This window comes from Megalops cyprinoides, chromosome 7 (genome assembly GCF_013368585.1).
Source record: "Megalops cyprinoides isolate fMegCyp1 chromosome 7, fMegCyp1.pri, whole genome shotgun sequence".
NCBI classification, from domain to species: Eukaryota; Metazoa; Chordata; class Actinopteri; order Elopiformes; family Megalopidae; genus Megalops; species Megalops cyprinoides.
This window is the reverse complement of record NC_050589.1, coordinates 26,841,116-26,985,294: the sequence shown is the minus strand read 5'-3', so window position 1 is coordinate 26,985,294 and position 144,179 is coordinate 26,841,116. Positions and strand designations below refer to the sequence as shown.

Genomic DNA, 144,179 nt, shown 5'->3' with positions numbered 1-144,179 from the left:
TTGCTGCCACTAATTGGCCCATAAACCTAACATAAGATCATCCTCACAGAGCCACAGAGAATAAGTATTCTCTTAAATTCTTCCACGATTCCATCTCACTGGACGCACCTTGTATTTTTCTCATTATATCTGAAAGAACCACATGGGGGCAGCAAATTGTATTTTCTGTCAGAAGGCAAGCACCCCTCTAGGAAGATCCCCTATACATACTTGCAAGACAAACAAGGTGGGTAGAATCAAGTCTACTGTTAAATATGTTTAAAGATATTTTCCATGTTGTTGAGCCAGCAATTACTTTCTATAAACTTAACTCACTTCAGCCCAAAAGCCTGAGTCTTGATTTGGTTGCTGTGATTTTTTTTTTTTATTCTGTGATATAACATGGGGGGTGTCTTTGAAGTTGTGAAACATCCCGCTTTTCATTAGTTAGACGGTAGTGCAAGCTGGCAGATTGTGTATGCCAGCGAGAGATGGGATTCCTGCACTGTGTGAGGTCCGCTCGTGTCTGGGAGACAGAGATGCTAACCTAAACCATCAGCTCCTCACTCTGAGAAGTCCTGACACCTGCATTGGTGTGCTTCAACACCAAACCAGATCAAAAGAGATCTTGATTGTATCAGAACAACATTGTGCCTTCCTTATTCCCTTCCAGTTTGTTTATCTGGCTTATTTGATCGCTGTCTATTGACAGCTTTTGTAGTTTTGAAGGCCATTTTCATCACCAAACATCGATGAAGTGTTCAATGGTATAATTAACAAAGAAAAAACGCCAGTGATTGCAATACAAATGAGGCTTAGAATCTGTGTTTAGAACTTTTGCAAACAACTCCAGGAAACGCACGGCGTCTTCAATATGACACATTTGTTCTCCAGATTTTGTGAACAGGGGCTCGTCACAGACCCACCGGAAGCAGCACAAGTCATTAAGCGAAGGGTTAACAAATACACACACACACACACTGACACACCCAGACTCCCAAGTGCTCATGTGTGCTAACATCCTGCCACCCTACCTGCAGGAAGCTCACCTAAAGAGGGGAAGACACAAACAACAAGGGTTAAAGATAACTCACCATGGGACGGCACTGTAACATAGTGGTAAGGGGCAGGACTGGTAACCAAAAGGTCGCCAGTTTGATTCCCTGCTGGGGAAATACTGTTGTACCCGTGGGTAACATGTACAAAATTGTAACCTATGTAAGTTGCTCTTGATAAAAGCTTCTGCTAAGTGCCTGTAATGTAATGTAATGTCACCAAGGCTGAAAGTTCACTCGTGGCCACTGTGCCAATATCAACATCCTCTGTGAGGCCTCAATTTAGTGCTGCGCTTTATGGTACTTTCCACCTCCCCATGTATGCAAACAGCTTTCCCTGGAGATAAACACCAAGCCTGCATGACTCACTCTGATGCGATGATTACACGAGCCTGCAGTATGATTTCTATACATTGGCTCACATTTTAATTAGTAGGTGTGGAAAGCTTTAATTGCAATGAAACCCAACACCGACTGCGTGGGCTGGGCTGATGCAAAGACACAAGGAGCGTGATGAGGTCGATATCCCAGGAAGCCCCGGGATAGTCCCTCCAGCCACCATCACGCCTAGTCATCTAATCATCCGTGCAGCACGTTACCTCGCAACGGGTCTCCAAATATTTACCTGAGCTGCATCCTATAATGCTTGTCTTGACTGACAGATGCATTTTCTTTTTTCCTGACGCTGAAGGTAATAGACCCTCTTACTGAAATGTAGACAATCTCAGACAATTACATCAATTTAGCCCACTGAGAGCTTCCACAGGAATGGAACCCAAAGGAGCCTGTGGCTGTTAATGGCAGGTATTTGATACTTTCATCTTAGAGGCATGGAGTTGTGTAAACCCCATGTTTAGCATGTGCTTGGTACTGGATTAGTAGTGTTCTTCAGGTGAGACATTTGAATCAAGACCATTATAAGGGCAGTTATCGTGATGACTAAATCCTCAAAAATTCCCTTAATTCTGTAGAAGCTACTACCTGCAGCGTTGGCTCATTTGTAAATTCAGCAATTTGTCCATCAACGTGCTCCAAAAGGGAGACCAGCTCAGGAATGTGAGCTGCAGGAAATGTGATAACTTGTCTGGGATTCGCGGGGTCTTCGGGGTGCACAATCAAGAGCGCAGGGGAGTTTATTGGACTTGTTACTACAGGGATTTGAATTTGCCCCTAGCAACCGTGCGAAAAAAAAAAAAAACAACATACATACACCTTGTACTAGAGAGAGCATTCATCTGGGAGTTAAAATCTAAGCAAGAGCGCTGTCCCCGCTCCTGGTTAGCGTGGAGGGGTAGCGCAAAAAGAGGTGAGCTATTACTGAAGAATCCTCTCCTGTGACTCTGAGAGAAAGGGAGGAGAGGAGGCACGGCCAGGACAGAACAATGAACAAAGAGGTGGCCAGGGGAGAGGCTGTGGGTGGGGATGGGGGTGGAGGGGGGCTGGGGGCGAAAGAGGAGTCGCTGGAGATAGCACCGTGGGGTCACCTAGCGTCCAGATGGCCAGCTGGTGGACCTCCACGCTTCTACGCTGTGTTCCCCTCAGTCTCTCCTTGCTTAAAAGTTCATCACGCTGTCTCTGCCAGGGGAGCTGGCCCCTTCCCCAACAGTTTCCAAGGTCAGCTATAAACTCTGATGCCTGAGCCAAACGGTTAGATCATACAACCTGTGGGACAACCGAACGACCATCAAAAGGCAAGCTAAACAGCAGCAGTCAACAAAATCTATTTAACACACAATTTTTTAGACGCAATATGAAACACAGGCTTGCTCTCACATCCCCAGGTGGACCTGTGTTCGCGTCCCTCGCCGGACTCACACCTGTGTGATCACGGCCTCAGCTGCGACGAGGATTTCTGCACAACCCCCCGAAGCATTTTTACACAGCGTTATAAAATGCATGCCGCAGCCGAGACACTGGAAACGCAGCGGGGAGGACGCCACACACAGCATGCTATTAAACCCTGCAAAAGGCCAAGGCACTAAACAGCTCTTTGCACTCTGCTATTTGCCTTTAACCACAGGAAACTGCGGAGCCATTCAAGCAGCTCCAGGTATTTCACAATATTTCCTTATATGCAATTAGAAAAATATTTTAATTATACAGCCAAAAAACATCTTGTCAAGTAACAGGAAAGCAACATGAACAATTACGTGCGGTAAACATCTTTGATATGTCACAGGAAAACCTGCTGCTTGAGTTTTCTTATGCACATGTAAATGATTTCAAAATTAATCACTATGCCATTTGTACAGCTCTTTGTGACAAATTTGAATTGTAATAATGTGGTATGACCAATAAATTTGATTTGATTTGTTTTTAATTTGATTTGATTTGACCCGCAGCCCAGAGATGTTCCACATCAAATGCATCTTCCACAGCCCCTCTCAATCTTAATTGAAGTGGACTCACAGTTACCCCCCATTTGGACTGTCTGTGAGAAACAGCACTTTGACCTTTCAGTCACAACAAAACCCTCTTGCGCCCTGCTTTGCTCATCCCTAATCAGCAACTGAAACACAAGGGAGACAGAGTATGGTTGTCCCCAGGAAAGAAAAAAGACCTCCTGAAAATGTCAAAAAAACAATGTAAAGACCTTCGGAAAAATAAGACGTGTTTCCAAGACGGGCCTGAATAAGCACTCACTATCCCCACGGCCATGCCCGAAAGCCCCCCGTTCTCCACAATAGGGGCACGTCTGATTGGCTTAGAGCCCAGACAGGCTGTGCCAAGCCCTCATTAGGGGACATTGTGCCGATCAAGCCGCCTTCTTTAGTGACTGTGGGGCGTTTGATCCCGTCCCCAATTTCAAAGAGGGACACCCGATCCGCGGGGAGGGCTGGGGTGGCCGCATTCACTCGATAGGCAGTGCGGTTCAGCCCGGCGCTGGAGCGGTGGAGCCGGAGCCACGCACCGAGGGCTGGCCCCACAAGCCCCTCTGACAGCCATGCCTCTTTCGCCTGGATCCCATTTCAAGGCCCGGCCCCAGATTGATGGGCGGTTTTAAGGAGATGGGGGCGAGAGAGTGGCAGGGGGGGTGGGGGTGGGGGAGGCCGTTCCTCGAAGATAAACTGTCTGCTCCCACTTTTAAGAGCGCCCATTCCTCGCGGCGCAGCCCCCACAGGCTACCTTTGATGGCACCCTTTGATCAGCTGCTTAATTAATTCCCTAATTGGTCTCAACATGGGAGGGTCCTGTTACAGGAGAAGAAAGATGATCCAAAAGCACCTGGCACGATTACAGAGCATGGACAGACAGTGCGATTTTCAGAATGGCCTTAACGTTTGTTAGCTGGTATAGACCTGGGGGGGGGGGGGTCAATGGGATGTGCATTTTGGTTTGGTCTGATTTTATGAAACAAAAAGGGAAGGTTTCTCCTGCTCTCCTGTGAAAACACAGCGATGACCCCATGCACTTGAGCCATAAACTGCCACATCAAAGCGAATGAACTGAACTGTCAGGTTTAAACAGCAGTGGAGCTTTAATATAGCGCTTACAGCTTACAGCATTCAGCATTTTATTTTTTACACTGCATTCAAGAAGCTCCACAACACCAACAGCAGTAACCTATAACAGCAGTATGCGTTCAATAACAAAAGAGAAAGACCTCACAGGCCCTTGGCATTGAATCCTATGCTATCTGAGGAATGTTTTGAGTTTGGACTTTATGAGGCTCTTGTTTAAACCCAGAGGCATTCACAGTGAATATTGCCACACTTTGTTTTTTTATGGCTGGAAGAAACGTATAGCCTGGGCAATTTTTGACAGTCCATCAAAGCATGCAGTAAGTATTGTCTGCGTCTACTTGGTGGGTACTTAAAATTTACGGATCTATAAACTAACAGCTGAGAGCACAACATAGCTATGTGTCATTCAGGGTTGAATGGTTCCCTTGCTCAATAACTATGCTGTTACTGTACGGTCACGCCAGTCACACAGTTAACCAGTGGCTTTTTGGGCCAAACAAACTATTAGAGTACACAAACAATTCTGCCAAAGTTTGGTTGAACCGCTGTTTACAAAGGCACTAAATAGTCTGGGCTGCTGAAGTGCTTGGAAGAGTGAAACATTTCTCAGTACAAGAAATTACATCCAAATGCATATTTCTGTCTGTCAACATTCACAAAGTTGATCATTAGCCTTAATTGTAAATACATTCGTCTACTAAGGGCTTTGTAGTAGAGAACTGCCTGTGTGGTAATTTCTTGAACTCCACAAAACTTTAAAAAAACTTACAGTACCAAGTGGATGAGATGTGCAATGGGAGTCACTTCAGCTAGAGATAGAGGAACAAAGCGTTAACTAAGCAACCTTGTTTTCAGATTTCTGAAATAATAATAACAGAAAAAAATTCCCCCTGGCTTCCCAGACAGATCAGAGGGGCGTGCACAAGCCTCTGTGTTACTATGAGCACACTCGGTAGGAACACACGCTCCTTCTCAAACTGGCACAGAGCGATTGTCTCCCTCCTGATTAGGCTTGCATTAAAAGGAATCCAGTTTAACAGCAGTTTACATTGGACCAAAAGGAATGTGATATTTCTCATTAATTGCCATGGATAGAAAAACACACCTGACAGACTCAGAGACAGTACGTTCTCTGTCTTTCTCCTTCCGTACACAGCAGTAACACAGCATTGCCATTACAACATGAAGAAGGCGTCAGACATTGAGTGTAAAAAGTAAATACCCAACTTTTGCTGTTTATGAATGTACAAGACAAGTATTACCAGGGCAAAAATTTAGAGTTTCAAACACCCTGATGTACTGACACAGGGTCCCTCTAAATAACACATAGCTGTGATATGTCTTTACGCATTCAAATGCGTTATGAAGGGCAAGGGATCATAATACACAGTGATGCAAGGCAAGAAAATAAGATTAAGATGTGGATGGACTTTTGACAACATGCCAATATGTGGAGCACAGTTGGTCCCAGAGGGTCTCAGCATCTGTCGGGCTTCACTCCCACCAAAGCACTTAATCAGGCAGTTCAAATCATAGCCATCTTCAAGTATTTCCCCGGTTCCAAGAATGTTAGAGCTCATCGGAATGCGCTGTTGGACAACCAGTTATTTTGCAGCAAAACACTTTTCCATGCAACGTATTTCCTTCTGTCAATAACTGTTCAAAACATGCATAAATCAAAGAAGCGATGGGGAAAATCTAACAAGCAAACTCTGTTTTTTTTGGCGGGGTAATGAATGGCATGGCTGCATCTCTTGCTGCCTTGTGGCAGAAGGCACTGTGAGGCGTATGCACTCAGGACAGGTCGAGGAATGCCGAAGGAGTGACAGATGGCGGAACCTGATCAATCAATCACGGCGCTGTCACGTTTTACAATGGGAACGGCCGCCACTCGGGTCCGCGCCTGACCGTCAGGGGGGATTTAAGAGTATGTGCACCCATACCTCAGCAGTGCCGTCATAGCGCAGGGATGGGGTCGTAAATCGCACAGTGTCACTTCTGTAAAACTGACAGTGGCCTGCTGGCAACCTCACTCGAGCCACAACGCCATGTGGCGGAGGCCAAGATAGAGAGATTTTTTTTTGTTTTCCTCAAACAACCTCGGGCGAGAGGACAGAAAAAAAGAATCTTTAGGAGTACACGCGCAGGGTCAGGGATGCCAAACAAACATCTGTTTTCAACCTGCACCGTGTCTGCAACTGGTCCAGAGCCACGCATATCGCAACAGAACACAGAGCCTTGGGTTCAGAGCAAAGGCAAGGTACGTGTTAGAAAAACATGCACGATTTTCCATTGATAGCATGTGCAGATGATTTCCCATTTGTGTCAAAGTTACAAAAAGGAAGTGTACAATCTTGCCTGACAAAAGATTTGAATATCCCAAAATCCTCATTGCATGTTATCCAATGAGGTTAGGAGAGAGAGATGGCCTTTAATACCTACACCATTCAGTCACTGTGAGATTAGATCTTCTGTCAGCACTCTGCCTCCATTAATGAAAGAAACAAATGATCATCTCTTCCTCCTTCTTGTATAACATATGGTGAAATATTCATACATATGTAGGCTGAACTAATTCAGTCTGACACCATTTAACACCTGTTTTTCATTTATACACATAAAACAATAATGAAATTCTAAGATCATGAATGTTTGTATGGGTTAATAAGAATTCCCTTAACATTTGAGAGTAAGGTTGGAATCTAAGGAATGCCAAAGCCTGATTGAGATGAGGACTGCTGTTGGTTGGAGATGGTGATGGTGATTACTGATCACTGATTACTGATTACTTGTCTGTGCTTGCTGGGTCCCGATAGATCAGACATCAGAAAGGGCACGTGCAAGGGCATCTCTCGTTACTTCTCAACTTCAGCTAAATTCTAGGTTGAACTCATAAATTCACACATGAACTCATTTTCCTGAACTCACCGCTGCAACCCTATGTTCTCTCCTGACCGCTATGCTCTGCTACCGAACGGCGTCTGGTGGTCCCGCCGTGTTGTGATGTAAAATCACTATCCAGGACTTTCTCCTCTGGTGGAATGAACTTGCACACTCTATCCGTTCTGCCGAGTCCCTGTCTGTCTTCAGGAAACATCTGAAGACACAGCTCTTTTACTCTCACCTGAGCACCTGAAACACTATCCCCTAAAGGAACTTCTCATGTCTCAAACTGGCACCTACTAAACTATAAAATTTAAAAAGTGGATCTAATTCACACACTCGTTAGCTTTACCTGCTAGTTTGTACCTTGCCTGGCCAACCATTGAAACTTGGTCATGCAGTGCTTCTAATATTGTTGATTCCATGTGGTTTTTCATTCTCACCACAACACTGTCACATAGAGTTCAGTCTGCATTTCAATATTTTGCTTAGCATCCTCAGACAAAAAACAAACTATTAATGAAAAAAAATCTATAGGATCATTTTTTCAGCTTAAAAATACATGCATGTATAAAATACAATTTAATAGCATAATAGCATTGCAGGGGCAAAATTCAGATTGCAAACAACGTGATCAATGGAATCAATACAAGCAATCAATTCAGAAAATATGACGGACAAATTTATTCACACTTTTAAGTAACATTTAAAACAAAATCTGATTAAACACATCAACATTGTGTTTATTGAAAGTTCAGTGCAAGCGTCTGGATGTATATTTAGACATCCAAAGGTTTCCTGTTTCCCTGTGGTACAACAGGAGGCACAGTATCATACAGGATTACAGCCATGCATTATCCCAGCTATGGACAGAGAGCTCTCTGCAAACTGCCAGTAAATGGTTATTTAGCTGCACAGTTTGGAAGATCAAAATAAAGACATTTATAAAAAGCTGAATATACCACCTTTATTTGTAGTGTCCATTATCAAAAACGTTAGGCAACTGGCAACTGTGAAGGAAGAGGTCTGTCTTGACACCATGTGAGACAAATGGTTCAGGAAGCAGCCATAAATCAAGGCAACAGTTGGAGATTTCTTAAACAAATCGGCATTGCCAGGTTACAGACTGACAAAAAGAGCCATTCAAATTTGTAGGCATTACTGTTGCATTCATGGCCAGGAGGAAAGGAAGCTGCCTATCTTGAAGGCAAGCCACAAAGCCAGGCAAGTTGATTTTGCCAAACCTACAGCCGAATGACAACTGCAAACACTTCTAATGATCACATGAAATAAAAAGTGAGTTTTTTGGACATGCTTATCCTCTTTACTTGTAACACAATATGCTTAAGTTGAGACAATCACGTCCATTGTGATATGTCTTTGCACCAGTGTGAAATGTTTTGCTCGTACCAGTCCTGAAGCTTGAGGGAGGGAGTTACAAACTCCAACACATACCAGGATATTTTGGCAAAAAAACTGGCTCCTTCTGCCAAGAAGAAGCTCAAACCTGGCTTACAAAGGACAGTGAAACATAACAATGACCTAGAGCATTCATCCATATATACAAAGAAATGGTTAGATGAAGATTCTTGATGATATGATAATATGACTTTGTTCTATGCAATACTAAGATTCCGGCATAAAATCTTATTATAAACAGGAAAATTGTTTTGTTTCATCTCTCTGTTTCATTAATGTGTCCTTACAGGTGTGCACGTCTCAGTTCACAGAGAACATACTGTATTGGGTATAAATATGTATTTGATGAGCTGAAGTGTTACCACTGGTAATGTTACTTCTGATGCTCTCTGAGTGTTCAGCCTTTTCTTTTCTCTTAAGAGGAATCCTTGGGTTCTCTTCTTTTCCAGCTTTAGAATTCCTCACAAAGCTCTATAATATAAAAACCTACAAAACGGCAACTTAAAACTTCCTTACCTGCTTAAATGAGTTTTAACAAGTAACGAGGTTTTTAGTGCAGGACAGATGAGAGATTCATGTTGTCCTTTTTCATTTAAAAGATATTTGTTCACAATAAAACATTAATCTCAGTGACGTTTGACAAGACACCGAATAAACGCAGCTCTGCAAAAAATAAGACCGTTTCTCCTCCTCTCAGAAGCAATCAGTCGTGACAAGGGCAATGCTACTTCAGTGCAGAAAAGTGTCTTTACCGGCCCTGGAAATGAGCACATCCGCACAGCATTAAAAGGAGGTCATGCCGCATGCTGGCACGTGCAGGAGCAGTCCGCATGCATAAATAAGGGTGCCATAATGCTTTTTTAACTGGGAGACCCTGAACAAAGAGAACACATCTTCTGTCAGCACCTGCTAACTTCCGTTCCTTTCTGCCATGAAATCATATGGACCATATCAAGCTCTTAAAAAAAATTAACTGACCATGGGGGAGTTTGTAAAACATACATTGTTGAAAGACATCTCGAGAGTCCAGCTGGACCCACGTGAGAGCAAACGCTTGATGAGAAGTTCTGACGCTCATCCTCCCGTTAACGCCTGTCCACATTCCTGTCTGTCCCTTTCTGCCATGTGCCCTGGACAGAGGGTGCCGATGGTGAGGACAAGGGAGAGTCACCCATACGAAAAAATAACACATTGAAAATACTTTTGACAGAATGTATTTTTAGCTCAATTGACATATAGAAAATATCCAACTTATTGCTGTTTTAGTACACTGCAATATACTTCTGCTTTCATTGAATACATTCTTAACGTATTTGCAATGTATTATTGGGCTGAAAAACACATTTCTTACTATATTACAAGATATTTCATTTTCATATAGGCAGAGAGAAGGTGAGGGGATACAGACAGCAGGATGGCGGCTAGTGGTTCAGTGTCCCTCTCTTCTAGGCAGGTGATAGAGACAAACCTGAGACACTGTTTATAGGGGCAAAACCATCTGCCGGGAGGTATAGCTCATACACACTATAAGCATGCACCACGCTCACAGAGGACTGATACCAATCCCTGCGGACCGTGTCTGAGACACATTCACTTCGGCGCAAATTTAAATGTGGTCAGGAGGCTGCTGTGGCAATGGAGCACACACTAAAAACATTCAGTATTTACTCCCATTACTATGGTGTCCTGGCTTGATCCATGCTAGAAGCTCTGCTAAGATCACTCTGTCCCCGGCGAAGTCTAGACCTGGCTCATGGGAGGAAGTATGCTGGCAGTCTGGCCTCTGTGTGTGTGGAGCGTGCACTATAAAGGGCTAATGTTGAGCAAGGCCTTTATCTGGGAGGAGAATTCCGACACGCTGACAGGCACAGAACATTGTTTTGGTTCTTTTTTTCCCCCTCCAGTTGCCAATACAATGCTGGACAGTGTCTGTGGCAGCCTTCTCTGCACGCACTTTACTCCGGCACAACAGAGGGCGAGACCCTGGCAAGGCCTCAGGCCTTCAGGGTATAGAGAGCAGGAATCCAGCCAACCTGGCACTACAATTCACCACACTCACTGTAGCTGGCCGTCCAATAGGAGTCAAGGCCAGAATGAAGATGAAAACACTATCAAATGTGAATGTTTAACTTCAAACCTTGTGTAATTAATCATTTGGGGAAAAAAGCAAACCTGGTCATCTTTTCAGTGAAGGGTGAGTTAGGAATATATTTGGAAGTACGTCTGGAGTTAAAAATGTATTTGGAATTATATCTGGAGTTAGGAGTGTATTTAGAACTATTAGTAGCGGATGTGTTTGAAGTTCACAGCAAAGACAGTCCCTCAGAATCAGAATCAGCCCCACAATCCTCTAGTACTATTGTTAGTGCTGTGTGCTGCCTCATGAAAGACATCCAGTTGTCTTTGTGGTAGACATTTATTTTCACAAACTACATCCCACTGTTGTTTGATTCTGAATTCATGAAGGTGACCTGTCATTATGGGATATGATTTATGAAAACGCGCAAAGCTTGCTGCATGTTTTCTTTTCAAGACAAGCATCTCTCCTCTTTCTGACTGGTTTAGGAAACACAATGAGCAAATCCATTTTTCAAAATGCAACTGAAACGACATAATGATGCTGGCACCATCTGCCACTATTCACTCAGAGATGTCAGGCTCAAACACGCAAAGGTGAAAACAGTTAATGAAGCGTCTCTGCGCGGTGTTGCTGGGAGATGGGCCGGTGCCTGGGCTCCTGCGGAGAGGCTGGGATCATCAGTAAATGCCGGTGGTGCATGCAAAAAGCAGGTGGACAAAAATCACTTGCTGAAATGCTCTAGTTTTTCTGTGCAGCTGGAGGCTGGAGTAGGATCAAACCCTGGAATTGCAAGATTCTGTAAAACCAGCCAAATTGCTTAGTCATCTGGGTATGCTCCATGACCAAGTTTTATCGGCGCAGAGGGACCATACTGAGTGGCACACAGCCATTGAGCTGGCCGAGAAAGTTGTCAGCGTCTTTAACCACAAGCGACATGAGCAGAGGTGGCAGTGTAGCATAGCGGTATGGAGCAGGGCTCGTAACCGTAACTTCTATTCTCCACTGGGGGACTTGCCGCTGTGCCCGTGGGCAAGGTATCTAAGCCAGAATTGCCTCAGTAAATATCCAGCTGTATAAATGGATAACATGTAAAATAGTAATCTATTGGATAAGAGCAGTAGGTGATTTGTTAGTTTTTAACAGGGGGGATGGCAGATGCACACGCAGCACTCTCTCTGCTACTAAACTAGGGGATGGAGAGGGGGGATGGCAGGTTAACAAGGGGGATGCATTTTGGTCATTTTGCTAACAAGGGGGATAGCATCCCCCCTCAAATCGCCTGCTGGATAAGAGCGTCTGTGAAATGCCAACAATGTAATGTGATGAGAGGATGGCTTTTTCATTAAATAGATACCACAAGAAACAAAAAGTCCTCTCAACATTCTACAACTCCTAACACAATCACTGCGCATTTACCAAAGCTTATGATCTCATTTCAGAAACAATATGATGAGACAGTTGCCGCACACAGAAGTGGCAAGGCATTTTGCTTCAGAGAAAGGTTGTGTAATGTTCCACTCTATACTGGTGACAGGTGTGCTCGGCAGGCGTGTGTCCTGCCTATACTACGTTATTATTATGAAGTGTCATGTTTATAGTAGTCGCAACCAAAAACTCGGCAGGAGCAGCGTTATTCATGTGCTTACCGTGTTCTAAATGTTACCCTAAATTTTAAAAGTTTAGTCTGGCTTTCGTAAGCTTGATTCTGCCATACAGGGCAGCTTGCCAATGAAAATAATAACCAGAAATAATAAATCCTCTTTGCAATTACAGGTTCTTTGCTCCTACACCTGCTTCCTTTTCACTAGCATTCAAAAGCACTACTCATCCAATTATCTGTTTAATGACTTAAATAATGTGTATGGTGACATCACACAGATATATATTTAATACTTTAACAGGGAAAACGTGCACAACTGCATCTGCACTCTCAAGCCCTGTAAACCTGACGTAACCACGTTAATTACATTAAATAAACTGCGATGACTTGGCAGCACATCAGCTAATGTGTCATGATTCATAAATCACAATTAAGTGGTGGTTGCGTCCTGAGTGTTAAAGGGCAAGGTGATATTCCTTAGTGATAATGTTCCGTGGAAACTTGGGATATAATTCCAATGGGGGCGTGAGAAACAAATTCTGTAGGAGAGGCATGGCACTTGATCAGGGAACGAATAGGGCCTCTACATTTGCATGTGTATTAGAGGTTGTAAAGGTGGTGCCGCAAGGTCTGGCTGGGTCTGGAGACGTCTTATGACAATAGCGTCAGGGGTCCAACCAGAAGCTGTCCCTCAGAGCAATTCAGCGCAAATGGCAATTACATGTCAATGCATCCCCTGTCCATAAAAGAAAACCACACTCGGTACCTGTTGAGCACTTACGCGCTCGCATTCTTGCGGCCGGCTGTGTTACTAAATGTTCCTGTCTTTGTTACGAACATCATGTCTGTTTCTTCATCTACACAGAGATCATCATTATTCACCAACAAGGATGATCCTGCCACTGTGGCATGTGAAATATGCAGAACCAGAACACATGAAAGGGGAATGCATTTCAACCAGAGAGGGTGGCAGTGCTGCCAGTGTAGTGAAAACACACATAAAATAAGATAGATGGAGAGACAGGTTTGCTTAAATTTGATACTCAGACTAAATGTCAAAGGGAACTGTCAGGTGATTGATTTCTGATTGAGTTCAAAGCAGCACTGATTTCAGTACCACATAATCCACATGCTGGTGAACACTGAAGCATCTCAAACACTTTGTTCAGAATTTTGTTTTTAAAAGCACCGCATGACAAACTGGGTTATTATACACGTGAGAGTAGGAGATGAGCTCTCAGAGCCGTGGACTGCAGTCGGCTCCTCTGCGCCTGGCTCGTCAGAGCTGAGGGGGCAGCGAGTGGAAGGAGGAGGAGAATGGGAGCTCAGCATAGTCTCTGTGTTCACTGTCAGCTCCTCATCACAGCTGCACCCAACACAAAGACTTTTAACAAACGCCTTGACCTTTGAGAATTCAGCATGTAATCTTTCTTTCATTATTTTTTTTTTCTGCAAACCTCCTACAAAAAACGGCGTTGTAAAAAGCACTAATTAGCCATGACCATGCTGAGCAGGAAATGGCCTCTTTTGCAGACGGAGGTGGGAACTGTGGCGCTAATTACCTCTTTGGATTTTGCTGTTTCGCTCCTGCTTATTAATGTCACGGTTCTGACGGCAGCTTAGGCTTTGGAGTGCCTAATGTGTTCATCATGGCTGTCGGCTGATCAACTTTCAGTTTGCGCCGAGAGGAATGGAAATCTTCATTTATAATAAGACTTAGTATACTAATGCTTCAGAATGAAATTATTGGATGGTGAAAGATGTACGAATGCACAGGGAGCTCTGATTTCACCTTGCGTCAAGGTTTTCAGAGCAGCAATAAACCACTTTGATGCAGTGGTGCTCCTCGTAAACGGTTTATTTTATCAGCGGTAACCAACAACAGAGAGCATGACAACACAAGCACTGTGCCTGAGTGCAAATTTGCTTTATACCAACTTGCAATTTGTCACCAGGCCTGTTTATTTTCCAAGCGGTTTCCTTTCCTTCCACTGTTTATTATTTCCACCCCTCCAGACGTACAGACGCAGCTGGCCTGTGTGTCTGCATCAGCCACTGGGGCTCCGTTTTAAACATGATCCGTTTTCTCTGCTTTTGAGCGGCAGAAATGCACAGAACGGCTCTGAAACACCACTGTGCATGTGAAGACGTGACTTCTTCACCACCTTTGGCTTTAAAGCAGAAGCCAGCGTTTAGCATTGCAGCATTCAGGACACACCAAGTGACGATAAGCAGGCACTCAGCAGAATCTGTGGCAAAGGGTATCAGCGCCCTCACTACAAATGATCAGGGCTGCATGCTAATTCAAACATGAAGTAGGGAAAATGTTCACAGTTTACCTGACATAATGCCTATGCCATTTTAGACTTGATCAAAGACCCAATCTTCATCAGGGTCAATGCAGTCATCTTTCAATACAACTGTTGGACGCTGTCTACTGGCATGGTGCTTGGCGTAGGGGTGTGTCAGAGCACAAATGAAACCTTTTATTCGCCACATGTCAATAACTCAGCCACTCTTGGCTTTATTCAATGAAACAGTGTTGTAACAATAAACTCTCCGGTTGGATTCCTCACCTGTAATACCCTTTGCCCCATTAATTTAAACCATCAAGCAGACCATGGCAATTATCACCTATTTAAGCCAATTATCACTTGTGCTTGTAAGGTATGCAGCACTCATGCAGACGAACACCCTGGCAGTCTCGGATCATTGAAGGATCCATAAACAACCTGTCTTCAGTTTTTATGTGGATGCCCCTCCTGCAGACATACTATCACATTTCCTAATGAGGAATGCTGTTGATTATGCCAAGGGTTTGGTCAAAATGTTGTATTTTCTGGGTGTGTCATTTATGCAGCTGGGTTTTCAGTTCGGACTGCAACAAGGTGACTGCCACACAAGTTAGGGTTCAGTTTAGTCTGAGATGTCTCACATGTGTTCTAAACTTGCATTTCAACATGAGGCAATAATCAGGTATGGATTCCTCCCTCAAAATAGCCTAAATTGTAAGGGAATTGAAGGGAAGCAATTTGGGGGCCTTGTTGCCCCTGTTCTGGTCAGGCAATCAGTGCAAGGGTAATTCTGACCGACAAAGAGTATGCCACAATAATTCAGAAAATGTAAAGATGGTTGCTTAAGCTGGGCCATTTACCTATGGCTCTTTCTTAGTCTTTCTCAATAAATAGGTTGATTCTTCACTTCACCAGACAGACAGAGAGAAGAGATCTTTCACGGCCAATGGCTTTGACGGTATTCATCTCAGCATCCAGCCCCAAGGAGCATATTTCCCTCAGGCAACATTTGCATTTTTTGAAGGACTGGAGGACTTTGGCTCGACCAAGTATGATCCTTCCACAATCATGTAATTATGGTCAGAGAAATAGCCTCCGTTAAAGACACCACTGTCTGGGGGATGAATGTGGCATCTAACGGGACAAGTGCCCCTTTTCAAACATGCTCTTTACGTGACCCATAGAGACACAGCATTAATGCAACCCATTAATGTCATGCCCAGTGGTCAAACTAGTAATTTGTTCAATATTTGAAAATCTGAAGAATTAATGACGCACTGAGAAAACGCATCCCGCGTTCTACAGAACAGACTTTTCCCAGATTTGACTGAGTAAAAAATGTCCGTGTAACATCCGAGAACATTTCTGACAAGAGCTTACTTCACAGGAACCATTCAAATGGCCACATATTTTGATCTTTATGCTTACTTAAATCTGAACTGTGGTTGTATATTGTGTATAACCATCATGAAACTTCATCATGAATACTCACAGGACCTGAAGTATTTCTTCAAAGCTTCAAAACCAACGCAGGTCAAAGTTGATATCTTGTTGTTAGTACTATCACTATGCTGTTTGTTCTCTGCTTTCTAAAATTGTTTTTTTTTCAATCTTCATTTCATGTTGTATTTTGATATGAATTTTTCATCAGTTTTCTGTCATTTTTGCACTCTATGACAAACGCTTTGTTAAGAGAAGTGCTCTTTTTGCAAATGAAATATGACTGGTTTATGTATCGATGGATTATTTATTCCCAATCATCAGCGCCTTCAAATGGGAACTGACAATCTCTGTCAGCCTGAAAGCCAGATTTTACACAGGTACAAGTGTTGCCTCTTCAGATGAGCAAGCAGTGGAAAGAGTACAAGTCACCCGTGAGCAAAGGTGACTAAGGTGGGTTAACTCCACAGCTTCAGGCTGTATCTGGCCGCTTCTTGTCCTTAGCATCACATTTCAGGGAGCTATCAAAGTAAGTGAAGAATAAAACACAGCTGCGTGGAACACTTGATTAATAACTTTGACCTTTCACCTCTTTGTGCCTCTGCGCACTGCCTTCCAGACAAGAGTCTTATAGAGAAGTGGACTTAAAGACCCTGGCATACAATACCCTTCCTGATACCCATCTCACATTTTAGCACAATGTGGAGGACTTCAACACTGTCTCCTGGCCTCGTCCCAAAACTAAATAGCCGGAGCTGACCAATGAGACAGAGCTGTGCTTTCTGAGTGACAAAAGAAAGATTCCATTTAGTCTGCTGGCATTGTGCCTAAATGCAAACTAGTTCCATAGCCTCCAACTCTCATGAGGGTTTCACCCAAGATAAAAGATGTGTTGCAGGTGGCTCTTTTCCACCATCTATAAATATTGCCAGAGGAAAACTGGCAATAACTTAAACATCTATGTGATGATTCTGCTTTGGATCCATGTGACGTTGGGCTGGAGCTATGATTATGTAAACCAGTCTTGTTTTCTTTGCTCTTTTGATTTTACTTTTGGATTATGACCAAATGCCTCATAGGCAGCAGAGGAAGATCTTCGGTGAGATTGAGGGGAATATCAAGATTTCCTCAGTCACGGCGGCTGGTGAAAAAAACTGTTAACCTAAACATGGCAGCAGATTAGAGGTAGAGTAACTTAACTCTGACGGGCAGAGGCGATTACCGTGGACCAGAAGCAAGCAGCTGCGAGAAAAAAAAAAAAGCCATGGCCGAGAGCGAATGACTGGCCTGCTCGCAGTCTGGGCCTCAGAAGTCTCAGAAGTGGCAGCAGCCTGACATTGTAGAGTGAGGTTTTCAGGAATCCTTCAGGTTTTTACAAGAAACATGATCCAGTGCGAAAACTCTCTTTTCTGTCAGAGACAACATGCATATTGTCCTCCAGGTTCATGCAGACAGGAATGAAAGGGTATATGCCCAGCAGCTCCAGGCTATTTGGGCGGGGCAGTGAGGGGTTATCAGCACCTCACTGGAACACTGGTTCACCCCTGCCACTCGCTTTGGGCCCTAGAGGACACATTACATGTACCAATTAAAGACCTCTACTTTGCCTGAGCCCTTGATAGCTGACATGCGGCACCTATTAAGTGCATGTTTTCTTAGTCTTAACACATTTTAACACTGAAACCACACACCCTGCGGGACCACTAATTAAACATCTTTATGTCTAAACAAGACCCTTTTTTTACTCGGAATGAAGGAAAATGTACATGAAGCCTAAATGTAGTGAAATAAGTGGGGTCAACAGAAATCATTTCATCGCAGACATTCTATTGTGATTAGATATTCAGATCCTGCATTCCTTCTGTCCACTGGTTGGTAACATAGTAAGCATGCATTCCTGTGCTTACTACGTGGTGTTCTTGTTTAGACCACACCCCATCTAGAATGTTCACAATGAGCCAGCAAATCAGAACACTTGTAGCATAAACAACGGCAGAGACATAGTTTTTTATATATATAAAATGCACTGAGCAGGCTATCTGGTCTACATAGTAATAATCTGTGATTTAATTTTGTAGCTTCCAAAAATGAAATGCTCTAGTTTCTCAGTGAGCGTGAGACATGCTCTCATTGGACCCTTCTGTCCATGTGGTGTGTGTCGTCTCGGTTTCCCTCTGTTGGCTCAGCGCTGAGGTTCAGTTCCAGGTGATGGGGGCCGCCTGGCCTCTCTTGCATAAGAAGGGGGCAGGGGTTAAAATCATTGTGTTTTCAGTCTGCTGAACACAGTAGGGGAGGAGGGAATGGAGCAATCCAGGAGTTAGCCAAAGACAAGACAACACCAAGTCTCTGAAAAATTACACCCCCTCCTGCTTTTTTTTTCCATTTTCCTCAGTGTGATGAAGCTCAAGTGTTTCAGAGGGTAAAATGTAAACTCTTAGTTCCTGTTCAGCCGCACTTCGACACGGGTCACCTTTTCCAGCGCTGGTTCTCATCTGAGGCGTCTAATGGTCCACAGCTGCAGAGACTCGACCCCCTAAGGGTCAGCGGGGTTGTAAAGCAGTCTAGGGTTCAGGGAGGCTACAGAGGTGCTGGTGTGGGGGAACATGTGGCCTCCAACACCACAGGAAGCCATTAGAGAGCTCATCTGCCTGAGCCAAAGTGTCAATGGAGAGAGTCTGGATTCCCTACATTCAGTGATGAGTGCAGTTTCAAACGCGGTACCACAAGACTGAGGTAGCCAGTTTAATACCTTGTGGTCTGAAAAGTTCTCCATATATTCTGTCCTCCTCAGAAATAGACTACCTGGGCCAACCTTGCTGTTTGCCTTTTTTTTGTTAATTTATTATTTGCACTTATTTGCACCAGTAAAAGCCAACAGGGAACAAGCCATTCAGGATAGCAGCTGGCTATGTCTGTGATGGAACAATATGGTCTTTGTGAGACAACATGTGTGTATTGTGTGACAGTTATCCTCTGCAATATGAAATAGTTTCATTGTCAGAGGTAGCAATACTGCACTGGATAACAATGTCGATCATATCTGCTTCCTTAGGGCTGGCAAGAAATTCATTCATGCTTTTCTTCCACAGAAAAACTATGTTGTAAATACCAGTGCTGGGCATCAAATAGAGCATAAGCTAACAATACTGCAAGTGTATCTTGGAGAAAGTACTTCACAGAATGAGACCATATGGGCCATGCTTCCTTGGACCCTGTTTGCAGTCGAGTCAAATGAGTCAATTGAATTGAAGTGGTCAAATTAAAACAACAACTTTTTTGCAGCACGGTATGGAACGCTACGTATGAGAGGCCATTAAATGTGACTGTAAAAACTGGTCTGATATTTACCAGGCCAAAATTTCCAGCAAATAAGAGCAAAATGAGCAAATTGTATTTTATTATTCTTCTGAGAAATGGCAATGAACACCCCTGGGTATTGCAGTATGCTTTATCAAACTAGCCTTAAAATGAAAATTTATAGTTCGTGCTCCATTTAAAGGCAGCAAGTAGTGTGATTATACTGACATTGTAGAATGCAACCTAAGCAAAACAAAAACTTTCCATGGCACAAAAATGGCAAGTTATTCATCTATATACAATCCGTTTATGCTAAATGTGAGTAAATACACACTTGCAAGCACTTGTCTGCTAATCAAAATCTAAATCAAAAGATATAAAAATGAAGCCAAGTTAGAACAAACCATTTAGATCTCACTGTATGTCTCATTAAACCTAAAAGTACAACATCACAGGATTAGCTACACAGGCACTATTCCAAAGCCATGCTAGCCCATGTTTCCCACATTCTTCCATGAATGCTGACCCTATGATTTTACATTTTCTCCACTCAGCTATAGCACATAGCATATTCAGTTTACACTTGAACTTCTGACATAACGAATGTGTCAATGAGAGTAGTATCAATTTGTTGCGACAATAGCACAGTTAAAAAAAGCGGCAAACTTGCGCTGTTGCATTCCAATGGCACTGATGAATTCAATCCCGTACTTAAAAAAACCCTCTCTCGTAAGTAATGTTTCTTCTCTAGTTACTCACACCTGGCCTCATCTACCAAGAAAGCTCCTGCAGAAAGATACAGGAATGTAAAGCTGCCATCCACGGCTGCCATGTTACGTTATTCTTTTTTTTTCCTTTTGTGCCAGACAGCAGCAAGAAATCAAAAGCAAAGCTCCCAAAGTCCCAGCTCTAACACAGGAAGCACCTAACGCTACGCTCTATCATGGAACACAGCGGGCTAATCAGCGGCAGCTGCTTCCTTCCACCACAACACTGAGGATAAATCAAACGCCACAGATGGGGATGAGAGCTTGGATATACTGGATTTTCTGCTTGTCCTGTTTCTTCCTTTCCTCCAGTGGGCTATTCTCACTATTTTTTTTCTTTTCTCCCTTTTTTTTTCCAAGTGAAACAAGTTTGACAGTGATAAATCTGTACAGAGAAATAGAAGGGTAAAACACCCTTTTGTCTGCATGAAGGTGACACCTTCTCCTCTGACCTTAGCCCTCGGCCTGTCCTTCTCACTCTCTACCTCAACTACTGTATCTAAATACATTTAAAAATGGACAGATGACACCTATGCAGCATTTCAGACAATTATTGGTTATAGTTATACAAGTTACAGTGTTTGCACAGTTAACTGAAGTGGAGTGACACTCCACTTCTGAGTGAAGCTTTCCTCAATTATGGGAACAACAAACAAAAAAAAACAAACAAACTTTCTTTATTCATAAGACGTGCCAACTCTTCCTGAGGAGAATGAGAAGTGACACAAGCAGGTTGTTATAAAAGGCCTTCCTCTTTCTTCACTACCTGTCAAAACAAGCCAACACCGGAATAGCTTCTTCCCACACGCCATCACACTCCTGAACTGTTAAACTAACGACTGACAGTGCAATAGGTGTACAACTATAGTTGTACATACCCATAGCCTGCACTCAGGTACACTTTATCTCATGCTCATTGTGCAATAGCTGTATATAGCACAGTGCAATAGCTGTCTAAAACAAATTGTTGTACAGACCCACCACCTGCACTTCTGTACACTTTTACTTACTGTGCAGCATCTGTTAAGTTATTGTACAATATCTGGTCATATACCTATTCATTCCACCCTTACGCTATTCTGGGTATGTGTCCTGCACTATTCTTGTTGTTTGTTGTTCCACCACTGTTGGATGGTATTTGCTGTTGTCACCTTGTAAACCATTGTGTGAACACACTACAAGAGACACTGGAACCAGAGTCAAATAAATACTGATTCTGATTCTGATTGTGATTCTTCAGTGCGACTGCTCTTAAGTTTTATCTCTATCAGGTACTGCAGACCTACAGATTATGATCTAACAGGGGATACATTTGCTTTCAAGTTGCTCCTTCACATAGCCTCTGACTGCATGTTTAAAAGAGGAAATGCCAGAAATTGGGCAGGGCGTAGCCCTGTGACAGGTGTAGCCCTGTAACTATGTTTGCATGCACACAGTAGTCTGATAATTGTCATTGTTATAACTACAATTAAGAGTAGTAGTCCAGTTGACCTTTACATGTCTGTGATATAATGGATAGATGTTTACAAAATACTCCATGTGTATGTTAAGGATGGATAATGCAATTAAAGAGTGGAAATAGGAGGGGCCAGAGGTATTTGCCCCAGAGTTACCCTGCAAACTGGCTTGCTTCTGTTCCCTTTCCTGTTCTGCCACTTTCATTCAGGTAAAGCAGCTGGCAGTATCTGTAAGAACCACACTGCATCATTGTTACACATCCCATATTGCTCACATCCTTCAAGATGTGTGGCATGAAATCTGTCTCTTGCTCACTCCAGAAATGCTGACTTTTGCCATTCAACTTCTCTCTCATAGACATGGTTTACTAGCTATCATCAGCATCAGTATTATCTGTATCAGAATTATTGCAACATTGTTAACAAAGAAAACAAAGTTTTTCCTCTTCTCTGAGACTTTTAGTTTTAATACAAACCAAAAAGTACAATTAAGGTGTTTACATGTTCAAACAGTCCTACAATAATGCAAGTAAGATCAGAGTACTTCACATACCTTACTGCATTAAGAACTTTAGATTTCATAAATAATCATTAAAATTAAAGTAAGGTGATAACACGATTACTAACTGCCTAACTCATAGTAGTTGGCAGCCTACCCATTGTGTCTCGATTTTAATTAAAGCTGACAAATTGAGATACAAAAACACATACCTTACAACAAAGCTTCTACATTAAATACTAGGATGAACGTGTATTTGAATTTATGCCAGAACTGTCAATCAGTATGGAGGCTTTCCTCCCCATAAAAATAAAAGCAAATATTGTCATGACGATCGAAAAGAAATGTGGAGTGATGTTTCTGAAGTATCCGAAACCAACATCAATCACTCTTGCGTCAAAACTATAACAATGGAACTGGTAAGTCTGCTCTTCTGAATATCATTAGATGCTTTAGTGATCCTACGAGCTTTAACAAGCAGGGTGGACCACAGTCATGTCTTTCAATGCAATTAGGTTCAGACAGATCAGAATAACATACAGTGATGTTTATATGAAAAGACTGATAAAATTTTCAAACAATAACAAAATTTTGTCATATAGAATAATTCTGGGGTGATTCCCTCATAAGAAAAGAATGTTGATCTTAAGGTGTCACCAATCTTTAAATAAAGCTGTTTATCATATTTAACTTTTCTATGAATCAATAGCAAGGGACATTTTGGGGTATATTCTCTTGGATGTACACCACTCTAAATTAATTACCTCAAATTTAATTCTGGATATTGAGAATAATTAATTGCTGAAATGTGAATTATTTGATTAAAAGCATATTTTATTAAGCCTTCAGGCCATGAATGACTTAAAGCCTATTGTTTTCATTTGTTTTTCTTCCTTGCATAGCCCTTGATAGAATTGCTTGATTTGGTTTGAATTTTGATTCCCAGATGGGGCACTGCTGTTGTGACCTCGGGGCAAGGTGCTTAACTTGAATTGCCTTAGTAAATATCAGCTGTGTAAATGAATAGCACACAAAACCTGTAAGCTATGTAAGTGTGTCACTCTGGATAAGAGCATCTGCTTAGCAAATGTAAAAGGTATTTCTTCCACACGTCACTAACCTCTTGTAACGTTCATTCATTCATCCCACGTCTGGTGTATTTATCAAGCGTGGACTGGAAATATGAGCAAACTGCTCATCGCGGCTCACAGTTCCTGGCCACACCCAGCCACGCCCCAAAACGATTACGAAATGTCAGGCTCAACCGCATGACATTTCCTGATACCACTGTTTATATGGCTTTGAAATACCTTTCATCATCCTAAGGCATAATGCATAAACCATCCAGCACATTTTTCACATCAAGTTTCATCAAGCTCCCTGGCCCAATGACTAATACAAGCTGTGATCCAAGCAAAACTACATGGAACTGCTGCTGACCAGACAGCAAAATGCCAGCAGTGGCCTACTACACAAACCAGAAATTGCATACTGTAGAAAGTGGGGCACAAACTGGGTCATTATCTTGACAGGAGTGTGGAAATATGCACCATTCCATGTTGGAATCTGTGCCCTAAAACATGATGGTTATCCCCTTCCCAAATCCCCAGAACACTGGGCAGATCAGCACTGGAAGTGCATTTTACACAGTCTGCTACCCAGCAAAGATGATCTGGGATCAGCAGGTTACGTGAAGTGCTTCCTCACCACTTGATGAATACTGAGTGGAGATTAATGTTGCTGAAAGAAACAGGGGGGGCCTTTGTGTCAAACCCAGATGTTTGTAAAAACCCCTAGATGTGGTTTTGTGCTATGATCACATTTCTTGTAAATGCATTATTATTTCTTTATAAGCTTAAGCATATGCAGACGTTTCATTGGCATGGTGTGTGCACTGAAGTTAGTAAGCTGCACATAGCTATGATTTCCTAAGCCCCTACAATCACAAAGTTATTAATGTATCCAATGTTCACTACAAACCGGCTGTTTCATTTTACTGAAGTGTACCACTGATAATAAATGGAAAAAATTCTCAGTCTGACGTACATCGGTGAGGAACAATCTTTAGGCCAAAGTGGAATAAAACAGTCAGCCATTAATGGATCGTGTTTACGCTGTGAAATGACTTGTGGCAAGGTATGATAATTCCCCCAACAGAGAAAAATTAGGGGCACATCTGTCACATGCTTTTTTGGCACTTTTATTGCAGAAGATATTATGTTTTGACTCATGTCGACTAAATTTGTCATATAATACACTCTGCCAGCATAGCATTCTTTGCTTTTACTTTCTAAGTGGTCTTTCTGACAGCATATCGTCACCTCATCAGGACAGATGTTCACAATGTTTCTCATAGATCTATGTGGGAGAGGGGGACAGGTCAAAAGGTTTATCTGTTCTTGAATACTAATATCCATTTATATTATTCAACAGATAAACATTTCAAGGAGTCATTACATTCAGTGCATTTTGTCATGCCAGAAAAAATGTCTGTAAGTGCCTGTCTATCAGTACAGACCATAGAGAGAAATGGATGAATATGTGCTAGTATATCGCCTCCTGTGGTCAAGATAAGTACTGCAGGAGTATAATCTGCTGTAGAAGAAAGTGAACAAGAGTAGGATTATGATTATATTTTGCCAGTTGCCTCATGACATTCTGTAACCCACTCAAGGGTTGTGACCCTTGGTTTGGTAACCACTGGTTTGGAGAACCTGTGTCATGCATGTTCCTCATTGTGAAATAACCACATTGGTTTCACATTAAGGACACACAAACTGCCAGACATACCAAAGTATTCACATTGTGTTGTGTTAGTCATTGCACAGCAAGGATATTTGGCAGCTCAGTCCCTTGAAACTTTCACTCTTACTTTCAGCAGGGAGATTGAGTTACAGAAAGGTCTGGATGCTGTTCAAGCAAATTAAGGCAGAGCTGTGTTCTTGTTTTCGTTGCCATCATTAAGATGAATTACACGTCGGAGGAACGCAAGAGTCTCAAGGAAGCACATTTGCAGAGCCGTGTCGATCTCCCGTAGCCTGTGCTAGTACACAAGCCTTATTCCAACACAACAGTCACGTAATTAATTTCATTAATGACATCCTTCACACAGTTCCAAAGTTCAAAACCTTGGTGCTGGCATACAGGACAGTGAATGGGACAGCCTCCTCATACCTATGATCTGTCTTCATACCCTATGTTCTGTCAAGATTTCTGCACTCAGCATCTACAGGGCAACTGACTGTCCCGTTGCGGCGAAGACGCTCCTCTTAGACGTGATCCCTGTCTGTACTGGTCCCTCAGTGCCACTGTTGCTCGTTTAAATTGAATGGATACACTTATGTTCTATTGTGCTAGAAGTCTCTCTGGATAGCAAGATACATGTAATTTCATGTCATACATGTAATTTAATGTCATGTAATCGGGCCTTTTAATAATTTCTTATTTTCAGGCATTGATGCATGTAAGTAATTATTCTGAGAAAATGTGAGCATGTACATGCCCTTCTTTGTTTCTTTCTTTTGTTTGGATGTTTTTAAATTGGGTAGCAGCAAATCCAATAAAACACAGGTCTTCTGTTGAAGGATTTCATCTGCTAGACAGGTGAACTGCATGAAAGAAATTAAATCCTGCCGTTAGTCAAGGAAAATCAGAATCTTGGCAGATAAAATTATTTGTCAATCAAACGATATCATTCCTTGTGGCCCTTATGAGGCAGGCTTCCATTTTTAAAAGCTCACTATTCTCACGAACAAGTTATCGCACTTAGGTCTTGAAATTCAGCTCATACCGTGTGTTTCACCTTGACATAAATCTCTGTTTTATTATAAACTGTGTTTACCCCTCTTCATTTCAGGCTTTGTTTCTTCTATATACAAAATGAAGACAGAACTTTAGTCATTTGATGAAGAATAATGGGCTTTTTAAAATGATCTTTCTTGTCATTTACCCCTAATGGTGTTTAGTCATTTGATTGCTATTTCCATGAAGCATAATGAACCCAGAATTACACTCTACTAATTACCAATACAGGTTGAGCAACAGGTTTTACCACTTGTCCTTTACTCCTCAAAGCAAAAGTTCAACAAATATTTTGCTAAGGCAGCCAAATGACAGCTCAAACTGGCCTACCACACTTTCCATGACAGATCAGAGCAAAGTCAAGCTGATTCACAAAGAATGACCCAGACATGGCTCACCGCACAGTCATTTCTGTGCTGCCTGTGAGCACCACAATCACAGCTGAAGCTGGAAAATTGGCTGTGTCTAAATGAGCATGGATTTCCTAGGTTCTGCTATCTTGGCTGCAGACGAACTCGCCACAGATGACGTGCGCAGTGACTCAGTATGAGCTAGCAACCCTGTGGTTTTTCCTTTCGGGTGAAAGTTTGGGTGAAAGTTTGATGATGCCATAGTCGTAGAATGTAATGTCACCTCAGATCATTTCACTTGCCTGGGTTCACTTAAGGTAAGCTTATGAAAAGTTCACTCTCTAAAAGTGGGTTCACTCTGCCATAATTAAACACCTTAAGGTGACTCCAAGCGTTGCACCATATGTTTTAGATTTTGACTGGTTCTTAATCACAAAGCTGAAAATGAAAACTAATGTGATATACAATAAAGACAGCACAATGCAGCAACAAAAAGGTCACCATATGCACAGTATATTAAATGAAATTACATTTTTATCACAATTGGAATGTGCATGCTAAACCAATTCTGTCTGATTTAATAAAAGTTTCTAGCAATAATACATACATTTCCCTAATAAAAGTTTCAGACATACGTCAGCAGTAACCTTACACGGAATAATGCATTGTCCCCTAATGGCTGATATACTGATTTGACGTAATTTTGTTAAGTTAGGCAAATAGAAAAATAGACTATAGACATTTAAGACTGATGGTATAAGACATTTATAGGACATGAACACATGCATACTGGAATACACAATGCTGCAAATTAACTACCAATGAGATTTCCACTTACAAATCCATAACTTTTGATAAAAGTGATAAAGTTTATGTGAAATTAATAAATGTAATGGCACTTTAAGTACTATGTGATAACAATGTTAAAAAGTCACAACTGGTTGAAAGATGTCCAAATAGAACTAGTGTCTAATGTTTGAGAATTTTCAAACATGTCTTCCTATCAATTTCCAAAGATTCTTGTTACAAAATTATTGTACATGATTATGACAAAAATCTCTCACAAAAATAATAATCTCTCACAACATCAAGTGCTCCATACTTTAGAAGCAGAGATTGTCTGTATTTATACATGTTTAAACAGGCTATATTTTCAAGACTCAAATAACCACTCATATGCACTTGATTGTAGTAGGCAAGAAACAGAAGAAAGAAATGTATACAATAATGTCATTCCTCACACAAATATATCAATGAATTACAGGCTCATAGTCCCTCTATACATTTACTTTGCATGGCTGTGCAAAGTACACACTCTCATATGTGCTAATAGCAGGACTTGCTGTTTGAATTACAAAAATAAATTGTTGTCTAATTAGGGCTTTGACTGTTATAAGTCGTTATCTGGCGAACGCCTCATTACTGTCGAGTGAGGAGGTCTGCATCAGATGCCTGCAGCACATCTTTAAGCACTTTGGGACAAGAAAAGTTTACATTTGGAAAATGAGGAAAATCTTTTTGATCTCTCTACAAGAGAAATTACTTTATTGTATCAGAAGCCATGTTTATGAGACTCAGTGCTCACCAGTTTTTGTAAGAACAATTTAACAGGAAAGCAGGTCATTGAACACTGCGTTCAGTTTGTTCTTGAGCACTCTAAAAGCCCCAGCTTCCACTAAGAAAGCTGTTCCATGCATTTCTAACTCTCTGAATAAAAAAATCCCCATTAGGTCAAGACTGAAATTTACCTCTAAGTAATCTCCTCCATCTATGTCATGTGCCTGTCCTGTTTAATTCTTCTGTATGTCTATATCTATATCTATATCTATCTCTGCTTATACATCCAAATATAACCATGTGTATGTGTATGTATAAGCATGCTGTGTATGTGTGTGTGCATGTGTGCGTGTGTATGTGTATGTATGTATGGAATTGTATATATGAAGTATAGTATCAGTTTAGAGGGGGCACAGAGAATGGGATAAGCTATCCAAATCATCTGTAAATCCTGCCCAACAAACACAGCCATATACATGTGCTGTAAGGTTCATCCATCATCAGTTGCTGGCTGTACCTACAGAATATGGTGCCAAACTGAGAATGGCAGACATGAAAATCGCCCTTAAACCTCATGCACCACCCTTTCCTGGGATCCAGCTGCGTGAAACACTCTTCAGCTCCGCAGACGGAGGAGAGGGTTACGCTCCCTTTGCTGGTGCCGGGCCTGTCCGCCATGGCGACGACAGCATGGAGTGTGTGGAGTGGCTGAGGGTTAAGCTCGCTGTGTGAGGAACAGGCTGTCAGCTGCTTCTCATTTCCCTTGCTGCTGACCTTGGGCGAGCAGGGCCACAGCAAACACACAACTTCCCCCCACTGACCTGCTGTACTGAGAAACCCTGGCTTCAGCAACCTAAGCGCTTCCACAGTTTAGCATCAGTTAATATTAATAACACATATCATAAATATCAATGTCAAATGCGCTGTTATTACTTGTTTTTTTCCGTAGTGGGGAAGGGTGTCTGTTTGAGCCTGGAAAAAACCACCATGCAATTACCGTTAAAAGTTCACCCTGGCAATTATAGCTTGTTGGAAAATGCTTACAGAATGGCTTGGTGTAACACAGTAGGCAAAGTTGTTTCCATTCCAGTCGGAGGGAATATTGATATTTTCTGCGTACACACGGGAATGATTATCAAAAGTGTGTACTTTCATTAAATTATTGAGAGCCAGAGTGGGAAAGGGCTAAAAGCCACATCTTTTCTGAGTTATAGATCTGAAAATTGCCATAATGTGCAAATGACCCAGGCAAACATCAGAGGCTGAGACTGCCAAGTACAGGCTACCCTGGAGGGCTGTGCAGACTGCTTCTTTCATACGGAGAACAAGCTCTTCAGCATCAGTGCTGTCAAAAAATCCCAAATCATACCCTTCTAATGTAAAAATAAATAAGTTATCAACCGCACACATTTTGAAAAGGGAACATAGCAAGAAAAAAAAAACAGGCATTTAAAATGTTGGTTGAGGGTGGTTTGTGGTTTGCCTCATGTGGCTCAGTCTTTCGTCACAGATGATTAAAACTCAGGAGTGCCAGCTCCACTGTCATGTCCTCTCAGGCGAAGAGGAGCATCTTCAGACAGGCCCGTCACCCTGGGGCAGGGATCTTCTCACGTACCGTTCACTAGCCCTCAAAATCCGACTCTTGCCGCCTGGCTCTGGAAACCGGCCGCCCTGATTCCGGCTCTAACTCCCTATCAGCGCACGTCCTATCATCTCAAATATGTGTATTACCACTTCTCCTAAGCACAGCTGCCCTCAGAAACACTTCCATATGGAGATCGGGAGGGTTGACGAATCTCGATCTTACGGGCTGGCTCGCTTTACTGCCTTTGAAGCCACGTTGCACATGTGGCCACAGGCACATGAATCGAAGGCTTGCATATATTTTCAATGGGATGTTCAACCCAGCTCTGAAGAAACAAAGACCAGCTGTATACAAAGAAAGTGCATCTTCCCTGGTTTGGCCGCGTCAGTAAGGTTTTGTTTCGTGCTGGCCAAAGAAACCCAAACTCTGGAATTTGGCTCTGTAAAGGAGACTGCCATCACTTCTCGGAGCGCCGTCCGTTTGTGTGGAGTAAATTATGGCATAACAGCCGGTGACCTCCCTGAATGCTCTCTGAAAGCTCATATCCGCCTTTGTGAGAACACTCCCTACTTAATGATGTCGCCGGTGGTGCAACAGCAAAACTGTTATGCGTTGGCTTTGTCAGCGGTTCGAGAAATTGTTCTTGGCATTAAAACTGCCACCAGTGATATAAAACAATTAGACGCAGCTGAACTTCTGGGTGACCTCTTCAAAGCCAGCTCCAAATATAGCCTTACACTCTAATGGATGTGAGCACATTGTTTAGACTCCATGTTCTCACATCTCTCTAGCCAGAGCTTACCTTATGAAATCCAAGGCACGGCGTTATGTGTTTGTCTGGTATTCATTTTGCAATATGAACTCGAAGTGTGGTTTGAATTATAATGTCAAGTTTAGCCCCAGAGGCTTTAGACCTGGACTCGTCTGTCCCGAAGCAAATGGTATCCAAAAGACAAAATGAATAGCAGACAGCTGAGGACGGTATTAGCTTTGGCAGAAATATTGCAGCGCGGATCACAGATAATGTCACGTGCCAATTTTTAACAGCAACGGGTAAACTCCCAAGCTTTTCCCACTTGTTGAGCCCGTAATGCACATCAAATCCCTCCTGAAATCCTAACGAATCTTTGATGGGAGAACAATTATAGTTCAATTTCCTTCAGGGAGATTACATTTCATGCCCTGAGATTAACAGCACTGTCTTAAGAGCTTCATTGATTCATCTTGCTTGAATATGTTTTGGCCCTGGATGCTAGGAAGGCGACCAGCACAGAATAAATGCTTATTGGTCCAAGTTCAACAGATGTGGTCAGGCATTCCTGGAAATAGACAGAGATTAAAATGTTTTGTAATGTAGTGAAACATCAGTGATAGCTCTGGTGAATACTGATTATGGTGACAGCAGATGTTCAAAAATTAGTGAGAACCCATGGGAAATCACAGCCACCAAAAACAAGGTAAAAACAGTGGTTTACCTCTATAGTCAGAGGGGAGATTGTTTCATTCGGGAAGTATCAGATTAGTCTGCATTGACTCTGATTTGTAGGAGGTGGGCCCTCATCATGTTGTGCATTATCCATAGAGATGCTCCAAAATACACTCAAGGCTAATTATGCTTATACAAAGGCTTAGCGGCTGGATAAGTCTCCTGGCCACTGCCAGATCGGGATTTTCCTCCCGCACGTGTGAAAAGTGGATGACTTCGGTCACCTGTTGGCACCCGTCTCAGATCGTGAGCTGAGCCCCGGGTCTCGAAGCTCCACCTGGAATCACTTTGTCGGGCAGGATGTGTAATGCCAGGTCGGATTTTCCAGCCGCAGTGTGAAGAATTGCATTCGGAGCTCCTCCAGCTCGTGAGGCTTCGGACGGCAGGCCTGTTCCATGACGCCACGCGGAGCCAAACAAAAGACATCTGCCCTCGGTTCTGCCACTGCAACAGCATTCTTTGAAGTCGGAGGAGGTTTTATGACTTCGAGAAGAGGAAGGGCGCAGAATTCTGTGCATTTCTTCTAGGGGAGAGAGAGAGGGAGAGAGAAAGAGGGAGGAGAAATGAACCAACCCCTATTGAACCCTCTCCACCCTCAGAGCCTGTCTTATTCTCTCCCCCTTGTATTCCGCTCGTTCTTCATTTGAAGTCTGCTCCCAAGGTGGTCCCAATAGCTAAACCAGATGCTGCGCTAACTGGTATGCTCCCAGACTTTGGCGGGTTTTGCAACGCTCCCTGCAGGCCTCTGCCCTCGCTGCCATCGCTGTCCGTCCGAGTCGATACCTGCCCTGCCACGAACTATGGGAATGCGCACATTCAGTTCAGTTCTGATGGAGTTATGCGGTCTGCTGAGGAGCACAGCCAACACCAACAGCGCAACAACTGCGCACAAAGCCATAGCTAATGGGTTGCCATGGTAACTGGACAGCACTTCATGTGCTCTGATGTCTGTGCAGCAAATTCGCCAAACACACGAGTTCACTTTGAATACATGTAATGTGCAGCTTCAGCTAGTGCCACATGGGCAATATTCAGAGTCATCTCCAGGAAGCGCTAATAAGTATCGGTGTACACACCCCAAGCCCAATGCCCGTTACTATCCACGACCAATATTTCTGTTGTAGCCTAAAAGCCTATATATATTTTTTTTTTTTCAAATAAAATAATGGGTAAAACTCTTCAGCCGTATGTTATTGCTGTGAACCTTTTTGAACCAGTGAACTCCTCCAGTGCCAGGACAACAGCGCAGACAAACCCACTGCCTGTGAAATGTGTGGCCTCCATGGCGGTCTGAGCTGGAGATGATCACATTGAGATGTTTATACATGTGATTAATTGGTTTTATTCTGATTTAGTCTGTGGCACAAGGCCCTCGTATTCTTCCAGTGAAATGTGTGTTATGATTCCATGTAAACGATTCCTGAAATTATTTAAAGGATAAATAAACATGAAGCCTGGATGGCAGTAGATTGGCGTAGCTGGAGAGAAACGCAGGCGTCTAAAAATGGTCTGAAGAGCAGACTTCCAAGTCTAGGGCACAGGTAACACCATACCCTGCATGTCTCCAAGTCTAGGGCACAGATAACACCATACCTTGTTGAGCTGATGAAACAGCCAACAAGGCCTTAAGAAACAATTCACATTAATCATTACCGCTGCTGAAGTCCTATCCTATGCATGTGTTTCATATGTATGTATGTCTTTGAGGTAGGGGTACTAGGCTTATTGAGCAACAATGGAAGCTCTTTCTCCTAAATCCTAATTTAAACGAGCCATTAGGGTTTGCAAGGCGTGCAGATTCCCGTGGCTTTCCTAGCATTTACCACAACAATGTGGAACATTTTTTTTGGGTGAAAGTGATACACACATAGGAACACAACGTGCACGAGACAAAACAGAGCACGACAACCGATCTGACTGCTAACTGCAGGGCAGACATGGGGGGAGGGCGGGGTGGGGCCACTCTCCCGTAAGGAGTGGGTGGGAAGGTGAGGTGAACTCGGGGGTGCAGCGGGGGGGGTGGGGGGGATTACCATGGTAAATCAGTTGGGCTCATCCCTGGGGCCACTGCATAACACTGCCCCTGCTAATCTGGAGGAGAATGGCACTCATCCACACCCGTGTCCCAAAAAGCTGCCCACGGGACAGTTAAATTCCTCAGAGGACTATCTGCAAGGCGTGGGGTGGTCCTCCCTTGGGTTTCCACATCAAGGTTTGTCAGGGTGCTGTTCCGGATCGTTAGCCGGCAGTCAAAATGAATCACCTACTACACATAGAAAGGCATGCCTGCTCCAAGCTATGCCTTTTAATCTGAACCACACAAGCGAAACCACAACTGAGATTAATGTAGGCAAATTCTGGAGGCACAGAGTAGCATTAGAGGATAATATCACAAATCAGCATGCTGACAGTGTGAAGGTGTGCTTTGAGGGGGAGCACACTGAGGTTATGAGCTGGCCATAACAGCCACTGGTTTAAATTTTACTGTGAACCTTTGTGCCTGAATTGCAGCAAAGGTTCAGCATGTCTGGTCTAACGGCAGTACCCGGTTAACCTGTGGGAGCTCTGGGATGTTGCAAACACCATACGAGGTCCACCACCTCAGAAACACCTCCACACTTTCTTCTGTTTACCTGCCAAGGGGATATGAAGTCATCATTAAGTTCAAAAGGGATTAAAAATATATAAATTACACTAGGTAGTTGGTGTATGCATTGTAGTATGTATGTTGCTGTAGTCATAACTGGACCATGTTCAAGGCAAGTCATTGGGTTTGATGGCGCCAGGGCAGCGGTGGCAGGCGTGCTGGGAAACTCAGTAAAATAATCTGGCGCAGACATGACTGCTCTACTATATTGTGCCACAAATATCACTTTGGGAAATTCCAAGAAACTGAGCAAAAAAAGGAAAAAAGAAATCACCTTAGAATTATAACACTTATATTTTCATCTCAAAATCATTTGATCTTATTCCACTGTCAAAGCTCAATTTTGAAAAAACCTCAGGTAGCTCGTTCATATTTTTAGTGGATAGAAAAAAAGACATCCAAAGGTTTTATCTTTTTTCACAGTACAGATCAGTCCAGTGCAGACTTGTCTGTGTACCAAGAACAGGCAGTGGTTTTCGCCAAGTTGTTTTTGGAATGGCGGGATTGTGGTTTCCATCAGTACTGCGATGTGACCGAGTGCTCACGCTGAAAACCGCGCTGGCTTGTTTATGAAAGCTCCCGTCAGCTGCCGGGCTCTTCCCACAGAAACATGGTGCACGGTGGCAACATCTCAGATAGTGATGGGAACTGTGTGCGGTAATGGAGCTGTGTACAGAGAAACAGCTGCCTGAGAAACATGAAGGCAGAAATCTTTCAGCTGCAGCTTCGCATCTGAGGAGAGAATTACAGCTCAACGACTCAGCTTTCCCGGCACAGAGTAATGGAAGATCGGTCTTTAAAAGGCCACGGGCAGTGCTCAGGTTGTATGCCAAGACATGCAGAGGAGAACACACCACAACTTTGACTTTGAGGTCTGTCAAACTTACAGACTTATAGAGTAAAAGTCTTAAAATTGTATTCTCCAAACAGGCGACATTTTATGAGGTTTTGCAGTGGTATTGCTGACACATATTTCCATGAAAATACTGTTCAAGCATATACTCAAATTTAAAAAGTCAGTCCTATGGCCAAATTGAAATTCTGCCCAAAAATATGAAATAAGCATGCATATTATGTATATACATTAGCTAAAGGTACCAAAGATCCTTTTCTTGTTGCAGCTAGGCTAACATACATTCCAGGTCAATGTGGAGAAATCATACCGTAACAGCTCTGGCGTGCAGTGATAACGTGTGTGTGGCCCTGTGCAACCCCTCGCTCTCTGTGTGTGAGTTCTCTTAGTATGTATGTAGGTGTGTTTGTGTGTGTGACCCTGTGCAACCCCTCACTCTCTGTGCGTAAGGTCTGTGTGTGTGTGTGTTTGTCTTAGTATGTGTTAGTCTGTGTGTGTGTGTGTGTGTGTTCATGTTCATATGTCTTAGTGTGTGTATGTGTGTGTGTGTGCATATTTACATTCATTCATTTAGCAGATGCTTTTACCCAAAGCAACGTACAGAAGTGCAATATGTGCGTATGTTAATGTTAGTGTTAGTGTGTGTCTTGGGTTCTCTGAGACTCCCAGCCCCTGCAGACTGCTCTCACAGCTGTTTCCCTTTTGTTCTGCAGGGCTTTGCTCGCAGGTGGAGCTCCACCTCACCCATCTCTTCTGGCCTAGAGGGCCGTGGCCCTGCCCTCACCCGGGGATTTACTGATTTAGCAAAGAGCACTCCACCCCGGCCTTGAGTCTACCCCATCCCCTGTCGTCCCAGAGCAGCTCCAGAAAAATGCAGCAGCCAACGTCCACCCCAGCAAAATAGAAAGGAACAGTGAGATGATGCACAGATAGGGCCATGATTAGTTATTCCTTCAAGGCTTCAGCTTTAATCCTTTTGAACATGGAGGGACCGGAGGGGTCAGATGGCCAGAAGGACAGAGGCGTGAGGAATGCCAGAGGAGCTCTCTGAAGTGAACCAACAGTGTGGAATAATATTCCTCACTACAAGTTTATCTTCCTGATTATGTCTTATGTTCTTTAAATAAATTCTTCAAGCCAAAAAAGTATGCATGAATTCATTTTTAGGTAAAGTATTGACCTGCTTCTTGAAAGCATGAATTGAAAAAAATGTATACATTTCAAAGTTTAAATGAGAAAAGTACCCCATGAAAAGAACATAGTCCTTACATGCAGTGTGGCAGTAAAGCGCCGATTTGCAGCTGTGATGATTCGAACTGTTACCATGTGGCAGCTGGCCAAATGTTGTGATGTCACAAACATGAAAAAGTGCTCATTTAGATAAAAAAGGCTTTTAAACCTCACCTCACCCAAATAAATATAAACACTGCCCAAAACAAAAATCAGATTTACAATGTTTAATATAAGCTTTCCAATGCAGCACATGGAGTTGGACATTCAGGGGCTCTCCCATTCCTGCAACACCTTGATCCACACACACTACCGCTGCCACACTTTAACTTAATTTAGGAGGCTTTTATATGAGTCCTGAGCTCCAGGCCTAGATCTCTATGTATAACTACTGTTGTGGTTTCCTCGGCTCCTTTCTACAATCAAAGGTTCCCCCTGCAGCCAAGATGACATAAGAAGTCACAGCCACTTGGGACCACATTCAAATGGAGGAACATGACATCAGCTCCTCTCTGATCTGATAAGCATGCATACTCCACTCACTGTAACCACTGTCATTGGAACATAACTACCTGTCCTGCTTTGCTGCTCCCTGAAGGCTACGTCCATGAACCTTTACCCTTGAAAATATTGAAATAGTATGAGTATTCATTAATAAATAATGGGGGTTCATTGCAGCCCAGAACAGTGAAAATAATGACCCTTCCCAATTGGATACAGGCTTAGATTCAGAGAGGAAACACCACAGGAAGCTTGCCCAGGGAATTCCTCAATGAGCAATTGTGACTGAGAGAAATCCATCCTGACAGGTACGAATAGTAAAACAGCTTCTTAGGGGAACTTTTTAAAAGGGATCTGATTTGAGGTACAAAGGCAAACCTCTGAGCGATTCCCTCAGCTTTTAAGACCCCATCCCTCACGACTTCCCTCCAGGAGTGAAGCCAGTAAGACACAGCTGAGCTGCACATTTTACTCTCCTCCTTGAAGGCATTCATCTATTTTTATCCACTGACTGCTTCAGCGCTGAGCGTACCTGTGAAAACGCACACAGGACTTATAAATCCCATTTCACAATGCTTTACTTTGTAAAGGACATTTTAAGCACTTTTATATTAAAGAAAGATGTTGGCACCAAATCTGAATGCTCTTAAGTGTTCTGGATTTATGTGTGTGTGTGTGTGTGTGTGTGTGTTTGGAGTCTATGTTGACCCAATGGTTACGTCAGTGTGGATGACTGTAAAAACCGTGCTATGAAACAGCAGAACATGAATTGATTGTTTGAGTAATTGTGTGTTGCTAGCAAACAGTGTTTTGCAAGGACAAAGTCAAATATAGATGTTGATCTTAGCTTTAATTTTCTGGTCGACGTTGAGGAAAATATTGAGTCATCTTCCTCTAGAGTTCTGAGAAATTAACCTCTCAAATTACTTGTAATGGAGTTGCCGTATTCTTTGTCATCACTGGCTATGGTTGGTTCACTTGTGTGAATGCTTGTGTATGGGTGTGTGCATGCTTCTGTATGTGTGTGTATGTTTATATATAGTTTTCTCTTCCTTGCAGGGTAAGGCAGAATATAACGGCATGCTAGCGGAAGAAGCCTCTTTCTAGACCTTAGTAGTTACAATTCATAACTCAATAAAGCTCTTTTGTGTGAGAAACTCAGCAGCATAATTGTCTTGGTGAAATGCCAAAGTCTACCAGCTCTGCAGTTAAACTGTCAGAGACATGTTCTTCTAACAAGTCTCATGTAGGCTTTCTTTTCCCATCGGAACCTGTGGAAATAGCTCAAACTAGTTAAACTGTTCAGTGAACATGAGAAGGACCTCCAGTGGCCCAAACGACAGGTATATCTGGCCACCTATCACTGAAGGCAAAAGTGTGTCATTGAAAATGAAAAGCAAGGGCCATGATTTCCTGTCTCATATGCACTCACTGGGCCAGTGTGGTAACTGAGCAGGATAAAGTACAGGAGAGACAGTTTTATAAGAAAAAAAAATGATTTAATACTGTGAATTGTGTTATTTCATGACAGCTCTCACAAGCGACTTCTCAGTTAGAGTGAAAGATGTAAAGTAAAGCCACATTAATTCCAGTGACGGCCTGGTGTAGCACATGTTGGAAAAACAAAGCCATATCGGTGCGTGAGATTGGAGCGCTGGGGTTCTTTGGGCCTTGGCTTCCACCCAGCCCTCTAAATTGCTCATGATGAGACGACACAGGAGTCTGACTTTTCCCAAGCATTCCTGGAAATGACATTATTATGGGCACAACAAAGACACAAAAGCACTGGAGATCTACGAGTGACCCCAAAGGGAGCCCGAGCCAGCATGTCTTGTGAAACCAATTCAGCTTTGCTACAAAACCACAGAGTTCAAACTGCTAGGCAGAGTGTCTGTGTTATGCTAACGTCTCTTTTATAGAAATGCAAGTGCCAAGAAAAATTCTCAGTTGGAAGGAATAAACTCACAAAATGGACTAAACTGTCAGCTTTGAAAAAACAAAGTGACATGTGTACAATGTGTGGGATTAATAAAAATAAATCCCTCAAAAAATAAATAATTATGGTCATGGTTATGATATATCAGATTTTCTCATAAGTACTCAGGCTTGTCAGTGCCATAATGTGGCTAATTACATTCGAGAACCATTGAGTTTCCTAAGGATCAAACGACAGGCTTGGCTTTCCAGATGAATCTATAACCAGCACCGTGCTAGACAAACCTCTGCCTGTCCACACAGTACATGCAAAATGAATCCACTCCATCAGCAGCTAAGCTGAAAAGAAAAAGATATTTGTGCTTTCACCACAGCAGTGGTGTGTTGCTGTCGATGAGGGTACACGTCTTTGGCTTGGAGTCCAAAAAAGGGGTGGCACCTTGCTGTGGGCTGTTGTTTGGACGTCAAACACAGGAATAAAAGAAAAGGGAGGAGATGCGGTGTAGAAGTGATGCCATGAACAGCGGACACAGAAAGGAGTTGGTGAGTGGGTTTTTCATACCTGAGGATGGGACGAGTTTGTTAATGGCAAAAGGATCATCTAAAAATTCTCCTCCTGCATACGTCAAACACAACAAGATTTTTACCAAAACACCACCTTTATTGACGGGACAGAAAGGCACTTTGAAACAGTTCAATTTACAGAAATGCACTGCAACATTGCTATATTGAAACTCCATTCATTTTCAAAAGTGCTCATTGGCTGGTCAACTGATGTTTGGAAATGTCACTTTCACCTGTACTGTAAGGTCATCACCTGCGACTGTGCCAATCACAGCGTGTGGGGCACACAGGAATGTTTGGAATGCAGCTAATTGTTCGTGCTCTGGCTTTGCACGTCTGCTCGTCTCCATCATTAAAAGGCTCACACCTGTGCTGTTTATGTGCCATGTCAGGAAGTAGAAACAAACACCCTTCACAGCTCAGACTTGTTGCTGACAGCTGGCCATTATTTATGGGAGCCTACTATACAGGAGGAAACTGTCAAAATGTACCATGGCAACTGGAATATTCAGGCTTGTTGGTGTTCAGTGGATCAGCATGGGGAAGATTTTTCTTTTTCTGGGAATATCATCTTTACTTCGTTAAAAATAAACATTTGTGCGCACATCAAAAAACATTTTTTAAGAATCCCAAACAATATTCAAACAAATATTTTAGACCTTCATATTACACAGGATTCTATTCTATTCATCCAAATGCTGACATATTATGGATATAATGTGTGACAACAGTACTCTGCAGGTGTATGGACTTGAATATGCAAGTTTTTGAAAACATTTTTGCATATTTAATGCAGCCAAAATTTTACGTTGGTTGAAGAGGCTTTTTTCAGCACTTTTTACTTACATGAATCTGTTTTGGTTTTGAAAAGTCATAAGATTGTGTGCATGCACCATTGGGCTCTGATTAATGTGCAGGCAGTATTTAGCAAATGAATCATTATTTAACAGGTGGTTTGTAACTGAATTGTATTTACTGGTTTGTAGCTATGACATGTCTTTAATTCATTGCTTCTATGTATAACTGAATCAACACAAAAGCTAATCAAAACATAATAAACAAGACAAAGATGTCCATCTTCAAAAGATGGAACCTCCTGACCACATAATGGCTAAAGAGAAATGGGTTTTTTCTTTAAAAGTTTAAAGCAAAAGGCACTTTTGAACTTTCAAAATGAAAGACTTTTTGCGGAGCTAACAGACCAAATGAGACTTTCCTAACATTCAAGGTCTTGCTTCAAAATTGAAATCATTTGAAAGTCTGCCTTTCCCCAATTCTCTCCCCATCTTTTTTTCCCTGTCCTACACCCAGTTCCCTGGTTTTCCCTCTGTCCCTCTTTCCGTCTCCTCTTTCCATCCCCCGTTTCCACCCCGGCTTCTCTGCACCCCTCACCCTGCCCAGCTGCAGCTGTGCGCCATGCGGCTCCTGTGTGTTCCTGCCATCCCTGGCCTTGGCGGCACAAAAGGAGGATTCTGGGATGCCTGTCCGTGGGAGGCACAAACAGCGCAGTCAATGAGTGAGGAGGGAGAGGCGGCGTGTCAGCTGACAGCGGTGGCGGCAGTGTGGGAGGCCTGCCACAATCACTCAACAATGTGCCAGAGAGGTCTTATTGAGCCCTCAAGGTAATAAAATGCTGATAAATGAGGCTGGTAAAGGTTAGGTGGGGGCTGCTCCATCTTTACTGTTAATGAGCCAGGACTTCTGGGTATTGTCACTTGTTTCCCATGTTGCTTTGCAGCCCAAGGACGGGAGGATCATTTCATTATTCCTATTATCATTGTTTCTCAGTTCTCTTGTGCCAGGAAGCAGCTGCCTCGTGTCTCTTACTACTGGAGGAGGTGATTTACTTTTATATTTTTCCATTATTTTGACATATGAAAGATGGAGAAAATGACTTTCTCCGCAAACATCTGTGGGTTCATTCAATGCATTTCATAATACACTATCTCCACGCATCCGCTAATTAATCCATCATGAAATTAAAAACCCAACTGGTAGCGCAACAGTCTCTTTTCATAAGTAGTGGTACTGCTGCAGTGATATATTAACCCCATTACATCTGAGGCGTCAGCGTGAGGGGGACAGGCTGGTCACGTTTGCCTGACCCATTTCTCGAGAAGGCAGTCTCTTCAGTAGACAGCAGCAGGGCGGTGCTGGAGCAGGAGGCTGCAAGCACAGGAGCAGTATGCTTGCCTTTCTGAACCATAACACAGTGTGTGGTCTGCGTATCTGCATAGCCTAAAATCTCTGATCCCAAACCTACAGTTCAGACTCATTCATTAACATCTGGTAGAGTTTAGTTTAATTTATGTTTAATTTGTGTACTTTCATTCTTAATAGGAATTTTACTGATGTTTTTTTTAAGATTTATTGTAAAGGTCATACACGGCATACATGTTGCAGATCACACAGCTCACAAATGCCGCTTTTGACTGCACACTTGCCATGGTGTGCACTGCAGATTTAGGGAAACACTGAAGATTTCCCTGAACACCTTCATTATAATACTAAGAGTGCTGAACTCACACAAAATGATCGTGTCAGTTAGAATGTGGGCAGTTGCTTGAAAATCCAATTGCTATAAAGATCCAAATATCCAGAGATCGCACTAGACAGGACCTAACACACATTCTCAGGTAGACTCCTCTGCATTTTAGAAAACCCAAGACATAGATCTAATTGAAGGGACCCATTCTATATAACAGTGCTGTGGCATTCTCTAACAGAATCCATGTTTGAGAAAACCACTACAAACCTAAAAGAAAATGTGCCATTAATTCAAACAAATATAAACTAAACAACAGCCCATATTAGCAAATGATGAGGTGCAATATTGGATCACTACAAAAGAAAATAAAAAACCTTTTAACTTAATTTTCAGGAAGGGGCTGACACATTTCATTTATATACTGTGTTATTGTGACCCATGAGGACTTCAGGCACATTCACAATGGGACACTGTAATAGTAACTCCAGGTTGTGTGGGTGGAGCTGAAATCTGAGGCCACCATATAAGAGGTTGCACAAAGTGCATGGCTAACATACAGAGCATTTTCCCTTTCACACACATAGCTGAGGCTATTATGAGAAAAGTAATACGAGTACCATCCATTTGTTCTGGATTATGGAAAATCATAACAAGAATGAAATTTGCTTGGGCATGGTATTAATGACAAATAACCACTTGCTATAACTATTGCAAACTAATGACTTATTGACCTTTTAACACTTTTTATCCTGAAAGTAGAATTACTTTCAGATTAAAATTATTCTTAACAGATGGCTTGTTTGAGGAAGGATGGTATAAAAGCAGGATACAGAATTTCACTATCAAAATATCACATAATAAATGAAGACATCAGTTTCACCCAATGACATTTCCTTATGAAAAATACTGTCATTTTCCGATCCTGAACTCCCTTGCTCTGTTTAAAGGACGATCTCATAGCCTAAATGTTCACGTGTTTAAAAAAGCATGGAATCAAACACAAGGATGGTAAAGACCACCAAAAGACTTACAGCCATGTGGCAAAAAGTGTTACAAAACCCTGTCACTGTAGATAAAACATGAGGGCTTTTGGCCTTCCCTAATCCCCCAGACCAGGGTGTCAGGTCAGAAGCTGTATGAACTGTAGTATCAGCTTGCAGAAACTCATCTGATAATAATGGCAGCTTACTGATAGGGCTAGGGAAACATGCTCGTAGAAAATGTCCAGTTTTACAGCTAGTCCTATCTCTTGAGAGAGAATATAAAATTAATTCTCAGTAACTGTGGAATCTTCCTAATAAACTAACTGCCAACCCCATTTTTTGGTTTTTAATTGTGACATAAAAAATGAATTTAACAATGTTTATCTCAGTTTAATGTGTGTGAACTTGAAAGCAAGAAATAAAAAAGCAAAACCAAAAAGGCCATTGCACACAGCAAGGAGGAATGGTTCTTATTTTAGTCTTTACTTACAACATTTGCCCATCAGCACCATACACTTTAGGTAATCAACAGATTCACATTCTCCACCTGACATCACAGCACAAACCACTGCTATGTCAACTTTAGAAGGTTTAGTTAATGAATTTCATCATCAAATAAGCATCACTGTTACCTAAGGAGTTTGAAAAACAACGGTCTTGTGTCTGCAGGTGTTCAAATAAGCACATGAAAGCACAATACTTATTTCACCAGAGAGAAATGAGAGATTTGTGGAACTGAACAGTTTGTAGTGAAATTTGGATTGAGAATGAATGAATAGGGAACATTTTCCTTCCTTCATAATTCTGACTGTACAGCTACCGTAATAAACATAACTGTATCAAACTCAGTTAGCTAGGGTCATTTTGTGATGAAGGAACTTCACCTATCACAACAGGTAAGCCTAGACTAACAAACTCAACAAAAATTTCTTTTGATTGGGAATAGGAGGAAAAGCACATCTGTCACATGTCATGAGAGAAAGTGTCTGTACTTGAGTGGGGCTCCAGAGAATGCCCTGTGTAAACCATTTGAGCTGTTTATGAGGTAGCTGTAAGCCTAGTTACCGCTGACCCATGTCAGCCATGTATGTCCTCCTAATGTGATCCCAATATGGTGGTTTACATTTCAGTCAATGGACTCTCATCTCCCACTCAGGGGCTGCTGACCCAGAAACATCTTTAGAGTTTAACCTTTCTGGCACCACCCAGAACTGCCTGTAGCTTGCTCATGTGTTAACAGATAAGTAGTTACTCACTAAATTAGTGAATCTGATTGCTAATATGGAAGGAATGCTGACCCTTGAACAATTTGTTAATCCTGATTCAGAGAACCCACAACAAAAAAGACTGTGGTGAATTAGAATGATTATATGATAATCCACCACAGATCACAAGATTAAAATGCTTATCATTGGGCGTGAACTATGGATATGTTGAAAAAGACCATGCTACACCACAGGCATAGCAAAAAATAAGGTGCTTTTTGCCTATGGCATTTTACACAGGCTAACCACAACTGCTTCCAACTGACTCTCTCAGAGCAAACTTGTTGATTCTGGATTTGACCAGTGCACTGTCACCCTGGTTCAATTAACTGTGCAAACGCCTCTGGCTCAACCCAGGTACAGCTGACCTACAACTAAGGCGGGTCAGTGGAAAGCCAGCTGTAGATGTCTGTATAACTCATGTCAGGCTTTGACAGTGCTGGTATTGTAATCAGCCCAGCGGAACGATGTTTTTCTGAGGCTGTTGTAGGGACATAGACTTTCAAAGCAAGAACTTTTTTTTTTAGGGAATCGTTCTTTGGTTTCCTTCCTCAAGCTATTACATAAACAGATACCAGAAATGCAGATACCAGCCCTGTTAAATAATTCTTGCTATTTCAGTGTGGCCTCCTGGTTTAGAATGTAAATAATCTGTTGTCCTTTGCTTTCTTTGACTTTCATCAATTTGTTTTAGTGTGGTTGTGTGGTTTTGTAAAACTATGTAGCATGTCATATTGTTGCCAAAACTGTTACATAGAGATTTTAATGCCACAACTAAAGAAAAATACCCTTTTCAAGGGTACTACAGAAGCAGACTACCTCTGCCAATTACCTAGCACATGCTGGTCAAATTTTGAGCATATTTAAGGATAACAAAAATTCAGGTATATTTACTGGTTGCAGAACAAATGAAGCCAACAGAGCAAAGAAAAAAAAACTACTGGCTACACTCTGAAACAATATTTTTTCAAACTGTGAGAATGTTCTGATGTATAAACCAAAATTTATAAAAAATAAAAAAAAAAAACTTTGCTGAAGACGTGTACTAGCAAATCCCTAAATACCACAGAGGCTGTCAAAATTCCCACTCCTAATGGATGCTAATGACCTTAAATGGTAAAGTCACAGGATCCTTATTTAAAAAAAAAACAGCGTCAAACCACCAAAAAATAGCAAATCATTCAAAGCACCTTAAAAAAGTGATGGCCACCTGTACTACCAAGCGATGCTTGAAATTTGGGTTGATCGATCATCATAACCAAACACTTGTTTGTTTCCCTGTGCTACCAAAGGCCCAGAAAATGATACTCTCCAGGTCAGAGTGTCGTAGTAAGCAAATAATTTGCAGTGAAAATTACCTATCCCAGGGCGCCTCTGCTGGGATACCTGAGAGAAGCGTTCCATTTAAGCCGCAGGTGTGGGCACACTTCCAGCTGAGGTTACTGCAATGCAAGCTCTCCTAATTCTCTGGGATCATTGGTTTGGACCTCAGCGGTGCTCTTTGGCTCGACTAATCATCCTATTTCCCTAAAGCTCATGGTATAGCCTACACCAACTCTTTAATCAGTTACAGCTCAGCTTCCTTGAGACATCAAATGGGTCTTTTAGTCCAAGACAGGAAATATCAAAATAAGGGTTTGGAATCAGATGTGATATGCAAAAAACATCTGTGACCTCATAAAATAGTTAAGCCCATATTTCTGTTTCACTTACTATTCTGTGGTATATTTGAGTATAACATCAAAAAGCATAATAGATTTTAAAAAAGTAACATATACAAACAATGATCACAGTAAACAGTAGACTTTACATTGGGGACATTTATGGGAATTTCCCATTCTATATTATTAATGCCAGGTTTCATTTGTTTCCTCTGAGAAAAACGCTAGTTTGTGGGAAAGTGTGATGAGAAACTATCTCATGTCTGCTTCTTGTATCAATTAGCCAGCTCCCACATCCTACATTTACAAGACTCTTTTGTGCAGAGCCATAGTCAACAAACCTCCAGCATAGTTTAGCTTTGGAAATGGTCCTGCCAGCATCGACTTTAAGTTTCTCAAACATTTGAGCTTGTGAGTGGAGTGATTTTTGATCTGACAGAAATGAAAGTACATACAGCAACACCCTATTGGAAAATGTCTATAAAAGTCAAAAAACAAATTACAGAATTTTTTCTTTCCGCAGAATGTCTGGAATTCTAGATGAGTAATCTGGAGTGGAGGCATAATCTTGTTCTATTTGAAAATAACCTTTTGTTATTAATTATTATATATATATATATATATATATATATATATATATATATATATATATATATATATATATATATATATATATATATATATATATATATATTATTAATTGTTCTTAAATTACATTTTATTTTATTACTACTTAAAACACTTAATATGTCTCTTTATGATTTTTTTGAAAGAAATATTTCATCATTGAACCATATTTACACTTGATATAGTATATTTGTCATGGCAATGAATGACGTATTCGACATTGTTTTATGCAGTCCCCTATGACTGCAAGTCATATCCACTTCACACGTGACCCTTGTGAACTCCTTAATTCATGATTAATTCCTTATGTCAAACTCATTCATTGACTAATGTTGCAACAATACCCTGTTAAAGCAACAATGCCCCTTAGGCAAAAGCTTTCTGTTTGCCAGTGCAACAATGAGATGCTTGCTGGTGAGCAGGCTTGATCTGACAGATGGAGGGAGCAAAAGAAAACTTACAGGCAATGAAATAGGAAGCCTCAGCGCCTGAAACAAGGTAAGCTCGATCAGTCAGGCTCTGACTAACAGTAGTTTTCCACTGTATAACGTCAAGGGCTGAGCAGTGCCGTGGAGTGTGGATCAGAACATAAGGATGACTCATCAAACACAGGAAACAATCACCACTCAAGGTCCACTGATTTACCCTAGAGAAAGTGAGTCTTTAGAGTCTGTGCTCAGCGGTGTGTGGGGTGGCAGGCACTAGGACCTGCAGGAGATCCCCTGGTGGAGGGACTGACACTAGGACTACTCAGACTAACTTTCAGAACAATCAATTTCCCAAAGAGTGTAGGAGTTGGGCTACAGTGAATGGAAGAGGACCTGGCTTTTCAACCTTAAAAAGGGATCTGGGCTTGCCTTGTGGGATAAACCGCTGGACTGCCGTGCACGGTGGTGGAATATACAGTACTTCAGCTTGCTGGGAACTTTTTACACTTGCTGCTGAGGAGGAACAGAAGCAGAGGTAAGTGACTCCCTTTTCCCTCCACTTTCCCTCTTATCGTCCTGTCTGCGAGCTCAGGAGAACACCAGCAGTTCCTCTCCATACCTGTCAGTGAGTAAAAAGGACGGCTTTCCCAAACCTTCCTCCAACAAAACTAAAGGAGGACTGTCTCATGAGGAAAAGAAACTATATATTTATGGTATCTTTTGTGGTACTTTTGTGATCAAGAGAAATGTCCCAGCTAGGGGCTAAGCTGTTGATATTTTGATAAAGCCCCAAACTCTCACTAACACAGAACTGAACGCACAGGGCTACTGTGGCAGTGATTATTTGTCTCGACTTGCAGAGCCATAAAAGGCCAACAAGTGTTCGCAATTAGCCCGATTGCCGATGTGAAGCCAGGCTGAGGCTGGGCTTTGGGGAGCTGCAAGGGTTCTGGACAGTGCTGGGAACGCAGCCGCCCCGCCGTTCCCCCAAGGGTGGGGGGTTTGAGGGAGCCCCAGGCGCATCAGGATCATCGAGTTGTAGCAGCCACCAGCGCCACGGCGCTCCGCAGCTCACTGTATACAAACTCCTCATGTTACACAACTCGCACAACCGCTTGTGGTGCTGACATGCACCAGCCCCAGATACGCAGAATATATCATAGCTATCATTCCCAACAAGGCAGGGAAGGCTGTCAGCTTCATTTTTTGGTGTACATTCTGTATTAGCAATGGACAGGAATGGCCAGTGCTGTGGTCAACAGGCACTGTGACCGCATAATCCATCAACGTGAGATCATCACTCAGATGATCAGTGACAATCTCCACGTAAAAATTATTTTAAAAATGTGTGCAATTTGTCTGGTTCTAAAAGATTAGGGCACTGTGGCTCTATGTGCAGGCAATATTCCAAACCTAAGGGCTGTTATAGACAGACTCCTCTGCTAGGGAGAAACTTCATACAAAACTAGGACTCAAAGTTAGTGCGCCAATGTTCTGTAAGACACATTTCATGATCTTGTGTTCAGTGCACACAAATCATTTTTTATCATGGCACACCAACAAAATGACTTATTTAAATTTGGTGTTTAAATGTGCAAAAGTAACATTTGGAAGTGGGTGTTCTGTAAAATTTTGTGCAAGGTTTTAAAACATCCCTGTACAGCGCCTCAGACTAACAGCAGAGAACAGGGGACATAGCAGTTACACCCCCCACCCCCACTCTCCCCACACACACATATGCAGAGATGTATTATTATTTATGACCCAGATCCAATTTCCCATTCATGCTGAATTAAAGGTTTCCGCTTGTAGATGTCTCATCAGGACGTGCGTTGTACAAGCTTTGGTATCAAGCCCCCGATCAGCTGTAGTGCTGCCCTTGTGAACAGTGATGATCTGAGACTGAGAGCGCTCCTATACACCTCCCAGACACTGTGCTTCCCTGCTTTCAGGTGCCCGTTACAACCCCACACACATTTCCGTTCATTGAAGGTCCACTCCAGTTATTTCACATTCACTTGCATCCGTTTTAGTGGCCTTTTTTTGGGGTGTTTGTTAGGGCTAGTCCCTGTGCACGTATCCATCACCATAGTATTCTGGAAGTTACCTGAAAAAGTGTTGCCACAAGGCAACACAAGGCTTTTCACAGGACAGGCAAAGCTCCAAGCTTTCCTCCACTTAATCCCTGGATTACCATCTGAAGGAAAGGAGAGAAAAGATGAGAAACCTGTGGCCTTGGAGCACTGTTCGAGAAAATAAATAAATAAATCGATCTGAAATTACATCAAACTTGTTGCTTTGGCATGGAGCCATATAATAGACTACATATCAATAACTGTCGGATTTGAATCGTCTTTAATGAAAAGTCAGCTCAGGGTAGAACAAAACATGCCTAACATTCAAAAAGTTAACAGTTGTTAAAACTCCATTCATTTCACAGAACTGCTTCGGCTGAATGATAATTAGCCAAAGTGCAGTATTTATAAAGCTACAGATGCAAAATATGAGTCTTTTTTCTCATGTTTCTGCTATGCTGACAGCACAGCCATTAAACAGCTCACTAGCACGGTTTAAATTTAACAGGGCTTTTACAGTAAATGCTTTACAATTTGTATGAATTCATATGGTGGATGCAACATTTTATCAGTGACTAAAATACATCTTTTGCATTAATTTCACTGGTTGTGAACCTTTCTACTATGATCCTAGAAATACTCACTATTTTCTCAGCAAACATGTTAATACAAAGTAGACGTGTGCTAACTATTTTTCTGGTATGTGTTCGGGAGCTCTTGTTTTAAACACTAAATTCCTCTGTGACTGCATCAAATTCCTGGGAACATTCCTCCCCTCATTCTGGTGTCTATTGGTGCAAGCACAGTATGTTCGAAGTCTGAGAAAAATAAACAAATAAATAAAAGTTAAGTTAAAGTGTTCAACTGCACTTCCTTCATGTTCCACTGGAAACATCGCTATACACTTTTCCACTGGCTGTCTCTGCTTCTCCATTTCGAGAGTGGCAATCTAATCTATCTCAGAATCTCTGCCTTTGTATAATAAATTATTCTACACACTATTTTCTATTTGTCTTGCTACAGCTGAGATACTGTGTATGAATGGCAGTGCATTGATTCTTACATAAGTCTCTGGTAAACCTCTGCCCTAACTGTAAATACTTCACGGACAGTAAATGCTTATCAAATATTAAATAGCGAGTAGTGAGACTGTATAATATGCATAAATGCTATGCAGTTGGTTGGGTGAGTATCCAGACCCTGCAGGAGCAAGGACTCATCAGAAACAGGTCTACTCTTCCCTGTCCTAACATTTTTACGAATTCAGTAAAAGAAATGTGTAGCTCTAAATTTAAAATAATTTGTGAATGTTCTAGAATAATTCACATATTTACAAAACCAACAAAAACATTCTCAAACTAAGTAACAAGCAATGTCACTCTGATGCCAGTGTTTCAGCTTTGAGAAAAGCTTAGCCAGTCAAGGAGATGGCTGCATTTTGACATTGTAATGCAAAGACTAAAACTTAATGTTGTTTTCATAACACTGTGTGAGACACACGCAGAACTCACACACATGCATGCATGGATGTACACATACACTCTCACACACATACATACACCCAGCAGGTTTTGACTCTGAAAGGCTATAAGTTTCCATGGCACTTGTCGAAAGAATAGAGTGTTGTCAACTCCAATTTCCTGGAGATGTTGTCACATCTTTACACCTCTCACACATTTCTTTTCTCTGTAAATTTCACCATCATCATGTGCTTCTTCAGGAGGAGGCAATAATGATCAGATTCATAGCTATCCAACCTGAAAAAAATACAACTGCAACTGGTTCTGGATGTGAAATACACTATGATTTTCCTGTAATGGCTATCTGACTGCAGACACATTGCATATTTTGTGCTTGTGTTGAAGAAGTCTAAATTACTATTTTCCATTTTTATTTTGAAATTGAAATTTTGCTCCCTCACCATATCTATTATTATTATTTGGATGGATAATCACACACATTATATTAATACATTATATTATATTAATATTTTGATATTAGTTCTGGTGTTTGAGTGATGTGTGTGTCTTTGGGTATGATATACAGTACTTTAATGACATTTTGACATTCTAAACATTTAGAAAATTCCCATACAATCTATGATTATGCACTATAACCAGGCTGGCTTGGACGGGAATGTATGTATCTGAGGCTCGATGTGAAATGACAGTTTTAAACTACTGCTCCACATTTCGACCTGCTTCTGGGCCTGGAGGAGTTCACTGAGCATGCATGTGCATGACCGTCTCCTTTCAAATTTCCTACTTTACGAGCAATACGTCCTCCTTACAGGTTCTAATGACTCCTCCAGTTCCATTCAGACATTATTTTCCACACTCTGCTCTGTACCAAGCTGAGTAATAGGTTATCCTTAGCTCTGTTAACAAGGCTGCAAAAACAATCACTTACAGACACTTATTTGTTGATTTTGGAGAGGGCTTATGTTGTTCCAGTGATCCTACTTTACCGCGGGAGCTCATGCCTGGAAGGAGGATTTTTCTTGTTATCACTGGATGCACACTACGGGTCATTTGAAAGCTAAAACATCCTGCTTGAAGGCACTCTTCATTCAACAAAGAGAATGATTGTAGGATTATTTATGTTGACCACGCTGAGAAGCTTTTAAAGAGCATGTGGAGCCATGTTCAGGAACATTCGGATTGCGAAGTTATATCACGAGCCAATTACACAAACAACAACGCCTCAGCACATGAAGAAGTGCTTTCTGCTCTTCCGCTGGCCCATCTAAACTTCCAGCGACTTGCAGTGGTGCCAGCAAAGGTGTGATATTTTTCCAAATAACAAACCATAGAGAGTGTGAAAGATCTGATTAATGGTGAGATTTGTGAAGAACCAAACCCACAAGCAAACTGTGCCAAATGGAAAACATTTTGCAAATGTTTTTCTTATTCGAACACATCATTTAAAGCACACTTTAAACATCCTCAGACAGATTAAAGCCAGATAAATGCTTTACGCAAGCATGGTGTTCATACTAACTCCTGGAGTCCAGAGTAGGCCAGGAAAACTCCACACCTCCAGGGCTGGGACTCGTGCCTGGGCTTACGGCGTTGGGAGAGGGATTACAGTGACTGTCTCCCTCATTGAGTAATTTAGCCACAAACACCGGCCGTCAGATTGACAGCCATGCCAGCCATGCTGGCGCAAGTCACTCAGGGGTGGGCTCATTTACAGGGGAAATGAGTCACTCAGACTCCTGTATTTGGTGCACCGCCCGACTCCAGCATAAGCCAGAGTCATCTGAAGAGTAATACACAGCAGGATAACGGGGTCACTCAGCACAGGTCATGGAGGGGAGAACCTGAATACAGTCCAACACACAAGCAACTGATTTTTCACCCTACATGGGATGAGTGTGATGACATGATAACTTCAATCACTGTTATTTCCTCAATGACTATTAGAAGACAAGGAATCACGAAACGTTAGTGTGCCAGCTGGATTAAAATGGCTTGTCGTGTCATTTCTTGCCAGGCAGGGAAGAGACATGCTACTCATGACTCAGTGAAATGAAAATAAAAGTCCAAGACATCGCCTTGAAAGGGTTGTTTCACTGAAAAAATTCATTTATGCCAGCACAACACAGAACATGACAGGTGCAATCAAAATCTCTAAAGGTCATTTCCAATCACATGTCATTTGTTGTGTGTGATTCACACCAACTATAATGGAGTGATGCCATGTTGCATACACTTTGACATTACTAGGATACATGTAGGAGGTGTCCAATCAGAGACAGGCTATATTTCAAGAATGATGTAACCATAAAATCTTCTTTCCAATGTTTGCTTTGGAAATTTCACCACATCGCACTTGAATATACACAGTGTAGAATACGAACAATCAGAACTGATAGCTGTATCTGCACAGAGCTGGCACTGGATGTAAAAAGCCATCCAGACTGTTTATACTGCTAATTTGCTCCCCTTTGGATTGAATTTCTGCAGTGAGACAAGGGAGAGTGAGCCTGGGAGAGTGTTCGTTTTTAGGACGTTCAGTGTATTATGGAGACAAATACGCAGTAATGGTGCAGAAACTGACAGGCTGTTGAATGGTAATAGTTTTCTGGAGAGGAAAAGTGAAGGAGGGCACTGCCTTGGCTAAAATCATGAGAGCCTATAATCATGTCTGCCTCTCAGCTTTGGGAACTCCCAACAAGTGTAAATGTGTGACAAACTATATGTCTGCAGCTCACAAAAACTCAAATTTTGCAACTGCTTTTGTGGGCCAGGAAAATGTTATATACAGTTTACATAGTGTTTTCAAAATAACATGGTTTTGTAAGTGTACAACTAACAGTGTGCCAGCTCAGCACTTTTTATGGCCATAACCTTGGGCATTTAGGGACAGCATGTTTCCTCTCACTACTAACAGCTTCCACAGATCAGACATCTTCCCCTTCAGTGTCAAGTCATATTCCAGATTCGGCCAATACAACACAAGTGTATCTTCTCAAAACTCACTTCCTATTATTTACGTCTTAGGGTAGTTCAATCTATTGTACTCCTATGGCCCTGGATTTAAAAGGAATTTATATTTATAAGCAAGGATTCAATTTAGACCTACTTCAGTCAGTCAATCAAGCAACCAATCAATCAAGCAAGCAAGCAAGCAGTCAAACAAGCGAACAATATTTGTTAGAGCTTACTTTTGCCGTGTACACTGTACATAGTGCTTTTCCAGGGTATGCTACATGTTTAGCGTGAGCTGAAAATGAATGGCAAATAAGACAATTGTAGGAAGGACAATGTTTGAAAAATATTTTTGAAATGTGTTTTCTTTCATTTGAAAGTGAGCTTTGGAGTGTTCATCCCACTGTTGCTCCCAAGATTGTGTATTCTTCCTCTGAACAGGTGTAATTAAGTACTGTACTGATGCATAAACTGGTGTAAATATTGACAGTGCAACCGGTGCAGCGCACCTGGGCCCAGAAGCTGTCAGGGGCCCATGTAGGAATGCGATTTTTTTCTGCTTTACTATTGTAAGTGGGCCCTCTTGTGCATTGACCGTTTCACACATTCTCCAAAGTAACCATTCAACAATATCAGTGAAATTAGTTGTAATTGTGATAGCAATTGTCTGGAGTGGGTGTGTGTGTGTGTGTGTGTGTATGAGCCTGCACCTGTGTTTGGGGTGGGGGGGTGGGGGGGGGGGGCAATAATGCAACCTAATTGTTCCTCTGCGTGGGCAGGAAATGTCCATCATAATAAACAGATACAGCAGTTCAAACAGACCATTTAATTTCATTTATCATGGAACTGCTAGATGCTGGAGCCTAGTTTACTGAACCCTAAGGACATAGTGCCGCTCGCATGGGAAATTTATATGTAAGAACAGGCTACACTGCATGCCATGCTGAACAGAGAATGTTTTCACACAGCACATTTGAAACTTTTATATTGTAACACAGGATGTGCACTGAGAACCCAGATTTCCATTCCATAGTCAGGTCTTGATGACTTTTACAGGAAACTTTGAGTGTCACTGGAACCAGAATGAACTCTCAAGTGTGTATCAGGTGAATTTAAAAATTTGTCTCCAAAAAAACTACATGAATCACCTCAAGGCACAATTGATTTATGTTACACTTTTATGATAATCTACTACTCTGACTGTGAGATCCTTGTGATAGCGTTAAATCCACAACAGCATACTGTTGAAACCAACATAGTCTGCGTTGTGTACAGTAAGGTATTCATGCGGGTCAATCACATTCATTCAAGGCCCAAGGGTGTTCAATACTGGGTTCAAAACTGGTGATTGATGGGAATCTACAGATTGTGGGGGACTAATGACAAAACTCGGGTCTTTAAGTAATAGTAATGGAGCTGATGTTTCAGTGCACAGTGCATTGAATGTTCCTCATTTGAAGACAGCTGAGTGGTCAAAAAGCTTAAGTAGTTAATTGTGTAAATTACATCTTATCAGAGGCTCTTATCCAGAGCTACTTACTGTACATAGCTTACACTTTCGACACGTTATTCAATCATTCAACAGCATATATAATGGCAACTGGACTTATGCAGCTTGCCCTAGGGTACAAGAGCAGCGGCCAATCTGGGAATCAAACTTGCAACCTTTTGATTACGAGCTCGTCACTACTAGGCCACGCCTTTAACGAGGGCATTTCAGTTCATAACCACTCCTGTAAAACCAGACCACCTCCAGTGCGACAAAGCCACCCGGGCAAATAAACCGAGAGCAAACAGGAACCGGAGAACAAGCAACGTGAAACAATCGTACCAAGGTCGGACAGCTCTGCTTCCAGATAACTTTATTTTACTTGTGACATGGTAATCATCTCTGATGTCCTGTGTACAAAATTGATGAGAACCAATCTAAACCGTGGATCCAGTTTCAATATTTAGAGGAACGGAAGACAGCTGTATACAGTGCCAGGGGAGGAAATGTAAACCGGCCCATGTGCTAAGATGATCATGGGCAGGGCACAGAACAACACGAGACAGAGCTCCCCTCACTCCTGTCCACGGCATTGTCCGCATCCCACTTCCCGCCTGTTCCGCAGACATGGCTTACAAAGACATGACAGCTGCAGAAAGAGTCCTGATTGCCCTGCTTGTTTTCCTTGTCATAACTCGCTCTCTGAAATTAACCAGGGCCATCAATACAATCAAACAATGGCGTGGCCATTACAAACAGAGAGAGAGGGAGAGAAGTGAATATTGGCAGGCAAACACAAGCTGCTCCTCTTGATAGATCCAAAACAATGCAGTCTGATTGGCTTTGACCCAGCTAATCTGTTGCCTTTATCTACAGCATGAACAGGATTACAGATATGCACAGAATCCACAGAGTCCTCTTAAATGCAATAGGTGAAAAATGAACTTATTACAAGTATGCAAAGAAATTTCATCCACTTTAACACTGCATTAGTATCAGTACCCATTACTTGGTTTATCTGATGTGTTGCAAGGGTACGCTGCTGTGCATCCAACACACACATCACAGCACACAGTTCTTTATTTAATGTATGGCATTACAGATTCAGATATTACATTACAGCTGTACTAGCTGAAGATTTTGTCTCCTCTTAGTTCCTCTAGGACAGAGGAGGACAGAAGCTTGTGAGATACTTCCTTATATCTGCAGCATTCTGTAGAACATCACTTAAAACCTCACTCTATTCGAGAATATAACAATGTCATGTTGCCCAAAAGTGCATACTGAAGTATTTCCATTACACGGGAGAATTTTACTTACTGCACTAACACACGCAATACACCATTGACAGAATTCATAGCAAATTAAGCACATGCAGGAACAAAGTCCTCATTATCGCTAAGGCAGCATCTGATTTGAAAATAGCTGTCTTGGGAGTGGAAACTTCTTGGGAGTTTCTTAAAAAAAAGATTCACTACATCCGACACAAAACATTTACCAAGGAATATGGCAAACATGCATATTTCTCATATGCTGGGAAAAACAAATATCCAGAGTGTGGAGTAAATGAATCACTTTTATTAGACAGCAGCTCCAACAAGTTCATGGATTGGATCATTTATCAGGAAGCTGTCAAATCACGTCCCGGGCAGATGTTCATGTGAGTCGGGCGCAGAGAAAGCCCATGTTATATTGCACTGAACTAACAGTGCATGTATCCAGGCAGCTGTGTTTTGGAAAACATACGTGCAGCGACAGAAAAAAAGCTGCGCCCAGAACTGTCCAATGTCATGTGTGGGTACGATTACAGCCGAAAATGCTCAGCTCAGTAGGCTGCTGTAACTATTGAGATTGGTTAACTAAAATGCTGACATCACCTTGACTATTCTGGCAGGCAAACATTTCTGTGTGTAAAGGCATAGTTTTTAATGGCAGCCCATTCCTACTACATGTAGTAGAGGTACTGAACATAGACCATGCCAACAAGTAAAGTGGCCTTTGTTAGACTTTTACAGCAAGTTAAAGGATGGCATTGTTGAAGTAAAAGGTGCATTCAGTCAGTGCCATTTCATCTGTGATGTAACTATCTGCCGTATTTTCCATTTATAACTACCCGTTATGCTGTCAAATATCATGTTGTATATACAATATTGCTCCATATAAACATGGATCCTGTTAGTAAGTGTTAGTGAGGTGGTTGCTTGCCCTGCCATGGTAATGTAGGTATCAATGTAGCATCCTAAACTCACAGCTGTAACAGAGCTTGCACGGCTGTATTGGTCTTTTTTCTGGGTGGGTTAGCTGATAGTTAGTCTATCCATTTACTGTAATGAAACTATTGTCTAAGCCTATCGAAAATCAGAAACAAAAAAAATATGTTTTGATTGGATGGCACTGTTGTTTAGAAGTAGCTAAGGCTAAAATTGATCTCTTCTATTGTTTGTTTTCATCTGCAACTGATAGGCAATCTAGGACCTATTTAAAAACACCCTCCCATGTAGAATTTTTGGCTGATCTTAGCCATGTAAATTGCTTTGATCCTTTTTCAGCTGTGCAGGTAATTTACATTGGCAGCGCATAGCTTAACCACACCATCAAGGTTAATTGTCTGCAATCAATTGTGGATATCAATGCATTTTGATGCAAGTAAGTCAGTATTAATCCGCAAAGATGAGAGGTCCTTGGCAAGATATGCCCTGTGGCAGTAATTAGTACCTCATTATGGTGCTCCCCAGTCTGGCATTCGTTGGAAACGACCACAGTCATTCTAATGGGACCAGCCTTCATTAGCGGAGAGGCACAGGAGAACAGAACATTCCCTAGGTGTTATGAGCAAGCCCCCTGTTCTGACTCATCTAGGAAACAATAATAATCCAAGAATGTAATAAGCTACTTATGAAAATAAATTGAATACAACAGACTATATGGAATAATTCTTTTTAATGGAAAGGCAAAAAATTTTACCATTACTGTAAGAAACATAGTACAAGGGGTAAGGTTTAGAAAATTGATTTGATAACTTACTTTCTCCTTTTAAAGTTATGTTCAATCAATCAATCAATCATTTTTTATTTGTTTTAGCACATTTTCACAGTTAAAATTGTCTCAATTCTACAATTGGAATTGTGCTGGATGGCAATTTCCACTAATTATCAGAGTAGAGCTGCGGTAGCATGTGGAGCAGTAAACCTCAACCATTGGTGTACTGATACAGCGAATCACCTAACATGATACTGTTGATTACCTCAACAAGCCATATTTAAATTCATTTCAAAAGAATGTGTTACTTTTACAGTATACTCCAGTGCAAGTTTAATTCTGCTAATTTGAAATTAATAAGAATTTCATTTTGGCAGGGATATTCAATAAAAACAAAAGAGTCAGTTACACAATCACATTTATGTTTTTTGCTTTCTTCATTTCCAACCTAGCTTCCACGTGGGCAACCGTGACCTGTGTGCCCTCTGAAAAATGTTGAAATTTGCAGGCCCTGCTCTTTCAACCTGTATTAACAGCTGATGTGTAGGGGCAGAGGAAATGGCAGTTGACTGCAGATGGAACTGACCCAAGGTCAGATTTAGCAATGAAAATTAAATGGAAAGGACCGCTAGAAGCGTCTCTGAGCTGACATGGTATGGGCTAGACACACCTGACAGCAGCCAGCAAGAACTGTCTGTACTCTGACATGTCTGCACAGCACTGCTAAATGCTGTCCCTAAGCTTACTGAGATTCATGATTCACTTTTTCTCTTCTTTTCCCTTAAGGAAAAGGAATCACTCAATTTCAGGGTGTCCATTAGCGCACTGAGATGAGGATATGTTCATTCTTTCATAATCTAGTAAATGCATTTTATTGACAGACAAGAAGCTGATTCACTTCAGTGGCAAACATTTACATTTGCATTCATATGTTTGGCAGACTCTCCTATCCTGAGCAAAAGAAAGTGCATTCATAGGTTACCCCTGCAGCCATATCAATACTGAAACCATGCAATCCTTTTTGTACAAGGAATACACACATGCATGAATGTATGCACATGCTTGCCAACTTCCATATTGAACCGGCAGAGGATGTTTATTTCATAAAAGCTTATCAATCACTTATCACACTTAACTTGTGAAAATCTTTTTTTTTTTATCAGGAGATTCAATATCCTGGAAAAAATAGTAATAAATATAGAGCACCTTTTAAATAATTTGAATAATTTTCTGGGAAAAAATGGTTTAGGATGAATGGGGACTGGCTATAAGTAAAAAAAAATAGATAAAAATGAATTGAGGAAACAGAAAAGTCATTGCTGTTCCTAAGCCAAATGTATTTACGTATTGATATTAATAGATATTAATTGCTCAACAGCTTCCTACCTAACTACATAGCTAATGGTTGTGTATTCCATATGCTTGGTGTTTTACATGTACGCTCAAAGGCTGAGTCTGCATTGAAACTGTTAATCCAGCAGACTGTCAGAGTATATTCAGGTGCTCAGATCATAAAGTGACTCACTCTATGCACCAGGATAAAAACTAAGAAAACGCTGGCTTGCATGTCATATCATGACTGGGAGGCCTTCCCCTTGATTACCAACCATAGAAATGTAGTGTATTAAGCTCCCAAGCTTAATGTATTAAGCTCCCACGCTGGCATCCTACTAAACCTTTGCAACACAGGAAGTACGTAATTCCCACAGAACTGGCACTGTTGAAGTGCCACGCTGGTGGGAAAGATCAGAGGAAAGAATTTGTTGCCTGTGGTAAACTGTCACTGGTGATTTTTCCTTTGTAATTAATGAAAAAGGAAACTGCATGACAACCACAACAATAAGTGGTGTTTGTGTGTGTGTCTGTGCGTGTGTTTGTGCGTGTGTGTGTGTGTGTGTGTGTGTGTGTGTGTGTGTGTGTGCGTGTGTGTGTGCGTGTGTGTGTGTGTGTGTGTGTGTGTGTGTGTGCAGGTGTGTGTGTGTGTGTGTGTGTGTGTGTGTGTGTGTGTGTGTGTGTGTGTGTGTGTGTGTGTGTGTGTCTTCAAACCGCCGGTGTGCTCTGTGTGTGTTTCCTCCCAGGACAGTACATCTGCGCTCTGTGGAATCTGTCTGCTGCCACAGAGAGGCTGGTGATAAGGAAGAGGCCATCAATCTCTCGCACCACTTCATAATGACCTGGGCTCTGTCAGCACCACCTGAAGAGGTGTGTGCTTTGGCAGATGCTTTGTTGACATTCTAAAACACATCTATTATCAGGTGTTGCACTGTTGAACAAGGCTAAGAGTACCAACTGAAAGTCTGGGAGTTAACTTTTTCTAAGACTGTATATTATATAATGTATCTCAGTTAGTACTAAGGCCATTTTACATGTGCAATATTTAATCTAAACTTTCACTTTTTTAAAGTCAAGATAATTGAGACAATGGGTACCCTGTCAGAACTAAGTTTTGTCATTTTAAAACATGTCTCAGAATCCATGCAGTGTCTTTTCATCTGAATTGATATCTGACTACCATTCATACATGTAGATATATACACACACATATACACATATATCCATTCTACCTGGTAGAAATGCATGCATTACGTGTATTTTGTTTTAAACCACTCTATCTTTTGGATACAGTAACCCCCTAGGGGAGAGAGAGTGACCATCGGTTCACTGCATTCCTTTATTGTCCTTTAGTTATTACAAATGCTGCCAGGTTCCACTAATAACCTCTCATATGCATGCAGAACATAAATCTGTCATTCAGGACCACTTAGAGTACATATACGGTAGTATAAAAGCAAGAGTATGCAAATTGAAGCTACAATGCACTAAGAAATCAGAAATTAAGCAGAAACACTGCATTCAAGAGGTTGTGAGCTCAAATCCGCAGCAGGACCATGCTGTCGTACCCTTGAACACTGGGTACAGCTTTGGCCCACTGTTAATCCAGGGCACGACTCCATGTTTGTGCACAAAGCAGGAGGCCTTAGTCAAGGGTGCCTGACAACTCAAATTTGTCATTAAGCAGCATTTCATACAAACAAAATACACAAACTAAACTCAAAACGCTCCCTCTTCCTCAGTCCCCTGGCCTTTCTCCATCTGTATTGCATTATGTACTGTTTGTGTGCCTTCTCTGAGAAATCCGATATCAAGTGTTAGTACTGTCTCAGCTCATCCCACTCCACGACCAGGCTGCTTACCAGAGCAGTGCATCTTTTTTTTTTTTTGCTGATGTCTTAAAATGTGTTTAATTCGCTAGAATGGTTTTAACCCCATACCGTGTTCTTAAAACGCTATCTGACAAAGACAGAGTGGGGAACAAGGGCAAAGAGGAGCTGGAACAGGCTTATTTGTGTCAGTCAAAGGTATTCCCCAAGCGACGGGCCAGCCATTTTGACCTTTTGGTGCTCGGACCACACAGTGTTTACACAGCCTATCTCGAAGAGCACACAGACGGAATAGCTTCAGCATAAACTGCTAGGGCGCTTTGCATTTCATATAAATATTGCTTCCCTCGAGTCATCCTGTATCAATCAAGTGAGTGTGTGTATATATTGGCCCCATATGTGGCAGAGGCACAGTAATACTATTCACATCTTGCTCCCTGTGTCTTAGGCTGACCACAGGAGGTTTGAGAGATGATAGACTTCTGCCTGATTTGGGGGGCTGCAATCAAGCAGGGGAGCGCTTGTATGGGTGTGTTTAGACGAGCAGTTTCACTGCTCTCATTTAGCCCAATCTTACAGGGCAGGCAAACCCACAAACAGTCTTGTGACGCTCCGAACCCTGCACGTAACATGCAAGATGTCTTTTCAGACAATGCTGCTGAATACATCTGTGATGGTCCGTGCGAAGTCTTCTGATTTAATGAGCATCTCATTTGACAGAGAACAGCTACAGGGTGAAAAAAAGAAAAGCAAAGTACTTCAAAGCAAAGTAACTTCATGCTGTCTTCCTACAAGAGCCATGTGTCATGTACAGTCAAATAATTACAGATGCTTTACTGAGGCTATCTGTCCCCACACGTGTGGGTCAGCATGAAATGTTCAGACTATACTGCCCTCTACTGGTCAACCTTTCCTGCAATTCACACACAGAGGGGCAAGCAAACATGATTAACTGGTCATGATCTGGTTTCCCCATGCTCACAGCGGAAAAGAGGATTCAGATTATACAGTTATACGTGGCTGCCTCCCCAGATTTGTGGCAATTTCTGTCCAATGTAATACATTGTGTACATGCCAACATATCAGTGAGTCTGAAAAATATTCTAAACTGCTTCCTTCAGGTCATATGTAGATCCCATTTGTCATCTCTGTTTCTTGTTAGTGGTCTAACTGGGAAAAGAACAATGCTTTGCTCATGGTTCTGCTTTCATTGTTACCGTTGCCAAGACATATTGTTGCCACAACATAACGTAAAGAGAATTACCGAATGCAGAATGTGTGCAATGGTAATGTACTGGCACTCTGTCAGTCATCAGCGAAATAAAGCTAATAAATATTCTATTTTATTAACCAACTGGCAACACAGTCTTGTACAGTTACAGTTATGACCCAGTTTTATCTGTAGCAATGAAACTGATGCAAATGGTACTTCATGGAAACTCAAGAATTAAGCTTGCACAGGAGAACAGTCCTTTTAATATGCAGGCACCATGCTGTACAAAGAAAAAAATTGGGTAAGAAATAAAATAAATAAATAAATAAATAAGCTGACTCTAGATCTTAGATCTACAGCAGACAGCAGCACAGCAGGTAAAGTACAATCCAATTTTCAGGGCAGCCAGTGTTTCCTTTCATTCAATCCCAGTGATGCAGGTCCCCAAATCCGCAGTACAAAGCCGCGGTTTATCTTTGCTGGCAGATTCACATGAACGAGCCCAGGACTGCAAACAGGTGAGCGGTCAGCCCTGTGACATTCAAAACCTCGTGGAGGCCTGCAGATAAGGCTGACCCGGGCTCCCTGTATCCTTAAATAAAGGCCTGGAGGACAGGGTTAGGTTACCGAGAGGAGCTGGATTGTGTGAATTTTACCATAAGAATGAGACCAGAGCTCTGGGACCATTTGGGGCCAGTAGACTTGACTTCTTTGTGCGGCAGGGTTGGCTGTCAGCTGCAGCAGACAGTATTCAGTGAAGTGACTCCATTAGAGCTAATGAGGTCAGGGTCATTGGTGGTGGGTGGCCACGCTATTGTGTCACCGCTGGTTATCAAAAAAAAAAAAAACCTACAGGGACACTGAGGGATACATTTTCCCTTTGCCAAACCTGCACATGCACATGCATATGCTCTCTGCCCTCCAAAGAGTTAAATAATAATGAAAAACACCAGAGGAAATCCTATACAAATACTACTGACACTATTCTTCTACTCTGACACTAATTCTAAAACTGGTAATATACACCTTAGAACAACATCTACAGGGAGAGGTTTGTTTCATCTGCAGCCAAAAAACACCATATAGTAGCTGTGGCCCTTTAATGTCACCTTGGCTGATGGATTTGTAATACAGCCATTTTCTCAGGAATTCATTGGAGGGAAGAGCCCATTGTTGGCCGTGGAAGTCAATAAACCCCTCGTGAGGAGCACACCGGTATCGTCCTCGAAACCTGTCAATCTGTCTGTCAGAGAGCCAACAGACGCTCTCCCTCCTCCTGACGAATTCTATCAGGAGGGCTGGGTGGGGTTCCTGACTACAGGTGCGAGCTCTGGAGGGCCTCCAAACTGCACTAAGCTGAGGAGATCCTTTAATTCCTTAAATAACAGCATGTACGTGCGGCACGAGAGAGAGACTTCTGCTGCCTGAAACATGATCGGTGGGTTTCCTGATCCAAAGTGAGTCCAGTTGTACAAATTCGTGTAGCACAGGGTTGAAGGGATATAAGGCAGGGTACATGCATGAGACTGGTAAACTCTAGTCTGCTGCTCACCCGCATTCACAGAGGTTCTTTTAACTTCAAAAAGGCATGTCATCAACACATTTAACATACCAATGAAACACAAAACCAACAGTAAACAGCCGTAGACCGCAGTGAACACCAGCTTGGGCCTCAGCACGTTTCTCATGGTAGGAGTAGGACTGCTTGATTATGGCAAAAATTATAATCACAATTATTTTGGTCAGTATTGAGATCATGATTATTTAACAGGATTATTCATTGACTTTGGAAACATTATGTATTTATTGAACTTTTTTTTAATTGCCTCTTTAACAGTGGATTTTCTTGAACTTTATAATTCCACTGAAAAACAAATAAAAAATAAACAAAAAAAGAGATAAATAAATACATTTCAATGAATAATGCAGCACAATAATCGTTTAATCTTAATTATCCTGTTTTCATAATCGTTGGAAGCCAAAATCATAACTGAAAATAAAATCGATTAATCACCCAGCTCAAGGTAGGAGAGATACCAAGTGACAGGGATATGATGCTTATCACCATACACATCATTGCAAAATCACAAAAACCGTCCTCAGTGTCATATTCACAGCCTAGATTTAAACTACAGTTGCAAGTGACCTTTGACAGATTTATCTTGGTTATCTGTTGTTTAACCAAAAAAATAAAAATAGAATGGAAAACCAGGGATCTGCCAAGATGTGAGAAATGTGATGCACGTTCCTCTATACGCACACGTGTGAGCTACATTTCCCAGTGCTGTGGGATTTTGTGCTTTTTTGATGAAATATTCACAAGTGTGAATTCCCCAGGATGAAGCATTCCCTCTGTTCACACCACACACCACACTGCCCCACAATTCAAGAGGTTTCTTCGACTGATCTGTGATTGGCTGCCTGTCAACCAATAGAGACCTTTGAGGAAAATCTGTTTTTCACTGGTAAATTCTATTCTATTTGCATTCATGCAAAATAAAGCACTTTGGCAAACAAGCTACCCATTTCTCGGTATCTGGAGAAAACATGTTTTTTATAGTTCATGTATATTCAACACATTACTTATAATGTTACAAATGAAGAGCAAAAAGCCACAATACCATTGCTCCATTTTCCTTGCAAACTAGGCAGTGATTTAGATGCCATGGCCACAAATACAAGTGCACACACTTTATTATAAAATCAATGCAAACCAATGTCACTCAAAATATACCAATAAGAAAAGAAAGGAAAATAGATTCTGCTGTATGGAAAGAGTGAGGGTGGGAAATTCACTGCTGAGCACTGTCTTCATAACAGCAAATCCCCGAGGAAAATGAGTATCTCTGGCTGAGAAACCTGCTGTTATACATTCCAGTGTGACAGGGTAAGCGGAGGTCATCAGCTCATGGGGCAGAGGAAAGTGGTGTCAGTTTGCACTTCATTTTCGAGCTGAATTTCTAAAAAAAAAAAAAAAACAGCTGCGGGTATGGTTCTTGTCAACCAATACTTTAAAGATGCAATCCATCAACACAGTAAACACTGTTCTTACAATACAGTCTCTGGCATTAGCTTGATTCATAGCTTTGATTTCAATTAAAAATATCAAAATCACCCCACACAAGGAGATCTGATTTTATAAGTCTTCTCATTACCATTGTTATGTAATACCCCCACAACATCACGCCAGAGACCCAAAAGAGAGAGAAAGTACGCTGACAGTTTCAACGAGAGTGAAGTGGGACAGTTCCTTTAGGGAAATGCTTTCAGTCCATTCTAACTTCCTGACAGTTCCCCTGAGCCACCCCTGGACACAAGGAACACCAAATGAAGCTGTCGCATGTTTCAGTTTCTAATCGGTAAATTTCAGCTCCAGAAGACTGTAATTTGACAACAGTTTGCCTGATGAGAGGTACTGTATTGAATACTTCTATCAATTATTAACATCACAGACACATTAATCTTTTTTACAGTCGCCATTCAGTTGAAGCAACATAACTTCAGTCTATGAAATCCTTCTCTAGTCCCCAGCAGGAATATTCTCCAGCAGACCTTCATGTTGCCATAGAAAGATCAGACATGGTAGAGATGGCATAAACTTGAGCCTGACAGAAATCTGTATCTTATATAAGCTCGCTGTCACAGCAGATGACCAAACCACAATTACTGCATGTCACTTGGATAAGTGTGATGGCACTGATGCATTTGGGGAGTTAAAAAAAGCTCTAATTTCACACAAATATAAGCCTTTACAAAAGTGGTTGTAGAGTATTGAACAGAATCTCTTCTGCCAGAGTGAAATTCACTGATTCTCCCTCCGGTTATTTGTTCTGTTCTGTCCCTGGCCTTGTACAGGCAGAACCACTGCATGAAAGCAGACATCTTCCATTTTCCTTTTCAATTTGTGGCTTTCTTTGTCTGCACAACAGAGAGGACAGCTCAATGCCCGATTTCGGCTTGCAGGAACACGGTGATGGCATCATGTGTTTTGTAACCATTGCAAGCCCCACTGTGGTCAGACTCACCAGTTGTGAGGCGTTAGCAGATCAGTAGAGAGTAACAGCGATCTATCTAACCAACTCGCTCCACACAAGAGCTAATACTTGCACGGACAATACTGTCACTGAGGTTTAGTGTATGGGTTCTAGTGTAATCTTTCACTGTCATAATCAAGCATTGTGTGTGAACTTGTCAGAGCCAGTTGCTCATAGCATCTTCTCTGTGCTGTATGGCTGCCCTGTTCTTTCAAAATAATGAAACAGGTTGGACTGAGAAAGTCTGGTTTTGTGGTTTTATGCTATTTAACAAATCTTTCTCAGCTCAGAGACAAAATTGTCAGGAAATGGTAATGTTCCACATGCCTGCACTGCTGTGGATGATTCTCTCTATCAAGGCTGAGAGACGGCTTGCTATCATTCAGCCAGTCCAACACGGTTACACAAAAGGTGTGACCTTAAAGATATGCGCTGGGCATGTGATGCACATATAAGGTGTATAGTATGTGCCTGGATCACAGTCTCGCTGCCTTCAGGCACTGCAGCGTGAGTCATCCTCAGCTCTCAGGTTGCTGAACATTCTTGGTTCTGTTGTTTTGCTCAAAAGGCACAGAAGAGAAGTAAACGCCTCAGAGATTGGAACGAAGTCCAGATGAGTGTCCGTGTGTTACTGATGCGAGCGAGCTGCTGCTGAAACTGCAGTGAGAATGTGGGGATGTGTTTTACCTCACTGCGACATCCCTGCTGCGCGCATGCAAACACACACACAAACTCACACACACACACCCACACAAACTCACACACACACACACACACACACGCACACACACACACACACACACACACACTCAAACTCATACACATGCACAACCACACACACACACACGCACACACACACACACACACACAGACAGACGCACATGCACACACACACACTCAAACTCATACACATGCACAACCACACACACACACACACACACACACACACACACACACACACACGCACACACACGCACACACACACACACACACACATACACACAAACGAAAGTGACCCGCACATATGTAGAAGCACCGACTCAATTATCCTTGCCCTTTTCTCCATTTCCCTGAAACTCCTCAGTGGAAACACAGCTGTGCTGTAAATGCGTTGTGTAATTTTCTAATTTTCCACACGTACTTCCCTCACTTTCAATGTTTCAAACACTTTAACAACGGCTATGAAAATAATTAGCAGCTTGAGCACGATTACGGGCTGGATGTCAGTGCTGGGCAAGGAAGAAGTTACAGAGAAGCAGACTGGTGTACTATGAAAACAGACCAATATGATCAAATGAACTTAGTCTTCGCTCCAGCTGGGACTCATCCAACCTGACTCTATCATTTCCATAAATAGCTGAGGGCTGAAGCAATTAATTCAGGGTCAATGTATTTTTTTATTATTATTGCAATAATGAACAATATATAAAACTGCCAGTCAAATCGGCTCAGATCCAGCTGTAATTATCCGACAGCACCATTGTGTAAAAAGATTTAGATTATAGCAGTGTAAAACAGGTACATATGAGACTGTTTGTATTAGAAACACAGTAAAGTTGTCATTTCAATAACGAAAGTGGAAGTTTAGTTTTTAGACCAGACCATCATTGTGATAAAGCACAAAGAGCTGCATTACCAAGTTCTCCTGTTCACTTAATTTTGGTAATTTTATTCTTTTTTGGCATGGAAGATTTTTAAATGAGTATGTAAGAAATAAGTGCTTCCCCAGCAGGGATAACTTTGCAGTCAGCCAGACTGCTTCAAAAATGAGCTGCAGCTCCAAGTGGAAAAGTACACACTTTATAGTGAACAATAAGCACTCATCTTTGGGTCCGGCGTGCATTACCTCATTACTAAGCAGACCACACCCAGTGTCCAATTAAAAGCCTAAAAATACACAAGGTGGCATTTAGCTCAGATCATGGCATGACAGTTGCTTCAAATATTAGGGAAAGTCACTTCAGAGGACAGCATATTTAATGTACGGTAAGTGTTAGGTTTTTAGCTTGTGTGATGTTGCCGTGCAGCTGTAAACAGTTTCTATGTCCGTCAGGTGTAGGTCAGTTCTATAGTGAGGTTACCTTGCTGAGAGGAAAAAAAAAAGCTATTGGAAATGTCCTCAGATCACATCTACTTCAATCGCCTTCTGATTCAGTTCCAACAATAACTGAAAGCTGAATATCTCATCAACTGTTTCATCTTCCCCATACGCAGATTTCCCTACTGAGTGCAGATATAAGGTGAAGAGAGTCTGCAGGCTTACTTTGAACGCAGATTTAACAAGAGACAGACTTTGTTGCTGGCATATTTTTAAAGAGCATTTGGCCAACATTTTTTCTGAGATGCTGATGAAATGAATCCTGTAGCTTTAGCACATCTGAGAACCTGTGTCTTTGGAATGATTCTTCATATGTCTGTGAAATGGATGCAGACAACCTTCCTTTGTGACATCACTGTTGTCGGTCACCTGCAATCTGAGTCTTTGTGAGTGCTTTACATGTCCGTTGTAGATAAACACGGTGCTGTATCTGTCATTTCCTCAAAGGACACCCTTGAGCACACAAAGATAGAGTGAAGGCAAATTATTTCATACAGCTGTTGACATTTTCATGGTCTTTCGTTTACCTACAGTGTTGACTGATCTAGGTGGAAGATATTTCCTGGTGCTACAAACACAGGCTTGTCAAACATTGTGTAAATGTGATTTTTTTTCCTCAGATATTTCTGAACATCACATAAAAAACATATCCGATAAATGCAGAAAAGGGCCATTGAGTTCTCTGTCCCTCTGTCTGCAGTCCTGAATAATGTCTTTTCATGGGCAATATATGTGTGATGCTTACAGCTAGCTTTCAGATCATGTGAATGTCATTTCAGTGTGTGTGTGTGGGGATGTTGTAAAAGTCTAGTGCATGTCAGAAACACCAAATACCATGCATCTGTCATAATACAGGTTGGGTCACTAGTAAATAAGTAGAAATTATATATATATATAAATATATCAATCAACACAAAAGTGTTTTTTATAGGCTAGCTAGTTCAGTGAACTTTCTGTTGTTCACTTAACACTTTAACAACATTCTTAGATGAAATTTGAGTTTAGATTTATTTCAGTCTTTACAGTTTAATTCCAACTCATGGTTTCATCCCTCATTCACTATCAAGATGAAAATCAATCAATTTTTTCCTTGCTTTCTGTAGCTGGCTGTTTCTTGACGAACATTGACCATGTCAGAGATAAGTAATATTCAGTTCTTTAGTGCGGTAATGTGCAGTTCCTTAGTGCTGTGTGTGGGTTGATCCACAGGAAGCGCCAGTGAGCAGGACGCAGTCCGGATGGCAGGCGCTTGGGGCGTGGGCTGTACTGGATGTTCTCTCTAGGAGCCCAACGGGGGGGCCACACTTCACCTGGAGACATTCCACAGGTGAGAATGCACAGCTAGCTGAGTTTAACCACCTCTCAGATTCTCAGGGCTGTAGCCCTGAACAGAATGAGCCCCTCGAGAGTATAGTAAGAGCTGTCACATATGATGCTACATGCAAAGCCATTGTGTTACTTTACTTTGTGTGAATTAACTGTACCGTTTGTGTCACTCAACCTATCAGAGCACTGCAAGGCAATCTGTTAGTCAAGCATCACAGCGTTGTTTTGGCCAAAAATGTCTGAAAGATGTTGGCTGCACACTCAGTCATGACTCCTTGCCAACAGTTTTTGTACTGTCATTCAGATAGGAATCAAACTGATCTTGTTAAGACTGAATATTATTTTTAAAAGCAGCAATTATTGATAAAACAATTTCAACAGCCAGAAGGAACAATGCTCAAGCTGTCATTACGAACTAAAATGTTTCTGCTTATTAGGCCAGATTTATATTGGGGTGATGAAAGATGCAACACAAATTGAATTTGTAAGGAGAAATAGAAAATTAACCATGCTTCTATGAAGAAAGAAATTTTGACTAAAACACAGAACATTAAAGAAACAGAACGTAACATAGACAGCTATCTCACAGTGACACATGGGTAAGACAAGTGGAGTGTCCATCAAATGGGAAAAAGTGTCTCAGTGGGACAGCATAAATGCATATAGCAAAAGAGGGATATCTCTCTTAGCCTAACAAAGTACTAATGTCAACCTAAAAGGCATTGCAAACAGAAGATTCAGCTGCAATTTCAGTGGTAATGTTTTGTGTAATTTTTCTATTGTTTTTGGTTTCTAAGTAGTCACGCATGCTCTCTTACATTGTAGGCCAATGCAATTGTGTAAACAAAAGAGGAAACTGAAAACTCCAGCACAGAGGAGCGTTTCCTCTGCCATTTGGGCATTAACTATCATTTTGCCAGGAAAAAAAAGCTTCTAAGAGTTAGCAATGCGCTTCATGGGAGGTGGCCCCTCATGGAAAGGTCAATTGTTTTTTCAAGAGTAACCAATCTGCACTTATGGTCATTTATACAGCTTCTTTGACTTGGAGCAAATGTTCAGAGGGTTTGCATGACTCAAGTTGACAGAGGCATTATGCTTTTCAAATGTAATGCTGTAGTTGCACTCAGCAAAATATCATTCTCTATTCTGGCTAACTCAGCCAAAAAAAAAAAAAAAAACACTATTTGAAAAAAATCAACTATTTGAAAGACAATATTAGCATTATATTAGCAGATCTGTCTATGAAACAAGATGGACTTTAGAAGTTTACTTTAGTACTTGATAATCATTTCAGAAGGTTTCTGGTATTCAAGCTGCAAAGCCTTGATTCCTGCCATAAATTTAGGTTCCTGCTAATGCAAACAGCATCCATGATGTCTGCCCAGCGGCAGATGGAGTGCACAGAGGAGTCGATGCGGTTTCTGAAAGGGTGTGTGTGTAGGTAGGATGTCATATCACAGCTGGGAGGAGATCGGCAGACATGTTTTGTAGGCATGTACTTTGATGTATGTGGACTGCCATTTCCACCAAGCCAATGAATGCGGAGCACGTCTCAGCATGCCAAGAAATTACGAAACAAGCCCTCTCGGCCCTCTCTCTTTCAGTGCAGTGTCTGTCTCCAAGGCAATGAAGTCAACACAGCCCCCCGGTTCTCAGAGTATAAGGAACTGCAGATAATCAACTGTCTTTCAGAAGGGGACAAAACAGCTTTCTGTTCCCGGCGCTGTTCTTTCCCTCTATGCATGAACATTTTTCCCCTTTTTCTTCTCATCCAGTTTCAGCTTTCCAGGTTGTTTCATCAGTTTATATCAATTGACAGAGCAATTAATATGATTTCCGTAACTGAACTTCTTTTATAGGCAGACTGGGAGGAAAACTGCATAATAATAATGTCTGGTTCAAACTATTCAAGTAATTCCGCCATGCAATGATTAATATTTGCCAAAAGTATTTATATACCATACAGAGAGAGACTGAGCTGATCCCGTTAAAACCAGACATTATATTTAAGTATAATTGCCCCTATAGTTATTGACTTTTACTAATACAATCCAGTAAAAAAAAGAATGTGTCTAGATGTATCCATATAAGTTAAAAACAAATATTCTCATTGATAGTTGTGGATATAAATCAGGGTTACTCAAGTTCACAACTAAAAACTTAGCTGTCTACAAAGATAACCATTCTGACAATGTCTTGTCTATTTTGGCCATTATAGGCATTGGGAGCAAGTGAAGACAAGAACTGCAAAACAGTGTAAAAATTATGGGACCCAGAGAATTTTAATTGCTCAGATTCAACAAAACTAGATGACAACCTGTAATATTTTAGGTTATATGGTATATTATGTAATACTCTAAACAAAGTGTTTAGATTTCCTGATACAAATCTAAATCAAAACTGAAAAATACCACATATATTCTTTATTGTTCCTGATGTCAATAAATTTCTTTCTGTCAAAGATGTAGCAGTGAGAGTTGGAGATTTGTCAGTATCAACTGTAGTGACCAGTGAGAAATTACACAAATTACAAGCTTTACTACTCTTGGCTACTTTATAGTTTGGGACCAATGTAAGCAATATTTTGCCCCAAAGAAAACAAACAGTTCAAGGGACACATTTTCTACTTCTAAGTTATTATTCTGTTTTTGTCAAACTCCAAGTTCACTGAAAGGGTGGAAGTTTGGACGTTTACCTGACTTACTCTCTGACTCTGTAAAAACACAAAACCAATCTTTAAAAATCAGTCATAAAAACGCCACAAGCAGTGGACATGCTATTATTGTTATTAGAGAACGGGAGTAAAGTCATTTTCCACTTCAAAGTACTGCAGGAAGGTACAGCTCCATACAGCACTGGGGTGCCTTATTCAATTCAATTTTAGTGCAGGTAATCAACTAGTCAACAGAATAGCTAGTCAACAGAATAATGTAAATTTACATTCATGTTTTGTTACTTACAACTTACAAAGTAAGGGTGTACAAGACCATCTAATGAAATCACATGAGCAATAGTTCATACAAAACAATCACACCATATCTGAACCGGAAATGATGAATTAACTAGTGCCATTGTGAAAACACAGCTGCTGGAAGTTGGAGAAATGAGGTGATACCCATACAGGTGTGTTCTGCTTTACCCTTACCTACTCTGAGAGGAGTGATGTGTGCTAAAGATCCTTTCTCCTTTGGCAGGACGTGTGCCCATGAGGTCGTCGACGCTGGGCTTGCTCTTCCTGATCAGTGTCCAGGCTGTAGCCAACATGCGAGGAGGTGCCCCGCCCCAGGAGGGGGCCGGGGGGGACACAGTGACACGCTCAAGGACACGGGCGGGGCCTGTGAGCTCCACCCCCGATCAGCAGCAGCAGCAGCAGCAGGACTCTCACTCTCATTCCATCCCCACCGTGGACCCCAAACTCTTCCAGAAGCGCCGCTACCGCTCGCCCCGCGTGCTCTTCAGCGTCCTGCCTCCTGACGCGGATGAGGGCCCAGCCCGGGGCCCGGGGTCGAGGGTTAGGCGGAGGGCCAGCCAGCCCCTGCACCGCGGGGAGTACTCCGTCTGCGACAGCATCAGCAACTGGGTGGGCAATAAGACCAAGGCGACGGACATTTCGGGCAACGAGGTGACGGTGCTGCCCGACGTCAACATCAACAACGTGGTGAAGAAGCAGTTCTTCTTCGAGACCACGTGCCGCAGCTCCAAGTCCAGCTCCTCAGGCTGCCGGGGCATCGACAGCCGGCACTGGAACTCGTACTGCACCAACACGCACACCTACGTGCGGGCGCTCACCTCTTTCAAGAACCTGGTGGCGTTCCGCCTCATCCGCATCAACGCCGCCTGCGTGTGCGTGCTCAGTCGCAAGTCCTGGAGGCACTGACCTCCTCCCCCCACACCCTGCCCCCACCAACCCCACCATCAGCCCTCCCTACGAAGAGCCACTACAGCCTCGCTGCCAACAAACTGACCCCGACACCTCCCTCCCTCTCCACCCTAACCCCCACCCTACCTCACTCTGTAAATTATTGGTCGTTTTAAGTTATGAGGACTGCATGTCATATTTATAGTTTATACAGTCAAAAAACTAAATCTATATTATATAAATATATATAAATATACAAAAAGAAACCAAGCTTTTGTTGTGTTGTTGTTGATATTGTTATTTATTAAACACTTCAGTGCAAGCCTAGAGTACAGTTGTCCTTTCTAAACTGAGCTGAAAAGCCTTTTGTTTGTCACAGTGCTTTTGGACAGGAGAGGAAGTGATGTTTGTCATGGTAACAGGGCAGAGTTGCATCATGGGAAGTGTCTCCAATACAGCTGTTAACCTAACGCATCTGCATTTAAGCCACTGTAAAGAATTGCCTATGTATTCTCTGTCCTTAAATACGTAACCACAGCAAAATGGCACTACTAAAAACTATTTGATTTGAAAACATGAGAGAGAGACTACTGACCATTTCATAGGTAAGAAACAACATACCAACACTGATAACACTTTTGGAGCTCCTCTACATTCCTGAAGGTGTCTTACAGGATGTGGGTTCTGTCAGGAAAGAAAAAAGAATACTTACATTGTATGTGTTATGTGGGTAAAGATTTGCATTTGTTACATAGCAGTACTCTTTGAATTACAAAGTTGAAAGAATGTATTACTGCCCTGGCAATCAGCAATTCAAACCACACACACACACACACACACACACAAATATAAGTAAATTACGGTTCAGAGTTCATACAAAATTCCAAGAGAAGCCACAACAAAGACTTCATAGTCATCTTCAACAATGTGAAAAGCCCAAACATTATTAAACTGTGAACCTGCTGAGTTTCTGCATGTTTAGAAAAGGCTGGTAAGACAATCCTCTGTCCTTTCTCTGACCTCACCTAGAGTGCCGATCATGGATCACTGTTGTGGGCACTGCTTGTTAAGACTGTCTCTACACACGTAAGAGGCGATTCAAAAATAGTCTTCCTAAATATTTATGAGCGAGGCACAAAGCGGTTAAATAAAACACTGGGCCATTAAATCAAAGGCTATCTGGAATCTCCCCAGTTATTTTCATACTAATTACGTAGCCTGGTTAAAGAGTAAACATTTAGCAGCTTGGACAAAGATGGGGATTATCACAGCACTCTGCCAACTGTGTGGAATATATTAAGGGACTGTCCTATACGCAGAGCAGCGGCCAGCAGGCCCTCTCCAGAAAAACATACAACGGGCAGGAGACGGATTGCCATGCTGGCCGGACTCCTGCATGCTTCGCCCCCCATTAAGCTGATTTGTAAACGGAGCCAGGGAGGCGTGTCAAAGGTCAGGTGCACGCAGGGGTAATGAGGTCGAGTCCAACATCTGGAATCAGAGGGTTGAGTTCGAGGGGGTCATGGTGCTCAGGAATGCATGAACTCAGCCTTTGTAGGAACACCTCATCATCACAGGGCACCTGATCAGCGGATGTTTGGCTGGCCTGATTGCGCCCCTCAGGCGCAGACAGGGTTAAGATACCAGGCTTTCTCGCTATTGCAATGATCCTCCTTTGGTTCCCTCCCAGATTCTTTTCTTGAAAAGACTCAAATGTAATGCTCTGGAACAGGAAAGAAAGAGAATATCTGTTTGATAACATGGACACAAGAAGCTCATCGGGTCAGTGCATGTGCAGGATCCATTTACATTTACATTGATATTTATTCATTTGGCAGACACTTTTATCCACTTTTATGCCTTACAAGTGAGGCAGAGTACCACACAAGCAAAAAGCCATATAAGCAGTCATTAATATCAGAAGTGCTGTATGACCAGGTTTCAGTAGTTGGCCAGACAAGGTACAAGCTGAAGTGTGGAAGTTCATTCCACCATCAAGGGACAACTGCAGAGAAAGTTCTGGATAGTGAGGGATCCACAGCAAGAGAAATTCACTTTTTTTTCCATTACTTCATGTTCCAGCAGATGCGTTTCGCTTCACAGGCTCTGTGCCAGGCAGCGCAGTGTGTGGAATTAAGCAGCGTTAGCGCGGTGGCAAGTGCAGCCATTTGGAGGGATCCAGCACTCTCATTTTCTCAAGGGTGGAGCGCACGGCTCTGCTGGGACCTGCCCATAGAGTCGCTCCGCTATCAACCGACTTTCACTGGGGCATTCATCTGCTCGACGTCATGTGCGTCACGCATTCCAGGAATGGCTGTCACACGGCAGAGCGGTTTGACCTGTGGGGAATCCGCCACGCAGGTACGGTGTCAGACGGAAAGATCCACGGAAGCTCAAAATGATACGATTCAAATATGCTATAATGGCATGAACTTGCTCTACAAGTAAATGAGCACTGCTATACTGACATTTTCTTGCTTCAAGAGCATACAAGTACTGGTATATTGGCATTAGCTTGCCCTATGAGTATACAAGCACTGCTATATTGGCATTAGCTTTCCCTATGAGTATACAAGCACTGCTACATTGGCATTAACTTGCTTGACATGTCTTTCTGACCCAGCTCTTTTCTGAAAAGTTAACATTGTTATTTTCTGAAGTGCTTATCAGTACTAATTTACAAGTAAATGAACAGAAAAGGGATGAAAAAAGGCTCACATATGAGATGCACACATGTTCTTTTTTCACTGTTTGTGTTTATTTGATGAGCGTGTTTCCTCTGGGCCCGTGGCTGGAAATCAGTCTGCACAGGGCTCCGTTTGCCTGTTATTATCGTCATGCAGCCAGCTCACAGAGCACGAGGGGCAGAAAGATGTCATTAATTACATGTTTTCAAGAAAAAAACCTCACAGCTTGTTTGTGCAGCTCTCCGGGGAGCTGATCATCAAAGCAGAAAAAAAAAACACTTGCACTGAAAAACTAGGGCAGCAATCGAGGGCTTCACAGAAGTTCCAAAGGCCTTTGAGTGTGCTAATTTCCAGAGAACAGTCATGTTTTTTGTTTATTTTTTTTTTTTAATGCGAGCAAAAGTCATTCTCAGTGCTATCCTACACCTGCCTCTGAGGCACAGTTTATGGTGGGGTCTCACACAATAGAGGAAAGAGCAGGGCGTCACGTACAGACACCACCTCTCAGAAGCGAGAGTTCTTTCATCATGAACGCCCCTGGGGCAGACAGAGAGGGAGTGGAGCTGCAGACTTTAGAGGCCCTCTGGTCTAACCACCAATCCATGCACACAACCGGAGAATATCAAAAAGTGCTTCCCAAAACACAATTGCACAGTGAACTCACTTGAAGAAAGGGAGGTGGAAAACCTGTGTCCAGGAGACCGGTGAAGAGAGGGTTCAGGGCAGGGTTTTATCTTCCATTGATAAGTATTAAGCTAATTTACAGAAGATTGATACAAGTGCAGTGAACAGCACATCACACTGTTGGAACAAATCTTTTCTCCCACCTCATCTATCTGTTACAGTATAACAAGAAGAGGTTGATCACAATCACTGGTGAACTTAATAACACTTAACACAGAACTGTAATGTTTTCTTTTAGGTAGAATTTTCATACAATTTGTGTATAATACCCTCAGTACATCACCAGACCTTAAACCCCCACACAAGCTCTCAGCATGCTGCAGTCTCTGGTTGTCTCATCCAGTCTGTTTTTTTTTTTCCTTCCCTCTGCTTAAAAATGAAGCTGATGCCACTGTCAAAGGTCAATGTCAAACATGTCACACATCAATGTCAAAGTGAACATAACCTAACAGACGGAAGGAATGTATGTACATGGAAATCCATTCCAAGTCATATAAGGCAACATAACAAGGAGCTGTAGAAATGGGGTAAGAAAACAAAGGATACAACACAGTAACATAAATCTTAAATATAAAAAATATTAAAAATCCAATCGTGAACATCAGTGTTCTGACTTGTGGATTCACCAGTTGAGATGCCATGTGGCTGTGTGGAGGAATCCAAGCAAGCACAAAGAGGTGTGATTAAAATTGCATTCTTTGTATGCATCTGACAAGCAACAATGACCTCACTGATATGTATATATACCCACTATGTTTGAGCAACATTGCCCTCTAGTGGTAAGATTTCTCACATATTTCCTCCCAGCCGTTTGCTAGAAATAGTTGTACTATGGCACTGAGAATTTCTGTTGACCCCTGGGGGCCTGAAATGTTCTGGTTAAAATAACAAATTTTGCTGCTGGATATAAGGTGCTATCCGAGTGTGAGAGGATTAGGAATCACACAGCATTGGATTACAGGGAAAAATGAGGTAAATGCCAAAGTGAAGCCTGCGATCTGTTAGCCTTGCATGCAGGAGCTTGTTGTGTTAAAGGTATGGGATAATGTATCTCCATGACACATAACCATGCAGTAGTTTGTGAATAACAGAAGACAGTCAAGTCAGAGTAGTCTACTTAACACCTTCAATATCTTTAATACCTCTTTTTTATTTCTTCCATCAGCCATAGGCCTAGTATATACCAATGAATTGGTAGCTGGTCCATTGTGGGAGGGGCAGGTTGTTTGGGGTGGGGGTCTTTTATTCCCCTCTGCACATTGTATTGTGTTGATAAAAATGAAATAAATTGTCAATCACAAAAAAAGAAAACAGCCAGGCAGGACAACAGGTAAGCATGGGTACTTGGATGCATGGTGTATTTAAGGTAATCATGGTTAATTACAATCACTACACAGACACAAATCCAAAAATAAAGTACACTGCCCCTGGTACTGTGAAAAATATTCAGATATTCATCTCAGAGTTCTCTACTACTCTCTCTTGATAGACAAGGAAATAGCAGATCCTGAAATTATTATTATTACTACTACTATTATTGTTTCATTACTCTGCCTTTATGTTTTTCCCTTGTTATCAAATTACTTTAAAAAGTTGAAAACTGAAAAAGAAAATCTGTAAGCAAATTATTTTAAAAGGCATTTACAGAAATTCCTTCCTTCATTGCACCCTTGAAATCAGACGAAAAATGGTTGTGTCTACTTACAGGAAAGGAACTAATTTTTTGATTAATGCTGCCATCTAGTGTCAAAAAGAGTTTAAATCTGAACGTCAACACAGGAATTGTCCACACACATGCATCTACTGAATTTATTGATGCATAATTTCAAACTGCACAGAGGAATAGCCAGGAGAATGTGTGGAGTGCTCAGTGGGTTATATATAATGTGAGCTATAAACGTGAGACAAAAATTCCTGACGTGCAGCTTGCATAAAATTGCAAAATCCAAAGTTTTCTCTTAACTAATTACAAATTACAATGTTGACAGTATGGCGGGAAATTTTGCAGCAGCATTTTCAATTGGATCTTCCTATTAGTAACCGCTGCCACCCACTCTTGTTAAAATGTAAATATGGAGATAATTCCTTAAGTAGAAACTTCATATACCAAAAACGCTGTCTATGTTGATCATATTGCAGTCCAGTGTCAGCTACGCATATCGTCACAACACACCAGCTTTGACAGAACTGCAATCCAGCAACAGGAGGCCTTGAGTAACCAACGCATTATTGTCACAATGCCTTTTCAGCACCTCGGGGCATCTTGGGAACCGTCACCCCCTCCATCACCTGACACCAGTGGGGTTGCTAAGTTATCCTTGCTCAGTTGCTAGGTAACCTCTGCCATGGTGTGAGAGCACAGGTCTGTGTATGTATGGAAGCATCAAGCTGCTGGGGAAGGCCACATGGCGTTTCCCACGAACACATTGAGAGATCTACAGCCTTAGCTTATGGAAAGAAATGCAGTCTTGGCAGGGGATGACAGGATCACAGCACTCCTGTGAACCCCGCTGAAATCCAGCCCCATTACATCAACTTCGCAAACTGCCCATCTATAACAGCAGACAACGCACAGAAGAGACGTAAGGGCGGATAGGGAAACAAGGGGTGGAGCCAACAATTCTTTGAATAGTTACTCACTGTTTTCTCCAGGAGGGATGCAACAGTTCAACAGTGCACCACTTGCGATTGAATAATCACTACAACAAAAAAACACACATTGATTACCCACTTGGCGAAAAGATAAAACCCACATGGGCCTAGAAGCTCCAAATTTCTTCCATTTCTTCCAAATCATCTACAGTATATAACAAAATGTAACCACTCCAATCAACACCACAATCCATGGATAGACTGAGAGTGGTCAAAATGCAGAGAAGTCTCAATAAATAATCTTCCGCTCCTCAGCAAGACCATCACATTAACGCCATAACTGCTGTAGAATGCTGTGTTTCTACAACTCTGACAGCTTGATGGAAAATTTAAAAAAGACAAATTACAATATGGCACCCTACAAATACAATCCAATCTAGTTCAGCCCTGACTTTCTGATCAACAAAGCACCACTGATACTCAGCTCAGCACTCAAATTCTTTCACCATTCATATTCAGCACATGGAAACAAACACCTTTACATCTCATTTCAATAGTAATGGCCTTCTCACCACACATGCAGTATCTTCAGTTGAGAAATTAAGTCCAACCAAAAATCAATATAATCAACAATACCCTTCAACTACCTCCACTAATTGAAAGAAAAAACAATTGATAAACTATAAGGAACCATTCTCTAAACTATATAAACTTTCCACAAGAGATTTTATTATATCTCTACCAATCGACAAATGGGAAAATTACCTTGTAGTCTCCACCAATACTAACTTCTGGACACAAATCTGTGGGAACACCTTCTCAGTGACTAACAATATTACAACACAACTGATTCAATATAAGATAAACCACAGAGAACATACTATCCAGCACAGCATGTTTAAAATGGGATTCACAGATGCCGACACACGCTCTCACAACACACTGAACACACCAGACGACTATTTCTATGCCATCTGTTTAACATCTCTGGCAGGATGTTGCTAACACAATATCTTACTGGATTGCAGCTACCAAATATCTCCTTCTCTCCTTCTGAGAGATGGATGGGATGTGTACTGAGGATATACAGTACCTTGGTACATAGCCCATCCATCAGATGACTGTATAGCACAAAGTGTTGGGTATTATTACCCTTTATTTTCTTCTGTGTGCTGGGCATGTAAAATTTGTAACCCCACATAAAACTGTAAATAAAGTCCTCTGAAGAGGGGTGGCGGTGATGATGAATAAGCATTTTAAGACTTTGCAGCATATTTTAATGCTGGTTATATCTGTATTCACATCAAGGAGGTTTGGTATCATGGATTATTGTTACTATAAATATACGCTATATAATATAACTATAAATATTACGATGTTTTACTTACATAAACATCACGTACCACTCTAAAAGAGCTATATTTTTCTTTCAGCAAAACATAGCTCTTTCAGAGTAGTATGTGGTGTAAAACTTGGTAAGATTTATAGTTCTATATGAGAATGAGTAATGGACCAGTATTCTCTGCTTGTGAAGTCCTTTCTTATTAAAAGCTAATGTTCAGCAAAGCCTAAGTAAAAGAATAACTGCATTGTCAAAGCGGATGGCTAAACACAATCATTCTGAACTGTGAGCAAATGGCCGAGTCCACTTCAGTGAGGGTAAAGTCGTGTGAAGTAATTTAGCTGAGAAGCAAGCTTTTATGAAAGGGTAAGACTGAGGGCCTTTGTTGAGAAGGCATTAGCCCTCTATCACAGTACACTCTGTGTACGCACTCCTCCGCTCTGAAGGACCCACTCCGCCGCAGATGTGTCTTTGCACATTGCAGTTCGCCTGTACCACGGGGGTCACGTACATGGACACTGGCGTCATTGTGAAACCCCTCTCCAAGGAGAACAAGTGCTGTTAAGGAGACAATATTTTCAGCAGCACTGTCTCCTTGCACAAACAACACGGCCTTTGAGAGCTCAGAGGACGATGTAAGGTCATGCAGGGCTACGGCACAATTTGTAACATACACCTTATGCACCACCACAACAAGCTACTGAAAGGCACTGTTCTGTCCCAGGAGGCCAGAAATATACAAGTTACATCAGATGTGAGTTCATTTAGAGGACTAATTGTAGCCATCTGTATATGTCCTTGATGGAAACTGTAAGCATTTTCTTCTCACTTATCTAAAAATGTTCAACATAGAAATGACATTTTGAAAGATGGTAGCTTTGCCAACCAGTAGATGGGGCTATTTTCTCATAACGACACTGGCCGGTACTATATATTAGGCAGAGCTATGCTCAAGCTTACAAGTATTTTTCTTTTTTTTTTTTTTTTTGCTTGTTTAAAGAGAATTACACTTGCATTATTTCAGTTACTTGAAGATCTACCAGCAGAATGTAATGAGATTTCCCTAATTTCAATTTCAAAGGTAGTCAAGGCCAAGATTAATGTTAATACAGTGGTGTGCACACATTACAAAGGATCATTTGTTTAAGCATTAGATACTTACAGCACAATACCCAAACATGTTTATGTGAGCTGTACAGTGCAGAGAACACACTGAGGTGCTTTACAGATTATGAATGGAATGCCACCAGATGATGGAGCAGAGGCTAATGAGAGGTAATTTGCATTTCATATTTTGTATTTTTTGCTGTTTCCTCTTAGATTATATACCAGTAACTTCTTAAAAGATAATTAACAACACTCACAGCAAATCTTCACACTCTCATGCCTGATACGCACACACACACACACACACACACACACACACACACACACACACACACACACACACACTATTTGCTAGTGATAACCACACCCTTGGAAAAGGAACTCAAGTCATTTGCATAGGAGTATAGAATGAGGGATTTCAATGCAGGGAGAATACAGGACTGCAGTGGCTCATATACTGGCAGAAGATAAAGGTTCAGTCAATCCAAACATACACGACATAAATGTACAAACAGTGTAAACAACTTTACTGAAACAATGATATTTATGGAGCAGACGTCAAAAGGACGTTTGCTCAGAGAGACTCATTGTGGACTGCACGCATTCACTCATTGGTTAATGAATCGTCATTAATCCCTGTGATGTAAATGCAGTAATATTGGCAAAATAACACAGTGCAAACTGAAACTACAGTCTAATGTCCTGCACAGCCTACAACCACCAGAGAATAATGTCAACAACTCTGATCATTGCAGAACAGTATAATAGGAAGAAAATGATAAACATTAACACTAATTAAACACTAACCTTATGCCAGCCAGGTTTCCCAGGTGAAAAAATGACACAAAAAGACATACATTTCTAATGTGAGGGTCAAATTGAACATCCATAATAACTCCAAAGTAGAGCCCACAAACTCTCCCAAGGGAGTGTATGGACATAAAATAGCACCAGGCTGAGGTAAGCACTGATCCTTGTTGTGAAGTTTCCACTGTCTCCTGCCACCAGGATGTCACTGGTAACTGGCTGCATTCTTTACCTCAGATTGTGGGTATGTGTGGCATTGTGCACTACTCAGCTCACACTTTCTGTTATCCATTCAACACATCCGTAATTCGGAAATCAATCCAGATATCAGGCCACAGATCCGAGATTTAATGGTGGTTGTAAAAGAAATGACACCCATGTTATATACCATATGTACATTTTGTTCTTGAATTTTATACCCAGATGCATTGGTTTAAACTGTATTTTTCCTGAGTTCTACACTGACCAACAGTAAACAGATTACGAAGCTTTTGTTTACAGTGGAGGATAATCTGTCTTGGGCAAACGCTGGCTGTGTCTGGCCCAGGGGCTTGCTATGCAGCAAGGCTGTCTTATGTTTGCTGATGACTCAGTAGGCTGGCCAGCCAATTAACAAACCTGTAATTTAAGAGAGGGGATTCGGCAGCGTGCCATTAAGTACGAGCTGCACAAACAAAGCCTAATTCAGATAACCATGTCCTGGACACTGATAATGAAGTGCAAGGTGAACTGAGACACATTCCTGAACTAAGACTATTCCTGCACTTATATGCTTGGAAGAGCAATGTTGAAAGGAAAATAAGTAGACAACTGTTAGTGCCTCTATGAGCACACGTTTCTACCAATTGTTAACCTGGTCAAAGGTTAAAGGTGTATTTTGTGTTATTTTTCACTATAAGCTTAGGTTTGATCTCAATGAAATTTTTTACACTGTCAAAATTTGGCCATATTGGATTTTGTTGATGAATCATGTGACCCTTAACAGTCTGGATTTTCTAGCTGTCTGTAGTAGTAGACTGTGGGCAATAATAAAAAGTGCTTAGGCTTGTTTGATGCTTGGTCCCATAAAAACTGCAACTGGGGTAAAATGGAAAACAGATCAGCAGCAGTGAAATGTGAATGGTTGGTTTGGCTGGCTTAACAACAAAGCTTTGACATGCAGATTGCAGTGCCGCTTCTGTAGGGGTGTCATGGGGTTGAAGGGGCTGGGAGTGGGGGGTGGGGCTAGGCACAGGTTGGCAGTATGGTCGGCTGTCTGAAAAAGGCTACCCTGGCCTTTGAAAAATCTTTTGAAAAAGGGAACGCTGGCAGCTTTCACCAATGTGAATTCAGAATGATTCCCAGATATTCTAAGCAGAACAATCTTTACTTGCTCCAATATTCAAACTACATCTCAGCCATGAGGATGACCATTGACTGACCCACTGCAGTTTCCTTCAATAAAATTAAAAAAAATAAAATCATGCAAGATGCTGTCAGTGCAATCGCATATGTGTATTTCTATTTGCTTGTTGTGTTGTACCAAGTGCACAGGGGCTGATCGGGGTCAGGGGTCCTCTGTTCTGCAGGTAGACTCATTTGAGCCCTGTCTGTATTTTGCATAAACTATGTGATCCTCTATGTCCATAACAAACAGCAAAATTTGATAAAAGATTCCACTCACAAAGAGCATGGTGTTCAGAAGTGACCTCTTACAGTATGAAGGCCTTTGAAAGAAAAGGAAAAGGGAGAGTGACACATGACTGCCCTAAAGGTCTGAATCAAAACAGAGAATGAAAGAAATAACCGCCTCCTGGTTTCAGGTAAAGACTTAAGATTAATCTTATCTTCAACAACAGAATACACATTCAAAGCCTTCACTGATGTCTTTGAAATAGCAGCAAGGGGAAATGCACATCGTCATGGACATTGTTTTACCCATGAAAAGCATTCCAATTCAAGGCTTCCACCAGTGAAGCAAATGTGCTACCTGGGATGAGTTTGATGTAAATGATCCAACTTCTCATCGAGTGGACAGTAACCGATCCTGAACTTGTATTTCTGATCCTCACTCTTTTAACACCACTCTTAACTGACAAAAACATTGTCTTTTCAATCATCCCAGCGGGCCAGCAATAGCTTATCTTCAGATTGCTCAAGTTCCCATTGCAAAGCAGCTCATCTTTATCGCTGAACAACATTTTTATGAACTTATTATTATTACTAGCATTACAATTTTATCAGTTTTAGTGTTTTCAAGGCCATCATAAAGATAAGTGAGAAAACATGTAGTTAGACTGAATAATGTGATTGTCATTTATTATTATTATTATTATTATTATTATTATGAAAAAATACATCTTATGATGAATACATTTTGTCACGGATGAGAAGATACCCCTGCACACACCATGCCAATATGCAACACCTTAGAAGTTGAGAAGAGACCGTCATTGCAATAAAAAGTATCATAATTATATATATTTTTAATTGGTGCTTGGTTTCCTTTTGTATGCAGTGGTTGTATCTACACAAAACATGATAACATGTCACTGGTTTTGCTTGGAAGAGCTGCTGGAGAAAAAAGACTTAATAAAGTGAATAAACTGATGACATAATCATTCTAAAATGAACACTTCAACAAAAAATGTGGAAGCAAATAGAAACTGCCAGAACATGACATCTCTAAATCCATCGGCCTTTGATATTCCCCCAAATACTGAGTAGAAAACATATACATTGTTTATATATTGAATACACAGAGTATTTTCAAGAATTTTAATCACATAGCCAATTCAATGGAAGAAACTTCAGGTTTATCTTATGCATTTCTCATATGTATAATTATCAGGTTTCACTCCAGAATTTTAATACAAGCAATACACAATGCCTGTTCATTGTTAATCAGATAACAGCACACAGCTGTTGTGAATGTGTAACTCTACTGGCATGGAAATGTGTCTAAATGAAATAAGCATAGCGGTATAAAAGATAAAAGCCCTTTCAGAAAAGATAATGTTTTTAGGCAGATGCAGTAAACCCCCCCCACACAGGGTAAGAGGTATAATTTACAATGTCCCAACAGATTAAATGAAATGTTAAAAAATGAAAACACTGCAATTTAAAGGCAATTACAAGTGACACTATTTTGATTTTTTGATATAAGAAAAAAAAATATTCTGTACAATATCACTTGTGGCCTCAGTCCCCAGCAACTGAATATGAAGTGGCTGATCCTCCTAATAGAGCAATGTTTTCCATGCTCTATGCTTCCTTGCAGTAAGGAAGTAAAACATGGATGACCACAAGTTTATGAAGGGCATCCATCATTTTCCAGGCCTTTGACCAGTGGTGAACAGGTCATCATATTTTCACACAGTGTTCTGTCCTTCACAAAATAAAGCATTCTAAACAAAACAGCTGAATAACGATGGCTTTTTGAGTAATTTGATTTCACTTGATTTATTGGGTCATATCATCCCCACCACTTTGAAATAGATTGTTTGGGGGAAATGCCACAGGACTTCAAATTCATATTGTTACCCATCTAGCTTCAAACCTGCGCTAAACAAATCTACTTAATAACATCGCTACTGTCATTTGTTAGTGTGATTACAGTACACTGTAGCACAAGTGCACCTTTGTTTTGATGAAATTGTTGATCCCTACAGGTGGGGGACCCGCAGGGAGTTCCAAGGGAAATACGTGCCGAAATAATCACCAGTGCGTTTCAATGGAGCGCCGCAGATTAGCACACAGAGACAAAAGACGAGAATCACTGCGCAAGTTCGCATGAACGACCAAAGCGTATTTTGATGTCATACGGAGCTGAGCTCAGTGTTTCCAGTTGAGTGTGATTATCTTTTCGCATTTGGCCTGCCTTGTTTCCCATCTAATTTACAAGAGCGTTTGGCAGAGCACGCTGTACTTCAGTAATTGCGCTTTCTGCTGAAACATTGATTTCACATGATAACAACTCGCTATTATCCAGTTGCTCTGGTTTACCACGATGATGACAAAAATAGTTCTTTCACACACAGTCATTGATTAATGGCGATTAAAGTGTTTCATAATGCTTAAAGATCTTTCACTGCTCTAATGCATGGAACTGCTGCACTCGAGGTTCTCCAGAGCCTGTCACTAAGATACCGAATGCGTGCTCAATTGGAAACACGCATCCACTAAAAGCTTGAACTAAAATACTTATTTTACTAAAATAAATAAATTTTAAAAAACTATCAGGTTGTTCAGTATATGCATAATTTTTTAAAATGACATTGACATGGTATTGTGAAGTTCACGAGTCACACAAAAGTCATCCTGAAGGCAACCTACCAAAAAGGACAGGGAAACTTTCATTTTGACTGCTGGGAAATTCAATGGCAACTTTGCCAGGTGTGTGCAGGTGTACCATTACGTCTACCATCAACGTGCATGGAGCTGTATCATATGCAAACATTCTTTAAACAGCAGGACTCCTGCTAGCCCAAAGACACTGCCGTTGTGGAGGGGAATAGATGAAGTCTCTGTATATTACGTCACGTGCCTTGTCTGAGCTGGGTGTGTCCTCTGTCCTCAAACTACAGGAAAGCACTGGCCCATCCAATGGGTCAATATCAAATACTTAAAATACCAATGCCACTTGAAAGCTGCCTTTGACTTTGGGTGGGATCCAGTCCTACCTTGATTAACGAAAAAGCAGGCCCCCAAAGTGAAATGTATATGAATGTAAATGTATATGTATATGAAATGAAGTGTATACAAAATATATTTCTAAACCAAACAGATCTTTTCTAAACGAAACAGATTTCATTTCAAGATTTATATTACATTTACATCTCAAGTATATATATATATATATATATATATATATATATATATATATATATATATATATATATATATATATAATAACAATACATGAAAATAAATCAGGGAGGCACGTACAAAATCGGTTTCTCCTCTTGAACACGCTGGTTCAAACAAGAGTGCACGTACAGCATTACGTTTTCTGTGTAAGTCGGGAACCCCCCCTGGCGCGCCCCTTGAAATGGGCGGTCTGGAAAGATTCTGTAAAAATCCTCCTGCCGTTTCTATAGCAGAAATTGACTGCTTGCTGCTTGTATTTTCTCACTGGGTGGACTGTCCTGGATTTCAAGCGCACAGCTAACTGGGAAACACGCAAATAATCCATCAGTCATTTAAAAACAAAAGAACCGCTCCGCTAACATCAAAGCAAAATGGGAAAAGTTCAAGGAGGAATGAAATGTGTGAAATACCTTCTCTTCGTATTCAACTTTATATTTTGGGTAAGTATTGCCATTTCTACCACGATTTGCCATCTAGCGAGCCACCTGGCAAACAATGCTCAATAACTGCAGCAATACAAAGCGAAACGATTCAAGAGATTTCCCTTTCTAGACTGAACTTTCGCAGAAATGTGTTCTGGTCGCTGGTAGCTCGCTTGCTAGCATCAGTGCTTCTGTAGCAGAAGCAAGTGCATGCTTTGTACACCGTGAATTTGAAGACACCACTAGATTAACATGTTTATTATAACGTCTATTGCTTTAGTTCTTCATACAGCTCTATGGGGAATCCTCTCTCGTATTTCTGCGATACATTGTTCTGTGTGTGTTTTTTCCGCCGCTGTGTTCCATGGCTTAAAAAGTCTAGACTTATTTGGTAAATTTGCCTCCGGTTGTCAAGCCGGGGCTGGAAAGAGGTGACAGGATGGAGGCTGAGTTTTGGCTCGCGAGGTTCAAATCAGATTTTCCACTGAGGAAAATCCGCCCCTTTTTCCCTCATGAAGCGTGTTTTTAAAAGGAAGGCAGAGCCGTTCAGCGCAGCACGGAAAGACAAGTAGCTGGCTGCTTCAGTCGTTTGCTTACCCCTTTTACGACGGATTTCTCCGCAAAAAAAGAATATTTGAATACCGACTCTGACGCACAACCGCACCGATGTATTAAGACGTGACATTAATTTGTTTGTACACTCCACATAGTTAACCCCGCGAGCTAACGTAGAATTTCTATTCATATGTCGTGGTGGTGGGTTATACATTTTGATCACATAACTGTCTACAGTCTTGCACATTTGTCTTCTGATGTTGGCTTGACAGTTCATAATGAGTAAACTCCTTATGTGAACTCCTAAACAAGTGTGAAGGTTTGACTGTTTACATAAATATCCTGTTACAGCAGTCTTAAGGGTATTGTCACAATTTCAGCCTAATTCCCACTCATTTACATTACCTTTCTGTTTCAGGACTCAGTTTAACCTCATCTGCAAAAGCCTTATTCCATGTGAAAGCACTGGTGTATGAACCTTGTTACTGTGCGAGGCTAAGTCATTCACAGTGACCTCCAAGGCCAGAGACTAGGGGATCTGGCTTCCCCCTTCTGTTTTCTCTCATTTCCATTCACAGCCCTGCAGACCTATCTAAACCTTCGTCTTTGGGGCCCAGCATTGTACAAGTGTGTCATTATTCGGGCCGCTCCGTTTGAGACCCATACAGTACCTGCCAGCTGGGCCTCCCCTGAAGGCATGCAAAGTTCCGAAAGTCCTGAAGGGAGGAATACAGTGCTTTCTCAAAAGAGGCACAGCCAATAGCTTTTCCACATTCCAGATGTCAAGAGCACTGCTGTTTCCCTCTGCATCATAATATGTCATTTACCATAAGCAGAGAGTTTCGAGGAACCAGCACAGACTGAAAGGTGTGGCAGTTATTTTCAGTGACAGACAGGAAACCAATGCAGATGCAAAATCAAGGTGTTTCCTAAATGTTACCAAGTAGAGAGATTGGACAAAGTTATGTTGCTCTTTAGGGGCTGAGGTGGGTGAGATGAAGTGTGAACGCAAGTAGTGTTATGGGGGGGATTGTCTGAGAGCAGGTTTTCTTCTCTTGCTGTCCCCACCCCATCTGGCCTGCTGGCACCCCAGCACACTGACACACTTTACCCACAGTTAAAGCTGTATGAGGAGAGAAAGCTGTCTCACCTTTTCATCTCAACCAGTTGCACAGCAAGGAAGCACCTTTGGGAGAGCGGTGCTTTCAAATTCAGCCCTCTGTGATAAAGAGCTTTTCCCTGTGGCTCGACATGGGACAATGTCATTCCTCTGACCTGCTCAGTGGTGTCCATTTCAGCTACGCCACCTAGGTCACCTTCTTTCGTCTGAACAGTGTGAGAATGCAATGGTACAAAGGTCTGTGCAGAGTGAGGCTCTCTTTTATAAAACAGGGCCTGCTGTGGAACAGAAATTTACACAGTTCCAGCTGCATTTATGGGGCTTTTCTCACAGCTCTGTGGCAGCCCACTAAGCAGCCTCTGAGCTGCTCTCCAGTGCAGCATGGGCCGAGTGAGCCTGACCTGGGCCCAGCTCAGACCCGGCCTCACCTCCCCACAGAGACGCAGCCACCACCAGGGCGCTGGGAGGGGAGAGAGCAGGGGACAGACAGAATCACGGAAGAAGCGAACAGAAAAAGAGGAAGAAGGGACCGTGTGAGAACGAGGGAGTGAGAGCATGAGAGTGATGGACAGAGAGAGAGAGAGTGTATGTGTTTGTGCGGGGGGAGGGGGGGTTAGAAAGCAGGAGGGAGGGAGAGACAGTTGGCATGATCCTGACCTAGATAGACAGGGAAAATAGGAGAGCTGTCAGCAGTGATGCTTAGCGATCGCATTGGGCTGCTGTTTGGGCTGCTGGGGAGTGTCGCGCCTCGGCGCACACACTCCGCCAGACTCGTCAGGGACTCTGTTCTGAGAGTCACGCTCGCAGGGACGGATCAGCAGAACCCCACTACCACACAGTTGCGCTCCTTCACAACCCCCCATTGGAGACCTCGGTGTGACCTCAATGTTCTCAGCTTAGGATTCGCTCTAATGACAAGTTTGTTCGCACTCTAAGGGGCTTTTCAGCCCTGCCAGCTTGGCCTTCTCTGCTCGTCATTAAACAGTCCCTCTGGGCAAGTTACTGTCTTGCTGCTAATGGATGGGAGAGGGAGGGGCTGCAGAGAGGAGCTATGTTTCATCAGCCAGTCATATCAAATCTTGTTTGCATGAAAGCGAAACACCAGTGATGCCTGGCAAATTTCACTGTTTTAGCCGTACTTCAGGGTGTCACATCTTAACCCTTTTCTGTGCACATTTATAAAGGGGAAACAAGTGCACTCATATGTCAGCATAGCCCCTTTTCCACTATCAAACCCTGAGCTAGGGGGGCAAGAGAGAAGCAAGAACAAAAAAGGTGGTTTGTATCTTATTTGCATTTGCTTGAACAGAGCCGTGCTTGCCCACTGCCAGGCCCGGCCAATCAGGTGAAATTTAAAAGTTATCTAATTGGTTAGAACAAGATGATAGACAGGCTACCTGTACAGAAAGCAGAAATGTAAACCATGATTCTGGTGAGATGACATTCACTGGACAGCTTGGCTAGAGATGGTGGAAGCATCCACTCACCACTGTAGTTAGCAGAAGCAGTTCAAACACTTGTAGAAGAGGCTGGACAGCATTAGTAAAGGCATCCATAGCCAGCAGTAGCTTTTTGTTTGAAGCTAGTTTAAGATCCCACCAATTCATAGACGCTTAATACTGTAATCAATCTATGAGCGGATGTTTCTTCTGAAACTCCTGTTTACCTGTATAATTTTTACTGTCAAGCATTTTCCTAAAAGAAATTCAGTAGCTCTCACTCTGACCTGATTAGATGAGCCTAGTGTGAGGGGCTAACAGCTCTATTCATGGTCTTCCCCGTGACTCCAGCACCAGCTCCAGTCCAGGGCTGAAACACTTCTGCATTGCATACTTTTCATTTAGCTCACCAGAGATGACAATGGATCCATCTGGTTCCAGTTCTAACGGTGGAAAATCTCCAGTCCACATTAGTACATCTGAACCCAGCACCTACCCTGGCTCAGTACAGTCAGTTTAAATGCATTTTAATCAAGCTTAGCATTCCTGTCTGAGTAAGGCCCACACTCACCTACCACATCCAGGTAAACACAGTGAGAATGGAAAATTTTACCAGCACACAAGGCATGCTTTATAATTGATGCATAAACATTAACAGTTTGGTGAATAGTGTTTCTAACAAGACTAATGTTGATAGGGTCAAAATGCAGCATAATCTGTTTTCAGAACACTGTCCCTAAATGGGCATGGTGAAACGTAGATGCTGTGGCCATCATGTAGATACCTGTATTTTTCTTCCAGTAATATATAATACTGGTAAATGGATAACCCAGGATGTTGACCTTCCAAACAAAAGCAACTGAATCACTGTCATACTCCAGAAGTGTGTTCTTTTGTCATTTATGACATTTCTGGGCTCTGTAAGCATGCTCACCTCTTTCATTGAACGCATGCATGCAGATATCTGAACAAGTGCCAGAGCACACAACGCAGTAATGCAGACAGTGTGTGCATAAATCACTGTAAACAATGAACCGAGCCAAGTAGCTCAGCACGCCTGAAGCTGATATTGACACATCAAACACTGGCTGTTGTAATCTCAGGCAGGAGGGCTGCTATTGTTGTGGGTATTTACAAATCCTAAATTTACCCCTGCAACCCGACAGCCGGGAAAATGTCCTTAGGGGTCGTATTAACAAGATATCTGTACATATGGAAATACTTATTCAACTTCAGTGTGAATTTCTAAATATACACAACAGCAAGGTTTTTTTTTTTTAAAGACGCGTTTAGTTTTGTATCATTTTAAATATCACCCATGTTTGAAAGTGGTTTCAATCAACATATATACACATTGTGTAGTGAGGTTGCATACACATTTAGCAGCACAATCCGTTACAATTGAGAATTCATAAATCATTAACAATATTGCCAAGCTGTTAGCGAGCTTTCATGGGAACAATAGACAGGAAGCTATTAAATCACAGGGAGGGGAGAACTGCAATCCCAGGACTGATCTGGACAGAGGAGGCAACAGCGGAGAGCAAACGGTGTCCATACCAGGACACCCAGAACGGTTGGTGGGAGAGGTTCCAGGGCCACTGGTGCTTCCTGCACTGAGCTGTAAGTGCCGGGGTGAGGGCTCCAGCTGCAGGGCTTAGGACCAGGAGGAGGTTGGGGTGCTCGGAGGCCCTGGTCTCTGGAGACACAGCCCACACAAAGGGCAAGGAACAGCAGGTGGCAGGCGCCGGGCCACGTCTGTGTGCCACCGCTCCCAGCCCACAGCCACAGAGACAATGGGGCCTCCCGTCTCTGTCTCCCACTCACGCTCTCTCTCTCTCTCTCTCTCTCTCTCTCGTACACACACACACACACACATATGTCCCACGCTCTCTGAAATGGCTCACTTTCTTTCCTGTTCACTCTCTGTGTCTCTCTCTCTCTCTCTCTCTCTCTCTCTCGCACACACACAAGCACACACGCACACACGCACACACACACATCCTGCACTCTCTGAAATGCCTCACTTTCTGTGTCTCTCTCTCTTTCTGTCTCTCTGTCTCACACACACACAAACACCTACACACAAAAGTGCTCTCTGAAATGGCTCACTTGAAGAGACAACTGTCTCTTGAACCCTCCTCACTTTGACCTTCAAGACTTTCAGTTTCTCTTTCACCTTCTTTCTCTTTCACACACACAGATGCACACCCTTTCCTCTCAGAATCAGCTCTCAGGGTTTCTGTTACCCTGTTTCTCACTCCATCACACCCCCTCACACCACCTCCTCTTCACTTTTGCCGTTTTCCTTTCTCTGTCTGTTTCTGTCTCTGTCTCTGTCCCCCTCTCTCTCTCTCACACACACACACGCACACACACAGCCCTCCCTCTTCGAAACAGCTCACTTTCTCTGCTCTCGGTCTTGGCCTTTAGGGAACGCTAACAGACATGTTTACGTCCCAGCCAGAGCATCCATTTTCACTCCCACTCTGCACCTCCCAATTTTCGAACTCAGGAGTGGTGTGCAGTTACAAACCACTGGAAAAAAATGAACATCTTCTGATTGAGTGCGTGCATGCAAAAAGTATGGAGAGCAGAGCAGACAGTTGGTTGGTCTTTCATCTGTCCCTCTTTGATTGGAAGCTGGGTGCAAGGTTGCTCTAGATTCAGAGAGCATCATTCTATAGTGTGACATTTTACAAAGCACGCCATAAAAACAGGCAGCAGTTTGCTTCCACATTTCAGGTGTACCTGCAGCGGCAAACCGCTGTTCCGGTCACACACACTAATTTGGCATTATGATGTGACTTTCCTAATGCCAGCCTGGCACTGCGTGTGTTTTTTTTTTCTGGAAAATGGCAATAAAGAGAGTCAGGGTGTGTTCACATAAGCACCTACAATCCAAACAGTTACTGCTTTTCGAATACCCTTCTCTGAATTCTGCAGCTCCTACGGTCAACATTCAGACATGAGGTTCAGTGTAGATGGAAATACAGAATGAAAAGGGGTTTTTATGCAAGGTGTATATAGCAAGATGTGTTTCCGCTTCACTGTATATGCTGGACTCTTATAGAAAATATCATTTTTTCTGCTGACCTGGGTTTATAGCAAGCTACATGCAGATCCACATGACTTTATATTATATTGATGAATTAATCTAATCATCTGTGTCTGTCATCATGAATTAGGAATTGGTATCCAGATTGTAAAATAATGATCTCTGTGCAGCTGGAGTAATCGTTCCATTGTGATTCTTTGTCACGCTTGGTGGGGAGCTCGTTCGACCTGAACAGCAGCTTGGTAAATGCACTTTTCAACAGGACAAGGTGAGAATTAAGAATCCAAACACCAAAGTCAGCAGCGGACTGTGACCCGTGAACTCGATCTCAGTCCCATTTGTCATCCTTTATGAGCCGTGGGAACAATGGGGAAAGCAGACCGGTCTGATCCCTCATTCATTCCGACGTCTCATAAACCAGCGGCCTGTTTCCTGCTGCCCGCCGCGAAACTGCATCTGCGGGGCCCGTTTCCTCCGCGATAGAGCCGGGCCTTTCTCAGGCTCCCGCTGGGCGTCGCCCACCTTCACAGGGCCCGTGTCCTACGAGCTAACAATGCCCCGAGTGCAAAAAAAAAACAGCAGTGGATTAATGTTCACGAGAGCACGGTGACAGCTGCGAGAAGAAAAGGAGGCCTCGCTTCACCTCTGCCGTAAGCAGGAGGATGTGTGATCTGTCATCGAAGGAAAAGACTTGGAGAGAATGTGCATGGCACTGGCCGTGTAAATCACAGAGCGGTTATTCCTGATTCAAACCCAATTACAATAACTGCGTGTACCGTTTGATACCAGTGGGGTGCTACTTATCCCAGACCAAAAAGACACAGGGCATGCTCTGAACAAAACAGATGGATCATGGAAATGGAGTTATACTGATGACATGGAAACCACCTCCACCATCCAGTAAACTTAGCTGAACTATAAACCCATGGTAAAGCTGCTGACCACATTATTTCTGTACATGCACGGAAATGACTAAGGTTACCACCAGACATCAAACTACTTTTATGAAAAACAGACTGGAACCAGACCTCTGGACTTATTACTGCTGTTTTATTGCAGAAGAGACTATAGCTTTAATAAAGAAGGCAGCATTTCATGGTGTTTAACAGGAAACTGCACTTTTTGATGTTTTCCTGTCAGTTTTCAGTTCTAAATATGAATTCAGGGACAATGTGTTACATTGTAGTCAAAGAAGTTCAAAGTTCCAAAGAAGTATGATGCATGACAGAGCTGCAAAGCAACAAAAGTGATCGTAAATGCTCCTGTCTGCCTGGCCTGTGGGTAAATTGCTGCAGAGCTAATTATTGATTGATGAGATGAGATTGCAGGGACTGGCGCAAGGCAGTTCTGATTCTCAGCTAGAGGGAGTGAAGGTTGCTGCAGACACCGGTTGACACCCCATGCACGGTGATCTTCAGAGGAGGTGCTTGTTAAGTGCGGGGCCCTTTCGTCCTTGTTCTCAGCAATACAGGGGCCGTGTCCTTTGGTGGGCACATTCCCACCCTTGCCAGCGGTGTCACCCAGCGGACAGGGGCCCCATTTGTCTCGGGGGAGAAACAGACGGGGCGTTGTTCTGAGCGGCACGAAGGGGCGGGGCAGAGGCTGGCGGTAATGGCGTACAGACAGTGCCAGGGGGCAGCTGATGCCAGCGAGGGTGACGTCACGGCCGGTGGAGCGAGGCCTGGGAGGCTGGTACAGCTTGCTGCCGAGCCCGTGTGGGCATGACGTACGTCGAGGGTGTGTGTGGGGTGTCCGCTCCAGACCGCCCCCCCCCCCGCCGCTCCCCACGACAGGACGAGACACCATGGTGGAAGGGACGTTAGCTCAGCGTCCTGATGAAGGCCCACGTGATGGTGGCCCTCGTGTCACCTCACATCACCCCAGCTCTCCCTGACAGGATCTGGTGTCAGAGAGCTGGAGATGAGAGAGAGATGTGAGATGTGCCTTCATCCTTCCCATCCTTCTGTGAATGAATGACTGATTCAACAATCATTAACCACTGAGCTAAGACATGAGCAAGGCGGATGCCAAGACGTGTCTAAAATCACAACATAAATCATTCCTTCTAGGTGTTAAATATTCCTGAAGAATTTACATCTCTGCTTAGAAACACATTTCACTGACAGTCCTACACAGTGTGTGTGTGCGCGCGCGCATGTGTGTGTGTGTGTGAGCAGAACTGTTTGTGCATCTTAAGCCTGGCTTCTCCTCACAGCATCCCAGTAATGACTGAGGAAGAGAGACAAGAAAACAAAGCCTTAATGACAGCACAATGTGCTCCTTTTGTTTACTTTTGTTTTCTTAACAAAGCTGCGTTTCATAACAGAAAGTCACCGTCTGCAGCGCTCAGACATATCTAGGACACCGCCGCACCACGTGGCTCCCGCTAACTCGCCCCGCATTTGATCCAAATCAATGCCCTCCTACTTTTCTATTTAGTTTGAAGCCTTTGGGCGTAGATCGGTGCCCTGAGGGGAACAAGAGTTGCCAGGCCGTGAGGACATATCACTGTCCCAGAAAACCCCCTCTGTCTGATGAATTATACAAGCCCTTCCTTTTGAGGAGCCCAAAGCGGCAGATAATGAGAGCTGCTGGACAGTCGCATTATGCATGGGGCCGATGGCTTGTTTAAGGTAGAAAATCTGAGGCGCTGGCAAGAGGCGCACAGTTAATGGGGTGACATGACAAAGCCGCACCTCAGCTACACGACTGTACGGCAGGTTGCGGTACTGCTTTTCCATCCAGATGCTGAGTGGGAAAGGCTAATCCTCCCTGTGAAGCAGGAGCTGGCGGGATACATTACATTACATCATTGCAGTATTGGCATTTAGCAGATGCTCTTATCCAGAGCGACTTTAATAGGTTACAGTTTTTACATGTTATCCATTTATACAGCTGGATATTTACTGAGGCATTTCTGGGTTAAGTACCTTGCCCAAAGTATAGCAGCAGTGCCCCAGCAGGGAACTGAACCTGCAACCTTTCCTGTCCCCTACCACTATGCTACACTGAGATACCAAGCTGAAGATGAACAGTACACATCACTGGAGCGGAAGCTCCTCATAGCGCTTCTGTTTCTCCATGGGAAAGCTTCTTAAAGTGTTTGCACTCGTAATGGAAACAGTTCATCACTTCAACTTCAGTTCTGATTAAATGCCCACATGATTTAAATGTCAGACTCGTTAATAATCTACATGAAGAAATTGCAATGACTTCTGCAGTCTGTTTGCTAACAAATATGTTACAGGGATGGGAACAGCACTGTGAATGCACCACAGATTGAGCTAATCAAAGTTTTCTGAATCCAGGTTTGCTGAAATTTAGTTTCAGGAGGTTGCCAGTCAGTGGTCTAACCTGCTTGTAGTTTAGTAAAACCAGGAATGGCATAAACTGCTGTGTATTGAGCATGCTGTTTCCATCCCTGTATGTGTAGTGAGAGTTTCTGTATTTCTCTGCTTCAGTGTCCATTTGCTGCTTATATAATGTGTTCGTGTCTCACAAATTGTGTCATACAAGGCACTGTCACATCAAATCATCTGATGACTAACATGTTTCTGCATGGTCACAACACTTCAGTAGACCTCTCTTAGTGCCAGCAGGTCTAGCAGGGAATTATGCAGTGTATTCTGTAGGGGGGCGAACACTGCTACATTCTGCATCCACTCATCCATTCTGTCTCAACAGGGACAGAGAACAGAGTTTATTTTTATAAATATGAAAATGTTATAATATATAATAATATAATATGATGTCGATATAATATAATATAATGTTATATGTGCTAGTCTTGCACACTGCTATGGATAAGAGCATGTAATGGATCTTAACAATATAAACATTACTTGCACTCATCTTGTACATTGCTCTGGATAAGAGTGTCTACTGAATGTCAACAATATAAATGTATTTACTCATCTTGTACATCACTCCAGATGCATCTGTTGAGAGACAAAATGTAAATGTAAAGCATATCAAAAAATTATAAAGGTAGCTGGGTAAAATTGGTAAAATAGAATACAGGAAAATATAGATGAAATGTGCACAGTCCAGGCATCCCACCAATGAGGAAAAGACCATCTGTCATTCCCAGACTCATAAATAACAAACTGGAATATGAACATCAATATAGTGGGTTTAATAAAAGGACCAGAGCAATCCTGCAAGGCCACAGTTCTAATAATCTCTTCCTGCCCCCTCCGTCCTCGGCCTCGCCCCCACACCCACCCCCACCACTCATAGTGTTCTTCCTCCTCCCCTCAGCTGGTCGGCTCGCTGGTGCTGGCGGTCGGACTGTGGCTGAGGTTTGATCCTGACACCGTTTTGCTCTTGAACGAAGAGGGCGCGCCCGATACCTTCTTCATTGGTGAGTACCGACAGTTCTGCCCAGAGATACCAGTCTCTGGGCTTAAAAACTGCCTTCAACAAACACCTCTCCAAATACATGCACTTACCTCGCACAAAAATGCAGAACATTATGTGTGGAAAACTGGCAGACAGGATCAAAAACAGTGCTGAAAATCAGTAAAGGGAACGACATGCATATTCTTTTCATCCAAAATGGTATGAAAGGTAGGTTTGACAGTAACCCAAAAGCGTGAAAAAATGGTTTCCTCTGATTGCAGAGTGCAGTAGAGGTTTATAAATGTATTCCAGTGGCTAACTGATCAATTAAACTAATAGCTGCTTCTCAAGCACAGCTGCCTAAAAGCTCACTGAAAATGTTCTTGTGAAGTGTGCACTTATGGGAGCAGTTATAGGATTTTAACAGGGCAAATTTTCCATATAACACTGCAGCCTGTGGATAAAACCATTAAAGGATCTTAAGACAGAGTCTGCCCTGTTGCAGTCTAATTTGGGATATAGAACATTGTCTGCCTGCTAAATGACTCTCACTCAGTAAGAACTTGGCTTATAGTTCTTGTGATGTTGGGGCAGTTCTCACCATGTGGAAAGGTCTTCTGGGACATTCGGGGAGGATGACTCCTCTGGTCATGTCATTTGTGGAGGGCAGGTTTGTCATGCTGACTGAGCGCAGACTTAGCTTGAGAGTGGGTGTTTTACAGACAAACGCCTGGGTGTGTAGAAAAACAGGAAGCTCAGCTTTGGATATAAATACATTAGGGAAACCACAGGCCTACAGGTCAGCCATAATACCAACAAGATCTTGAACTCAACCTGTCTGGGTGAACCTCCATTATAGTGAGGACAAAGTCCAGACTCAGTCTGAGGCCCAGTGTGGCAATGAATTTCCACTATTGCCATTTAGTTTTGTTTTTCATTTCTGAATCCCAAGATACACAGAGCAGTTTACATACAACTCGTGTCACTTGCAACCAGATCCACCTTACATCACATAGCCTAACAACAGGTGCAACCTACTGGACTAACTCTGTGGCAGAATACTGTACACTCCTACTCCATGAAAAAGAGTTTGTGTACCAACCGATCAATGTGCACATGTCACATGATTCCCTTCTGATTCACCAATCAAAACTGAGCAGCCAGCTCCTCACTCTTCCCTTTCTTATTTCCTCTCAACAGTTTCCCAGTTTACAGGAAGTATATGACAAAATCAGACGAGTGAAATAGCACAGTGTCTTGTGTGTAATTGGATATTGCTTACATTTTTCCGACTTAATACACTATCTGTGTATACAGTTTAATTGTGTGTAAATCACTTTTTGTAACCTAGGCTTAACACAGCATTTATCTAAAATGTCAGCAACTGCTGATTTGAAATGGTATAAGAAATCAGAAATTAACATGTTTACATTCTTTACTCAAAGATAAACTCAAAGCACACAGCAGTGAATTTTGCTAAATTTCAGATTGTGGGAATCCTGCTGTAAGAGAAGCGAATTCACAATGAACTTTAACAGGTCACTGGCCTTGCAAAATATGACACAAGTCCCAGTGGACCCCGTAACATTTCCTTTCATGGTCTGCTCCCTCTCCATGAGAAATAACCCTGAGACAATGGTCCAAATCTTGCAGACCTCAAAACATGACCTCACGATGAGACTCCACACCACCATCGATTCAGTGACCTCATTATGACCTCACAATGGCAGGCAAAAGAATGTCCAGAGCTGTTAACAATGAAATGTGGAGATACGGTAATATGGAAATAGAATCCTTTCCCACTGATAGGGTAAGATCTGAATGCTGAATGATGTCACGGTGAGAGCATCTCGGTTGAAGATGTCACCGTAGATTCACATGGCTCCATTCTGTTGGCCCTTACTTACACAAGACAGTCCTGTTCACGTGGCTCTCCCAATGAGAGACCCATCTCAAGTGCCATCTTAGCTTACTCATATGCAAGAGATGCCACTTGCGTAAGGTCAGCTATTTTTGACCCAGTGGGAGTAATAGTTACACAGCCATGCAATCCCACTGCAATGAGATGGAAGTAATACTTGCCTCAGATAAATCATGCTGTCCTCCTAAAAATACATACAGCGTCCTACGACACATGCTTAAGCCATTCTGCTCGATTGTGCTAAATTAATGCCACTTAAAAATAAAAAGGGGGTGGAAAAAGTGAAGTCTCACTTTCACGTTCCTCAATTTCTCAAGCAGCAGGCCCACTTCATACTAATGTTGTACAACACCTCTACCTACTCAAATTTATATATAAGCTTTCCACCTCCCTCCCTCAGGACCCTCACGTCTCAAAACCAGTCACTTGATAAAAAACAGAGCTAATGCAGCTCTGCTAATGAAGAGTCTGCTCTTAAGAGTCTGCTATCAAAGTATAAACATAAAAAAAACTCAATACCAGCATTCCCTCCAATAAGTCAAATAAGGGTATATTTGCTTAATCCTACTTGTCTCTCCCTATACAGCTTCAGAAATCTAAATAAAATGTGTTTTTAAGACATTTTTAAGACATTTGTAGGGTTTAAATAATCTACAAATGCACAAAATTGATGCTGACAAATCTTAAACTTAGCTGACTCCAAGGCTAATCTCTGTGTAAAAATACATGTTTTGATAAAGCACAGAAGTTTTAAGGCATCGCCACAGTAATTTTGCATGTCATAGCAGTGCACACAATTAAAGCAGTACTGCCGGGAAGCTGTATCATGACAGAGCTACAATGGATGGCGGAATATCGCTCTCAACGGTTGCCTGGGCAACGGGAAAAATATTGTTTGTGGCTGCCTGGGTAGGAATTTGTGAGATGCTGATGACACAAGTTGCCCTCATTGCATTTTGTTTGGCTTTGGAGCTTGAAGTTTTTTTCTCTCTCTCTCTAAGCAGAGAGGGCATTTCGCACAAGAAATCAGCAGGTGAGACTCACAGAGATAAGAGTGTGGATGTTTCAGGAGCGCTGTTGCTGGGGTAGATAGGCAGCTGTGGCACCAACCAGCTGGATCCTTCCAGAACTGCTCCCAGCTGAGACACGATCCACACCTTGGGAAGAGTAATGGGTTTGGGCCTTGGAAATGTGTGTGCTCAAATGCATGGGTTGCAGTTGCAGAAATCAGATGCTCCTGGGAGCTTGTCCAATCAGATAAATAAGAGGTTCTGAGTGGGTGCGGGTGCCACCTTCCCAGCGGAATTTGGAGGCAGTGATATCAAGAGTGAGGTATGGATAAACTGAAAGGGAGACACAGGGTAACATTCTAAAATTACCCGTGACAGTTTGGAAAAGTTGTTTTTTTTTAAGAAAACACTAGTGCTCCTCATAAGAATGAGCAACTGTTGTGTGCATCTTGCTGTCAGGTATATATCCCACTGGTAATTTCAGTTGTTGGATAAGCATGTTTTCTCTTCACAGACACTCAAGCATTCATTTCTGATTGGCTGAAACCCATAACACAGATCATCATGAACAAATCAATCTGAGTTCTGAGTTACAGTCAATTAAAAAATGTTGCCCAAACCTAGGTTATGCTTAAGCCTGGGTACAGTGTTGATTGTACTGCCACAGTGTAGTCAGTTCCCCACGCAAAGGGGGAGTGCTTGAGCTGAAGCACACTCTTTTGTTAAAAAAAAAAAAAAAAACGTTTTCACAATTTGAGGTGCATTATATCTGGAGTGCAGCATTTTCTCTGTACCAAGAACAAGTTTAAATGACATATTAATGATTTTCCAATTTGTCATAGTTAATGATAGATATTACTGTTTGAATATTTGTAGAGACGTTGACAAAGCACGGGTTAGAGGCCATTACTGTAGAGAGGCCTGAAGAAAAATGAGAGAACAAAATGTTCTATAAAGAATTTCCTGGATGTTTTTGTGTCTCAAGTCAGGACTCTCTCTGTACCGAAGCTGGCGCGATAGGGAGGCGTGTGTACTTGGTCCATTTAAAGACCTGTCTCATCTCAAGTCTTCCATGAGGATACAATCAGACAGCAGAAAACAGATCCTCTCTGTAGTCTGCAGCAATCCGCGGTGGGCCCGCTCAGGTTTCAGGCCCCCGAGGGAGCGCAGATGAAACCGGCGGTCCTCCGGGTGGGGTAATTGCAGGATGACGGCAGTTCCTCCCCAGTGCCGCTCCCCGCGCCACACACTCATGGGCGGAGGCTCGCTCCATCGCCATGGCAGCCCAGCGAGGAACCAATGGCGTTCAGTCAAAACATGGCGGAGCCAGGTCCAGTGGCGAGAGGGGTTGCTGTGACAATGGCATGATCCCTGCAGCATCCTCTTCTCCTTCTACTAATGAGCGCGATAATGAGGGACCGGGGGCCTGGGGACCCTAACTGCCTGAGCTCGGATTACGACATCAGCGCTGCGGCTGTGTTGTGACACTCGCGCACAGATGCTGCAACCCCCCCCTCCACCCCTCCACCTACACACACACGCGCACACACACACACACACACACACACACACACACACACACACACACGCACGCACACACACCCCGTGCCTCACAGACAGGCCTTTGTCAGGGCTGTGGTTGGCTCTGCTCTCTCCTTTGTCTGGGGCACTACTGCTCAGGGTGGGGAAAAGCCACTGAGTTCATCCACTGGAAAACTAGTCAGATACAATCTCCACAAGATGTTGAAAAAAATGTAAAAAAACAGATTAATCTATTATTATTAAAAAGAGACTTTGAGTGAGCCACTCACTCAAAGGACCTGTGCATTTCACCAGTGGCCTTTTATGTGGCCATTAAGCAATGAGCTACCCCTCTTCTCTTCCCTGTAAACACGTAAGGCGCTCGAGCTAACGGCACATAGTAAAATATTCTTTAGACCGCCATTAAATATAGACACAAATTATACTGTGTAGCCCTTTTCATTAACCGCTCATGAATGATGTCCAGTCCAAAGACGCTGCTGTATGCTCCAAGTGAGAATGCTCTCGCAAGCAATAACTCACCACAGGCCGGGCTATATTTGTTTCATTTATACTATGCGTCTTGCATGGCTGAATGATGAACTGGGATAGCAAATAGTCATTTTCATCTGTATGCCCCATTGCAGTATGATTATTGCACACGTAAGCTCATAATTTACCTCGTAATCTCCAATGACTTTCTTTTTTTTTTTTACACACTTAGACTTGCTAACTGGCTACACTGCTTACATGGTGTTCCTTTAACCATGTGCCAGTGTGACTCTATGCAGTGTGTGAAATGAGTTTATTACAGATAAACAGATTCTAATATGATTGTTCATCGTTCCATATTTCAGATATGGTTAGTGGTGAAGCTTTGTGTGGTGCAGTGAGACAAAGTGGGCCCCTTGCTGCACCTGAAACCATGACAGTGAACTGCCACTGGGTACGTGATTTGATGTTGGCATTGAGGTGACATCAGATGTGGATTCAGCCTTGAAATAAACTGGCCCCCATGTCCAACAAGTGGCAGCATTTTGTGTGCCCTGGAGTGACATAATGTGGCAATCAGACCCACCTGTCAGGTGTCTGGCAGGATGGCAAATTCCAATCACGGCTCCTGCTGACCTTCCTTAGGAAAAAAGAACAAGGATGAACAAGATTAGACAACCAATAGGGCACTCTGAAATTTATCATGGTGGCATCAACTGAAAAACACATTATGCCAGACGTCAAAGCTCAGAAATCACAAATTCCAAAAGCCTCCAGCATCCATAGTTTAAATCGTACGGCATGACGATTACAATTACAGCAACACGTGTCTCAGTATAAGTCAACAAGTCCTTCCACAGCAGAGAGAGCCCTCAGTGCGTTTGCCTTTGCACCTGCTGTGGAGAACAGCAGTCACTGGGCAGGAGAATCAGCAAGGGAAGAAACAGAAAGATGAGGCTTACAGTTTTACACTGAGGGGACACGCCGTCACAGTGGCTGCACTGAGATGGCAAACAGGCAACACTGGACACCTTAATGAAGCTGCGTCTGAACCATCAGCTTTAATGCAGCACCGCGTTGGTGTAGGCCAGAGGGCATTCACAGCATTATAGTCCAGATTAAATAGCATTACACTGCATACACTACATCAGGTCATGTTTCCTGTTACTAAATCACGATATTGGTGACATTTAGGGCTGTGCGATATGACCAAAATCTCATATCCCGATATAGGTCATTTCATATCCAGATAACGATACATGTCACGTTATAGCACATATTCTGTAAATTTAATGAATAAATAGTTTATATAAAATGACCACATGGAAAGGCCTGTTTCTTATTACATTACATTACATTTAGAACCTTTGTGCAAATTTTTAATTAAGCATGTATCAAAATACAAAATATTAATGTATAAAATATAAAAAGGTAAAAAGTAAATAGAAAACACTTTTGACATAAATGAGGCAATCCAACTTGAGTGAAGTGTTTTCAGCTTGGCATTGTGTACCTTGGGTCGAGTGTTAGCACCAACTCACGAAACCCCCTTTTCTCGACTGTGCAAATTGGGGCCATGTCTTTGCAGATGTAAGTTGCAACGGCAACTGTTATCTCCTTCGATCTTTGTGATTCTTTGCCATATTGTGTGCTGCGGGCAAAAGCCTCTTGCAACGTCTGAGTCTGGGGTTTGTTTTGAGCACTCGACTGTACTTGTACTTGTGGCTGTCATCCGTAGACTCTCTCCGTACTGTTTGACATGATTCTTGCGTAGGTCTGTGTCAGACTGTTCATACCCAAACCACATCCATGCAACAGAGGTAGCCCCTCTTTTAGGTATGAGCTCCTTGTTTTGTCTTGGCTGGTCGGAGTCCTTCTCCTGTTCGGAATAACCCAGTTCTGTGTCACGTTCACTCTCCCCCATGTTTGTTTGTATTGCCTTCATGCAAATTTCCTGCCTGCATCCGTGCCGTGTGGAAGAACGCAAAGCGTCATTCAAATGACGAAAAATATTGAGAGTGTAAAGAGTGTGATTTGCGACACAACGGAATAAACGATAGAGCATAATATAAAACGATAGACGTTTTTCTATCATCACACAATATATATCGTCATATCGCACAGCCCTAGAGACTTTGCCTTGAGATCCTTATTTATGCCAGTTCTGAAGCCCTGCAATACTCCCATGTGATTGCCCACACACAAACTGTAGCTCAGCATAAATCTTCTTCTTCTCAGCTGCAAGCTGTGAAATTCTCATCTCCTCCGTTCTGCCACTCTGTCTGTGTGTCGTGTATAGCCGATTACAGATTCAGCAGAAGTGCTGACAGGCAAAATAGGTAGAGCCAAGCACACACATCGATCACAAACTCAAGTGATTTTGACATTCAGACAAGCTCCTACAGTACATAGGGATATACATCTGTTATCCACCCCTAACTCAGAGTGGCAAGGGACCTTTTGACACATTTCATACCTGCATCTGTGACAATTTGTGTGCTGCCTTTTTATTTGGTAAAGGCTGTACTCTCACTGCTAATTGCCATTAACACACTCTGAGTGGCCCACCGAGTCTTGCCAGGCCGTTGCACTGCTCAGCATTACAGTGTGTGTTCAGTGCCCAGTTGTTGGCTGTGTAGTTTTGGTGGTTCTCAGTGTCCAAATTCTATTCCCAGATCATCTTCACATTCGACAGAGAGCATGCAATGTGCTGGATCAGAGCAGAGACCTAGAGCAGCATATAAGGTGCAGGGAGGGGGGCATTTGTGCTTTTCGGCCTAGGCCTTGACCGCTCACCAATGTCGATACAGTTACTGGCATGGAGATGAGCTCTCCTTTGACAGTGTGGCATTACACAATCTCACGCTCCTCTCTTCTGCGCCACACTCTCTTCCTGCCCAGCTGATCAAGTTCTCTCAAGGTCACTGCAAAGGAGTAGAAGTTTTTTCCACCTCTTTGCCTCCGCCCCATGCGATCACATGGATGATTACTTCAGTACACAAAGAGACTGTGTGTCAAGCGTGACACCCTTCTACAGGGTGCTGGGAAGCCATGAAGGACGTCCTGCACACATGTGAAACGTGAAAGGACACGCTGTGGGAAAAACGTGATGCCCTGTGACAGAGGAGGGAAAAAGCATTTACTCTGGAACAGCATCGGGTTTCAGTGGGTAACAGGATATAAGAAGGGCAAATGCTAAACTGCAGCATTGTAAAAATTCCATATGTTAAATTTGCTTTGAATGCAGTAGTGGAGATTGTGTTCAGGCTCATTAAGCTATGTTGCACGTTAAACATGGAAGACAAGCCGGCTGGGGAGCATGGGGTTTTCTACATTTTCAATTGCACACAAGAAACAATCTGTTTATCCAGATTACTACAATTCACTGATGGCTTTTCTACTCTAAGTGTTATTTTAGGAGCAAAGTGCACTCAGTCTAATCTCCACTAAGCCAAACAAGGAAATTTGTAAAGGACAAAAATACCTTGAATGGTCCAGAAAATGGTCCTTATTTTCAGTCTAAATCAAGCTACTCACAGGTGCGTAACCTTACGAGTTACTCTAACACTACAGACCTTGACTATGCTGTGCTGCCACACACATAAATATCGGTGTGTACACGCTAACTCACATGTACTAGCCTTCTAGCTAGTCCTTTTCCGAGCATGCTTTTCATTGTGGTCTGGTAGAATGTCGTCACCTTCTGGTAATTGTGTAAATTACATGGCTCCTTTTACAGAAAAAGTGTCCAGTGTAGTGTGTTTCCAGTTTAGGAGCGGTGTCGGCAGTTCGCTACCTTGTTGTTGCAATTGGTGGTAATGCGTTTGCATTTTTAATTACGTAAGTGAGGCTTCATCACGAATTAATGATTGATGTAGTACACAGATAAATCTATGTTCTGTCCCCGTGTCAAAAAAGGGAGAGTAGGCCTACCTCTTATGGTGCAAGCTTCTTAACAGAGTGGTTAGAAGTGAGTGTGCTAGCATATGCGGATGAAACATGGACTAGCAACAGCAGCTATCTTACCACGTCAACATACAATCTGAAGGCATGCAGTTGAAATGGCAGAACCTCATTTTTGCTTTGATTGTATCATTTACACTAAAACAACTTTTAGTTAATGGCAAAAGTGCAACATAATATTTTGGAAGGATTTTTGAGCGATGGTTTTAAATGTCATTTCTAAAGAGTATTTCCCATTGTAGGTAAAGACACAAAAGCACAATAATTTAATTTAATTTAAAGCTAAATTCTGTTTTTCTTTTGTACTGCTTGCTAGATATGCACCTTGTCAGGCTTGCACGCCAAAGTTTAAGGCCACAGGTTACACACTGACGCTGATATGTGGCCATGTGTGTGTAGGGTCAGATAAATTGGTTCGCTTTCAGATTTTTATAAAACGTTTATAAAACAGTAGATTTTTCCACCCCGCATAGTTAAATCTAGTCTCTTCCATAAGTCATTATGTACTAGGTATTGTTTTCCTGGACAGCAACAGTAATTTTCGCTCTCCATTGTCCATAGGGGTGTACATCCTGATCGGAGCTGGCGGGCTTATGATGTTGGTGGGTTTCTTCGGATGCTGTGGCGCTGTCCGGGAATCGCAGTGTCTCCTGGGATCGGTGAGTTAAGGCTGTTCTTTGAAGTCCATCAATGCCACATAACCTTGCATTGCTTACCTTATTAAAAAAGTATGGGCTCTGCAGCTCTGAATCCCTTTCAAGTGCAGATTAATTGCACCATGAATACATTGTTGTGAAAGTACTGCAATGTACTGCTGCAACTGCTGTTCAATGCTTTGTTACCGAGTGTGTATACACACTACAGTGTCATTCAGTCACCAATACAGGCTTGCTAACACTTGGGGATCATAGGATTTTGGTACTATCAATACAACAATTAGAGCTTTTGTGAGACTGGAAGATACATGAATGTTGAGGGAAACATCTCATAATGAAACTCTCCCTGTCTCTCTTTTATTTGTAGTTTTTTGCCTGCCTCCTGGTCATCTTTGGTGCTGAGGTTGCTGCCGGTGTATTTGGATTCTTAAACAAAGACAAGGTACAGTAGTTCTGACAGAGTTTAATTGTGATGTAACAGCACTTAACTACTGCTTCAAGAAGTAGAGAAAGCCAAACTTTCACATTTCTGATGTGGATGTGACTGACACAGTATTTCATATTGTGGAAAGGACCACATATGAAGTGTCAGCATCTGCTTGTATGTAATTATGTATGTAAAAAATATGTAATTTTTATCTTAACCACGTTTGGTTTTTATCTTAAACTGACAGAATTTCTCATGTTGCATTTTCTGTTGTAGATAATTGAAGAGGTCCAGAACTTCTACACAAATGTCAACAATGAAAATGGCAACAGCACCGCGATAGTATCTATTTATTTCAAAGTGGTGAGATGTCGTTCTACAGCTTTTTTAGCTGGCAATCGAACATGACCCTGTCCTACAAAACGCCCACAGCCTTTCACCACAAGCATGTTTATCTCTGTGAGCAGTTTTAACAGCAGCTGATAGATCAGTACTAAAGTCATCAGTACTGTTTCCATGCATTAAAAAAACAGGTCCTGTGTAAATGCCCTGTAGTTAGCTGTTGAAAAGAAGCTGCCTGTGGGTCATATGAGTGGACTTCACATGTTTTCAAGTGGGATCATGATATCCACAATGAATAATGTCCTCGGACTGGAGAGCAAATGTTTTCTTTGGCCTAGGACAGATTTTCAGTGTGACATCAATTAATGTTGATTGCACAATGGCATCAACCAACATAAAAAAAGACTCAAAAGGTCTGCAGGATAGCTTGAAGAAGCATGATGATGCAACATCGCTTGTTTATTTCCTCAGCAGACATTAACAACCAGGACAACATACTACACATTCTTTTAATACCTCCCACCCTCTGTGACCCATCTGTACCACTGGATTTTTTTTTAAACCAAAACACATATGATGAAGTGCCTTGCTCAGGGTTACAACAGCAGTGTCGACCCATAGACTGCCATCCACAATGGCCAGGTCTAGTGAAATAGCTAGTCTACATGCTACTGTTGGCTGTCTGTCAGTTAGCAAAGGCAGCCATCTGCAGATACTGCAGCTGTTGGTTTCAGTTTACAACTGTCTCCTCTGGCCAGCCTAACTAGTAAATTTGTCACTGTCATATATATTGGATCCCTTGAATCAGTTTACACTCTCCAAGTAGGCCTACTTTACACACTTGCTTTAAAAGTCACCTGTGGTATCTTTGGCTGCGTTGAGCTCAGTTGATCTTTCTCCACTGTATGAACCCAGAAATCCAGGGTCACTGCCACTTATATTAAGAGTAAATCTGTTCATCACGACGAGGTGACACCCTGTTAGACTCATTCTCCATCTTTGTCACCCTTTAGCTCAACTGCTGCGGTGACGAGTCAGTGAATATCTCCCTCTGCCCAGAAGCCACAGAGGATACCAAGGTAAAGCGCTATGTGGTTCGTTTCCAACCCCCCCACCCCACCCCCCGCTTCCCCGACGGCAGGAGTCACATCCTGTCGGGTCCCCGGTGGCACAGAGCTCTCTGGTTACCCATTGCTGTGCTGCTGTTATCACAGCGGGTCACACAAGCCCAGGGGCTCTAAACCCAAACGGTGGAATGAAGGGTAGGCGCAGAGGAGAGCGTCGTGGGCAGCCAGGTGTTTCCCATCTCACTGATGAAGCAGACCACTGTGGGGCTTTTTTACAGAGGACAGATTTGGACTTTAGCTCGCTGGTGATTTGACATCTCTCCTGATTTGTAGCTCATTCCCCAGCTCTGCCAGCTATGCTCTCTACGTAATATAAACTGTTGGGTGAAATATACAACATTAGTCTCAAGGCGAAAGGCCTAGTATTTCTGCTGTCTTAATTTGTGAACATTCCTGAAACAAATGCTCCCTGTTCCCTAATGCTGGCTGTACCCTGTGATGTGTGTATGGGTGACTGATCCCAGACCTGTCTATGTGTCTTGCCAGGATTGTAAGACGGCTATATCCGACTTTTTCAACAATAAGCTGTATATCATCGGATACGTCGGAATAGGAATTGCTGGAGTGATGGTAAGGAACCAGAGGGAGCAAAGTTACACCTCTAGAACCTTGAAGATTTAATTTTAAATATTCATTTTCTTATGGCTCCATAAGGCATTCTGCAGGTCATTACTAAGCTTGAAAGCAGGTTGCACAAGAATTTTTCATTTGTCATTTCTTTACATCTTCTTTGCATCTTAAATTATTTATTTTTTAATATAAAAGCTAACTAAATATATCATATTTTACATATCACAGATATTTAATATACAAATGGACATTTATTGAAGCAATTCACATTAAGTGCCTTGCTCAAAAGTATGACAGCAGTGCCCCCTTGAGTTAATCTCTTGAACTACTGCACCACATTGGCAGCTTAGGGCACTGTGACATGTCAGTTAAGGCAGTGTTTCCCAATCCTACTCCTGGAGGCACGCTGTCCTGCATATCCTCTATCTGTCCTTGCTGCTTCATTAAATCAGGTGTGCTCAGCTAATCAAAAGTGCCACTGATGAGTCAGTCAGGTAGGTAGAGCAAGGATAGATAGAAGATATGCAGGACAGTGGGCCTCCAGGAGCAGGATTGGGAAACACTGAGTTAAGGGTTCTCCAAAGAACTACTCATTCTTTAAGGATATTACAGAATTTTAGCAGCAGCAGAATCTTTCTCTTCACTATTTACAGTTTAGAATATGCCCTTATTCAGAATGTTTTTCTGAATAATGCCTGCAGCACTACAAGGTCACAACAGTAGATTCTAATTCAGCATTAGGATCCATGACCCTCTTACATATAGGGCCCAAATCATCACTCCCCCTTACCACACTGTTGAGACAAGTCTCTAATTTAATGGCACTGTGGATGTTGTGATCTCAATACCGAAGCATGCTTGGATATGGTTAGTGATGTCCTCTTTTACAGCTTCTCATGCTATTTTATTAGGTGCACTGTGTGCTCACACAAGTCGGTGTTGGTAAGAGCATCTGATGAATGACAAAAATGTAAACCTCAAACTTAATATTGGCTTCTGCTTTCCCCAGATCATCGGCATGATCTTCAGCATGGTACTGTGCTGTGCAATACGGAACAGCAGGGAGGTGATCTAGTCACCCCTGCCCTCAAACCCAATCCCCCCAAACCGATCCCCAATCACCACACCCCCCCTTCCCCACCCCCACCCCCTCTCGCCCAATCCCAGCCTGCGCTGGACCTTGACAGACTTCAGATCCTCTGTGACAAAGCCACCCTGACTGGATTGGTCCAGCAAACCCACCTGAAGAGCTGGGGTGCCCAGCTATCCCCACCCCCTCCCAAACACGCCGACTCAACAATGGACGGGGCCTGCAGGGGCTCAGTTTTACAGATCTGATGATGTCATCAGAGAGTGACGCTAGTGGGGTTTCCTTTTTCACTGGGCTGGTGCAGTCTGGACCTCTTCACCTGCCCTTTCTCACTGCTATAATCCAATTAACCTGTATGCTGTGTGGCGGCTTCCATGCAGAAAATACTTAGCACTGCACTGTGACATTCCCATAATTCCCTGATGCTTGTATTATCACTGCAAGGGCAGCTTGTACATAGCGATGTGTTGAGCTTTGCTACAAGATGTATTAGTTCTTAGTTGCTTGCAGCTATTTATGCCAGACTGCCCCTAACTGATGTCCACATTGGCATAACTGCTTAGTTCCCACACAAGCTTTGTTAGTCAGAGATCTGCAGACGAAGGCATTCTGTTCTAAACTTGGCAGCAGCCAAAGCCTTCAGTGAACAGATAAAAATATTATGTAATGTGAGACTTGGGGGGGCCATGCATGGTGCCCTTGAACCTTTCATTTGGATGTCTCTCCCCACCCCACGTACACACACATAGCGCCCCTTGACCCCGGCCATTCCCACCAGCGCCTGCTTACACACAACATTCCTATGACCTAATGACCAAACTCTCAAGCGTTCGGTGCTTACTGTGCGGGAGCCGCGCGCTTATACAGGCGCGTGGGAAGAGGGCCCAGCCTGCCCCGGCCCAGACCGAGCCACAAGCTCCCCAGTTCTCCAGCCAGTGCCCTCCTCCTCAGAGTGGGACGGCGCCGGTGGTGCAGGCAGCTCGGGTCACACACAAGAGCGGCGGTCCCACCTCCTGGATCGAAGGCTTTCCCTGCACCACCACTTTGCACTGACTAAACCTGGCCATAAACCTGGTATTCCTAAGTATCCTCTCCAAGGAGTGCCTCAGTGGTGCAAGTGCCAGGCGATATTCCCTCTCGCCATGTCAGTGTGAATGCAGGTGGCTCAAGTGACGCCTCGCTGCCGTTTTGGCGATGCGATCGAATCCGGCAACATTCAGCTCGACCCCCTCTTGTGTGTTCCCCAAGCCACAGCCACCATCGCGTCCGAGCCCGGAGATTTGTACATTTTGTGTGAATTTGTAATTTGTCTCTACATTTTTTTTTCGGTTTGTCTGTTTGTTAGGTAGATAATGAGATAGTCGATTTGGGATGTACTGTGGAGACGTGTATACTATAGAGGCAGCTTGTGTAGACTGTGTTTGGTAATAATGTAAAAGAAGAAAACAACAACTTGCTTTTCACAGCATGTCTATTCTTAACGTGCCTTTGTTTTAGTTTTTTTTAAACGTACACGAGGATACGGATCAACAACCTTAATGTCGCAAATGAAAGTTTTTTAACCGTGTTGGTGTGTAGAGTCAGTCAAGTTAGATGGCTAAGCAGCAGCAAAAAAACAGAAATGTAGGGGCTGTTTTGAGACCGCAGATATTCCCTAGTATTGGTCCTTTCACATGTTGGAATCGACATGTGTCGGCTGAAACGATGTGCTTGCTTGCCCAGTGCCGTAGATAGGGCTATGTCCTTGTGGCCTTGCGGCAGCTATCCATTCGCATTCTTAGTGAACATTTTTATGTTTTTTTTTTTCTATTGACTCACCACCAGTCAAATCTGCTACATTTTGTGTTCATTTCTAGTGGATTTTCGATAGGATAGTGAAGTACTGTGCATTACACTCTCTGAATGTTTTGGATTAAATGAAGCTGAGTGTCTTTAAAGGCAGAAAAGAGAGAGAAAGCCCTTCAGCCTCCATGAAAGGAGTCTATTCTCCAGTCAAAATCATTTTGAAAAGAAGATGCAGTAATGGGCAGTTTTGGATGAAACTTAACTGAGGCTATAGGTGCTGTCCAACTAGTGATCCAAGCAGGCAGGCTAAGATTACATCCCAGCGTCCTGCCAGACAGGTAACTCTACCAGTCAGTCAGCCCACCTGTAGGCCAAATTGAGCTGAGACCTCAGCAGTAGCTGGATTCCAACTGGCAGCAACGCAAGGAATGAAACGTTAGCTAACCACAGCACCGATGCACGAATAAAATCTACTCAGCAAGTGACTTTGTTGGCACAAGGCATAAGACAGATGAATAGAGGGGTATTACTGTGCAGGTTGAGTCAGGTTGAACAAAACAAGGAATGTGACCAATGCTGTTTATACTTCAGTACTTCCGCTAGGGGGAACATTGGACCTTTTGGCATTAAATGCTGTCTTTATGCAGGTTTTCCAGCTGTGAATTGAGCAGGTAAAGGGTTATGCATTGATTCAGGTGCTGATGGGGAGCGAGATCCAGAGCAAGTTTAAAAGTACTCCACAACCTTGAATTACAAACTCCACCTCCCATTTGTACTGTCGCAAAATGTTGCTCTATTGAACTCGTTCCAGATGTAAAGATTCATTTTGTCATCATCACATGTACTTGGGCAAACAAGAATGACGAGTTGAAGTACTGTACGCATGAAAAAAGCATCTCAATTGAACTGTTGATTGATCTCATGTTAATTTATTTAATGGCTGATATAATTCGAGTTCAAGTGGCATTCAGGCTTCTCAGGAAGATAGTTGTGCAAGAACTAATAAACTTTTCTAAAGTTCCCTCCTGTCGTGTGGTCTTTTTAATACTTCCTTTTGCAGACACATAGCCATCTTATGCATCGAAATGGGTATTTTTCACAGTGAAATGTCTAGTCAGATCATAGACTCAGTATTTTGACTTCAGGAGTAATGAGACAATATTCTGAACATGCACTATACTGGCACATGCCAGCTGACCAATCCCTGGCTGACATCAACAGGTGTTTTCCCCCACTGCCATCTGATGTCAGGGTCCTTCCTGCAGTTGGCACCAAGGCTAAACTCCGAAAATGCCATCTAGCTGCATGCATGGTATACTGCCCGAGTATGTCTGAAATTATCATTTCACACTGGTTCAAACATAGTCACATGGACAAACCCTAAGTTTTTGTGGTTTTGACAGGCAAGAGTTTACTGCTGGCAAAAACCTAGCATGGGCACCTAGAATGAGAAAAATAATTCAAATAAAATGAATAAAGATTAATCTTAAATTTACAAAGTGTCTTTGCAGCAGAGAAGTTCCCCCGGCTCAGTGTGCATGTATGCATGTGTTGCCTCAGGGGAGGGAGGTTAGGGTGCGCTTTAGGAATTCCCACTCCCGTCCCACGCTCATGTCTTGTGTTTCCTGCGTGACGAGTAGTAGACAGGTGCGCCCATCAGGCGGGCGGGCAGGATCGCTCAGGGGCCTGGTTTCGCCATCACACCACAGTGGATACCATTACTGCCCCGTCCACAAATCCATCTGCCTCAGGAAAGAGGTGCAAGAGATTACATGCTACATTTGTATTGCGGAAATGCCTTCACCAAACTCCGGGCAAACTGGTATTATAGCATGCAAGTTCTACAGGGATGATCTTCATGAGTTAGACCACTTTATTCATGCATTCTTCGGCAGGGAAAGGGGAAACAGAGAAGCCCTCCTGGTTTCTAAAGCCTGGATTGCACTTAGTGAATGGAGCCATTTTAAGGGAACTGTATCTGGGACCAAAACCTGGATGTTGAAATGTTGGCCACAACCTGTGCGCATATGGGAAAGTCAATACAGATTTATAAATAGTACCTCGCCATGCAAGATGAGCCATGCAGTCAGCTTGCACACTTGATCCTTTAAGTCAGCTGTTGAAAAACTGCACAACCCACACATTTCTTACCATGAAGTAAGAGGCTGATCCTTTCACCAGTAAAGCTCACAGTCAGACAACTTTTTTCAATATACTTTATTCATTATATATATATATATATATACACACACACACACATACACATACACACACACATTTTATAAAAGAAAAAAAGCATATAGATAAATACAGAGAATCAATTGTTAATTTTTTACATTACCCAAGGTCTGATTTATATACAAGATTCCAGATACAAACACCAGTGTTGAAGCCACTTAAGACCAAGAAGAGACCAATTCTTAAAAAATGTTTTTTCTGTGTCGCACTCAAAGTGGACAAAAAGCTTTTGGTATCATTATGAAAGCTTTATACAGTGGTTGTGCTAATGTGGTAGTTCTTTATATGTCTTGCATTAGCTATCCAGTGAAAGCCACTTAGTGCATTTCAGTGAGATCGGCCCAGCCTCCTTTCTCCTGGTGTTTGTAACTCTGGGTTTCTTGGGTTGGTTCCTTAGCCAGAACTCTGTCACTAACACACTGCAATGACAGGATTGCCTGTGCACAACTAGAACAGAGTTCTTGTAATTAAAAAAAATAATACAAAAAGCCTTTTTAGGCATAAATACAAATCAAAGTGAAAAAAGACATGTAACCAGAATGACCTCATTTCCTTGACTACCATGATGCTAATCACTGAATGCATTTCAGGTCTGAACCAAATCACCCACCCATCCTACTGACCAGACATCCCCATCAACTGTTCTACCACCAGGTCAACCTGCTATTTCACCCTCACTGACACAACGCCCTTCAGCTCTCTCTATGTGATAACATCACTATGCTTGGATTTCTACTGCATAAATATCTTCAATTGGCCCCTGAAATGTTTAACACCTTTCAGCAGGTCCAAAATACACAGTTCAATTCGGTGGACATGTTATTTTAACAAATGAGACCTTAAGAACTCAAACTAAACAATACTGTGCAATATCCTAAATCAGCTTGGTCCCCGTCTCAAAGACCAATATCATGATATGACCCATGACCTACAACTTTTAAAAAAGGCAAGAATGAAAACTCATTTCACCCCAACTTCATCAGCTTCCAGAACGACACTTTGCTCCCAGGAATGAAATCACATTAATGGGGTAACAGTATTTAACTTCATTGTTCTCATTTTAAAAAAAGAGCAGCCACTTAACTTGCGTTTGCCCGACGTATCAAAATGGTTTCGTTTGACAAAGTCAGAGCATGGCAGTCGTGTTTGAATCGAGGATTAAATAGAGCGTCGGAGATCCAACAAAACGTTGCAAAAAAATTTTGTGAACTTGTGCCACATAACTGCATCACCCTTTCAACAGGATGTAGTAGCATTTCAAATGTCAATATCACTTCCCACCCTCACAATGTAAACTAAAACAGAACGAGGGTGAGAAAGGGTTCTCATTCCAATCCTCACTCCCTGGGATCTGCAGAAACGAGTTCCTGAGCTCCCAACCCAATGTAGTCAAAGAGGGGAGGAGCACAGGACTGGAATGTGATCAGTCTGATGCCTCGTACTGATGAACAAGGTACCAGACGGCATTGCTGTATATTTCCCCTCCCTCATGGAGGGAAAGCTTCAGAGGAACTTGGGGTACACCAGGAAGGCCACATTGCTGCCCCTTCCCTGCTTTCCCAAGAACCACACTGACAAGTGCAATGAGATAACAGCCAATTTAAAAAAAAAAAAAAACCCAATAAAGAGATGGCAAAGGGGTCATTCTCTTCAGTAAAAACTCTGCCCACTCAACTCTGATTGGCTCATACGCGTTTTTGAGGAGCGACTGCCATTTAGAGAAGAATGTGCTGAGGGTTTGAAGAACAAATGGCACCCCATGTCACCTGAAATCTCAACATTTCTGCCAACCACTCTCAGTTTGACTCCTGTTTCTGTACTAACACATAAAGCGGTTTTGTAGCTGCCGCAGTACTTTGGTTTAACACTTCCGTCTGCTCTGCATACGCTTGGGGGGGGGGGGGGGGGGGGGCTGAGCCGCAGGGTGTCCGAGGTAAACTAGGAAGAGTAGAGGTTGAAGGAGGTGTACCCCAGGATGAACTCCCCCACGCCCACAAAGTACATGACTTGGGCGATGCCGAAGAGCGGCGCGATGACCAGGGCGCGGCAGCCAGCGCCCTTCAGGAATGCAGCCGGGCCTTCCTTCCGCATGATCTTGCTGCAAGACAGAGACACAGCAGGTGAGCTCCCTCTCACAACAGCAGCAGTCCAGTTCTGCAGGTTTAGGACCACCTGAGAAGGGTCCAGGAACGGAGCGTTGGGCCTACCTCACGCAGTCCACCACACCGCTGTAGCTCTCCTCGTTCACTCCCTTGCTCAGGGATTGCAGCCTGGTCTTGACCACTGCAGGGAAAGACAAACCGTTAGCCGCTTTCTCTACTACGACTTAATTGCACTACAAGCAGAAATCGTGGGACTGCAGGGACTCTCCGGGGTCTCACACTCACCATCGCAGGGGTTGACCGCCACCGCAGCTGCGGAGCCCGCCGCACAGCCAGAGAGGAAGGACCAATAGAAGGGGGCGTTCTCCACGGGCGAGGGCTGGCCGAGATGGTTCAGGTGGGCGAACAGGGGGAAGTACACCACAGAGAAGGGCACATCCCTGAAAGATGGAAGGGAGGTCGTTGGTGCTGGCGAATTACGAGGCGGTGGCTCCTTAAGGTCACATTAGGGCAGTGTCCTTACCTCATGAGAGTGGCTCCTAGACCTCTGTAGAGGCCCTGGACCCCCTCCGTGTGCAGCAGCTCCCGCGTGATCTGAGTGGCCGACGCCTTCCGCACCATGGGGGTGGGCACCACGTTGTAGGAGCGGCTCAGCACCGTGTTGGCTGTGACCAGCTTCGTGGCGGGCATTATAACCGGCTTCCTCTGCTGAGCTGCTGTGAGGGGGACACATTAGGGGACACATTAGGGAAGACATCGCAGAACTTGTACAACACGTCCAGCCCTGAGAGAAGCTGCCAGCCGAGGCAGAGAAACTGCCCCGAGCTCTTACCCAGCCTCCCGGCGTCCTGCAGCTGGATCTTCAGCATCTCCATGGGGGTAGTGATGATGACCTGGCACATCCCCGCACCGCATCCAGCCAGCATCTCCTTAAACACAGTCAGCCCCTTCCTGCAATACACAATCAGCCCTGAGGAGGCAGCAGATGCAACACAAACTGTTTCGCACTCTGTCCCACTGTGCCACACTCGGTCCCACTGGCCACTGGCACTTACCCGTCTTTGCTGAGGTGGTGGCGGAAGAAGTCATTGGCGGCCAGTTTGATCGCCTTCTCCGGGGTGACCAGTGTAAGATTGACTGCAGCGCCTAAAACAAGCACAAAACAATTAACCAGCATGTCACGGTTCAGACGCCTGTCCCGAGAACAGGACAGGAAGAACATTCTCACAAGGAATCCCCTTCACAATCAAACCAGCGCAAATCTGGTTGGGCACCAACAACTTAGGGCTGGCAGTGAGTCACACCTCATTAAACTAATACATGTGTGCTAATATGATCATGGAGGGGGTTTGACACATCTACAACACGTGACATTTCAGGTTTATTCATGTTCAGGCAAAAATTATGTAAAAACAGATGGAGGAAGGAAGAAGGTTACACACAGATTAAGGAAAGGAAAGAGTTTGCACGGGGGCAACCAAGAGAGAAAAACTCCTCAGGTCAAAATGTCCCTTAAACTAAGTTCTAAGAACTCGCAAAAACAGACACATACAAGTTAAAAGCTTTGCAATCCACAGCTCTTCTTGAAATGTTCCCACAGATGTAGTACTGCACACAGGCAGGTGTTAGTGGACAGAGACAGTTGGGAGAGGCAAGGAAAGAAATGAAGGAAGTCTTTGGCTGTAAAGAGGTCAAAATAGGGCAGAACTGATGAGGGGGAAAAAAAGCAATTGATAAATAAAACAAAGCCTAGTTACAACTGAGCGATACAGTAGGAACCATTAAATGATTTGCCTCCGGCGTGGCTGCACCTAATCGGCAAGCCTTCAATGTCCACGAGGACCCGTGTCTGCAACATGAAAAACACATATGCAAACACAGCCAAGAAACCGAGGCCCACACAACCGGTTCCATCCCCTCCACCCCCCGGGCAACAAAATGACTTAAGCTTTCTTTCTTTGCTTATGCAAAAGGCTGAGTCATGTCCTTACACTGCAACCGATATGGCTGGCAACATGGAATCTGTGGCATTTGCTACAACTTGCCAGGGAATGAGTTTGTTCAGTTCAAATGCAAACGAATCAGTCCAATTTCAAATGTATCAGATAACCAGAGCATATTAACACCACTGCATTTAAGGAAATGCAAATGCTCCGCAGACAGTGGGTCAGGGGATTGGAGGAAACTTCTGCCAGTGGACAGTTAGCCTTCTTGATTTTGAATCACAAGAGCCTCCCAAGGTTTGAGAGAGACTTCAATTACATAAGCGGGGCAAACCCGTTTCAAGTACGTTTTCATTTACATTCATCTGTCAATTCAGTTATTTCAGTACAGTTGTACAAATGACCCAGTATGAACCTGTAAATTTTCTTTTAGATTTTTTGTCCTAATTTAGTCGGGGGTATGAATAAATATGGAGGTCACAGTATGTGGAGATTTGTGGCTAAGCCTTATACAGACAATGAACAGTGAACACTGTACCAAACACTGAAACAAAACACTCATGCAGCCACAAGGACACTCAATAACACAGCTTTGAGGAATCTTACCTCTGTACATCCCAAAGTAGCCCTCCGATCGGACCGTTTTGATAAGACAGTCAACCCTGCAAAAGGCGGACACACAGACGCCACGTTAGGACATAGCACAGTTTTCAGGTGGAACTGAGTGCAAATTCTCTTGCCTTTCAGTCAGCTACTCAAAATGTATTTGCCCAGTGCTTTGTTACAAACCAACTGTAACCAGACGTAAGCGCTTTCCCCAGGGGGAGTGGGAAAACCAGAAAACCCAGTGACCCGATGATGGAAAAGTTGGAAATTTACTCCCTTGCCCCAGGGCCTCAAGCAGCTTTGATACCCGTCAACAATCAGGAGCAAACCCACATGACACAAAGACGTGCCTTTCATGTCTTCTGTGCTCTCAACCTGGAGCACAGAAAATGGGGCCTGGATGGGGAACACTAAGACAGGGCGTACTGAGGAGCTGACAGCTCAAAGGGTGTAGAAAGAAAAGATAAAGGCCACAGGTCCACCCCATTACACATTCCAATGACACCGGCTGGGGAGGGCGTGTGGGGCACTGGCCAAAGCTGCTCTGCGGCTGCCATCTCGCGCAACAACTATCACATGAGCTCTGAACCCCTCCGTGCCAGACCTTTAGCGATGGCTCGCTATCAGGGCTCATCGGGGTAACGTACATGTTCTTGTAGACTTGCTGCCCACTTCTTTGGTTTTGGAGTCGGGTCTTGGCCAGGTCGATGGGGAACACGCAGGTGACTCCCACGATGCCCGCAATGCCACCGTTAATGAGCTTAGCGGGAAGGCTGTGGAAAAAGAGCAACAACAAGAGTCCCTTTATTTTGAATAATAATAATAATAATAAAGACATCTCCAGCCTCAGTTAACACCATGTCCACAGTGTAATCTAGAAATTTCTAACCGCTGGGGACCACAACAATCTGCCAGAACCAACAGAGTAGCAACTGACTGCAACTCAGACATTTACAATGTCACATTTGCTTTTTTTGGCGAGTGTACATTTAGAAAGTTCTAGGAAAACAACCACATACTTTAGTTTTTATGAAGACATACGTCTAAGTCTGGGCAAATTACAGCGACTTTTATGCGATTAGTGACTGTCTACAAACAATGTAGCTGTATGTTCACTGGGGCATTATTTACATGACGACTTATATAGGCATGCGTTAGCCAGGCAACACCCAATATCGACACGTACTTGGGTCCCTACCAGTGTCAATGTCGCCCCTAAATCATATTCACTACAGCTCAAATTCTAGCACATTCCAGAGGCGATAAGAAGTGCAACCGGACAGCACGATTTCAAAAGCAGCTGCCTGGTGCTGAAAAAAGGTTTATTAAAAGACTCCAAGGGTGGTAATACAAAAAAATTAAACCTGCTTTAGTTGGATGTACCACATCTTCACATAATCAGACTTGCAAGGGAGATGGACTGTGTGACTCGAAATCCAACATAACTTCATCCTGGATATTATATCAAAATACTTTTTCCCCCCAGAAATTACTTCCAAGCTCCTGTATGTATGAAATGATAACTATAAAATAATGACTGATTATTTCTCTACGTGGTCTCTAAAATCAATTTATACATTACAAATTTAATAACCAGACTGACAGGAGCCGTTCAGCTGCCCTACCACCTATCAGTTAGGCAAGGAAAGGTAGAAATTGTTGCCAATGTTACAGCGGAATTTTATCTCTTAGACACAACTGACTTTACAACACTGACAGACAGGGATAGAAGTACATCTCCTCATAGATACTATACCTGGCATGTCAATTACCAGTCAAGGTATCCTTGACAGAAAACAAAAGAACATACCTGATCTGTTGCTGGGACATGGTGACGTTTGGACAGGCAGCGGGCACAGAGGAGCTAGCTTTGGTCTGCAGTGTGGTGGCGCACTGGTGGAGTCCCGGGGGGTCACTGTGGGGAAGAGAGTAAGAGTTATATATAGGCCAGCCCCGTCAGCCCAGATGCATGCATGCATGCAGAGTTACGCCTCCTGCAAGCTCCCCCCTTGCAGCATGCACTAACTCCGGCTGCCGCCCCCTCATCGTAACCACTCCCCTTCCCCCATATATCTCTGCTCTGCACGCGGGCATGACGTGACACCCCGTAACCGGCTCAGCTCTCACCGGAAACGCTCGCAACGGCTTTTTGCACACGGACGCCAGCAGAGCCGTGCGCAGTGCGTGAAAGGGGATCCTTCCTCGGTGTGTTTATATGTAAACCTCACGGACTTTTCCATCCGATCATGTGAAGCGCACAGGGCACGCCAGGAGAAAGGGGAGGGCTGAGCAAATTATCAACACCGTGCACCCAGCCTTTGCGAGCTTACATTTATTCCAAGAAAAGGCTTTCTCGCCCACACCCAGGATTTGTCTCAAGCACCACTTAATCCCAAACGTAGGAAGTACAAAATAAAAAGACAAAATAGCGCATTCAAGAGAGCGCAAGTGCAGTCAAACGTCATTAGGTACAATATAAGAATAAGAACAGCCGAGTACTTTTGCTTTGATTGCTTTGATTAGTTACAATTTGCGCAGCACTTGCTTTCAACCGTTGCCCCTGAACCAAACTAGCTTTCACTAGACAAATAACGTTAGCTAATTACTTTCGGACGCCAGTGATGCCTGAATGGCACCTGTACGACCCACTGACCTAGTCGCCCTTCCGAGAGGATATGTAGCTAGCTAGCCGTTCCCCGACATGTTTCAGAAATAATACCGAAGTCATGAGCAAACGTTTTCAGGTTAACCCATGGCTACGTACACATCTAACTTAAAAAATATAGATACCCAGAAATCTAACTTGCAAGCAACTTTCCTTCAAAAAGACTACTACAGGCAAGGAAAATATTCCTACTGCAGTTTACCAGTAACGATAAGGTCACCCTTACATCAATCACCACTTTTGAATGTAGTGCTAGCTACCTAGCACCTAAAGGTCATCAGCTAGTTAGTCATCAAGCACTCTGTATGCTAAATTAACGTCACCTAGCTAGTATATAACATCAAGCAACCACAGCTACAATACAGCTAGCGTTGACTAGGCCTGCATGGCGGGTGCATACTAATCCTTTAATTGTAACTTTGGGTTGTTAACTAACGGCATCTGACTTAAATTAATGTCAGTTAACTCTGGTCTACACAACTCTAGATAGTCAACTAATTACCTGTCATTTACAGAACTTTGCTAGTAAAAGTTAGCAGACTATGATTATGATCTTGATTCCCAACTAAATATGACCGTTAAACAGCGAAATAACAAACGAGAATATATTTCAATAAGGAGTACCTATAAAAGAATTGATAAAATAATCTTACCAAATTGTAAATATCAGGAATTGCAGTAACGACTCTTGTACACGTCCCTCTACGCCCGTTGCTGGATTGAAATGAATGAGTTCTGTAGTGGAAATTTCCGCTCCGTTCATATTGACACGGACCGGAGTGTCTTCGAGATAAACCAATCGCGGAGCCTTATTTTGCATACTCTACTATCATTGGTGAACTTGTTCCGCTTATCTCTTACTCGCAAGGTTGCATACCATATGTGATCTTGTGATAATGAATCATAGAACTTTTTAGCCCTAGAAAGGCTAAGCCAATTTTCATTTTTTATTTTATATACAGGCATAGCGAGTTATACCTACATACTTTAATTCAACAACTCTTCCATTGTTTTACACAGGACTGAGCTGACACTGTGGTTGGCAAAAAAAGAAAGTAAATAAAAAATTTAAAGACAGAGAAAAGAGTTGTATTTATTTTATTTCTTTATATTTTTTGTCCATAAATGGTCAGAAGCTATTGGTCTTGTGAGATGTGGCAAACGTAGTGTTGAAACCTAAAAATCAAATACGCACAAGGAAATTAATTTTCAATATAATTGCATAACTCCATAACTTTCATAACTCCTGTTACCTCAACCAGTTAAAGGGTAACCTAGTTTTAGTAAAGATTTCCTTTACACAACGGAGATCATGTTTCGGTCCAGTTTATATGGTGCATTGTATGTGTGACAAACGGGATTTAGATCTTGTTTCAATTTCTTAAATCGTTTTTAAAATGTACCGCATTATATTTAGATGTTCCCAAGACAGACACGCATCAGATAAAAGACTTATGTTACATAACCGCCCTAGTTTTTGAAATTCGCAGAACATTGCAGGGGTTTAGGAAGAATATTTGTTAAAATGGAGTTGATGACAGTGTTGCACCACACCTTGTCTGGGGATTCTGTTCTAAAACCTATTAACAACATGAACAATCTGTGCTCACCTTGCACCTAAATAGTGTACATTGTATGTAAAAATAGCCATAGAAGCAAATGCAAGTGGTTCAACTTGCATGCTGTCTTATTTGTGTTGCATCTACCATTTAACTTCATATTTTATTTGGGGTTTATTGCTTAATTTACCCTCCATTTTTTGGATTGGTTATATCCATTTCAATGGGATGTTTTACATGTACACTGTTACTGACAAGTGTAAATTACTAAATAAAGTGGCAGAAGGTTTTGATCTGACTGATACACCAGCTACACTGTAAAACTTATGATTTTCCCTGCCAGTAAAACCGGCACTGTCTTGATGCTGAATTTGTATCTGCAGAAAAAGCCAGTGCAAAGTGGCTCTTTGAGATGAAAAGACACAAAAAGACAATTAAGCTGCTTGCACCTTGTAAGTCCCGTTCCAAGAAAGAGGTATAAAATTAGGTTACTGTGACTGAGACCTAGCTGATACAAGATCCAGCTTGTGTTGCTGTTAGTTCACCTGTATAATTCGCATTGTCCACCAAAGCTCTAGAAGCAAAGATAGTACAAAGACAGGCATAAGGGGATAAATATCATGAAATCAGTATGCATATACCTCTTTTTGTTTTAATATGGTTACCCACACTTAGAAATCATAATTCTTTTTCGCCATTTTATGGCTCAAAGAGGGAGCCAAATGCCTGAATGTATTGTGAGCTATGTTCAACATGAGAATCACAACCAAACAAACATAATAATCCGTCTATTTGCTGGTAAGCCAAAGGCATAGGCATGCAAAACCCAATTGACCGCTTGTGTCGTTCCAAAAGGCTGAGGGGGCAAATTCCAGCTAAAGTCGATCACTTCATCCATGACGATATCTGGGCTTTGGGTTTTCAAAATACAGCTGGCACCGCTTTTGTTTACTGGACAATTCATGCCATTCCTATGTAATTACTTTAATGGCCGCTATTGAGGTCCAGTTACAGGCTGCACGATATGTTTGAGTAAATGAAGGTACACTGCAGTACATTTTGAGCAGTGAAAATCAGTAAAATTTAATTTCATTAAATTAACAAACAAACAAGAAACAAACCAACAAACACATACACACACACACACAAACATATATATATATATATATATATATATATATATATATATATATATATATATATATATATATATATATATATTACGTGATGCTGAAGTGAAGTGCTTTCATTTTGTTAGACATCATGGAAAATGGGAAACTGTTGTCGGTGGTGAGTTGTAATATTAACCATAACCACCCATGATGATGATGATGATGGTAATAATAATAATAATAATAATAATAATAATAATAATGTCATAATCATCATAAATAAAAAATGAATATCAATGTCTTTGAGACATTCATCCTGTAACCATATGTGTGGATAAGTATGACTCTGAGAGAATGAATCAGCCTTAGTGATCATATACTCATCATTTAGATACAACTAAGCTGTACTGCAATGGTGTACAGCAGCAGTGTGTGTAATGGCAGTTCAGATGACATTCTCCATAGAAACATGCTCACAATTTCTCCCTGGAGCAGATGAGTTAAAAATAAGCCCCAGCAGTCTCTTTCACCCAATGTGTATTCCCGAGCACGTGTGCCTCCTTCATGGTGACTTGCAAAACGTGGTCAGAGAAAAAAATTAAGAACAGGTTGGGCTCAACACATAAGAGTAATTCTACCCTTGTGACCTAGATAGACCACTCAAAAGGGGTGCAGCCCATTACTGGAAATGTACCGGCAATTATCTCATCTTCGTTTCTTCTTGAATGAACTTTTCAACTTTGCCTGAAGGCTGCATGTTATACAGAACAGTTGGTAAACAAAAGACACACTATTCCATCAACATTGCTATCGCCAAAAATTGGGTGATTATGGGGCAGTTGTCAAGTCATTCTGTTTTAAAAGGCAAAAGGGTTGCAGGGTTTTTTCAGTTTCAAAAAATCTTCTTTCACAGTGCAGATTGGAAGGATCTTTATACTGTAGCTTGATATTTAAAACAGGTTTATGTTCAGAGATGAACAAAAGACCAGTGTTTTCTTTTCCTGGTCATCTAAGCCAGGATATCAATTGAATTTCACCTGAACTTAGTCTAACCTTCAGAATAAACTCAAACAGAAGTGTGGAGCTATGTGAACAACATGCTTTTACTGTGTCTATACATGCTTACTTTTGGATCAGCAGAAGGAATTTAGAATATTCCAACAAAGGTGTAGAGTCACGCGTTCATTGGGAAGAAGAGCATGAATCAATATCCGATACGCTGTGTTGCATTCCTAACAGGGGCCAAATGTTGCATGTTTGTGCTTCCACATGCACAGGATTAGTTCAGGATAAACTCGGAAATGGATAGAAGACAAGGAGAGCAAGAACAGATAATGGATTTAAAATTAAAAAAAAATTATCTGCTTGTGGTGAACACATGCTGCTTGTATTGATCCCATTACAGCATGTTATGTAGGCTGTGGCAGGCCTGTGTGTGGTGTTCAGCTTTAGTGAACCAGTGATATCATTCCTGGAATTGTTTAGTGTTGAGAAAATGTTTCAGCACCCTCATTGAAACACCAGAACAAGAGAGCACAAGCAAGAATAGCACATAGTCACAGGCATCTGTGACCACTACTGTAAACAGACCCATAAACAAATCTTTACACATCACAATACATTACTTTCAATAAATGACAATCTAAATATATAGCCAACTCATTCATCCATATGGTAACAACAACAATAATAATGATAATAATAATAATAATAATCATGTTTATCATTAGCATGAACACAGAAAAAGCAGGAAACTATCACTTCAAGGACATTCATGGAAAAAAACATGCTTGCGAAGATTTTAGTGTAGTTTATTGCATGTTCAAAAAACAGATATAAAGGCAGAGTTACAGTAACTGTCTTGCAAACACCACACACACACATATATATATATATATATATATATATATATATATATATATAATTTTTTGTATGGCATTGAGCAAAAAGCCTGGTGTGTACTTTCATCCATATATGTAATAATTACATTATTAGCAGTAATTATGACAGCATGATGTCAGCAATGTGCAGAAAACTCGCGAGCAGTTCAATGAGCAGTTCTACTCATGATTCCAAAGTGCCAAACAAGTATGTGCCAATCTGCTCAGGCAGACTCACAATTACTGCAAGCAGTCAAGCAATATAACTAGTGTGCAACCTATGAAAAAATGCTTTTCTGTAAACATGACAAGTTGGATCAACAGAACTGCAAGTGAGGTGAAAATGGCTGATCTTGAGCTATTGTGAGACTTTGCCAAAGTTGTGCTCAGACAGGAGAGAGTCTTCAAACGCTGTTTTTGATTTCTTTCTGAAATATTACAGGTGCACATTGACTTTGCCACCAGGTCAAAGGCATGCTACAGGACCTTCATCCTGACAAGGCTATGCAAATCCCCTTAAGTTCAATTGCCATCATTGGAAATGTGCTGCCAAGCATCATTTTCATTTCAGTTTCACACAGCAAAAATTTCACTCAACCTCCTATAGCCTATTACAATCTTTATCTCCGTCTCAATTCATGTAAAAGTAAATGATAGGTGCACAACACCTATGACTGACAAGAATGGCTACTAATTAAGCTAACTTAAAAACAATGTGTATTGGCTAACAGTTTATATATAATTATGACATCAGAAGACCTGGTGGCATAAATTGATTGCAAACAATTATAACTTAGGTATTTTCCATGTTTTCCAGAACACTGTTTGATATAGATGAGGCGTCAACCTTCAATCTGGATGCATGCCAGTGAACTCTCACATTTTGATTGTGAGCTTGCATGCTGCCTTTCTGCCTGAAAAAATACTTTTTTCTACAATCAACTCTACCATTCAATCCCTCAAAATACTCAAGATATTATTTAAATAAATAGCACATATATAAGTCATGTGACTTACTATTACTGTATCACTCATTGAAGAATAGGAGGAGAACCACAGACATGCTTCAAAAGTGGTGGTCGCTCTAGCCAAGGGAGGGGCCAACATGGCGGATGGACTTGGAGCACCTGGTGGAGGTTCTTCTGGCCCTCTGGACGCATTCGATGCTGGTGGTGTTGCATCTGCTGCAGTGGCACTGCAAAGCCACGGGGTAAGAGAAAAGCGGGTCGACATTGCTGGGACAGCCGGGCAGCTTCGCAGTACGGTACACCAGCGACTGATACACACAGGTCCGCTGGATCATGTAAGGCTTCCATATGGGTCCCCTCATGTTGCTGTCCTGAAACAGCACCCAAAGGGTTACTCACTTTAAACTTAAAAGGCAGGATTTCTACTAAGAAGTTCTACTACCGGGGCAGCAGTGTAGCATAGTGGTTAAGGAGCTGGACTTGTCACCAAAAAGGTTGCTGGTTCAATTCCCCACTGGGGCACTGCTGTTGTACCCTTGGGCAAGGTACTTAACCCACAACTGCCTCAGTAAATATCCAGCTGTATAAATAGATAACATTATAAAAAACTATAACCTATGAAAGTTGCTCTGGTTAAGAGGGTCTGCTAAATGCCAATAATGTAATGTAATGTACTATAGTCTCACAGTCTCAGTTAATAAATATTAAATACCAATAATAATAGTAATACCATGATTCCTTTAAACTTAATATCACATGAGGTAGGTGCTAGAGATGAATTAAAGCACACTGGACAGAACACAAAACAAAACTATAAAAAAAAGGTACCTCGCAAAAACTTGAGCGAACATGGCGCTTCATGAGTGGGACCTCTAGTTACAATTTTTACCTTCATCTTGATTAATTACCTCACAACTGTCAAAATATCCAATTCAGTCCTAGAGCAGAATTTAGAGAGTGAAACAGGGTCCACCCCCCCAAAATACACTTTATTTATATATGCTTTACTTTTAATTATAGAATTTGGAACAGCAGTGTGTGGTACTTTTACTCGGCTTACGGCTCTTACTCGGGAATAGCAGAAGCCACTGCAGATGGTGGTGTTAATGGTCATGCAGTGATCACACTCCTTCCGCTCCATGTAGAGGGTGTAGTTCTGGGGGCGGCACTTGGCGATGGCCTGGCCCATCAGCAGGCAGAGGATACAGCAGGTGAGTGCAGTCGAGCCCATGGGGAGAGGAGGGTCTTCAGGCAAGGTGATGCGTGTCAGCCGGGGGGGGGGATGCTAGAGAAGAAGAGGAGGATCTCTGGATGGGATGTAAAGAAGCGGGACCAGTGGTGTCGTTAGGTGCGATCATTCCGGGCTATAGCCCCAAATATTTTAATCCCAACCCACGAATATTTTCGCCCTGAAAAAGGAGATGTTTATAACAAAACAAGACAGACTGTGTAACAGAGCAGAACTTGACTTGCAGCGTCCGAAGGTGTGATGATATGTGTTTATTATAAAGGCAGATATAACCTCCCGATGCCGATCTCCCTTCAAAAATAAAAAAAAGACAAGCCCCAGGCAAACTTGACTTGCCCCTGATCTTTTCAATGGCTAGAAACGCCCCTGAGCGGGACATGAAGCCGCACTGTTTCTGAGAAGCTAACCAGCTGCGTTCAATCACTGCATGTACAGGCTGTCTGCCCTGGTGTATCTCTTGTGTGAGCAGATGAGCAATGATGCTCAGCTACAGCTGGCCTGCAAAGTCTGACAGTAGTCACACACACACACACACTCAGACTGCCGAGTCAGATTTCCACTAGTTACAGCGCTGACCTCAAGCTCCAATTCCCTAGTATTTAAGAATCTATTCTGCTTACATCAGCATTGTAAATATCCATGAAAGCTACGACAGTATCATTTGCTTATCAGGTGCTTCTATCCAGAGCTATTTACATATCAACCATTTATAGACATTTACTGGAGAAATTTTGGGGTTACGTTCCCTGCTCAAGGGTACAAAAGCAGTGCCCTACTGGGGAAACAAAGGGAAGCCTTTGGGTTAAAAGGCTACACCTCACAGGAACCCGGCAGCTAGTTTGGATATTGTGCCATGATACCTTATAACAAGGTATTATTCTGACTTGAATTATTATTATTACTTAAGGCTGAATTCATTTGCACACATAATCTACAGGTCTAAGGTATGGTGCTCTATCCACACAGTCACAAACATGTTAACAGCTTGAACATTGAGCTTGTTACAAAAGTTATACACTTCTGAACTGAACTCCCCATTACTGATAGCCACAACTGCAAGAACAGTGTCTGTTTACTCATTCTTACTGTCATCATTATCGAGACTCCTGAACATTATGGATACTTTGCTCATGCTACCATCATATACCATGCCAGAACCCCTATTCCTCTCCAAGGTGCATAACCACAGCAAATTCTACTACCTGAAATGGTGTTTAGGCACCAAAACCCAAGACATCTGAATACATTGGCAATCTAAGATGCTGGTACTGTGGAGCCAACATACCCAAACTGTCTTGCTGTCCGTCTGATGGCAACGCAAAGAAACCTGGCCACGGCAAGCGAAAGCGTCCAGTGCTACGAGACACTTACCTATACACTGCCTCACAAACTGCCTGGACACCTGCAGTGATCCCGGAGCTGGGTGCGTCCTGTGCTTTATATCAATAGCCTAATCTGCCTTGATCCTCGCATGTCCTTATCGTCATGAGCAGCAAGAAAATACGATCCGTCCAGTGACAGTGTCCTGTACCCAGCAATGCGGGGTCACACCGAGGAGCCCTACAGAGATTTAAAAAAGGCACCAGACCGGATCATCAGTACCCAGCATGATCGATGCAGGAGTGAGCCGGCATACAAGGGACCCTACACACAGAGAGGGTGACTTCTCAGTGTCGCTGCACTTTCTTAACTACCACAGTACAGAAAAAATCACTTGCTTCTTACATACTATTTATAATATACATTTATAGTAATAAAACAAAATAATGATAACAAAAATAAAACAAAATTTCATAGTCCAGATTCATAAGCATCTCTCCTACATCTCAAAAGAATAAATGAACAAAATTTATTCATTCATTCATTCATTAAATTGTAATACTTTGTATGCTTTCTGTTTTGTGTGAAAATTGCTATCCAGGGGACAAACCATAGTGGAGTGGACCATGCAGACAGCTCCTGTAACACCCTAGCCAGAAAAGCTGGTTGTCTGGATTGTAGGCGAGCGTGGTGCAGAATTGCAGGAAAATGAAATCCAATCACATCTTTCTGTGGACATGACTGGTAGATTGTAGTAGTAGTAATAAATTAGTAGTAAATTCAACACTGCATTTACATGAATCATATCCAGTCAACAGCCACCTCTCTCAATCTCTCTCAGATAGATGAACAGAAGCATTTTCTGGTTTAGTGAAACAGGAAAACTATTAAAATCAGCATTTTTTCATAAATATGACACATCTTGAAAGGATTTACCATAATGCTATTTGTGTACTGTGCAGTATATATTATAGTTACTATTATAGTTTGTTAGTATTAGTATGGTATACATTATTTTATCATATGGTTCAAAATATATAAATATGTATTATAATGTTATTACATTTTAGTCTTTTAAAGCATTTCTAACAAAAAAAGCTTATAATAACTCTGATAAAGAAAGGCAATGTGTGCTGTTAATTTTAACCAAATAAAGCCTAATTCTTTTCAAATATAAACCTCTGTGTGTTGCTGAACATCCTGGTGACCTAGAGACATACCATTAATATTAAGGATATTGAGATTCTCAGCTGAACTTTTTTACCATAGGCCTTGCTGCTGCAGCTATGCTAGCTGTCTTATTAAAGTGCACCCAAAGGCAATTCCAACATCCTGCAAGCTCAAACCTTGGCTCACATCATTTTTCTTTCCATTTCAAGTTGTTACGAGTCCAAAACCCCACAGGCGTGGTGTACGCCTGGCCCTGCTGCACGTTGGTAACGACGCAGTGCGTGCCAAATCAAAGAAATAAAATGTAACAACTCTTGTCAGTGTTTGGAATGAGCCTAACCTAACAAAGTACTGACTTGACATATACCGTGTACTGCTCAGTAACTTCAGGAACTACTCTAGAATATTGTAGTTCCTGAAATTCCTGGAAATGTTATTGCCATGTTCTTTTGAACGCCCCTCTTAACTCCTGCAGCTCCATTTAAAAGAAGGGAAAGGGAAATTGGAACAAAAAAAAATGCATGTTCCATTTTCACAGGCAACAGACTTGTTTCACTACTTTGATATAATTGAATCTGCAAAGTTTAACCATTTAAAAGAGGTAATATTATTGTCTGTTATTAACTTTGTATGTCAATTTGGGTAACTCCAATGACATTAAATAACCATACTTTTTTTTTTTTTTTTTTGATAATTATTCGTATTTTTGTGTCCTAAGGGGTCATTTCAGCCATGTATAGATTTGCACTCTGAAGTAAGTTAATATCCTATATGACTTTTATTTGAGTGTCATGTACACTATGGTGCCCAGCACATAATAAGACACTTATAAGACACTATTATACAGCAGTACATTTGCACTTTCACAGTTTCACAAATCCTGTATTGATTTCTATTTCACAACTTACCACTTCAATTATAAGAGAGTAAACGAGCACATTTAATCCTCACATCAGACCATAACAGAGAAAGTGAATTTTTAGTATCACAGACTTCCCCCGTGTCTACATTTCATTCCACCACCGGCAACTTTGACTTTCTTTTTTCTTCTAACTGCCACAACATTGTATATGGTCAGCATTTAATTTTTTGAATTTTAATTGGTTACCACTCCCATCCTTCAGATGAGATGTTAAACCCCCCCCACTTCACTATGAAACACTGAGAACCTTAAAAGCTGTTGTATACATTTAATCCATTATTACTTCTCTGCTGATGTCACTTTGCTTTTGATGAGCAGTTACCAGCTTTTTAAATATATGAGCCCTGTATATTTGAACTGTTCTCCACCATTTCCTGTTGTCCTGAGTCAAATGAGACGAGCAAGATATTCTTACCACTTTGAGCTTTCGTGACACTGACAAATGGTGAAACTGAGGGGGCAGTTTCACCTGTAAACTAGGTTCAGGTTAATGCTGCTGTCACAGTGGGGTGTCGGTCTGGACACAGGAGTCAGGTTCTGGGTTCAGAATTTTATTGAGGATTTTGGGATGTGTGGATGTGTGTCCGGTTTTCAGGCACAGACGCACACAACAACAACACAATGCTTGGTCCCCAAGGGCTTGGTCTCCCCGGTTCTTCACTCTACGGGTATTGGTGTGGTACTGAGGTGGGGGAGGTCACCACCACCTTTATATTGTCCCGTATCCTTGGCCCTATTGAGGTTCTTATTGGTGGCCAAAGGATACGACCAGGTCAGAGTGCAAATGGTGATCTGGGGGCCGTCCTTGGGGGTGCGCATATGCCTCAGGTTACCTGCGGGGGTCCTGCTGATAAAGGGAGCAGCAGGACCAGTTTGGGCAGGTTTCAACTGAGTTGTAAACAAGTGCCTGTGAGAGGTGGGGGTGGTGCGCAAACAAAGACGAAGACACAGAAAAAGACAGAAACATGTGGCCCTTTTCTAGAAATGGTATTGATCGTCTGTCGGTAACATAACAAGCCCAGGAAATTTTGTCCTGTTCGCATTGAAATGGGTAAGGCCATGTCTAGTCCCCATTATCCGCCTCTCTAAGTGCACTTCATAAGAAATTATGTTTATTGAGCAGAGATTACAAGGAAAGCCAGTTCCAATTGTGTGCAGATTTTCGTTCCATTAGCAACCATGGATGCTGAGAACGGCACATTATAGGAATTGAATGAACAGCAGAACACGCTGGCCATTTAGACGAATGTTGCCATCAACAGGATTTGTTGTAACAATCTGACAAGAAGAAATACATCTGTAACATCAGACAAATGATATGGTCTTAATATGTTCAGTAGTGCTCATAATTAAAGAAAAGATTTTTTTTCAGAGGGCTTCCTGACTTGAAACTTCTCAGTGTTCATATTTCATCCACCTCAGCTACATTGACCTGGTAACTCACAGTGCAGACAACCCAAAGTGACCTGAAAACATACTTAATTAGGCAGAGCCGGCAGTGAAGGTCAGTTGGCTGTGAGGGTGATGAACATTAAAATTTATGATCAATCATAGCCAGGTTGGTTTTTCAGTTGACCCAGGAAACAGGGATGACCCGGACATCGAATGGATTTGGACCAAGGCAAGACCCAAGACCCAAGACCCAAGAAATGTTTTTTTTTCCTTTTTATTTCTACACTTACGGAGTGGAAGGAGTGACGGATTTCCTACAAAAAAAGTTTTTCTGTCATTAAAAAATAATTTATAATATATTATATATATATTTTATAATAATTTATAAAAATAATAATAAATTTCACTTTGAGAACACACATATTCGTCATTTGAAACTTTAATCATTTGGTGCTGAAGAGATTTTAAGATTCAGTCATTGCTCACTTTCGCAGAAGCCATCCTAGAAGCTTGCCTTGAATGCAATCTTTAACCAAATCCTCCCTCTGTAATTACAACTGGCCTTGTATGCAATGCACCTGTTGTGCAGTACATGTAGTCCCTGCAAACATATACAGAAAGCACAGAAATCAGTTATGAGATGTGATCAAGTAAAAGGGCTGGTAGCAGCACATGTACCTTGAGTTCTCTTCTTAGGTGTCAATTGACTCAGCATTTGGTTTAACAATAAAAATGCCTGAAGCCCACTCAAAGAGATTTCTTGTGGTTTGGGGTGATGTGTAGATAAACATTGGGACGAGGACCTCATCTGATTTGATGACACATCTGAATTATAATGTTCTAATCATAATGTTTGCCCTGCTTCATGAAATGGGTGATGACAGTCAGCACCCCAGTTAGGAACAAATATTTTATGAACAAATCTAAACAAATTATGTTTTTAAAACAAAGCTACAGCATCTCATTGACAGAAGTCAAGTGTGAGATCAGTAGCTGAATCACACTGTTGATGATGATGATGAAGAGCTGAATTAGAACAAAAAGTATCCAGTGAAGAGGGCCTTTAGCCTAAATTTGGAAGCTGTGATCTGTGGACTTCACTTTTCAGTCCAAAACATAGAAATATTTTGTATTGGGGCCAAAAATTTGTACAAATGGTGTTTGCTGTTGTCCCGTGTTTTGATTTTGATTCAGTAGATATGAATATCTATACAATCAAAGCATAAAGACTGCAAATGATTTGGACATAGTAGTACTGAAATTTAGCTTTGAGTCCAACAAAGGGATTGCACCTAGCGGTGGGCTGAGATTCTTGGTGCCCTTGCTTGGACATCGTAAACAGGAAAAAGAATGGATTGGGTGGAGGAGAGATGCCTTGACCAGCTGTTGCAGAACGGAAGTGGTAAATTGGATTTTTATAGCTGTAGAGGAGACCGGTTTGTCTAGGTTTGGTTAATCGTGTAATTAAAACCTAGTTAACTTCAGTTAATGTCATCTTTCTGGATAAGTCTGCTGGATGTCATAAATGTAAATGGTCTCACATCTTATAAGTCACTCTGAATAAGGATTTCTGCTAAATAACCAAAATGTAAAATGTAAAAAAACTGCTAAACCTTGCCAATAAACCACAACAGTTGCAGTAATGACCATTGCAATATTAAGAAAATAATTTCTGCACAAATGATTAGAACACGTAGCAAGAATAAACACATTAGTCTAGCTGCTTTGACCTTGGCATTACAATTTGCATTGTGAGGGTGAGGTCAACTTACTTTTCATGACATTTACATGTAACTGCCTGGCACACCTTCTGTGGAAATCTTTTTCTTGAACATTACTGCAGGGATATTTGCCTGCTGCTGAAATGACATTTGTTATTATAGCACTGTGTGACAGACTGACATGTTCAGATGCAATCTTTCATATCCTGCATGTGCTGTTGTCCACGTGGCCTTATCGTATGCACTTCTTACCTTTGGTTCGTAAGGCAATCTGTGCCGGAGCATCTGGCACATGTCTAAATGTAAATGTTGAGCTCTCAGAAGTCTAGCAGGCGGGCATGCCGCTGAGACCAAAGCAAAAACCCATTAAGGTCCATAAGTAAGAACCCGTTCAGTGAGGTCATATTTCCTCTAAACAGAAAGAGAGCATCTGCACTGATGTGAACTAGATCTTTTTGCTGGTGTAGTACCAGTATTATCAAGGCTTTGCCTTAAAAAGCCTAAAATAAACAAAAGTTAATTAACACAATCTACGTTTTAATGGATCTGTAACTGCCTGTAACTTGTGCTGAAAGGCTCTCTGGATACATGTGTCTGCTAAATGAAATGAATGTCATGTTTGTTATCTTTCTAAAGCTGCAAAATCTCTTGAGCTGCTGCACAGCTCTACACAGGGCTGGGAATTACTGTATTTGCCGTTTCTGTAAACAGGAATCAGGAAATAGGAGACATGTTTGTGACAAAGCTAAGACCAAGCAAGGTAAGTGTTTCTTTCAGAAAATTTCCACAGAACTTTGTAGACGGGTAATTTTTTCCTGAGCTCTGTTAGTTTTCAGCAATGTCAAAAATCAAGAAAAAATTCAATACAGTGATACAGCCAGCACATTTAAGTCTTTACATTGATTTTATGTTAATGTTTATGGTCTTTGTGATACACACATTATTTATAAGCATAAGATTAGAACATCTGCAAAATAAATAAATGTTTATGTTTATGAGAATGCTGAATATGACTGTGGCAGAACACCATGGAATAATCTTTCATTTGTACACATACTCCAAAGGTCATCACTTCAACAACTAGCAGTGCTGAAGACACACAGCAAAATAAGACGTTTCACTTGCATTGCGTAAAACGTATGACTTGCGCATCAATATTTTATTTTACGTCTCCCTCTGCTGGTAGCGGGTTGTTACAACAGGTCATTTCTCATACTCCTTCCGGGACGAGTACCAGTATCATAATAGCTGTAAGGAAGCCAAAGGTTAATGGCACATTTCCTGGATGGGGCAATGCTGTGGAAACCCACAGACAGTCCATATTTGCAAAGCAAATATCCAGTGATATAAATGTATGACATGTGAAAATGGAAAGCTGCGGATGTCGATCTTATTTAAGAGTGTCTGCTAAGAAAGCATAATATAACAGAAATGGCCAATTTCCAGTGGATTATTCAGGACAGCCTGTTCCATATTTGTAGTGACTGTCAGAAAACAGGAAGTTAGCTTGCCTGGAATTCATAGGGTTGAACTGATTGGTGCCAAGAGCTGGAGGAACTGGTGAAAAAAAAACATGCTGGTGTTGAGAGTGGGCATTAAGGGACAGAGTGTGCCCTTCCCAGATTTCACACAGAGTAATATAGAGCTCTGTACTGTAGACTTCAGAGTTTTGTGTTCAAATCCTACAGTAGACACTGCTATTGCTTTGCTGTCAGAGTGTGAAAAAGGTAGACTGTGTATGCAAAAATATAAGATACATTTTATTTAAACAATTTGCAAACAAGCATATATCACTACAATGTCAGGGATGGTTTGTAAGCTCCCAACTAAACATTATTGGGGCCTGGGGACAACATTTGTCTGTTTAAAAAAAATTAACGCTCTGATTATAGGAAAATTTCATCATGCAAGTAATGGTGCCGTGGTAGCAAGCCTGGAAAGATGTAAGAATGGTTCTGTGAAACCAAAAATGTTTCCTGGCATGGAGATGGTTCAAGGCTGACTTTAAACAGGCTTTAAATAGTGTTGATTCATCAACAGGGTGTCTTCTTTGTCCACTCATGAACTGCCATTATTCAGGCTGGGTGCAAACTGTTACCTGGGTTAATCAGCATCAAGCTTAGTTGAAGATTGCCTCTTCAGCTGGTTAATTGTTGCAGCACGTAAGTCTTGCCGTTTTGTATAGCACTTGCATAGCACAGAAGTATTCTTGCTCTGATTTGTACATTGACACCAGTTGTTGTTGACGGTTTGATTACAGTGGCACTTTCTAGTATCACATTCTAGTAGTTTCACTTTCTTGAATTTCTAGTATGACACCAATGGCTGCACCACTGTGTGACTATTGACACTTGTACTAATGTGGTTGAAGGTTTTATATGTATATGCACCTTTGCCTTTCAAGTAATTCTGGATGGGATATTGCACCTCTACCCCAAATATTCAACTGCAGTAAATCTTTTGAAATGCAGTGGTATAGATACATGAGGAGAATTAAGGGATTAGACCAATCAAGAGAGGAAGGAACTGAGATAGACACACCTGTAGTTACTGAAATCCCCTCCACTTCAACTGATGGTGTGTTAACTCACTTACGTGAATTAAAAATGACTCAGTATGTATCGTTATCACTATTTGTTATTGCTTCACAACAAGCTAACGTGTTGTAGTTCACTTAGACATATGTTACTTCAGAGAGAGCCCTCTAGCGCAATTATTGAGACTACAGTTTGCACCAAAAAGTGTTCTGCCTCAGTCAGGTGAGTGTTATACGTTGGTGGATAGGATGAGTAAAGAGATCTTTGGGGTCTTTAAAATGTATAGGAGGTGTTCATTTATTCATTCATTCATTTTGTTGGCTCCATTAGCAAACATTCACAGTCAAAGCATTTGGGAATGCTGAACTTTGAAACCTGCTATTGTTTTAGACGCAGTCATCCTGGTGAACTTTGCTCCTTATTCTACTTCCTTATAATATTTATACATCACTAATCTATAAATGTAGGCAAATGCCATGAATCATTATGCCTGAGTCAAAAATATATACACAGACACATACACACACACACACACACACACACACATACACACACACACACACACACACATACACACACATGCGCGTGTATGCCTAGTAACATGGAGATAGTGTGTATTTCATGACATTGCTTTGATTGCCCACTTATTGTGTTAAGGTAAATCAAATCCTTTCTAATCTGCTGGTGAGAGACTGTACTATGACATCATGACCACATAATTCCCCCACGGCAGTATTTTTTTAATCATGGCATCAGACCTTGCCTGCCCAACTTGAAATTCAATGAAGCATAAAATTCACATGGCTTTACAAAAGGGTCATCTAAGGAAATGATGAAACCATAGTAGCACTGATGGGAAAATATGAAAATATTCCTTAATGCTGAGCTGAGCAGGCAAAAAAGCAGGCACTGTTTGAAATACCTTTGTCACCTCTTAAATAGGTTGAAACATGTTTACAGAGCAAACGTAAGTATACTGCCAGGATGGCCAATTTTACATTAATGTATAAAACCAGGCCCTGTGGTATCATGACTTGGTTTCCCAGAGCAGCAGTATATGCAAACAAACGCACTTTTGAGTTTGACTGACTTGTGATCCCGTTGTCTTTATGACCGGCCAGTGATAAAGGCAGTTACCACAGGCCAGCCCCTCCTAACCACCTGCCAGGAAGAGGTGGGGCTGAGCCGACAGCCTGCCAGGCATGGGGAAAAATGCAGGGATGAGGGAGGGGGGAGCAGAAGAAGACTACTGCCGGATTCCGTCTCAGGTGTGTGGTTCAGGTAAGTGGCAGCCTCTCCCGGTGTGCTCTTCCTCTGACGCCTCTGAGAAGGGACATAGCTGAGAGTGGACAGAGCCAGGTGTTAGCTGACCAATGGGTGCATGTTAAACTGCTGTTATGTGTAGTTTGCGCTGCTAACAGTCACAGTCCTTTCTTCCTGATCCTGTGGAACTGGGTGCTGTTGAGCAATCACATGGAGTTGCTTGAGGGTTGGGCAGGGCCCAGGCGTACGTTTAGGGAAGGTACACAATAATGGCTTATTCTGTTGTCAATCAAAGTTCTGAAGGGAGAAGCTCACAGCTGTTTTAGGCCTGGTGTTTTGGGCTACATATTTGATTGACGCATTGCCTCAGTGCAAAGTGGCTGAACAGAGGAATGATGTCTTCCCTAACATGGTGGCGCCCTCTGGAACCTCAAACCGCTCAGAGGCACCTCTTATCAGGACCTCAGATATTTCCATTCAACTCACTCACTCAGGGAACATGAGCATCTGTTCAGCTAAGGGTGTTAAAAAATCAAGATTCTTTATGGAAATAATAGAAATCCTTCCGGGCTGCCAGTGAGGGAGAGTCTTTTGATAAGAGAAGTAATAATTAACCTGCAAATATTTGGGTATTATAGCGAAGCAAGGGGAAGCAAGGAGAGTATGACGAAAAACACACGAGTCAGGAGTGGTCTATTTCCAGGTTCTGTGGGCTCTCGCAGTGCACGCCAGGACCTGAGCAGCTCTGTGCTAATGCTCCTGGATCACCATTCCAGAGTAAAGCGGCACGGCTAGAGGCCCGCATGTTGGGGGTCATTATCTTACAAGCTTAAAGTATATACTGTACATACATTCCCCTTTTTGTGCTGATGGCTTTTACAATGACCTGCCTTTGAGTCATATATGAAAATGCTGCCATTATTTGTTTTATGACACAAAATCTTACAGACTTACTGCCTACATGTTGTAAATACGCCACCTTTTTGTATTGGTCATGAAGTTGTCACGAAGAAGTAAAGAAGTAGTATTAGGTTGTGTTTTGAATGATACTTTGTAATTGGTTATATTTCATGCACAATAAATACATTACTTTTATGTGAGATCTTCCATAGTTTGGTGACACTACTGTGTGGTGTTTCTGAAAGGAGTCTGGACTACCCGAACAAGAGGATCAGTCCACAAGGCTCATTCGCCTTGAGTGCAGGTTGAGCCCTATGACCCAGGTTTGAAAACAGCTGGGTAATTTGCCAGGAGCCAACATTCAGCAGCATCCCCTTCATTTTGGTGCATAGTGGGACACCTAATAGAAAAGCAGCTGTCGGCTGCATGCGAGTGTATTGGAGGACTACTTTCATCTCACTTTGGTGGAGAACAGCATTAATTATCTTATTGGGTTTAGTATGGTCTACTGGGTCCGTGGCATGATTTTTTTTTAGCTGTTAGCTGTGGCTAGCCCTAACTTCTAACTCTCACCCTAACCAACCCATGACTACAGATTAAACTTCCATTGTATGGCAGGAAATTAACCTTTGATTTAGAAAACAAAAAGAAAATCTAACAAACCTAATGAAATTAACACATTTTACACTATGTGTGACTGTTGTTACAAATTAAAAATGAAAACTAAATGAGAAATTTTCTATTTTTTTAACAGAATGGACAGAATCTTTAAGGCTAAAGTTAAAGTGCAAGTAGTACTAACAGTTTTTCTTTCTCATTTTTGTTCAGCTTTCTGGAGATAAAAATGAGCTCTGCACGATGTCTTCACCACCTTCTGTTTTCTGTCAGCATCCTCTTGGCTGTTACCTTTGGTACCCCTTCCATTTCAAATCCTCTTGGCCGGAACATTCCTGATAATCGTAATGCTACAAGCTCAGATCTCAATGGTACTACACAGTTGCCAATCAGCTCCACCCAGAGTGGCTCCATCAGCCCAACGGCTTTCCCAAGCTCCACCCAGCTCAATGTTGTCACAACGCCGATTACTCAAGACTCTACCAGCAACAGCACTGTAACTGCAACAAATTTGCCCAGCTCCACCAAGGAGAGCATTAGCACCACGGAGACGTCTCTGAACTCCACCCCAGACGATCCCAATGCCACAGCAACAACACTGCTGTCCGAAACTACAGCCTTGGCTCATACCACTGGTTTTACCACTCCCTCAAATTCATCAACCAATCAGCCACAGCCTGCTTCAACTGCTACCTCCATATCAGCATCAACCAGCCAAGTGGACCACACAACTCTCACAGCCACTGGCATATCAACAGCCAAGCCCCCACCTAGCACCACCACAAATTCCACCACGCAAGTTGAGGGTAAATGTCCTCTCAGTAGTGGCTTTAATTCATACTGTATCAGTGACCCATCATGTGCATTTGCAATTTAATGCAATTAATTTGCAAATGCAATTTAGGACAAATTCCATGTGCAATTACATTTGGTTCTGACATGCCTGTGTTGAACATGAAAGATGATTAGAAATAAAATGTGCTCTGTACTGTACATTAATTCAAATCTTTATCTGCTGTTTTACCTGAATTTAAATGAACAGGTAAGCCACACGAGCTCAGCTATTCCGAAAAAGCCATGACGATTTTCTTCAGCGTTCTGCTTGGGGTGGCCATTTTGGCGGTGGTTGTGTACAGCCTTACCAGATGCCGACGGGAGGGGACCCAGTTCATGCACAGACCCCTCTACAACAATTCAGAGGAGCCTGGTGAGCAGCTTTCTGGATTCTCTGGAGGTGAGGTTTTCAAGCTGTTCAGTTACATTAAATTATTGGAATTTAGCAGACACTCTTATCCAGGGCGACTTACATAGGCTACAGTTTTTGACATGTTACCCATCTACATTTACTGAGGCAATTCCGGGTTAAGTACCTTGCCCAAGGGCACAGCAGCAGTTCCTCAGTGGGGATGCAATCCGGCAACCTTTTGTTGAAGAGTCCTGCTCCTTACCACTATGCTACACTGCCACCCAGTTACATTGTTATATCAGCTTTTTTCAGCATGCGGTTAATTCCATGCCAGCCTCTGATTGCTATCATCAATGTCTCTGCAGCGGACAGATATGTGGCTCGCGACGACACCCTGGTCATATCTGGGGGGCTGTACGATGGCCCTGAGGTCTTTAACCCCGCGATGACCACAGAAGAAGACGTAGGATTCCACTCTGACCAGCTTCCATACGCCCCCGGACCGGCACAGTTCCGCCTGGAGTTCCTCCCTGATGACCGAGAGAGGTCCCCCAACCACATGGCCTCTACGTTCGAAACCTTTCAGCCCCTCGAAGATGAACCCTAAAGAACAGTAAAGATGAAATGCCAAGTACTGGTTTATAGACTTTCCTCAATGTTTCCCAAAACCTGGTTAAAATCCCCATTCCTGCCCATGCTCTTACTGCTCACTAAAGACCTCATTGTATTGGATCCCAATGCTTTATGGATCATTTCAGCAAGTATCTCAGTGTCATAACCATTTCAAATCTCTTCATAAGCTCTGAATTAAAACAACTTCAAAAAATCTGCTTATCTGGTTAGCCATCTGCATTTACACTATGATTTTCAGGCCTGAGTTTCTGCATGCTTTTTGCAGTAGGTGAGATGATCTTATCTGCTGTGGTAGAAGGGGCCCTCTCCTTAACATTCTATGACTTTCTGGTTGAGCTTCTGGCTATCATATGCATATTATGTGGTGTTCCAGAGTGTGAGAATGAACTTAAATCTTAGTCTTCTTTGAAAAGCAGCCAAATAGTTACATGAGGGAAATCTGCTCATAATCACATTTCAGAGACATGTCAAATTGAGAAAAAAAGCTAATTGTAAGCCGGACAAAATAGTGCAATAAACAGACTGCTGGAAAAACGTCCTTGCACTGAAGTCTGAACTGAACTGACCCAAATGGCAGTTATTAGTATTAACCGGGAAACAAACAGACAAAAAGCAAATGGAATTATAAAAGTAGCATTTCCTTGGGACTGCCAATCAATGGCGGTAATCATATCTTGGAAACTGCATAGCCTGGAACCGAGTGCTACATCATGTTTCATGTAATTAATGAATGATTAATTTAACCAACAAACAGGACAGCAGCCTCCCTGCAGGAAATGGGACACTTCCTGGATCAACTTTCTTGTTGAGAGCAAAGGCCAAGTGGCAGATGATGCTGGAGTCATATACGAGTCATGTTATCCACTTTCAGTGCCAGGCAGGGCAAAACTAACACCATGTCATGCTAACAGTGAATAAACACTTTTCGCGGTAATAACATCTTCCTCTCGACTGCTTGTCTTGCTCTCCATCCAGGTTCACTGTTTCACTGTTCCCTGCTCTCATTAAAAGGTCATTTCAACACTGATCAGTGCGAACATGATTTCTTTTGAATGTACGAAAACAAAGCGTTTGCATTGGGAATCAGAGGAAGGGTTTGCTTGGTGTTTGGATTTGCTCCAGCCTCTGTAAAACTTAGGAAGAGAGTAATTAAAAAGAACACCAGCAAACCATAAACACAGAGACATTTAGTGATATAGTGATAAAAACAACAGAATCAACAAAACTGGTTTGCACTGGTTTGTAAAAAAAACTTAAAAATAAGAAAGTGACTGACAAACACTGATGAACTATTCAAATCAATGTTAGCTGGTAAAAACCTGCCTAACCATTCTAAAATGTTTCCAGGCTTGGTACCAAGCACATTAGTAAACACATTAGTGTTAAAACTTGTCTTGCTGGAAATTGTCTACATTATCTTACGCTAAGCG

At 42.3% G+C, this 144,179-nt stretch overlaps 5 protein-coding genes across 8 annotated transcripts; 3 read left to right on the top strand and 2 right to left on the bottom strand.

The window, feature by feature from the left end:
• The first annotated feature begins 68,992 nt into the window (after nucleotides 1-68,992).
• ngfa (nerve growth factor a (beta polypeptide)) lies at nucleotides 68,993-72,899 on the top strand. The gene is made up of 2 exons (XM_036534453.1): nucleotides 68,993-69,004; nucleotides 72,198-72,899. Exon 2 carries the CDS (start codon nucleotides 72,209-72,211, stop codon nucleotides 72,878-72,880), a length of 672 nt encoding a protein of 223 aa, XP_036390346.1. The 5' UTR covers nucleotides 68,993-69,004; nucleotides 72,198-72,208; the 3' UTR covers nucleotides 72,881-72,899.
• A 14,266-nt stretch (nucleotides 72,900-87,165) lies between these two features.
• Nucleotides 87,166-113,759, top strand: LOC118781293 (CD9 antigen-like). Its single transcript, XM_036534263.1, has 8 exons — nucleotides 87,166-87,369; nucleotides 97,784-97,886; nucleotides 107,333-107,430; nucleotides 107,795-107,869; nucleotides 108,131-108,217; nucleotides 109,210-109,275; nucleotides 109,810-109,893; nucleotides 110,903-113,759. The coding sequence occupies exons 1-8, from the start codon at nucleotides 87,301-87,303 to the stop codon at nucleotides 110,966-110,968; spliced, it is 648 nt and encodes a 215-aa protein (XP_036390156.1). The 5' UTR covers nucleotides 87,166-87,300; the 3' UTR covers nucleotides 110,969-113,759.
• A 3,144-nt stretch (nucleotides 113,760-116,903) lies between these two features.
• On the bottom strand, nucleotides 116,904-123,066 carry LOC118781104 (mitochondrial glutamate carrier 1-like). 4 transcript variants are annotated; one of them, XM_036533985.1, is made up of 10 exons: nucleotides 122,976-123,066; nucleotides 121,468-121,572; nucleotides 120,305-120,430; nucleotides 119,658-119,713; nucleotides 118,164-118,254; nucleotides 117,941-118,059; nucleotides 117,632-117,824; nucleotides 117,394-117,548; nucleotides 117,214-117,289; nucleotides 116,904-117,104 (listed from the first exon to the last, which is right to left on the bottom strand). In XM_036533985.1, the coding sequence occupies exons 2-10, from the start codon at nucleotides 121,485-121,487 to the stop codon at nucleotides 116,945-116,947; spliced, it is 996 nt and encodes a 331-aa protein (XP_036389878.1). In that variant the 5' UTR covers nucleotides 121,488-121,572; nucleotides 122,976-123,066; the 3' UTR covers nucleotides 116,904-116,944. The 4 variants fall into 4 exon arrangements, with proteins under 4 accessions (XP_036389878.1, XP_036389879.1, XP_036389880.1 ...); XM_036533986.1 differs by having other exon boundaries at nucleotides 117,632-117,821; XM_036533987.1 differs by lacking the exons at nucleotides 121,468-121,572; nucleotides 122,976-123,066 and having other exon boundaries at nucleotides 118,920-119,713; nucleotides 120,305-120,337.
• A 4,891-nt stretch (nucleotides 123,067-127,957) lies between these two features.
• Nucleotides 127,958-129,072, bottom strand: LOC118780388 (thyrotropin subunit beta-like). Its single transcript, XM_036532837.1, has 2 exons — nucleotides 128,911-129,072; nucleotides 127,958-128,212 (listed from the first exon to the last, which is right to left on the bottom strand). Exons 1-2 carry the CDS (start codon nucleotides 129,070-129,072, stop codon nucleotides 127,958-127,960), a joined length of 417 nt encoding a protein of 138 aa, XP_036388730.1.
• A 10,299-nt stretch (nucleotides 129,073-139,371) lies between these two features.
• Nucleotides 139,372-142,846, top strand: si:ch211-105j21.9 (sialomucin core protein 24-like). The gene is made up of 4 exons (XM_036534184.1): nucleotides 139,372-139,433; nucleotides 141,144-141,736; nucleotides 141,973-142,164; nucleotides 142,482-142,846. The coding sequence occupies exons 2-4, from the start codon at nucleotides 141,160-141,162 to the stop codon at nucleotides 142,721-142,723; spliced, it is 1,011 nt and encodes a 336-aa protein (XP_036390077.1). The 5' UTR covers nucleotides 139,372-139,433; nucleotides 141,144-141,159; the 3' UTR covers nucleotides 142,724-142,846.
• Nucleotides 142,847-144,179: the final 1,333 nt, after the last annotated feature.

Coding starts and splice junctions, on each gene's coding strand:
- LOC118781104 (XM_036533985.1), bottom strand. CDS start 121,487: ATGTCCCAGCAACAGATCAG. Junction 118,060..118,163: donor CACCACCTCAGCAAAGACGG/GTAAGTGCCAGT, acceptor TGTGTATTGCAG/GAAGGGGCTGACTGTGTTTA. Junction 117,105..117,213: donor GGTGTGGTGGACTGCGTGAG/GTAGGCCCAACG, acceptor TCTGTCTTGCAG/CAAGATCATGCGGAAGGAAG.
- ngfa (XM_036534453.1), top strand. CDS start 72,209: ATGAGGTCGTCGACGCTGGGCTTGCTCTTCCTGATCAGTGTCCAGGCT.
- LOC118781293 (XM_036534263.1), top strand. CDS start 87,301: ATGGGAAAAGTTCAAGGAGGAATGAAATGTGTGAAATACCTTCTCTTC. Junction 87,370..97,783: donor TATTCAACTTTATATTTTGG/GTAAGTATTGCC, acceptor TCCTCCCCTCAG/CTGGTCGGCTCGCTGGTGCT. Junction 109,276..109,809: donor AAGCCACAGAGGATACCAAG/GTAAAGCGCTAT, acceptor GTGTCTTGCCAG/GATTGTAAGACGGCTATATC.
- si:ch211-105j21.9 (XM_036534184.1), top strand. CDS start 141,160: ATGAGCTCTGCACGATGTCTTCACCACCTTCTGTTTTCTGTCAGCATC. Junction 141,737..141,972: donor TTCCACCACGCAAGTTGAGG/GTAAATGTCCTC, acceptor TTAAATGAACAG/GTAAGCCACACGAGCTCAGC. Junction 142,165..142,481: donor GCTTTCTGGATTCTCTGGAG/GTGAGGTTTTCA, acceptor ATGTCTCTGCAG/CGGACAGATATGTGGCTCGC.
- LOC118780388 (XM_036532837.1), bottom strand. CDS start 129,072: ATGGGCTCGACTGCACTCACCTGCTGTATCCTCTGCCTGCTGATGGGC. Junction 128,213..128,910: donor GTGGCTTCTGCTATTCCCGA/GTAAGAGCCGTA, acceptor GTGCTGTTTCAG/GACAGCAACATGAGGGGACC.